Source organism: Staurois parvus, unplaced genomic scaffold, assembly GCF_062004578.1.
Source record: "Staurois parvus isolate SC_StPar_1 unplaced genomic scaffold, SC_StPar_1.0 ptg000479l, whole genome shotgun sequence".
Classification (NCBI taxonomy): Eukaryota; Metazoa; Chordata; class Amphibia; order Anura; family Ranidae; genus Staurois; species Staurois parvus.
Window position 1 is genome coordinate 1055351 of NW_028318275.1, and position 144179 is coordinate 1199529.

At 42.9% G+C, this 144179-nt stretch overlaps 2 protein-coding genes and 1 long non-coding RNA gene across 3 annotated transcripts; all 3 read left to right on the top strand.

The window, feature by feature from the left end:
• Positions 1-310: 310 nt before the first annotated feature.
• On the top strand, positions 311-29190 carry RAD51AP1 (RAD51 associated protein 1). Its single transcript, XM_089689502.1, has 10 exons — positions 311-407; positions 4061-4110; positions 5344-5473; positions 8445-8554; positions 11698-11778; positions 17172-17327; positions 18296-18439; positions 21578-21718; positions 23757-23885; positions 27577-29190. The coding sequence occupies exons 1-10, from the start codon at positions 391-393 to the stop codon at positions 27702-27704; spliced, it is 1086 nt and encodes a 361-aa protein (XP_089545628.1). The 5' UTR covers positions 311-390; the 3' UTR covers positions 27705-29190.
• An 8521-nt stretch (positions 29191-37711) lies between these two features.
• LOC149452325 (uncharacterized) lies at positions 37712-53889 on the top strand. Its single transcript, XR_016314890.1, has 4 exons — positions 37712-37813; positions 42461-42573; positions 42805-42916; positions 50336-53889. It is a non-coding gene; the product is annotated as an uncharacterized LOC149452325 (long non-coding RNA).
• Positions 53890-60953: 7064 nt separating this feature from the next.
• LOC149452326 (matrin-3-like) lies at positions 60954-105647 on the top strand. The gene is made up of 15 exons (XM_089689503.1): positions 60954-61111; positions 78797-79801; positions 82760-82821; positions 85118-85144; positions 85754-85878; positions 86179-86222; positions 86946-87071; positions 88190-88315; positions 91719-91928; positions 95729-95860; positions 96724-96767; positions 98042-98399; positions 101054-101306; positions 103660-103781; positions 104017-105647. The coding sequence occupies exons 2-15, from the start codon at positions 78941-78943 to the stop codon at positions 104059-104061; spliced, it is 2535 nt and encodes an 844-aa protein (XP_089545629.1). The 5' UTR covers positions 60954-61111; positions 78797-78940; the 3' UTR covers positions 104062-105647.
• The last annotated feature ends 38532 nt before the right edge of the window (positions 105648-144179 follow it).

Genomic DNA, 144179 nt, shown 5'->3' on the forward strand with positions numbered 1-144179 from the left:
AATCATGAACAGCCAATCCGCAGACGCCTCTCCGCCGCTCCCATAACAAAGCCGTCACGTGACAAGCCACCCCACATCACATGACAAGCTCAATGCCCGGCCGCATCATGTGACATTACACGAGAATCCTTGCAGATTCGACGCCGTGCTGCTATGGTTAAGTTAGTATACACAGAGATCGGACTTCTCTTCCCTATAGAAATAATATATTTGTAATTTTTCAAAGGTGTGGGTATTGTTAAAAATAGATGAGAGACAATTCAATGTGTAAGATGAAGGAGGCAGGCGAATGTGCGAGGGTGAATGTACAGCGGGCGCGGATTGCGCGGCTGATTTGATCTGAGTTGGCGGACTGGAGGTGATAGAGGGGGGTCGGTGTACGCGAACACCATGGACAGGCCTGTCAGGTGGGTGATGGTGGGGGAGTAGTGACAGCCCCGAGCTAAGGACAGTCGGAGATATGGAAGGAGTAATTCGGTGCGATCTCATCGCCTGTAGGAAAATGAAGGCAAGATCTGCTCTGCAGAGAAGAGAAGCCGCTTTTTATAAGTCGGTGTTTCCATGCACATTGTCAGGGTGCACCGGGGTGTGCTTAGTGCTGCAATGTACTGTACAGCCCGGCCAGAGACATTGTGGGAGAATCAGGGTCATGTATGGAGTGCATGGGTGACAGGAAAACTGGGCAGACATGCTAGTATGCATCACGTGACACCTGCCTTGGCTAGTTCTGCCATACCAGCCTCCATCCCCCTACCTGATAGGGCTGTGCGCAAAATATGGGACCAACTTGTAGAAAGTACAACTCCTGCCATCTCTGGTAGTGGGCATGTATGTTGAATATTTCATGTACAGCCAATATGATATCCCTGTCCCCACAAATTGTGTATGTAGTGATAGTACATTCGTTACTGAGTAAGAAATGTACAAAGAAAGGCAGGTAGGCAAGTGGGATAGATATAAAGCTGGTAGACAGAAGGAGCAGGCTAGACGAGCTGGTAGGCAGGAGGGGCGGGGCGGGCTGGACGATGGAGCTGGTAGGCAGGAGGGACGGGTTGGATGATGGAGCTGGTAGACAGGAGGGGCAGGCAGGACGATGGAGCTGGTTGGCAGGAGAGGCAGTCTGGACAATGGAGCTGGTTGGCAGGAGGGGCAGTCTGGACGATGGAGCTGGTTGGCAGAAGGGGCAGTCTGGACAATGGAGCTGGTAGGCAGGAGGGGCGGGCTGGACGAAGGAGCTGGTAGGCAGGAGGGGTGGGCTGGACGAAGGAGCTGGTAGGCAGGAGGGGCAGTCTGGACGATGGAGCTGGTTGGCAGGAGGGGCGGTCTGGACGATGGAGCTGGTTGGCAGGAGGGGCGGTCTGGACCATGGAGCTGGAAGGCAGGAGGGGCGGGCTGGACGATGGAGCTGGTTGGCAGGAGGGGCAGTCTGGACGATGGAGCTGGTTGGCAGGAGGGGCGGTCTGGACGATGGAGCTGGTTGGCAGGAGGGGCGGTCTGGATGATGGAGCTGGTTGGCAGGAGGGGCGGTCTGGACGATGGAGCTGGTTGGCGGGAGGGGCGGGCTGGACGAAGGAGCTGGTAGGCGGGAGGGGCGGGCTGGACGAAGGAGCTGGTAGGCGGGAGGGGCGGTCTGGACGATGGAGCTGGTAGGCGGGAGGGGCGGTCTGGACAATGGAGCTGCTTGACAGGAGGGGCGGTCTGGACGATGGAGCTGGTAGGCAGGAGGGGCGGGCTGGAGGAAGGAGCTGGTAGGCAGGAGGGGTGGTCTGGACGATGGAGCTGGTAGGCAGGAGGGGCGGTCTGGACGATGGAGCTGGTTGGCAGGAGGGGCGGTCTGGACGATGGAGCTGGTAGGCAGGAGGGGCGGGCTGGACGAAGGAGCTGGTAGGCAGGAGGGGCGGTCTGGACGAAGGAGCTGGTAGGCAGGAGGGGCGGTCTGGACGATGGAGCTGGTAGGCAGGAGGGGCGGTCTGGACGATGGAGCTGGTTGGCAGGAGGGGCGGTCTGGACGAAGGAGCTGGTAGGCGGTAGGGGCGGTTTGGACGATGGAGCTGGTAGGTGGGAGGGGCGGTCTGGACGATGGAGCTGGTAGGCGGGAGGGGCAGGCTGGACGATGGAGCTGTTAGGCAGGAGGGACGGACTGGACGATGGAGATTGTATGACAGGAGGGGCGGGCTGGACGATGGAGATTGTATGACAGGAGGGGCGGGCTGGACGATGGAGATTGTATGACAGGAGGGGCGGGCTGGACGATGGAGATTGTATGACAGGAGGGGCGGGCTGGACGATGGAGATTGTATGACAGGAGGGGCGGGCTGGACGATGGAGATTGTATGACAGGAGGGGCGGGCTGAACGATGGAGATTGTATGACAGGAGCGGCGGGCTGGACGATGGAAATTGTATGACAGGAGGGGCAGTTTAGAACAGAATTTCTCAACCAGGATGCCTTCAGGTTTCTTTAGGGGTGTCTTGGCAAAATGGCTAAAAATTGCCCAAAACTTGTATAAAAGCCAGTGTGTGGAACAAGCCTGCCTTTTAGTAACACCATGCCACAGGTTTTCATTGTGTACCATTACGACCTTCTAGCCGCCAGCATCTTGACAACCAATGACACCATCAGTTGATAAGGAGGATGTCAGCTGCCTGCACAGCATCCTAGTTTGACCGTCCCCTGCCCTGCCCCTCTCCATCAGTGCTGGGGTCACATTAGCTCAGTGTTGGAGAAGAGAAACACTGAAATACTAGGCAGTATCAGTGTGCAAAAGTGTATTACCTCTAATGTTGGGTTTCCTACATGTGTGGATGTTGCTGCGTTATATAAATCTATTCGAATATTTTTTCACGTTTTAGAATGGGGTGCCTCAAGGCTGTCCATAGTTTTAGAGGGTACCTCAGGACTGTGCATAACTTGAAAGGGTGCCTTGACTGAAAAAAGATTGAGAAACAATGGTGTAGACACTGGAGCTGATAGGCAGGCGGAGTGGGTTGGACAGCATCGGAGAGTCAGTTTTGACAATGGTGATGATAAACAGGAGAGCAGCCTGGACAATGGAACTGGTAGGCTGAACAACAAACCTAGTAGGCAGGAGGGGCAGTTTAGACAATGTAGATAGTAGCAGGAGGGGTGGGCTGGATAATGCAGATTGTATGACAGGAGGGGCAGTTTGAACAATGGAGATGGTAGGCAGGAGGAATGGGCTGGACAACAGATCTGGTAGGCAGGAGGAGCGGTTTGGACAACAGTGATGGTACACAGGAGAGGGCGGACTGAATAATGGAGATGATAGGCAGGAGGAGCAGGCCGGACAATGGAGCTGGTAGGCAGGAGGAGTAGGCTGGACAACATCTGGTAGGCAGGAGGGGCAGTTTGGGCAGTGGAGATTATTATTATTATGCAGGATTTATATAGTGCCAGCAGTTTACACAGCGCTTTACAACAAAAGGGCAGACAGTACAATTACAATGCGAATTGATACAGGAGGATTCAGAGGGCCCTGCTCGTAAGAGCTTACAATCTAAGAGATGGTAGACAGGAGGGGCAGGTTAGATAATGGAGATGGTAGGCAGGAGGAGTGGGCTGGACAATAGAAATGGTAGGCAGGAGGAGCGGTTTGGACAACTGGATGGTAAAGAGGAAGGGCAAGCTGGATAATGGAGATGGTAGTCAGGAGGAGTGGGCTGGACAAAGGATCTGGTAGAGAAGAGGGGCAGGCTGGACACCAGAGGTGGGGAGGGGGGGACAGATTAGACAATGCAAACAGTAAAAAGAAGCAACTATGAATCATGCATATCTGGTTCAACTGAATAAGTCCCACTATAGCTGCTCACAAGTGTGATACAAAGCAGGAAAAGAGAGACAATATCAGTGGAGACACGGACAGCATTGAAATGCTTACAGGGGTTCTAACCCTTCCCCAATCTTTCCAGAACAAAAAGGTTTTGACTGGAGTTAGGCGTTCATGTAGTCATGTCATCTATATTGTATAGGCTTAGTATATTGAACTTGCTGTGCTGACACTCTTTAATTCTAAATTGCTATATATTTTTATCTCTCTCAGGAATAAGAAATCAGTTGATTACTCCCAGTTTTTAGATCTAGAAAATGATGGTAAGTTGGATATGGCCTTTGCCTTCCTTTTCTTTGATAAAAACTGAATAAACGTAAAGTAAAATGATGGCTTTTTTTTGTACATTATTTAGTTCATGTTGGGACAAAATACATGTTCTTTGTCCCATCTCCGTATAATATTAGTTGCAATGGCACACAGGGTACCCTCCTTGGTGCATGGCTGCCTGACACCACAGCTACAAAGGAGACAAAGCTGATTTTCTCTGTAGCACCTGTCTCTGGCTTCCACAACTTGGCCAATGCAAGCACTGGCACGAGGAATACAGTGGGAGGGGATGTATATCAGCCTCACCTCCCTCTGCATTCCTCATTCAGGTGCTTGCCTTGGGCAAGTGCTGGGAGGCAGGTGCTATTAAGTGAAGTAGCCATCTCCCTTGCTAGCTATGGTGTTGGTCAGCCAAGGGGGGAAGGGGGCGCTCTGTCCGACATTGCAGCCAGTGTTACAGGACTCCTACAAAAGATGGAGCAAAGTACTACTGTACATGCCCTTAGTCCCATCAGGAGCTAAATAATGTAAAAAAAAATATTGACAATTGTTTTTGAAGAGCGCCTGTCACCAAACCATTCATTTCAACAATCTTCCCATAAGATTATATGTGTATTTAATGTATTTTATTTAAATTTAAGTATTTTTGTATGCATTTAAATTCATTGCATGTAAAACATTTTATTTACCTATATAAGTCTTCCTTGTAGACATCCAAAAGCCCTGAAAATGCTTTTGGGCACTGCCGTCTTTGGTGTGATGTCAGCAGCCCCAGCACGCTCATAGCTGACACTGAAGTTACACTCTGTAGCATTCCCCATTCACTTCTCATCTGGCAGCTAAATAAGTGTTAAGTAGTGAGGAGAGGGGTGGAGATGCAGAATCATTACTGACTTCCCCTCCTGAAACTTGTCCTCTCAGCACCTCTGGAGTTGAGAAGGTAGGCTCTGTGAAATGTGTGACACAGCAGTGCCTCCTCACAGGGCATAGTGAATATGTGTCACCGAGTTAAAGGAAGTAAATGTGTGGGATCTTCACAAAGTCAGGATCGTTCTTATGAATAGGAGTAGGCCAGGAATAGAAGTTGAGTGTGGAAATTAATATATTGTTGGTAGGGGGGAGACTAGGAGAGAAGGGTGGAGTTTTGTTATAAATCCTGCCTGAAAGTACTAAGCTTTAAAGAAGTGCATTCATATTTCAAATTAGTTTTGCTTTTCTTGAAACAGACGAGGATTTTACCTCCGCTGTACCTGTTAGTAAAAAATCTCGGATGGAGACAAAGAAGGAGAAAAAAGAAAATGTCACAAAAAAACCTAAAGAAGAGACCTCGTCGCCAATAAATTCACAGGGTAAAAGGTGAGTCATTGTCACATACACATATCCTGGGCTGTGGTACTCCCAGCAGCCTGGTAGACAATCTTCAATTTTTTCAATGTTTTTTTTTCTTTTGTTATCACTGTAAGGTCACATCAATTTTGTTAAATGCCTTTTGGCTCCTGAATTGTCCTGTCCTTGATTACTAGAACAATTTCAGTAGTACTGAAAGGCACTTCTATGGGATATGTCTTTTTTTACCCCAGGCCGCCCAGCAGAAAGACCATTTTCTGCTTTATTTAGGTTGTACATTTGTACTAGTAAGTACCTTCAGACATTCTAATCCGATGCTTTAGGCTGTATTGACATAGATGGCAAAAGAGGAGAGCTGCTATCAGCTCTGACTATTGCCAAGAGAGGCCTAGAAGACTGGAACAAAGTATTGAACTAATCTGAATGACTTAGTTCATATGTATGCAGTTGTGGGCAGCCAGTGCTGCCTGACTTTTTCCTGCAGCAGACAGAAAACTGTCTGTGTGTTACATTGCCATGTTGGAAAAGCCACCTTGGCAATAGAGCAGTTTGACAGCTGGCAGAATGCTACTGGACAACACACAAGCTGGATGTCCTTCTGTATTCAGACTCCCAAGATACAATGAATACTTTGGGACTGGACATTACTTTATCTTTTACCTCAATCCTGCTGCTATCATAGCAAACTCTTTTAACTAAAATCTGCTAACCCACGGTATTAAATCCCAAAGCACAACTGTAATCTAATGCAGCTTTCCAATTCATAGATGTGATAACTGCATTTGTTTCCCTTTTATGGCTTTTTTCCTTTTATTTTCATTTGTTGATTACATAAGTCTGTTATTTTTCAACTCCTTCAACATTCCAAACTGTCCAGCAAAAGTGGCAGTTAGAGAATTGATACAAAGCATTTGTCTCAATACTGAAAGGGTTTCTTACAATGGTCAGCTTTTATTCAATTATGTAGAACCTTTATGCCAAAAAATGGTTGCTGTAACTGCTTAAAGTTGAACATTAGGAGAGAAAAAAACAGCAAACAGGATTTTTAATGTAGAAGAGACATACTGTTTTTTTTTTTTTTTTTTTTTTTTTATTTACTAAAGCTGGGGAGTGCAGAATCAGGCTCACTTCTGCATAGAAACCAATCAGCTTCCAGGTTTTATTGCCAAAGCTTAATTACACAAGCTGAGGTTAGAAGCTGATTGGTTTCTATGCAGAATTGAGCCTGACTTTGCACTCTCCAGCTTTAGTAAATTGGAGAGAGGGTGAGTACAGTATAGTACTGCTTTAAAAAGTGTTAGCTGGAGTTTGGCTTTCATTTTTTAATCAAGTCCATCTAAATCTGCTAGTGCATCTAGCGCTACCTTCTCCCCAGGTTAACAATGCTGCTGTCAAAATATGTCTTCGTTGCAATTGAGGGGAGATGCCCTGTGACAGGAAATGTGTTACCGGCCAAATTATCATGTAAAAATAGAGGGGAAAAAAACTAAAATAAGAAAATGAATGCAGCTATAACATTTAAGGATCGCTAAGCTGCAATAATATACCATTTTTGTTTTTTGGTTTAATACCATTTAAAATAAACTTTTCCATGCCACATGACCTTCAGATGGCTGTACTTCTCTGTGAAAGCATCAGCCGACTGGAAATATAGAAAAGCACAAATATCTTGCATTACAATGTCATATTTTGCTGGTTGAAGGCATGCATTTCCCCTGAGTCAGTGGGAGTTGCATAGGTAAGTGTGTATAGTCATAGACAGGGGTGTTTTATCTTACTGATTGACACTTCTGACTTCATTCTAAGGGAGAGCAGTGCCATGTTATCTCTGTAAGGGAGTGCCTATGACAGGCCACTGATGAGCAGCTTAGTGTAAACTAGGCTATGTGCCACCCGCAAGAAGAGTGGCTGTCACAGAATCATAAGGTATTCAAAAAGCAAATAATAGTGAGGGAAAGAAATATTAGAGTACTACATTTTATAGCAAGAAAACAAGGTATAAGGGTTAAGTTACTAAAGATGTCGAGTATCCTCACTCAAATTGTCGCTCTGATTACCCAATGATGTGCAAATAAGTCAGCAATTTCCCTTTCACATGATTGGATAACTGAAGTGAATCCTGCTCCATTATTATTTATACTTCATAAGTACATTAGCCTCATAGTGTTTCCCATACAGTGGAAAAGCTAAGTGTTTCTCAATATGATTTACACTTCTAGCAACTTTAGTGGCTGTTATGAGGACTTTGTAAACCATATTATCTCAGGAATTGTACTGTTGTGTTTCAGGTAGGTTGTCCCTACTCTCTATAACAGTGTTTCTCAACCTTTTTTTAATCAAGGCACCTTTTAAAATTATGGACGGTCCTGAGGCACCCTTTAAAATTATGAACAGTCTTGAGGCACCCCATTTTAGAAAAGGTGCCTCGGGACTATCCTGAATCTTAAAATGGCACCCAACTCTAAAATGTGAAAAACTATGCGAATAGTTTTCTATAACGCAGCAACATTCACACATGTAGGACACCCAACATTAGGCGACTTATTCTTCCAGAGCAAACACACTTTTGCCCACTGGCACTGACTAGTATTCCTATGTTTCTCTCCCCCCCCCCCCCCAATTCTTCTCCACTAATGACCTAATGTGGCCCCTGAGCTGGTGGGGAGGGTCAAACTAGGATACTGTGTAGACAGCTGACATCCTCCTTGTGAACTGATGATGCCATTGGTTGTCAGGACACCGATGGCTAGAAGGTTATAAATGGTACGCAATGAGAAACCTGCGACTTTGTGTAATTAACAGTCAGGCTTGTTCCACCCACTGGCTTGTATACAAGTTTTGGGCAATTTTTAGACATTTTGCCAAGGTACCCCCGAAGAAACCTCAAGTCACCCCAGGGTGCCTGCGCACCCTGGTTGAGAAAGGCTTATTTAAATTATAAATACTGTTGTAAAAAAAAAATGTTTTTGTTGTTTTCAAGGTTGCCTTTGGATGAAAAAATTTACAAGAGAGATTTGGAAGTTGCTTTGGCATTGTCTGTGCAGGAAACATCAGTGATTATAGAAAATGATGAAAATACTCCCAGAACTGGTATGCTGATTATGTGTAAACAGTCATTTTTAAGAACTGGCTTTATGTATTGTCTAGTTTTTGTGCTTAAGTCTGCCTGAGAACCCCCCCCCCCCCCCATCCCGGCAATCTGCATGATTAAACACTTTCTGGTATAAAATAAATGTGCTAGCAAGCTCATAAAACAATCAATATAGGTAGTAATTCCAGGTAGCTGCTGGCATTAAAGGGCATAGGCAACAGTACCAATAAATGTATCAAAATTGTATAAGTGCAGGAGAGAGAGAGAGAGAGAGATTGATTTATAACATCAATTATTCAGTGTATCACATATATCCAAATATTGTGTAGGTAAGCCCTAGGTATTATGAAGTATATAAATTAGAATTGTCAAATTAATGCTCTAAAAACAGTTGTTAGCAATCTGGATATCAGCAATGATCTCATACTCAACTTCAAAGGTATAAGTGCAGCGCTATAAACGCATGTAACATAAATACCATATAATAATAAAGTGCAACTAAGTGCATCAATATGCGTCCGTGACGACTGTAACAATATTTCAACTAGCAATAAAACCTAATAATGTCCTTTATGGAAGGATGATTATTCCAAGTGCCAAAGTGCAAACGTGCAGTTATTCATGATGTGCAGACATGTAGAAATTCATGAAAGGAATCCACCACTTGGGACGGATGTACACTCGCCAGACAGAAAATGTTAATGCGCATTTGTTTATATCACACATCTGGGGGTGCAGTGGTCTACTGATAGCTTCGGATCTATTGTTGTAGCTCCATCCATCCATTGGGACAGGTCTCCTGTGATCCTGGGGGGGAATCAGCTCAGACACAGTGGTGGATTCCTTTAATGAATTTCTGCATGTCTGCACATCATGAATAACTGCATGTTTGCACTTTGGCACTTGGAATAATTATCCTTCCATAAAGGACATTATTAGGTTTTATTGCCAGTCGAACTATTATTACAGTCATCACGAACGCATATTGATGCACTTCTCTGCACTTTATTATTATTATGGTATTTGTTACATACGTTTATAGCGCTGCACTTATACCTTTTAAAGTTGAGTTTGAGATCGTTGTCGATATCCAGATTGCACTTACTTACACAATATTTGGATATATGTGATACACTGAGTAATTGATGTTATAAATGGTTTGCTATATATATATCTATATCACAGCGCTGCACTTATAGAATTTTTAAACACTTTCTGGTACTGATGAGGTCTGGCCATTCCTTGTGTCTGGTAATGATGAGGTCTGGCCGTTCCTTGTGTCTGGTAATGATGAGGTCTGGCCGTTCCTTGTGTCTGGTACTGATGAGGTCTGGCCATTCCTTGTGTCTGGTAATGATGAGGTCTGGCCTCTCCCTCCCGTTGCTGTGACAGCCTCACTGGGCAATATAAAGTTGCAAAATGGGGCAAAGCCAGGCTTCAATACTAGAAAATGTTCATTAAAATGCTGTTTTTCAGGGTTTCATGGTTCCGTGGTGCACTTTTTAGTGGGCTGAAAGGTAAGTGCATGTGTGTGCTGCCTTGCATGTACTGTATAATTACTTCTTTTTTTTTTTTTTGTTTGGACAGGTGAGTTTGAAAACATCTGCCTAATTGATATTGATTATATCTCAGAAACAGATATATTTATAAGTTGAATTGGTTGTACTGTTGCATTCCTGTTTATCCCTATGCAGGGATGTGCAATTTATATCGCCCGATGCCTGGGACATGTCATTCTGGGTGCCAGGCGAATAGTATTTTTTTTAACATTTAGCCTTACTTGTCAGGTGGAAGCATTTGGGCGGTTGCGCTGCTGCCGGATTGCTTCCACACACCACAATAGAGTCACACATCACATACGGGACTTTTTGTCCCCTATATGATGGGGGGAAAAAAAGTTAAGTAAAAAATTTTTCTCTCTATTCTGGGGTTTATGTAATCTCCAGGCCTAAAATGGAAAGGGTTAAAGGAGACGTTCACTTTTGGGAGCCTGTTTTTAGGGTGCAACAAGTAACATGTTCCCACTTCTGCAGCGTCTCTGCTATCCTCTGTGTGAATGCAGTACGGGGAGAAATTCCTCATACCAGCTGTCACTTTTTTAAAAGAGCGCAACTGTGCGAGACTCCACCCACACGGCAGTGTCATCCATTCACAGAGTTCTGTTAATGAATCAAATACAAGTGCCTAAATCCTTTTGCGGATGTTAGCTTGCAGTTCTCAATGAACTACCACGACGTTGTTGAGCTCTCTGGTAGTTCATCGATTCTTCCTATCAGTTTGAAACTGTCTGCCTGTATGACGTACGGACAGGCAGATCACACTGACAGTATGCAGGAGTCCTGCACTGGACCAATGATCTGCTGATCGCTGGTGCAATGCTTTCCAGCCTCCTAAAAAAAAAAAAAAATTAAATGCACTTTTTTTTTTTTTTTACCTGTAAAAAATGTGCATTTATTTTTTTTAAAAGGTGAACTTATACTTAAAAAAAGAAGACACTGGAGCTTGATTTTTCTGCTCAGCATGCGTTTGTACTGAGCATTCAAGTTCTTCTGTGTGCGAGGGTAATCTGAGGGAATAAAGTTTGATATTTTTTTTTTTTTTTTTTTTTTCTCTTTGAGGCCGACGCCTCATTTACTCGCTCAGCAGATTCGCTACTGCTGAGCATTAAGAGAGCCCGACACTCCCTTTTCTTGACGAGCACCCAATTGTGCTCGTCACACTGCAATCTCTCTCCCCTAATATTACTCCGCATGTGATTTAATTAACCACTTTTTAATTGGTTATGCACTAGTCAACTGCCATTTTTTTTTCTGTGTTCCAATCTCTCTCCCCTCCCTGCTAGTCCCCGGGTACAGGGCTGACTAAAGGCAGGAAGGTGGGTAAGAGATAAACAGGGCAATGTTAAAAACATTAAAAGTTTAAGTCGCTATAAAGGCCATTTCATTTATAAAAGCCACTCAGCTTTAAATACGATTTTGGTAAAATTATTGTTTTTTTGTTTTGTTTTTTTCATCAGAACAAGTAGATTGTCAAGAGGGACAAGTAGATTGGGACCCGATTTAGTCCCTGGGCAAGAAGTCTTTTTCAAAAATTTCTACACTCCTGCCTATGCCTCAGTTTGCCTGTCTTGTGTGTTTTGCAGTGTCTCCTGCCTTCTTTCCAAGTGAGAGCAAAGATCCAGAAGCATCTTTCTCAAACTGCAGCGTAGACAGCATTGTTCTGGGTAATATTATTGGCATTAATATAAATATTTTTTTTAAGTCTGACTAATACGATGATGCACTGTGAGGATTATATTTAGAGAAGTGATGTTCTGAATCCTTTCTTTATTAGGACAAAGGGTCCCCCTTTCTCTGCAGCCCACCAGTAAAGAACAACAGGACCCATGGCTGATGTGCTTTGTTTAATACAGTCTTTCCATGTCTGATATCATGCATTTATAGAGAGCTGATACATGGATGAAAATGTTATACTGGATTCTGCTAGCAGGGGGTTGTATGTACAACCTTTATACCCTTCCCTGAAAAACTGGGCAGCTATAGGCGTAAGGACCTTATAGTGTATAGTATTAGAATGTGAAAGTTGTGTTTCCTGGACAGAACATGATGGCTAATCCCACAGTTTTCAGTTGTCAACTGAATAGTGGGAAAAAAAAACAATTTTGACAACTTTCTAAGAGGGGATTTCCAATCACATCAGAGAGATTTCAAAAAGATTTCCTCTTGCTTCCTGCTTGGTCTGTGGAGCAGAAAATGAAGGGAAATCCCTCCAACTATTCCCCACTTTACTGAAAACTAAAACAAAGTTGGAGTTTTGCAGACACTTTACCATACTGTGTATGAGGTTGTGAAACCTATCAATGAGCACTGTTAAACTGAAATGACAGAAATGTTAATTTTTTTACCCATAGATTACGGGATACAGGATGAGTATTCAGGTAAATTGGGCTATGCTGCTGTTGTCAGAATATTGGACCCTGATAAAACAAAGCTGTAAGGACAACCCAGTATAAGCCCTTCCACTCCCATAATGTCTCAATTTTTGCTGAATGTCTTCTCATGAGAGAGGAAAAACTCTTTATCAAGATTTATTTCCTCTTCCAGCAATTTTCTTCAGCTGCTACATAGTCAGAAATAGTTCATTTTGTAGGTTTCCAGTTTGACTGATCCTCAACATACTAAACTCTGAATTAGGCACTCACCTAGGTGCCTATGGTGCAACATGTTGAGTCAACCACAGAGTGCTTTACAAGTCCAGGGTCCTGCCTTCAGTGGCTTTTCCTGTACAAGTCACCTCTATGTTAGCTGTTCTGCATATGCCACTTTCTCTGAGTGAGCGCAGACCTTGTTGCCTTCCAGCCACCTCCGCTGCATGTCAGTTCTACAATCCCCTGGATAGTACTTGGGATCCATGCTGCATTACAAGAGACCTGGTCACAGACAGCATTAACCCTTTCTGCTCTGGCTGCAAATTTGTGAGTGATCTTGTGGACTACTAGAATGGTGGATCATAAACATAGCGGTGCTGGAGACCTGGCAGAGCTTTCAAGATGGTGACTCCATGCAGGGGCTGCAAACATGCTTCCATACCCTCTCCCTTAAGGTCTGCATGCAGCAAAGTAGAAAGAAAACCCAGGCGTTACTTGTAGCCAGCATGCCCGTTTGGTAGGGTAATGGGGTTATGTTTAGAGGTTTCAAACGGCAAAGTAAAAGGAAGACGTATGATTTATTTAACACCAGTTTTTTTGTTTTGTGCCTAAGTGTCACTTTCTCGAATTATCTGTAACAAAGATTTCTGAGGCTGTGTAGCAAAAGGAATAGGTGGTGTTGATCCATGAAAAAACACTATCCATCCTTTTCACACATATCCATGCCGCTGATTGCTTTTGCCACACAGCCTTGGAATCTGTTTTGCACCTATAATCTGAGGACGTAACATGCAGTCACAAAATGCATAATTGGCATTTAAATCATATATTTTGCTTTTAATTCACCCTGAAACCACCTATTTTTCCATGGTAGACCGTTAAACATGTCACCTTTATTTTACCAAATGGGTGTCTATGCCACAAGTACCCCTGGGTTTTTGCTTTCTACTTTGCAGCATGTTCTACTAACCATCCTGATGTCCCTCAAATTGCTATTGGATTGGACTCCCACAGCATCAAGAGTGACGTTGATCTGCATGGAGACAGCTATATTCTCTACAGGCGGTTTTCTCAGGATACGTATACCATTTGGATTATGGCCACTTGCAGCCTTCTAGATATAAGTCAAAACTTTTCTTTTTAACATATGCCTAATGTTTTAATGTGGTTCTTGACAGTATTTATGATTTTCTTGTCTTTCCCTTTATGATTCTCTTGTCTTTCCCGCCTTTATTTTCCTGTGGTTACCCCTGGAGTTTTTTTCTTATACTTCAAACACTATCTCATAGGAGACAACCTAAAGTCAGTCTCTGAATTTGAGGGAGCAGAGCTTAGCTGACGTCGTCATGCTTGTCAGAGTGAGCAGTGAGGATTTTAATGCCACAATACTTCTGTGTCTAGTGAGTATGCATCGGTTCTAATAAATCCCATATCATTTTACTGGAATACAGAGTGTTTCTTCCCTCTTTTATGGCCCATGTTGAATTATTGAGGCGCCCAGTATTTCTTGGTGATCATCACAGGAGCAAGTTACCAGTACCCCAGATATGACTTCTGAGTTTTGTATACGCTTAGGACCTCAAACACCTAGAGGTCATAAGGGTCTGGCTGGAGGCTTGATATTCTGTTGGTGCTGCAAGGGGAGCTGACATATGAATAGATTTTGTTCCATATTTTTACTAGCCTTATTCTTATTTCACAACGACTTCTGTTTGGATGTGAACTGTCCACATTGTTTTGTGGATTTATGCTGTTGTGATAGACAGGCGTCACCTGTTTGTTGTATTGTATTACACATTTGATAATTTTATTTTTTATAGGGGCAGTACAGCATTTTTGCACACTTGTTCATTATTTTGCAGGCAGCGTGCATCCGTTTTTAAATCTTGGGTCAGATATTTGTTGGCAATTATATACATTTTTGGTAATTTCTTTTTATGCATTAAGCGCAGAGATAATGTGTTAAAGCCTACCATCGCACTTTTGAAAGAGTATTTCTTGTGTCGTGAGAAAAGGAAATAATATCCTAGAAAGTTCTCTGTGGGACACATCTTTTCTCCAGTCTGTTCTGGGTCAGTGTTTTTTCCTTAAGTACCGTAAAGCGTCAAATCTTGGCATCGCTTGCCTCTCACTCCCAAGTGACTCCATTGGATCTCAACCTGATTCTGTCAGCACTACAAAGACTGTACTGAACCTATTAGGGATATAACACTGTCTATCATTACTTGCAAGGTTGCCTTTCTCGCCACCCATCGCTTCCATCTGGCAAGTTTCAGGGTTAGTAACATTAATATGTAAAGATCCCTTTCTTGTGCTTTCCAAGGACAAGGTTGTTTAGAGGCCAGTGTTCCCTTTTCAAGGTGGTTTCTTCCTTTCACCATAACAGGAGAATGCGATATCATCTTTGTCCTGCATCGAAACATCCTAAAGAGATTTCCCTCCATTGCCTGCATGTGGCACACCTGTTTGAGTTTTTTCTCTCAGCTACAGCTTTCTTTTTGAATCAGACTCTGTCTTCCCTGAAAGTCCCCATAGGGGACAACCAACTTCTTATTCCACTATCACTAGGTGAAATTGACATGTACTTATTCAAGTATATGACCTCATGGGCAAGGTTCCCCCTTTCCTAGTCAAAGTGCACTCCACTGGATCAGTTAGTATTTTGTGGGCTTTTTAGAATCGGGCATCTGTTTCTCAGGTCTTCTACCTGGTCTTCTGTTCACATGTTTAACCACCTCCTGCCTGCCATATAAGGCAATGACGGGCGCAAGGTGCTTCTCTCATTCTGGGAGGACGTCATATGATGTCTTCCCATTGTAACCGTGCATGTGCGGCTCCGGGAGCGGGCAGTACAGAAATCGGCGGTGCGCTGTGTCCCTCGGACACAGCGGATCACTGAGCAACGGAAAGAGCCAAAGATTTCTGCTCGGTCATGTGATCAGCTGTGTCCAATCACAGCTGATCTTATGTAAATAGGGAAATGCTGGTTATCGGCATTTCTCTCCTCACAAGCTGTCACGCTGACAGCTCGAGAGAAGAGGAGAGCCGGTAATCGGCATTCCTTGGAGGGGACATGTACACTGATCATCAGGGCACTGATGATCAGTGTACCCTGATGATCAGTGTAGCCCCAGCAGTGCCAGCTGTCAGTGTCCATCAATGCCAGCTGTCAGTGCTCATCAGTGCCACCTGCCAGTGCCCATCAGTGCCACATATCAGTGCCTACTAGTGCACATCAATGCTACATATCAGTGATCATCTGAGCTGCCTTTCACTGTCCCCTAGCAATGCCAGTCAGTGCCACCTATCAGTGCCAGATATGAGTGATGCCTATCAATGCCCATCAGTGCCCATCACTGCAGCCTCATTAGCGCATATCGGTGAAGGAGAAAAATCACTTATTTACAAAATTTTAAAACAAAAACTAAGAAAAAACTTTGGTTTTGGTTTGTTTAGTAAATAATAAAAAACCCAGAGGTGATTAAATACCACCAAAAGAAAGCTCTGTCTCAAAAGAAATTATAAAATTTTCATACAGGTACAGTGTTGCATGACTGCGCAATTGTCATTCAAAGTGCAACAGCACTGAAAGCTGAAAATTGGCCTGGGCAGGAAGGGGGTATAAGTGCCCAGTAGGCATACAAGGTGAACCTTCAAGCCTCAGCTGATGTCAGCTTTGGTCAAAAGGTTCTTCAGGTGGTTTTGTTGGCTGTATTGCGCCATCTCAGCCTGCTGTTTTTTTGGGTTTTTTTTTTTTTTTTTGTGGGCCTGTTGCCTATTAGCCTTTGTTTGCTCTGTTGCCCACCCCTCAGTTGGACTGCTTTTGGATGTTCTAATGTAACTAAACACTCATCCTGTGTCTTGTATTGTACGATTTAAAGTGGTTGTAAACTCCTGCTTTTTAACATGTACCTACAGGTAAGCCTTTAATAAGGCTTACCCGTAGGTACTGTAAATATCTCCTAAACGTGCATCGTGTTCCTTCAGAGCTGTGTGCTGTAAAAAGTGACGTCGTCGCGGCTCGGTCATTCAAGCTTCTGGAGCCCTTGAACCTAGAAGAAGGAGCGGGTGAAGATGGAAGCCCTGTCAGCATTGACAGCGCGCCGCTGGAGGGATTTGTTTTAAGATAGGTTTCACATAATGTGCTAATATGCGATGCATACTAGCACATCATGACATTGCCTTGCAGGGGAAAACGTCTTTTTTAAGGTCCTTTTCTTTAAGTACATTACAGGACACCGGTCCCTCCTTGTTATGATTCACTTCTATTGCTTGTAAACAACACTGAGGTATGCTGAGATCGGGCTGTCTTTACAGCTTTGGTTTGCCAGCGATCAATCTCTTGATAGCAGCAGCATAACCCAATGTACCAGAATACTCCTTCTGCATCCCGTAATGTAAGGTTAAGAAGAGGATTAATAGTAAATTCTACAATCCAATTTTTTTTTTCTCATTACGGCATTCCATAGGTCTTGATGAAATTACAGAGAGCAACGAAGAGACAGTAAATAGCAAGAGTCGTAGGCAAGCTGCATCTAAGGCAATCGCAGAGCAGCGAAAACTCCTGAAAGATGACAGCAGCAGTGAAGAGGATGCAGATGAATTTAAACCAGATTCTGCAGTTTGTAAGTCACATGTCTGTTTTTTGCAAGGTGACGTGGAAAATATAGCTACTAGTGATTTGGCCGTGTCTTGCTTTCGGGTGCATGAAATCAGAGTCACCAATCTGAATAAAGTATGATAGAAGACTTCCAACATGACAGATAAGAAACTGGCCTTTTTAGAAGGAATATAAAGACTGTCCATGACAGCTTGATAACTTGCCCCTGTGCAGCCTTGACACCCTGAGCTCACACAAAGTGGGCTGAATGACACAGTGGGGTTGATTTACTAAAGCTGGAGAGTGCAAAATCTAGTGCAGCTCTGCATAGAAAACAATCAGCTTCCAGGTTTTTTTGTCAAAGCTTAATTGAACAAGTTGAAGTTAGAAGCTGCTTGGCCACTACGCACAGCTGCACCAGACTTTGCACTCGCCAGGTATAGTAAATCAACCCCTGTATGACAATGAACACTAAATGGAACAATGCTGGACTCCAGAACAGTACATCTGTGGGGACAGCACAATGTATAGGGTGAGAATTACAGTGAGAGCTGTTTTGCTTTAACATGAGCAGGGCAAGTCATTTTTTTTTTTTAATTGTATTAAGCTGTAGTTTGATCTTTAACTGACATTTTGGGGTTGATTCACTAAAACTGGAGAGTGCAAAATCTGGTGCAGCTGTGCATGGTAGCCAATCAGTTTCTCACTTCAGCTTGTTCAATTAAGCTTTGGAAAAAAAAAAAAAAAAACACCTGGGAATTGACTGGTTTCTATGCAGAGCTGCACCAGATTTTGCGCTCTCCAGTTTTATATAATCAGTCCCTTTATGTCTTCCCTGCTCTGTTCAAAATGTTTTTACTCGGGCTAGGCTGTAAGTTGCTTGTTTGGCTGTAAATAGTATTTTAATTCTTTATCTGACTGGATGACATGTTCTAAATGAAGAATAAAGGTTTGTCTCTTAGTAAAGGTTGTCTGTCACCTCTGCTGTTTCAGATGGGGACTCTGACAGTGATGAGAGTTACAGTGGTGATGATGAAGAATTCGAAGTCAAGAAATCCAAAAATACAGGAGCAAGCAAAGTTCCAAAAGCCAAGAATGAGAAAAAAGGAAAAAACACCCCAAAGGCCAGGAGAAAATGTAAGGAGATTATATGATATACCTCATATCACTTTATCACAACATATCGCTATGAATCTGAAGCCTCACATCTATATGTAGCATGTACTATATGTCACTGTATTGCATTTATTGGTGACTAGAGGACTTCATCTTAATATGGAAGAGGTGGGGCCCCCAGCACTGTTGGATCCAAATGTTCATAAAATGTCTTCTGACATTTTCAGTGGGTTTGCCAGTAAACAGGAATGGACCCTAAAATGCACATGCAGCATTTTTTCCAAGGCAGCAGACCACAGAACACAGTAGTGTGTGCATTTTTGTGCACTGCAATGCATTTGCTTTGGAGCTGCATTGCCTTAGTGCATTGGGAAGCCATTCAAAGTGAATGGCACTGCAACATGCTGAAACACATTGTGTTGCTGTAATTTTGCTCATTAGCTTAATGCACAAAATCACAAAAGTGTGTTTGAGTCTTTAAACTTTTCTTTAACCACTTGACCTCCAGAGGATTTACCCCCTTAATGACCAGGTCTCTTTTTGCTACTCGGCGCTGCACTAATTCAACTGATAATTGTGCGGTCATGCAATGCTGCACCCAAACGAAATTTACGTCCTTTTTTTCACACAAATAGAGCTTTCTTTCGGTGGTATTTGATCACCTGTGCGCTTTTTATTTTTCATGCTATAAACAAAAAAATGCCAAAACTTTTGAAGAAAAACTATTTTTTTACTTTCAGCTATAAAAAATATATAGTAAACTCAAAGTTGGTTATAAATTTAGGCCAAAATGTATTCTGCTACATGTTTTTGGTAAAAAAAAATCCCAATAAGTGTATATTGATTGCTTTGTGTGGAAGTTATAGCGTCTACAAACTATGGTATAGATACTGAAATTTACTCCATTTTTTTGCTATACAGCGCTGCGCTAGTTTAACGGACAATTGCGCAGTCATGCAATACGGTACATAAATGAAATTTGCCTCCTTTTTTTCCCCACAAATTGAGCTTTCTTCTGGTGGTATTTGATCGCCTGTGTGGACAATTTTGAGAAAAAAAAACAATATTTTGGACTTTTTGCTATAAAACATGTCCAGTAAAAATCAAATTTAGTCATAAATTTCTGCCAAAATGCATTCTGCGACATGTCTTTGCTAAAAAAAAAAACAATACGTGTAAATTAATTGGTTTACGTGAAAGTTATAGCATTTACAAATGGCGGGAAAGATACTGGGATTTTTAGTTTGTTTTTTTTATACTAATAATGGCGGCGATCAGCGACTTATGGCGGCGATCAGCAACTTATGGCGGGACTGTGGCGGACATTCTGACATTGGGGGGTACTGACTTGGGGTCACTGACATCCCCAGTGACACCAATACAGTGATCAGTGCAAAAAAAACAAAAAAACACTGACACTGTACTAATGGCACTGGGGAGGAAGGGGTTAAGTTTATTATTCAGGGAAAGGGTTAACTGTGTGAGGGGAGTGTTTTACTAGGGGGCGGGGGGTGTACTGCAGGGAACACCACTGATCGGGAAAGAGAAACTCTTCTGTCCTGATCAGTGTGTCCTGGAGCTGTCAGGGAACTGACAGAAAGCACAGCTACTGCAGCTGTGCTCTGTCAGCGATTGCCACTGATCGCCGGGACATAGCCGGTAACGACCGGCTGTGACCCGGCAACTGACATCCGCGGCTGTGATCGGCGGGACAGGTAGGGCAGCGGCGCGCCTCGTGCGCGCCCCCTACCTGTTTACAAAACACACATTTTAAAACGTGCTTTTGCCCAGCCGTGCCGCCTTGCCGCCATATTTATACAGTGGCTGGGCGGCATGTGGTTAATATAGGTCTTAAAGTGTTACTAAACCCACAACAGTAAAATCAGTCTGTATATGCAGTAAAGCATGCTTGTTATAATCGCTATGGAACTTAGAGGGTTAATACTCTGCATTACGTAAAAAGGCTGTTTGACCTGTCTTCTCTCATCCTCCCCTTCCTCCAGTGTCCCCCTCTTATCCCCTGATAAGACATACCATGTGGAGTCACTTTGCACATGCTCAGTTTGGTGTGTATTGCTAGAGATGTGTTTGTTTGTTTTTTTCGTGGGAGAGTGCATGTGATCAGCACAAGGCCAATCAGCACTGTCCAGACAGATGTCAGGGGTTCTGTATCCTCCTAGAGCTGAATGAGAACTCCTCCTACAAGCTTTAACATATGGTCTGCTGGTCACTGATTGAAATCACAAGACTGCTCTAACTGCTGATGAGAAAAGGTATTTAGCAGTTTATATTTACTAAAAAAATTGCATTTCCATGTTGTGTGTACTGTGGGAGACCAGATATAGTGAATGCAGGGTCCTGGGTTTAGTAACACTTTTAAGTTCAGTTGTACATCACCTGCACTAAGCACAGAAATCTCCTTTTACCCTATCACAAAAAGTGTTTGTAGCTTTTACAGTGAAGGTGTACAGCCATTTGATACATTTAAGAAAATTGATGTACATGATGGTCTGTTTGTGGGTTGGTGCTAGAGTTGTCCCTGTGGGTGACCTTTATCCATAAAGAGCATAAGTAGCCAAATACCATGCCATAGAAGGATTATCTTGAAGCTTTGTCCTTGTGTGTTTTGAAAGCTACCCAGTTCCATGCATGACTTTTTTAAAATAGATAAGTTGTGACTTAAGTGTATGTCGGCATTAATGATGAACTTCTCTTATTTGCTCCCTTTTATTCTGTTAAAACCATTGAGAGTGTTTTATCTGTTCAATGAGTTAAAAAAAAAAAAAAAAAATTATAAAAAATACCTGTTGATGCTGCCAGAATAATTGGCTAATAACGTCTGTGTACTTTTGTCTTTGCTGAGATCTTATCAGTTCTTTTTGTTCCCGGTTATTACAAAACCCCTCTCCCCTGTTATGGGGAAGAGGGGGAGGTGTTCTTTAGTCCTATCCTAGGGTGACAACACTGCCTCTCCATCGATAGATGAGTAAGTGTTGTCACCCTAGGACAGAAAGTGTGTTACTGCTGGATTCATCAGGTAAAATAAAGCCTTAAAAAAAACAAAAGCAAACTAATGCAGTCACCATATGTAAGAACTGTAAGCTGCAATATATTATTTTGGGATTAGAATTGTTTGTTTTATCTGCTATCTTATTTCAGGTGACGACTCTGAGAATGAAAGCAGCTTTAGTGGAGATGAGGAGTTTGAAGTTAAGAAGTCTAAAAAGAAAGTAGCAAGCAAAGGTCCAAAAGCCAAGAGTGCAAAGAAAGAAAATAATACCCCACTGTCCAAGGGAGCCTGTAAGAAACCATATTTAGATCATTTCTCTGATATCTCTTTCACCAGAACATCATTCTAATGTCCCACATCTGTATGTATCGTTGGGATTTTGTCACATCCTACAGATAGAAATACAGTACTCCACTACTAAAAACATTACCTACATGAAGAGTGTACGTTCTCTCTAGTATAAAGCTCTGTGTTGACAAGTTTTGTGCTTGTATTGATGCAAATGGTGTTTGGATTCAGGTTCGTTCTACCTGCGATTAACATCACTTTGAGATCATTCACAGTTCATTAACCGATACTATTGACTTACAGCTGACCTAAGCTGCATCAACCTGTTTTTAACCACTTGCCCTCCTGAGGATTTACCCCCCTTTCTGACCAGGACATTTTTTGCATTACGGCGCTGCATTACTTTAACTGACAATTGTGCGGTCATGCAATGCTGCACCCAAATGAAATTTACATCCTTTTTTTTTTCCCACGAATTGTGCTTTCTTTCTGTGGTATTTGATCACCTGTGCGTTTTTTTTTTATTTTTTGCGCTATACAAAAAAAAAAAGACTGACAATTTTGAGAGAAAAAAAACACTATTTTTGACTTTTTGCTATTAAACATGTCCAGTAAAAAAATGTAAATCAAATTTCATAATAAATTTAGGCCAAAATGTATTCTGCTACATGTCTTTGCTAAAACAAATCCCAATACATGTAAATTAATTGGTTTACTTGAAAGTTATAGCTTTTACAAATGGCGGTATATATACTGGAATTTTTTTTCTTCTACTAGTAGTGGCGGCGATCAGCGACTTATAGCAGGACTGTGGCAGACATTCTGACACTGGGGGGGGAACTCAGTTGGTGTCACTGATATCCCCAGTGGCACCAATACAGTGATCAGTGCTAAAAAAAAAAAAAAGCACTGACACTGTACTAATGGCACTGGGCAGGAAGGGGTTAACATGAGGGGTGATCAAAAGGTTAACTGTGTGCAGGGAGTGTTTTACTAGGGGGCTGTGTACTGGTGCTTCACTGTAAGCACACTGCTCTGGATGGCTGTGCTGTGCACAGCCATCCAGAGCAGTGTGCCTAAGCTGACAGGGAGGAGAACTGTTAGTAAACATAACAGTCCTCCTCCCGGTCGGAGATGCATGGTAATCGCCGGCGGGTTATCGGCCGGGTCCTGGTGATTCACAGCCACGGCGTGGGTAGGGCCCGCGCGTGCCCCCCTACCCAGAACTGCAAAATCATGCACGTGATTTTGCACATTCCTGCTGACCTGTAGCAGTATATCTGCTATAGGGTGGTGGGAAACCGGTCAAGCTGCTTTTGCATTCCCATTGACTTATTATTATTATTTATTATTATTATTATTATTATACAGGATTTATATAGCGCCAACAAATTTGCTCAGCGCTTTACAATATAAAGGGAGACAATACAGCAACAATACAGTTCAATACAAGAGGGATAGGAGGGTCCTGCTGCTTAGATCTTACAATCTAAGAGGGGCTGGTGGTAGAAAATAATAACTGTAGGGGATGAACTGATAGGAGAAATAGAGGAATTAGTTATTAGCTGAAGGCAGGATAGACTTCCCTGAAGAGAGATGTTTTCAGAGATAGCCTAAAAGTGGGCAGAGTAGGCGATAGTCGGATAAATTGGGGTAGAGAGTTTCAGAGGATGGGGGAGGCTCTAGAGAAGTCCTGGAGATGAGCATGGGAGGAGGAGACAAGGGAGCTAGAGAGCAGGAGGTCTTGGGAGGAGCGGAGAGAACGGTTTGGGAGATATTTTGAGCCAAGATTGGTGAGGTAATTTGGGGCAGAGTTGTAAATGGCTTTATATATTATTGTTAATATTTTGAATTTTATTCGTTGGGCAATGGGAAGCCAGGGGAGGGATTGACAGAGAGGGATGGCAGACGTTTATGGGGAAATCCGTTCTTATGCAATCAAAATCCCACAGGCCCTAAATATGTCTGCAGAACAATTAATATCTGTGTTTATAGACCAAAAAAAAAAAAAATAACCTTTCAATCTCGATATACACACAGCAAATGCGCCCATTAAAATAAAGCCATTAACAGACGAGCATACAGCAGCCTCATCCACGGGGCTCAAGAAAACAGCTGGATACAAAAGCCCTCCTGTAGGAATGAAAAGACCAGCATGGAGTCCTCCAGGTAAGCACTGATTTTTTTGATTTTTTTTTTTTTTAAATTTCCTTTTAATTACAATAAGATGCTCCTTCAAAAAATGCTAGTTTCTTGACTATCATGTCAAATCAATGGCTTCAGTATTAAGACTTGTATTATTATTATTACACTGCTCAAAAAAATTAAAGGAACACTTTCTAATCAGAATATAGCATCAAGTCAAAGAAACTCCTGAGATATTAATCTTGTCGGTTAAGTAGCAGAGGGGGTTGTTAATCAGTTTCAGCTGCTTTGGTGTTAATGAAATTAACAACAGGTGCACTAGATGGGCAACAATGAGATGATCCCCAAAACAGGAATGGTTTTACAGGTGGAGGTCACTGACATTTTTTTTTCCTGCTCATCTTTTCTGACTGTTTTTCACTAGTTTTTCATTTGGCTAGGGTCAGTGTCACTACTGGTAGCATGAGGCGATACCTGGACCCTATAGAGGTTGCACAGCCAGTCCAACTCCTCCAGGGCGGCACATCAATACGTGCCATTACCAGAAGGTTTGCTGTGTCTCCCAGCACAGTCTCAAGAGCATGGAAGAGATTCCAGGAGACAGGCAGTTACTCTAGGAGAGCTGGACAGGGCCATAGAAGGTCCTTAACCCATCAGCACGACTGGTATCTGCTCCTTTGTGCAAGGAGGAACAGGGTGAGCCCTGCCAGAGCCCTACAAAATGACCTCCAGCAGGCCACTGGTGTGAATGTCTCTGACCAAACAATCAGAAACAGACTTCATGAGAGTGGCCTGAGGTCCTGATATCCTCTAGTGGGCCGTGTGCTGGATTGGCATTTGCCATTGAACACCAGAATTAGCAGGTCCACCACTGACACCCTGTGCTTTTCACAGATGAGAGCAGGTTAACCCTGAGCACATGTGACAGACGTGAAAGGGTCTGGAGAAGCCGTGGAGAATGTTATGCTGCCTGTAACATCGTTCAGCATGACCGTTTTGGTGGTGGGTCAGTATGGTCTGGGGAGGTATATCCATGGAGGGACGAACAGACCTCTACAGACTAGACCATGGCACCATGACTGCAATCCTTGGACCCATTGTCAGACCCTACGCTGGTGCAGTGGGTCCTGGGTTCCTCCCGGTGCACAACAATGCCTCTGGTGGCGAGAGTATACAGGCAGTTCCTGGAGGATGAAGGAATTGACACCATTGAATGGCCCTCACGCTCGCTTGACCTTAATCCAATAGAATACCTCTGAGATATCATGTTTCGGTCCATCCGGCGCTGCCATGTTGCACCTCAGACTGTCCATGAGCTCAATGATACCCTGGTCCGAGATCTGTGAGGAAATACCCCAGGACACCATGGGGTTTATTTACTAAAGCTGGAGAGTGCAAAATCAGACTCACTTCTACATAGAAACCAATCGGCTTCCAGGTTTCATTGCCAAAGCTTCATTGAACAAGCTGAGGTTAGAAGCTGATTGGTTTCTATGCAGAAGGGAGTCTGATTTTGGAGACTCCAGCTTTAGTAAATAACACCCCATCCGTCATCTCATTAGGAGCATGCCCCGACGTTGTCAGGCATACATACAAACATGTGAGGGCCATACAAACTATTGAGTACCATTTTGAGTTGCTGGAATGAAATTTCAGCAAAACGGACTAGGCTGCTTCATAAATGTTTCACTTTTCTTTTCTTTTTGGGGTGACTTTTAATTCAGTCCTCCTGTAGGTTGATAATTTTCATTTCCATCAAACAATGGGGCATCATTACGTTCCTAACATAGTACCCAGTCCATATCCGTATAGATAGCCACCATGATATTTTTCCCCATTGAGATTTGATGTGTTTCCTTTCATTTTTTTGAGTAGTGTATATACTTTCCACTGCCTTGACCCAGTATACAGATCATGTGACGTTTGTATGTACATTCATTTTATTGATGCCTAAGGCAACCAGTCACATAGCATTTCCCGAGGTTGGTCAGTCACGGCAACCTCCATATCTGTCAGTACATGTTTTACCATCATGATGTGAACATGTTAGACCTGGGGTCACATTCAGACTTTGCTTTTATGTTAACTGAATGTGTTACCAAGCACTAAGGCAAGCTGCATTAAGACTGCTTATTAAATTGGAATGAGCTGGCAGGACACTTTAAAGCGGTAAAAAAAAAAAAAAGTACCTGACCGTTTTTTTTCAATGCACCGCACTACAATGCACATGTGTGTTGGGATGCATTTGCAAGGTGTGATTAACGTGTTTTGCCATAACATGTTTTACTCCAACACATAAATACAAGGTGATCAGCGCACAATAAGAACCATATTATCTATCAATAAGCCATGGCATTTAGACAAAGTCCATAGAGTGCCAATAGTAGTCTATGTAAATCTTTTGCACAAAGTGGCAGCCTTCCAAGAGTCTGCCAGCTCTATATACTTATATATAGAGAAAGAAGGGGGAGGGGAAGAAAAGCTCCTTCTAAGTGCAGTATGTAGAGTGGTATTTAATGGACTTTAATAAAAACACTTACATTTAACAAAATAAAACAAATGAGAGGTAGGAGGTATACTGCCAATCACCGGCCATCTGGAGGCGTGCGTAGCCTTGTTCTCTTTGTGGTGCTCTGCCTCCCCGTTGCTGACATCACTCGCCCACGTGACGAGTGTGGACCACGCTGGTCCCAGGAACTTCCGGTCCTAGCCGCAACAGCCTGAGATTCTTCTCACATCCACGATGAACGCATCTTGCGACCAAACGACGTGCGAACAGCGGCATTGGTAGTACACCCCCTACTGTGTCTGATGCGCTATCTCATTTGTTTTATCTTGTCCATTAAATACCACTCTGCATACTGCCCTTAGAAAGCGCTTTTTCCCCCTCCCCCTTCTTTACGCCAGCATATAAATGTCAATGGGCCCTAAAGGAGACACTGGTGTTCTCCAGGGAAGATGGTTTGACAAGGGAGAGCAAAGGTTTTGGCATGGATAAATAAGTCATGTACTGAACATGGGATTCAGTGCACAGATTGTAACAGGATTATGCTATTTCAGTGATTCACATTGAGAAATTGTTCAGTGATTCACATTGTTGTTAAACCTTTTATTTAAAAGAAAAATTGCTTGAAGGTAAGGCTAATATGTAGGTGTCAGCAGGAGCCTCAGCAGATGGCCATGCAAGGGTAATGACAGAAGGGTGGAGAAGAGAGGATGACAATTGTAGGCTCCTGGCCTCTATGGCATGTTTATCCACAGCGGCTTTGCCAGCACTGTACACACTGCTATATGTCAGCTTCACATACAAAGGTTTTTGTAGGTGTTTATAATCGGCATTTATTAATTTATTGCATCATGTGGGTGTACCTTCCATCTGTGTTTTTTTTTTTTTTCTTTTTTTTTTTTTTTCCCTGCTTGCGTCGCTGAAATTATTTGCCCTGCTGTTGGATAAGGCAGCCTGACATATATTCTTTGTTGAAGAGTATTTCATCAGTATCCTCCATTTATTCACCTTTTTACATTGCACTTTTTTTACACTCAGCTGTTGTAAAATTGTATTATTTCTTGTGGTTTATTCTCGTGTTGCACTGAGTTTGGGTGGATTGTTAATTTGGTTGTTGCCTAATTCTAAATAACTGCTGCAGTCTTGAGTGTACAAGGATGCATAGTTTTGTTTTCACAAAGATTTTACATATTGTCCCTTTATCACTAGCTTCTTTGGGAACTGTACGGAACCCACTGACTGGAGTGACTGTGCGGTCTCCTAATCAAGGACTGCGCCTTGGACTGTCAAGATTAGCACGAGTCAAGCCATTACACCCAGCTCCTATTCTTCACTGAATTTCTTGAGAGTGAAGAAGAAATACCATTCAGTAGGAACTGAAAGACCCCAGATTTCCAACCAAACATAAACTGGCTACCTACAAAATATAAATTGGGTTCAGCCCAACAGCAGAAGAACTACAACTAGAGGAAATGCCTGGGTTGACCAGATGTGCTGGTATTTAAAGTCTTGTTAAAGTGTCACAAATTGCTTGGTCTTGTGGGATTCTTAGGAACGAAAACCACGGAGAGACTTCAGGGACACAAATGCTAAATGCAGTCCTTTTGGTTTATCAGACTTTCAGAACTGTCTAACCTATCTTACCATTTTGCTTTTCCAGACTTCTTTTTAATGTGGGACACGTTTTAAGTGTAATACCTTTTGAGGTTTTAAAGTGAGATTCAGAGGCTCACTAGAAAAAGTTACTTTTTCTACTTTCTAGTAGACCAACTCATTGTCTTTCGTAGAGTTGAGGGGTGCATAAGGGATGAGCCCTGATCTGAAACAAGTCATACAGAGTTGAACTGGTTGTAGTGAGAGGTGCTGCCGTAGATACTACCTTTTTGTTTATTTAGTTTAAAAAAAAAAACTGGTGCATAAGTTACTATCGATCAGTAATAATCTTTCTCATCTCCGTTGTGGTTTTATTGTGTTAAAGTGCCCTCTTGTTACCTGCATATTACTTCTCCCTGGTTATTGCTGGTGCGCCAAAGTTTGTAAACCTGTAGGGCAAAGATGATTTTCTATTTATTGTCAAGACTCTATAAACCTAAAAAAATACAAAGACATTAGGATTAAACAGTTGCAAGATTTAACTCCTTTAGTTTTCCCATGGTTCCACCCAGGAAGGGCTGAGTAACATCACCAGCGCTGAAGCAAGGGTACTGAAAGCCATAGTGTGAGGTAGGTATCCTGAACCTTTTTCTCCTGGGGGAGGGTTATGTTAGGGGGTTAGATCTTTTTTTTTTTTTTTTTTTTTATGAATGCAAACCTACTATTTAAAAAAAATAAATAAAAATTGTCCTGGGCTGTCTTTGCTGACCCCCTCCTTCTGCAGATGGAATTCTTATCTTCTGAGTCCGCATAATAGGCAGGTAGCCTACATTTTCAGAAGATGCACAGCAGTGACAGCCCTTGTATTCCTCTCATGACAGCAATGATCACTGCTAGCGGCGATAGCTGCTGGCAATAATTGCATACAAAAAATCCGACTGGCTGGTTGTACTGAAGTCGATTGATGGATCAGTACAACCAGCCTGCCCATAGATGAAATGAATCTCGGCCTGGCACTGCTCAACCAGCCGAGATTCGATCTATCTATGGCCGGCTTTAACGTTACTATAATTGTCTGAGGAGCCCGAATGCATTTTATGACATATTTTAATTGCTCCGTATCTATTTTATACACTTTTCCAGAGCAATTAAATTTTATACAATTTGTATGATAGCAATGAAATGTGAAAATGTATATACAGCCAACCTAAATAAAATGTAATATTTATAGTTTGTTGTTATGTGTACATAAGTTTCCTGTTTAAAGTTTTATATAGGACAGTGTGTCCCTTACTGTGCTCTACAGCAGTGTTTCTCAACCTTTTTTTAGTCAAGGCTCCCTTTAAAATTCTGGACAGTCTCCCCAGGCACCCTTTAAAATTATGGACAGTCTTGAGGCAACCCCCCTCCCCCCCCCCCATTCTAAAATGTGAAAAACTATTCTAATAGTTTTATATAACGGAGAAACATCCACACATGTAGGACATCCAACATTAGAAGTGATTTATTCTTTCAAAGAAAATACACGTTTGCATGCTGGTACTGACTAGTATACCAATGTACTCTTCTCCCTCATTGTTTCTCCATCACTGAGCTAATGTTACCCCAGCACTGATGGAGAGTGACAGGGGAAGGTCATACTAGGATGCTGTGCAGGCAACTGACATCCTTCTGATCAACTGATGATGTCATTGGTTGTCAGGACGCTGGCAGCTAGAAGGTCATAATGGTGCACAATGAAAACCTGTGGCTTTGTGTAACTAAAAGGCAGGCTTGATCCACCCGCCACAAGGCACCCTGGTTGAGAAAGGCTGCTCTACAGAGAGACACAGACTCCTGAGCAATTCAGTGACATACCTAAATATGCTATAAGACAGGGGTAGGCAATGTTAAAGAGGTGGAGAGCTACCTGAACAACATGGGAGAAGTCAAAGATCACCAGGCACAGGGTCGTCTCCTGACACCCGATATAAACCTCTTATTGCCATACTACCGTGTCGCAGTTGCGGGTATTGCACAGCAATCATGGGTTTAAATCAGGTGCTGAGGAGGCAACATTTTGCTTACACACCACCTGTCAAACACACTCTGATCACTTTTCAGAGGATCATCTGTCCTTGTAAATGAGCCCTTCGTTGTATTCAGTAGCTGCACCCTTAGGGCTCATTCACACATAAAGTTGGGGGTTGGTAAAACCCTGTGGTTGAATCCGTTTTACCACCCTCAATCCCTACCCACGTTAGTTGCTGGGGCAGCAGCCAAAGATGTACACATGTTGCAGTAGGAATTAAACACCCTGTTGCTTTTGATGGGTGCTACCGCCTGCCAATCGCAACCCATTCAAGTGAATGGGGCCACTCTGCAAGTGCCCTGTAACTGCATGCTTTTGTGGGGTCCAAGGGGTTAAACCAGGCGGTGAGAAAGCAACAAAACACTGCCTGCTTTAACTCCTTGTTTGCTGTTCTGCACAAGGTTGCAGGGCATTTTCAGAGCAGCCTTATTCAAGTGAATAGGTCATGCTTGGCAGGTAATACACCCACCAACCATGGCAGGGTGTATAACTCCGGCTGCGACATGTGTATACCCCTGGCCACTGCATCTAAAGGGGGTGCGGGTGAGGTGGTAAAAACACATCCTGACTATAAGATTTAACCACCCCCCAGGCTGCAAATGTAAACTAACCCTTTCTGTTGCATTCAGGAGTATTGTGTGCTTTTAGAAAATGCACCAAACCTGCAGGATATAATAAAAATCAATGGCTAAGCACAGCAAACCTGCAGGAAAGGTGGACGTACACTGTGCTGTACCAGCAAAGTGGGTAAACCGCAGCACACCAGTGTGAAAGCAGCCCTATACTATTATGCCCAGTGTATTGCTTCACACTGACCTGAAGATCTCTTGTTTCCTGCTGCTGGCACCACTCTGGAGAGCACTAGCCGGGATAAAAGGTGGAGTGCAGTTGGTATCACTCCTCATGGGACAGGAACCAGCACTACAGAGGAGGCATACGCTTATGCGGCTCTTGCTCCCTACTACAGTTCCAACTTTACAAGTAGTCCCTCTGCATTGTAGTCTGTATGATGCTCTGGGATGGCAGGTCAGCAAGCCAAGACTGCGATGTACCAGTCACCTGACTGCGATCTACAGATTGCTGACCCCCGCTTTAAGCCCACTATACTCAGAGGGGTCTCCAAACCATAAAATGATTCCCATTCTCTGTATAACCTTGGGAGTATGTTGCTTTGGGCATTAGCTGTTGTTTCACTATATTTTTTTCAGTTACTCTCCTGTGTTATATTATTCGAGATTGTGCTCACATCTGCCTTCTGCTCCATCTACCTCCCATTAAAGATCTGTATAAACAATCTTTGTTTTTTACATTTTAGGATAGAGTAGGAAAGCGTAAGACCTTGTCAAGTTTGTACTGCTGCCTGTCTCTCAACTGGAAAGATTCACTCCTCTACTTTTCCGTGACTATTGTTCCCCGGACTGAAACTGATGAGGAATCCAAAATGTGAGCATTGTCACCAGAGCAATTGTGAAGGAAAAAATTCTGTTTGGGACCTGACACCAGTTCCTTTGTCCTATCCCTATGATGATAATTCTGTTCACTTCAGAGGGTTTTTTCCCCATTTCCTGTTGCAGCTCCAGGGTAAGGAGTGAAGGGAAAGCTTGGATGGATTAAGCCATGCTTGGGTGTAATCCATAAATGGAACACGAAGCTTGTCACTACTTCCCACATAGACAGATACAATTTACAGTTGTGACCAAAATTATTCAACCCCCAATGCTGTAAAGGGGTTTAGGGACTATAGTGTACATTTGGAATTGTATTCAGAATCAAATCCTACAAGGACGTTGTAACTACCCAAATGCAACTAAAATGACATCAATTGTTTATGTAATACAGTAGTAAATGGTTCTTATGTGGTTTCTTCATTGCCACAATTATTCAACCCCTTAAAGACTACCACTCTGAAGAACAGAGGTTCATACAGGTGCTTTCCATCAGGTATTGAAAACACCTGTGGATGTCACCGAGCAGCAATCAAGCATAATAAGCACCAATTAGGCAGCTTTAAAATGACTGTGATACTCAGCTCCTTCTAGACATTTACTGGTGTGGTTACAAACATGGTGAAGGCAAGAGAATGGTCCAGGAAGACAAGAGAAGAGGTGATTTCTCATCACAGGAAGGGCAATGGCTATAAGAAGATTGCAAAGATGTTAAACATACCAAGAGACACCTTAGGAAGCATCATTCGCAAATTCAAGGCAAAGGGCACTGTTGAAACGCTACCTGGTCGTGGCAGAAAGAAGATGCTGACTTCGACTGCTGTGCGCTACCTGAAGCGTAGAGTGGAGAGAAGTCCCCGTGTGACTGCTGAGGAACTGAGAAAAGATTTGTCAGATGTGGGTACAGAAGTTTCAGCCCAGACAATAAGACGCACACTGCGTAATGAAGGCCTCCGTGCCAGAACTCCCAGGCGTACCCCCTTGCTGTCTCCAAAGAATAAGAAGAGTCGACTGCAGTATGCCAAAAGCCATGTGGACAAACCACAAAAGTTGTGGGATAGTGTTCTGTGGACTGATGAAACAAAATTAGAACTGTTTGGGCCCATGGATCAACGCTATGTTTGGAGGAGGAAGAACAAGGCCTATGATGAAAAGAACACCTTGCCTACTGTGAAGCATGGTGGAGGGTCAATCATGCTTTGGGGCTGTTTTGCTTCTGCAGGTACAGGGAAGCTTCAGCGTGTGCAAGGTACCATGAATTCTCTTCAGTACCAGGAGATATTGGATGGAAACGTGATGCAGTCCGTCACACACCTGAGGCTTGGGAGACGTTGGACCTTTCAACAGGACAATGATCCCAAGCATACCTCCAAGTCCACTAGAGCATGGTTGCAGAGGAAAGGCTGGAACATTTTGGAGTGGCCATCGCAGTCACCAGACTTAAATCCGATTGAGAACCTCTGGTGGGACTTAAAGAAAGCAGTTGCAGTGCGCAAGCCTAAGAATGTGACTGAACTGGAGGCCTTTGCCCATGAAGAATGGGCGAAGATACCCGTAGATCGCTGCAAGACACTTGTGTCAAGCTATGCTTCACGTTTAAAAGCTGTTATAACTGTAAAAGGATGCTGTACTAAGTACTAAGATTGAATGTCACTTGGGGGTTGAATAAAACTGATAATGCTGTGAGCACAGAAAAGACATTTGTGGTTATTTCATTATAACTGTTATGTTATATTTGTCTGACCTACAAGTGCCTCTTTAATGTAAATGTAAGCAAGATGACTGAATGATCAAAAGCAATGTCAAACTGGCCAAAACACTCAATTTCAGTGGGGGTTGAATAATTTTGGTCACAACTGTATGTAGGAGGATTGGTTTCATCTGTGTATCACCTGGGGCCAGTCACTTCACTGGGCATATGTAAGTGTTTACAAAAAAAAAAAAAAAACCTGGAAGCTGATTGGTTTCCTGTGCAGAGCTGCACCAGTTTTTGCATTCTCCAGTTTTAGTAAATCAACCCTTATACCTGCATACAGTATGACTAATGCATTGAGCCCTGCCACCAGAGACTACATAGTTTGTAAATATAATTCCCAGACTGAAGCCAAAATTCACCATTTGCATATAATTTGTACAGTTTTATTTAATTATTTTTCAAATTATTCCTTTTTTGTCCTCTGGGCCCACCCTTGTTTTCGTATTACTAGCGTCCTCTTTGTGAACAAGCATACACTATACATGAGAGCAGACTCAGAGAAAATTATATATGCAAACTTAAAGCTCAGCATCAGGCAATTTGGGAAGGAAACCCTTGCAGTACTCCAAAAAAAAACAAAAAAAAAAAAACTGGCTATCACACCCACCAGTTATTGCTTTCCGCCACTAGATGCCCTCAGGAGATTTACTAAAACTGGTGCGCACAGAATCTGATGGAGCTCTGGATAGTAACCAGTCAGCTTCCAGGTTTTATTGTCAAAGCTTAATTGAACACGCTGAAGTTAGAAGCTGATTACTCTGCACAGCTGTACCAGATTTTGTGTGCACCAGATTTTAGTAAATCTCCCCCAATGAGTTTCCTAGAGCACAGCAGAATCTGTGTGCCTTCAGACTCTCTCTTTGACTGACTCTCTATATGTAACAAAAAAGAGTAGGTTGGGAGGTGAACACGGGGATAAGTCAATCATCTAAATTACTGAGTTTTGTGTGTAAATTTCAGCTTGGGCTATTGAACGCTGGAAACAAAAGGTTGTTAATAAACTATAAGAATAGACAGGGGAGTCCACAGCTCTACCTGCTGGCTGGGAATGAGAATTCAAAAATGTCATATGCATGCACATTTCATACACTTGATAGGAACAAATACTTTAGAAACTTATTTTTTCCTGATCAGAACCACCTGCCTGGAGTTTGCATGTTCTCCCTGTGCCTGTGTGGGCTTCCTCTGAGTACTCTGGTTTCCTCCCACACGCCAAAGACATACTGGTAGGTTAATTGGATCCTGTCTAAATTGGCCCTAGTATGTATATGTATGAATGTGAGTTAGGGACCTTAGATTGTACACCCCTTGAGGGTTAGGGACTGATGTGAATGTCCAATATATATGTAAAGTTCTGCGTAAATTGACAACGCTATATAAGTACCTGAAATAAATAATAAATATGGAAAAACACTATACATTTTTTTCCGAATTAACCGACTTTCATGCTTAGTGCATGCACACTAAGTAGTGTGTAAGTGTAACACTTCCAGAGATCACACTATATTCCCCTGACAATGCTTTAATCTGCTCTTCTCTCTAGAACAATGGCCTCATCTTTGTTCAGGCATCATCCAAGTTCAACATTTACTTCCTGGAATGGGATGCCAGCTTAGAGATATCCGTCATGTAATTTTTGGTGCTTGTGCAGTTCTTGCATGTTTTCACAAATGTCTGACACAGCTCAGCCCCTGCTGCAGCCTCTCAGCTTGTGACTTGCTACAATGTTGCAGTCTGATCACTGGGAGAGAAAAATGAATACAGTAATACCTTGGTTTACGAATGTAATTCATTCTGCAGGACTTTTCGGATAATGAAAAGTTCGTAAACCGAAACGCCGTTTCACATAGGAATGCATTGAAAACCAAATAATCCGTTCCAGAGGTCAGAAAAAGGTAAACGCTACTAAAATACTGCATGAGTTATTTTATCAAGTCATGCGGTATTTTAGAAGTGATAACCATGTGTTAATGTTTCAGCTGTCAGCAGGGTTCCCCACTGACAGCTGAATGTAAAAGAACTGCCGGTAATTAAAAAAATGTAAAAAACTGTGTGGGGTCCCCCCTTCCATCCATATCAAGCTCTTCGGGTCTGGTATGGATTTTGAGAGGAACTCCCATGCCAAAATTTAAAAACAAATTTTTAAAAATTTAAAGAGCCCACATGTTGAGGGCATGTGGCCTGGTATGGTTCAGGAGAAGGGGGGGGCGCTCACTCGTCCGTCCCCCCATTCCTGACCTGCCGGGCTGCATGCTTGGATAAGGGTCTGGTGTGGATTTTGGGGGGACCCCCACGCCATTTGTTTTTTTAAATTTGGCGTGGGAGTTCCCTTCAAAATCCATACCAGACCTGAAGGGCTTGGTATGGATGGGGAGTGGGGGATCCCACGCCGTTTTTTTTATTTATTATGTTGCCAGTTTTTAAATGTAATTACCGCTTTTTTTTTCACTATAGCTCAGAAATTCAGCTGTCACTTCCCCCCAGCTAAAAGAAAGTTTTTTTTTTTTTTTAGTTTATTTCCCTGAGTTAATGGAAACAATGTTTCCTTTTAGATTAATTACAGAAACAAAGTTTCTGTTAACTCCAGGTAAAGTGAAAGCTAATTTTGTGAGCTAAAGTGAAGAAAAAAAAAAGCCAGCAGTTGCATTTAACCACTTGCCGCCTGCCTACTGTTTTTAAATGGCAGGACGGCGACACTCTAGGGGCGGGTTGCCGTTCATAAACGGCACCCGCATTTACTAGCTGTGTGCGCTCGCCTGGAGCACAGTGGAACACCAATCATCCGACGGGACCTCTGTGTGAGGTCCTGATCATGTGATCACTCGTTGGCCAATCAGTGATCATATGCAAAGTAGTAAGCAAGATGTCACTTGTGACATCATTGCTTACTATGTGTGAAATCTGTGAATGATCAAAGGTTCACGTGGTACAAGGCTATTCACAACAGCCTTGTACCATGTGACAAGCTGTGACCAATCGCAGCTCACACAGTAGTTCTCAATGGCTGCAAGAATGCAGCTACAGAGAAGGAGAAATGATTGTTTTTACATCCTTTATGTGTGTAAAAGCAATCAGTGTAAAAAAAAAAAAAAAAAAATCTTCATCACCCTCCACAAGTAGTACAGTGTCACCATGGTGACACTGTACTTCTAGGGTGACAGTATGTGGGGAAAACAAAAACCATTAATAATATAAAAAAAGTAACAAAAAAAGTTTAAATATTATAATTTTTGGTTTTAAACTAATTTGGGTTATATATATTTTTTTTTTACTGAAAAGATAACGGAATAAATTTTGGCCAAGATTTTTTCTAAATTTTTGGAATTTTTAATTTACATAGCAAAAAAATAAAAATCCCAGGGGTGAATAAATACCACCAAAATAAAGCTTTATCTGTCTAAAAAAAAATGCTAAAAAATTCATATGGGTACAGTGTTGCATGACTGCGCAATTGTCATTCAAAGTGTGATAGTGCTGAAAATTGGCCTGGATAGGAAGGGGGTGAAAGTGTCCAGACAGTAAGTGGTTAAAAATCGACACCGACATACACTTCGTATTGCGAAACAAATTCATTAAAAATTCGGGAACCAAGGCATTATTTTCAATGGATTTTAATTCGTAAACAGAAAATTCCGTTAACCGAGGCATTTGTAAACCGAGGTATTACTGTAATTGCTTCCTTCTGCCTGCAGCAGACTGGTCTCAGCCTAGATATAGTCTTTGGACTGGAGCTCAAGGCCGGCTTTGAAATGGTAAACAGTGGAGTTTTCCTGGGAAAAAAAAAAATACTGTTTATTCATGTAGGTCAGCAGTCACTAAATGGCAGACCGCAGCCCAAGAACTGCCCAAGCAGTGCTCGCTCCCAGACCGCCAGACTAGAATGACAGATCTGCTGCTCAGCAGGGCAGTCGACCCAGCAACCAATGACATCACACATGCGCCCAGCCCCTTGCAGCTCATTGTCTCTTCCGGCTCTCGCTCCCTGCCTGTCCACAAGCGTGCACCCTGCCCCTTCACCAAGGGTCCTGGCCAGCTCCTGCCACCCGCTCCTTTCTGTCCTCAAGGTAGGGTGTCTCCCAGTAGAATTTGGAGTTTCCTCTTCTCTAGAAATGAAGTCTGGGATGAGAGTAGAGAGTCCCAGGGAGTGAGTGTCTCTCACTGATGAGTACTTGGGGCACTCTGATGGGCACGTTCTGATGTAAGGAGGAACACTAATGGGGACATTTATTTTCAGACTTTGGCCAGAAGATTTTAATTACCAGACCTCCTTGAATTTTAATTCAATACCCTTGATGTAGGCATTTAAATTTACTGAAAGGTCCACTTTAATCCTAAGTCAGAAGTTCATCTCCTGTCCAATACTCACATCTTTCAGCTGGATGTGTACTTTGAAATCTATTTTTGTTTTAGCTGAGCAACACTCTTTCTTGTGGTGACTTGCTTCCCTTTTTATCACTTCCTCATCACTTCGGACTTACCCTCTGAAACGGGGCAGCACTCCGGACATCCCACCAAAGACATCACACAAGATGGGCTCTCCCAACACTCTCTGGATATGTGTTTTCTGCCTGTGGTTAACAGGTAAGTCTTGAGCTGTTATGTGGTTATAAGAAGTATTTGCTCACTTCATTAGGTTGGTATTTTGTTTTTTTTTATTCAGTTTCATATTTCTATATTTCTTATGAGTTTAGTTTTGTATTCTTTCTGTATTATTAGGCCTCATGCACACAGGGTTTTTTTTTTCCTCCCCTAGATGCCTTTGCTCCAGAGGAGGAAAAAGCAGGGTTTTGCAAACCTCTTTAAGTATGTTTGGACGTTTTTTCATTCCATTGCCCAGAATATATTTTTTTATTCTGACCACTGGAATTAATAAAGTTCAAGTGCTAAACGTGCCTGACGTTTAGACATGTTTAGGTGCGTTTATTGTTTGGGTTTTTGTGTGTCCAAACGCTTCTCTTGTGAACACACTGGTGATGTGTTTCTTTTTCAGCCTCCAAACAGTCAAATACACCTCTAAGCACCTATGTGTGCATGGGTACATAGGCTAACAGAGGAGCGTTTAGAAGCTGTGAAACAAAAAAATGTCTAACGACCATAAAAGCAGCGCTTTTTTTTTTTTTTTTTTTTAACATCCTGAATGCATGAGGCCTCAGTCATCTCAAAGCCATACTATTCCCTGAAACCTTTGGATGGAGATTCTACCCTCTTAGCAACTGAAAAGTTTAGCTCATCACTGAAGAACTTTCATATACAGTAACTTATACATAAGATTTCACACATTTTTCTAATTGGATTCAATTGGAAAAATGTATGAATCCTAGGTGAAAGTTGTGTGAACCGTTGTTAAAAAAAAGTTACATTTTAAAGGACCATTTACAACTGGGTTTATTTAAGAGTATACGTTGTATATACAGTATTAGTCCTTTAATTATTCACTGCCTTTCTGAACCCCTAAAAACCATTGTGCCCCAACCACGTGCATTGCATGAATACATTTGTCGTGCAGTGCTGCTCGCCAAACCCAATTGGCGGATAATTTTGCTGCGCCAAGATGCAAAGTATCATGGTCGCAGCATGTCTAGACCCCCGTCCACTGTCTTTACAGCTTCAGAGGGAGCAGTAAAAACACTGCTCAGCCTCATGTTTTACTGCCCCCCAACCACAAGTTTAAACATAGCCTAATACAATACAAACACACCTAATGTATAATTAAAAAATTAAAAAAAAAGCCTGCCCAGTCTCCCTTCCAGGCTCCGCACTGTCCTGGCACTTACCTATATCCTACAGCAAGAGCCTATGCTGCAGCTCCACTCCAGGAATTCAAAACCAGTCAATTCTATACAGAACTAGTTAGCACTCCATCTCTTAGCAGTGGCCTGAGGCAAGAATCAACTCCAGGAATTCAAAACCAGTCAATTCTATACAGAACTAGTTAGCACTCCATCTCTTAGCAGTGGCCTGAGGCAAGAATCAACACGAGGAATACCAGAGGGTCAGGATGACATGCCTCACATGTATTCTTTTTGCTTATGCTTGCCTTGGGCATGTGCTGGGGTCAGAGACATTGGCTACAAAAACCAAAGAAGCTATCTCCTTTCTAGCTGTGGTTCTGGGCAAAGGTGGGAGCCTTTATTCAACATTGCAGCTAATGTTACAAAGCACCTAGGGAGATAGGACAATGTACTACATGAACCACTACAACTCAATGTAAAAAAAGTGACAATTCTTCCTCAAAACGTGTTCTTGTTTCCTCTCCGTTGTAATAGGGCTCGTTTACACTTGCTTTGATTTTAACACACATTAAAGCCTACCGCTTCAACAGGCATTTTTTGTTTTTGAAGGCTCTGTGATGCTTTTTTGAAGCTTTACTGAAGCTTAGCAAATGCTCTGTGTGTGTCCATTTTTTATTCGTTTCAAAGAGGCTCAGTAGTATCCTTAGCTTAGTAGTACCACTGCTCAGCAGATCCCCCTGCTCCGTAGTACCCCCAGCTCTGCTGATTCTCAGGTTTGCTGTTCCTCCTCTCTGGTCCCCAATCACCTGATATACTGTATTGCCCCCACGCTGCTCACCAAATGTGACATCTGCTAGTTTCTCCTGCTCAGTTCCCCCAGCTCTGCTGATCCGCTGCCACTCATTCCTCTTTCTCCAGTCCCCACTCACCTTCTGCTATAGCATTCATACATTGCGTACCACGTGTGCCCTCTGTTAGTTACTCCGCTCCAGTATGGACCTTCCTCACCTTTCTACTGCTCCACACTGTATGCCAGATGTGATGTCTAAACCAGGCACTCCCAGAATATACAGATGTGAACCAGAAGTGACTGTTGATTGTCTTTCCGGTTCTCTTCTTAATTTCTCAGTGCATCCTGGGATATCGCATACCTCCAAAATAAAGCAAAGCTAACTCTAAATAAAAGCCCCTCAAAAGCTGAAGCTACTGTTTGCGAGCATTGTCATAGACTTCTGTACAGGCTTTGGAGACACTGTGAATCACCAAGAAAGCTGCATGGGGTATAATTTTTGAAGCGAAGCAAAATGAACAGAACAGTGTGAGCAGGACTGTAAGGTAACCACTTTACTTAGTGAGAGGTGCTTTGATTGGCATTGAGAATGTTTTAAATGCCACATTTTGAAGCAAGTGTAAACAAGCCCTTAGAATATTTCCCTGTAAGCATAAAAATGCCAGATTTCTTGGGGGGGGGGGGGGGGGCAGTATGGGAAGTTATTTATTTTACAAAGTAAAGACTGGAGTGGTGAAATGTTATTTGAACCCCAGGCAACCCAAAGCACACATTTCAGACACAGGATGGTTACTGGTTTAGTTGCAGAAGGATTTGTCATTTTGCACAGACACAGTATCTTGTGATACACACCATGTTCCAGCAATCTTCACTCTCTGCTGTGCAATCTGCTGAGCAATCTCTGCTGTGTTCTCTTCTTAGTGCACATGTGTGTCACAGTCTATTCATTCCTATGGGAGATCTGCATTCATGGCAGCCTCCAGCAATCTAGCTGAGTATGGCTGTCTTATAGCAAAGAATGGGGCCACAGGGCACATGTGTAACAACAAGAGGACCTGGTGGAGAACTTTTTGAAAAGAAAGTCTATACAGTGCCAAGCAAGGGTGCACAGTCATGATCTCTTTTATTAAAGGACAATTTTCACTAGGTTTAGTTGTGAAAGCTCCAGCTGAAGTTTGTACAAAGCGGTCTTTCTTCAGTATTGGACAGCTGAACGGAGTGAATGAGAGACTAGTATGTGCAGTTCAAGAGAGGGGGCAGAGTGAAAGTGAACCTGTGAAAGAAAAGGCATTGTAACTGCCCTAGAGTTTGTTTATATATGCAGTACTGCAGCCCCTCTGAAAAGCGATCTGCGGGATGGATTGCTTTTCAGAGAGCGTTTGACAGGTGGTGAGGCAACAATAGGTCTTCTCCTCACAACCTGCTTTAACCGGCAAAATGCCAAACCACCACAACACAAGCATATGTGCATTGCATGCGGTTGCAGGGTAGTTGTGGCCTGGCCTCATTCACCTGAAGGGGTGGTATTAACAGTGGTACCACCTGTAGTTTGTGACTTGCTGTTTAACCACTTGCCATCCAACCGCTGTATATAAACGGCCTGACAGTGGCAGTCCAGGGGTGGGTTGCCGTTCATAAATGGCGCCCGCCATTTTGAACTGTGCGCGCTCTGTGGGAGCATGCAGCACATGCACACGGTGCTCGCTGTGTCCTCTGGACACAGTGGAACACCGATCGTCGTACGGGACCTCTGTGGGAGGTCTCGATCATGTGATCACTGATTGGCCAATCAGTGATCACATGAATAGTAGTAAGCAAGCTGTCACTTCCTGACATCATTGCTTACTACGTGTGAAATCTGTGAATGATCACAAAGGTCACATGGTACAAGGCTATCCACAACAGCCTTGTACCATATGACAAGCTGTGACCAATCCCAGCTCACACAGTATTTCTCAATGGCTGCAAGAATGCAGCCAGGGAGAAGGAGAAATGATTGGTTTATGGGTGTAAACGCAATCAGTGTAAAAAAAAAATAAAAAAAAAAAATCTTTATCACCCCCCACAAATAGTACAGTGTCACCATGGCAGGTTGTCACCTGCTAGGGTTACAGTATGTAAAAAAAATAAATAAATATAAAAAAAAAAGTAAAGTTATAATATATAATTTTTGGTTATAAACTAATTTGGGTTATATTTTTTTTTTACTATAAAGATAACTGAATACATTTTGGCCAAGGTTTATTATGAAATATTATTTATTTGCAAAATTTTATTTAAAAAAAACACTTTTTTTCAAAATATTTGGACTTTTTCATTTATATAGCAAAAAAAATAAAAATCCCAGTGGTAAATACCACCAAAATAAAGCTTTATCTGTCTCAAAAAATGCTAAAAAATTCATATGGGTACAGTGTTGCATGACCACGCAAATGTCATTCAAAGTGTGATAGCGCTGAAAGCTGAAAATTGGCCTGGACAGGAAAGGGGTGAAAGTGTCTGGACTTGAAGTGGTTAACCTTGGCATGGGTACAGCCCTGAGTGGCTGCATTTCTGTGTTTAATTGGGTTGTCAGGGATAGTAAAATCACAGTTGATCTTGCTGCTTTTTTCGGCCACTCATGTGATTGAGCCCCTACAGATGATCAGTCATGAATGAACAGGACCTAATCAAAATATGATTGCTATTTATTTCTCATGTTTCCAGGGGCAGTGAATTCTAAAAATGCTTCTACAGCTGTGAAACCATTCTCTTCTAGAGTCAGATCTACGCCATTGTCTTCAATTATTTCATCTACTGCTAGCACAACGTATGCTAAGGTATGCAACATGAACAAAAACATTTGCACCATTATTACAGTTTGGGGAAATGTAACAAGTCAATGAAATAGTGCATAACTGTAAGCATAAGAGAACAATTACTGTTGAAGTGATGGCTGGGGTGTCAGATGGACAGAAGTAAATGGAACACAGAAAGCAATTAAGTTCTTTTAAGTGAGGAAAGGCTAAATCCATTTTCTTTATTTGTCTTTTAATGTCCTGTGAATATAGAATGTGACAGAGTCTGTGGATCCAGAAGCAAAACATTCAAACTCTATAGGAAACATGATTAGAGGACTGCTTGTCTTTGTGTTCCCTCCAGTGGCCCTCCTCATATACAAATGTACGTATTACCATTTCTGTCTTTAAAATCTGAATAATGACTTTGAGTGGTGTTAGGACACTTGGGGATGCCATACAAAGATTACATTAACGTTGGTGAAGTCTTCTCATTGAGATTGTAATCAGGAATCTCTGATACTTTGACTGTGCTAAAGATGCCCATACACCAGTAGCGTTTTGTTCAAAATTTTGTTTGTTTTCTTTTTCTTTTTCAAAAAATTTGTTCAATTTTCTACTGGTTAGTGGGGTCAAATCAACGTTTGTTTTTTAATACAGCAATGAGAAAACTTGAAGGAACAGGATGGAAGATTTTAAATTCTAACTATAGCAGAACTAAACCCATTGATTTAGGGCTTGATCAGACCATGGTGTAGATATGTTCGTTTTTCTGCACATGTTCTGCAAGGACACAAGGAAATCAATTGTTCTCTATGTGCCATGTTCACACCACAACACTAGTGTCACAAGCAGATTTTTTTCTGCAAAGTAATCTGCAACATGTTTGAAACTCATTGAAGCGTGCATGAAAACTGATATAAACTGACGTTTTTGTAAGTGAAATCTGCGCGGCAGTTTCCATCAGTTTTTCTGCAAGTATGGTGTGAACGAGACCTGAAAAAAACAGTTAATTCCGAGCACATGGCAGGAATGTAACTGTCATATTTGCTTGTTCCCTGGATCAAGCTGTCAAACCATCAAATAGCTGGTCTTATAACTGATCACATGTGAAGCAACATGGCAGTGACAGATCAAACAGAGGCTAAGGCCAGCCATACATGGGTCAAAACTGAACCGATTTTTTTTTTTTCCAGAAAATTGGACCTAAGAATACAATGTAGGAAATAAGTATTTGATCCCCTGCTGATTTTGAATGTTTGCCCACTCACAAAGAAATGATCAGTCTAGAAATCGAGTGGTAGGTGTATTGTAACACTGAGAGACAGAATAGCAACAAAAAATTCAAAAGAAATACATGTCTAACAAATGATGCACTGATTTGCATGTTCATGACGGAAATAAGTATTTGATCCCCCATCATTCAGCAGGATTTCTGGCTACCAGATGTCTTTCATACAGGTAACAAGCTGAGATTAGAAGCAGTCTCTTAAAGGGAGTGCTGCTAATCTCATTTTGTTATCTGTATAAAAGACAGATATAAAAGAGTAATCACACAATCAGATTCCAAACTCTCCACCATGACAATGATGGTCAAATTGTACGATCATTTTTTTCGGAAAGAATATATGCATGAGCCGTGACCTGGAAGGAACAGAAGTTTCGCCTGTAATATGGGGTGAACTTTATGATTTGGTTGGCAGATTTTTGAAATCATTGATGGCACCATCGGATTAACGAACAACGTTTTCAATTTTCAGACAAAAAAATCATTTGGAATTCGAACCATGTATGACCTGCATAAGCCTTGTACATACAATGAGAATATCTGACAAAAAAAACAAAAACTGATTTTGGAGCGATCATCCAATAATCTGATTGTTAGTACACAGCTTTTGAGAGCCGATTATGACAGTTCATCCAAAGGGACAAGCACGAAACGATTTTTGTGTAATTAGTATAGTATTTGTACAAAGTGACCAACACCGTGCATGCTTAGAAACGAAAGAATATATTACAATACAATATATTTACAATACAATATATTACATCACTTCCAAAGTTGTATTTTGTCTTACAAGAATTTTCGTAACTTTTGTAATCTCTTCACTTTTGATATGAGACAAGCATGCAAAAAAAAAAGACTATCATTTGTCCGATATTCTCATGATGTGTACGAGGCTTAGAATTGCAGCTTCCTTTAGGGTTTAGTTCCACTTTATTGTGGTTTTTGTTTGAGAAAAAGCATACATGTTATAATGAAACCTGTTTATTATGTCTGGGATCTCATTCAGATCTGGGCAAAATTGTATGTCCTTTGGAACAAAATGAGTTAATTTAATGATGGCAAGACAGAATGTTCTGACAAGTGGTTTATCTATAAATATTCGGGCAAAAATGTACCAGTTGTCTAGCCAACTTTACTCATATTACTATATGTCAGTAGACAGGCTGCCATTCCAGATTCCTCCTGCAAGTGGCACTGGTGTTTTTAAACTGGTAATAGAAAACACCAGTTTTAATGCCGGGCCATAGACGGGTCAAAAATCGGCTGATTTTCGCACCGTTAGTGGATTCATTGGTCGGCCGTTTTTCAGGGTTTTTGAACATTTTTTTTATCGGGCATGTTAGAAAATTCTCGGCCGATTTTGATGATCGTCCGATTTTCCCAGCAATGATGGGCAAATCGGCCAATCGTTTTACCGATAAAAAATCTGCGCATGAGCCGTGACCTGCAAGAAGAAGAAGAAAAAGAAGAAGAATTCCAGTCTGCCATTATATTTTATATGAAAAAGTCTTGCGGTTGCAACAAATGTATCCATTTGTATCCAAATAAAAACATTGTAATCCAAATTATGCATTACAATGTTTTTATTTGGATACAGATGTTTTTATTTCAATACAAATGGATACATTTGTTGCAACCGCAAGATTTTTTCACATAAAATATAATAGCAGACTGGAATTCTTCTTCTTATTCTCATGTATTGCTGTCACATAGTATGGTGTGCTCCCCTGTCTCTGCAAGGGACAGAAGTTATGGGGTTAATGCCGGCCATAGACGGGACGAAAATCGGCCGAATTTTTTTTTTTAACGTTAGTGGTAACGTCGGCCGATCGACCAATTTTTTGGGGTTTTTTGTTTTTTTTTTAAATCGGCCGATGTTCGAACCGTCTATGGCCTGCTTTAGTCCTCATGCCCACTGGACGTTTTTACAGCTGCTGGGTTTTTTTCTACAGCCAGTAAACTCCCCAGCATGTTATCCTATGTGTCCATGCACACAGACTTTAATCAACATTTCTTGGCTGTAAAAAAAACCCAGAACTAGTGGGTTTCTAGAGGAGTTTTTTAGCTGTAAAATCGCTTTAAGCCCCCATGCACACTTGACGTTTTGATAATGCTGGTAACTTTATCTGTGTAAAGTCACGTTAAAAACATGAGTTTTTCAGCTTTTTTAGTGTTTTTGCATTAGCGTTTAGCGCCGTTTTGCCGCGTTTAGTGGCATTTTCCCGTGTTTGCGTATTTAGCGGTTTTTTTTAACCAAAAAAAATTTGTTTTGGTCAAAAAAAGTCCAAAAACGCCAGTTTGCTGCGTTTTACTACATTTTGCAGCGTTAGACCGCTTTTACAGCTAAAAAACTCCTCTAGAAACCCACTAGTTCTGGGGTTATTTTCCAGCCAAAAAACACTGATTACAGCATGTATACATGGACACATAGGATAACATGCTGGGGGGTATCATTTCTGTAGAAAAAAATGTCAAAAGCCCAAAACAGCCGCTGTAAAAATGTCAAGTGTGCATGAGGGCTAACGCTGAAAAACACTGTAAATCGCGGCAAACCAAAAAACCAACTCTAAAAATTTCTAAGGTTTGGTTCATACTGGATGTGATTTAAAATCGTTTGCCATTTTGCTGTGTGATTTCTATTGTAGTCTATGTATGTGAAATCACAGAAACTGCAGAAAAAGTAATACAAGAACTACTTTTGAAATCGCGCTGCAGCAAATCGCGTATGTTAAGACACTCACATTCATTAGATCCGATTTCAGGTACGATTTCAATTCCTAAATTGCACCTGAAATCGTGGCGGTGTGAATCGGGGCTAAAAAATGCAAACGTGAAAAAACGTGGCAAAACGCTAATACAAAAACGCTGAAAAACTCACATTTTTAACGTAACTTTACACAGCTAACATTACCAGCGTTATTAAAACGCCCCGTGTGCATGGAGCCTGAAAGTTCAGTACTAATGAAGAGATAAAAAGGAGAGCTACATCAACTGGGCTTTAAAGTGGAACTAAAGTTCGATTAAAGAAAAAAAACACTGCTGATAGGTAAGCTTTTATAGCAAAATAGAATTAGCGGTTGATTTACTAATGGCTTTAAATTTTGCGAGGAAAATTGCACTTTGCAGGGAAGGTTTCCCCAGAGCTTAATGAATGCGGTGAAATTTCATTTTGCAAGGAATTCCCAATCATGTGCAAGTTCAATAAAAAAAACAAAAAAAACCCTGAATTTTTGCTTGTGGTCCCCAACTCTAAACTATATGGGGTTCATTTACTAAAGGTAGATAGACTGTTCACTTTGCATGGGAAGATGCACTGAGAGTATTATCCCAGTGCTTAGTTGATGTGGCAAAGTTACTATATGCTAATATCACATAAAAAAAAAAAGGAAAAGAACATATCCTAGATTGTAAGCTCCAAGGAGCAGGGCCCTCCTATCCCTCTTGTATTAAACTGTATTGTTGCTGTATTGTCTCCCGTTATATTGTAAAGCGCTGAGCAAACTGTTGGCGCTATATAAATCCTGTATAATAATAATAATAATAATAATATTTTTGCTTGCACATGAGTGGATGATGGAGGTCAGAACTTCACCTCATTCACTAAGCTCTGGGGAAACTGTTCTTGCAAGGGGAAGTCTATTTGACTTTAATAAACCAATTCCTCTGTATGTATCTTCTGCAATGAAATCCCCTCTCTTGCCTACCAGTAATGTTTCTAATGAATGTTCACTGAACCTTGCTTGTGCAGCTCTGTCTACATGGCTTCACATGCATTGGTGTTGGGATGAATTACATCATCCCAGACCAGCCAATCAAGATGGCTGAAGACATAGTTACATAGTTGGCAACCTGGAAGAAAACCAGGCAAACATGTCAGTGGTAGCCATAGAGCAGCTAGGAAGTTTGTGATTGCAGCAATAGAGGGGTCCCCTTTGGCAATTAAGTGTGCATAATGTGTAAATATGCTGTGTATACTTCTACATAATGGATCAAGGCCACCCACCACAAAACGGACTTACCTCATCTTTATGACATGTACACAGGGCCAGTGCTTCCACTAGGCCAGGGGTAGGCAACCTGCGGCTCTCCAGCTATTGCAGGACTACAAGTTCCATCATGCCTCTGCAAGTCATAGCTGTAACTGTCAGTTTTGTAATGTTTCAATGCCTCATGGGAAATGTAGTTCCACAACAGCTAGAGAGCCGCAGGTTGCCTACCCCTGCACTAGGCAAACTAGGCAGCCGCCTAGAGTGCACTGCCACCTAGGGGCGTCTGGGAGTAGCACATTCTCTGTGTGGGACGATGCCACGTCCTTAATGATCCTTCAGCTGCAGGGAGGGGCAGCAGAGGGGAGGAAGAAAGGACAGAGAAAGATGCTGGGTGTCTGGGGCCAGTGTAGCAGCTGAGCTGTGGCTCCTTCCTTTGTTCCTCTCAGACTCAGTCCCTTACTGCAAGTCAGGTGAGGGCTGCTGATCAGTGTGGATTTCCAGGCATTCTCTTCCCATTCATCAGCGGAGGCGCACCTGCAGAGGAAGGTAATGTCTGATGTCTCGTGTCTGTGTGACCGGGCCGGCCATCCATCACATGTGCAATGTATCAGTGAGTGATGACATCAACATGATCCCAAGCCTGCTCCTCTAGTGCCTGCTGATCTGTGTTGTTGATGGTGTGAGTGAGAGAGAGATTGATATATCTCCCCCCATTGCTTGGATTCTGTCAGAGTGTGGATCCATCATCCTCCACCCACTGCCAGCCACAGATACAGTCCGGCCGTGACACTGATTTTGTCTTTATTATTGGTGCTGGTGTCATCTTATGGCACTTATTTTTGCAAATTAAAAGAAATGTTGCAGTTTCATGTGTTTGTTGATTTAATATTTTCTATTGTTTAATTTTTTTTTTTTGGGGGGGGGGCACAAGTAGCTGGTCTTGCCTAGGGTGCAAAATAGTCTAGCACTGGCCCTGTATGTACAATGCACAAATTTAAGGTTGAACTAAGCCATCCTGTCCTTTTCAGCCAAAAAACTGCCATCTTAGGCTGCTTTCACACTGAGGAAGCACTTTTGCTTTAAAAAAAAAAAAGGAGCAAGAAAAGCTGAAGAAAAATGCTTCCCTATGTATGTCTTCACACTGGTCCGAAGCACTTCCATTGCAGTGTAAACCTTTTGGGGCATATTTTGGTCAGTTAAAAAAAACACACCAAAAATGCACCACCCTATTGAAAGCACAGCAAAAATGCACCTGTGTTGCGGTTTTTGAGTCACATGTCCTGTGAAAAATGCACCAGAATCACAGAAAAATTGCAGCAAAATTGTAGCAAAACCTCATATGCGTTGTTACCAAGTTTTTGCTACAGATCAGTGTGAATGGTGCCCTAAGCCTGTTTGTTCTGCACCTGTCATGGTGCTGCACATGTGATCAGTGATGACACCAGCAGGCTTAACAGTTTGGTTGGGAGCACAAGCAAATGTGACAATTTGCATTCCCGACATGCCAAGAATGTAACTTTTTTTGAAACCGTCAAATCGATGGGATTAGTTCTGCTTTAAGGGAACTGTTTTCTCTGCTTTCTGTTTATTTTAAAGCCCAACTGTAATTTCAGTTTAAATCCGCTAAATGCATTCCAGGTGCACCAAGACTATAGCTCTGCACACAGCAAAGCCCCTGCTGATTGAAGAGCTCTAGCTGTGACAAAGCAGGGGGTGTTTCCAACCTCTGCAGAGAGACCACTGCTTTTACACACAGAGTAATGCAGGCCATAGACAGGCCGTTAATGGGTTAATTGGCCGTCTGTTTTTCGGGGTTTTAGCAGAATTTTTTAATCGGTAAAGTTGGAAAAAAATCGGCCGATTTTGCCGATTGCCCGATTTTCCCGGCAATGATGTGCAAATGGGCCGATCGTTTTACCGATAAAAAATCTGCGCATGAGCCGTGACTTACAAGAAGAAGAAAAAGAAGAAACAAAAGAAGAGGAAAAAGAAGAAGAATTCCAGTCCGCTGTTATATTTGACATGAAAAAGTATTGTGGTTGCAACAATGTATCTATTTGTATCCAAATAAAACCATCTGTATCCGAAATGGATACAGAGATACATTGTTGCAGCCACAATACTTTTTCATGTCAAATATAATAGCGGAGCTCTCTGCAAGGGACAGGAGTAATTAAATGCCGGCCATAGACGGGACGAAAATCGGCCAATTTTTTTTTTTTTTAACCGTTGGTGGTAATGTCGGCCTATTGAACGACCAATTTTTCGTTTTTGTTTTTTAAAAACAGACGGTTTTCGACACGTCTATGGCCTGCATAAGAGTCCTTCTTTGCAGCATGCTGGCAGGATCAGACTTTTCTACCTGGGCTGTGGCTGCTTTCTAAAGAACACCAACAGTGAGACTTTGCGCAGCTTTTTGTTTAAATGCACCATATGTATCTGATTTAAACAGTTCAATTGGGCTTTAACTTTTAGAAAAGTCTATTTACATTATTTTGTTTGTTATACCACTATATTGTTATTTCAGGTTGCTCGTTACAGTTAACTTGAAATGGAAAAATGGAAGATAATATGGAAGAAAGGATACACTTACCTCAACCCATATATAAAGCCCAATTGCAGCAAAAAGTTAGATTTAGTTTTGAATAGACTTTGAGAGAGTAAAATCTGTATTGCGACTTGCACTAAAGTTTTAAACTAACAAATCATTTTTTTCTGTGTGTTGCAATGTAACAATATTAGGCCTCATGCACACTAAGTGTGAAAAATGCCACTTTTAGGAGTATTTAATTTTGTGTTTAATTTTTTTTTTACTGCCTCTAAATGCCCCTCAATGTTATCATATGTGTCCATGTACACACAGGCCTTTACAGGTGTTTAGAGGCAGAAAAAAAGCCCACCGCCAGCCCGTTCAGGAGCAGTAGCGTTTTGGCAGAAAAACACCTGAGGTGCCAAAACATAAGTGCGTCTAAACCCGCTTAAGAACTAGGTGCGTCAAGTGCTTGGGTTTTCATTCATTTCAATTGCCAAAATAAACGAATATTCTGGTCAATGAAATTAATAAATGCCTAAATGCATTCGCAAAAATGTGTTTTTGACATTGCCTTTCTCCTGCTAGGAGAACAGCTGGGCAAAGGGAATAAAGCTCTTTCTTTCTTTATCTTTAGCCTTTACCATTCTGCTATTTCACAAAAAATTCACACTTAAAGCAGAATTCCAGCTAAAGCCTAACACCTAGCTAGTCTGTGCAAAAAAAGAAATAATAATTGTTTCTAAACCCACAATAGTAAAATCAATCTGAATATGCAGTAAATCATACTTGTTATACTCACAAAAAAAGATGTTTGATCCTGTCTTCTCTGATCCTCCCCTTCTACTGTCCCCAAACCATCTCCTGATAGAACAGAGCCTTGGGAGCAAGCTGTACATGTTCAGTTTGGTGTGTATTGCTAGAGTTTTTTTCTTTCCTGGGGGAGTGCATGTGATCAGCACAGGGCCAATCAGTACTGTCCAGAGAGAGGGTCAGGGGCACTGCAGCCTCATAGGGGAGAATGAAAGCTCCTACAAGCTTTAACCAGTTGAACACTGATAGTAGTCACAAGACTTCTCTAACTGCTAATGGGAAAAGGCATTTAGCAGTTTATATTTACTAAAATAATTGCATTTCCATGTTCTGTGTACTTTGGGAGACCAGATATAGTGAATGCAGGGTTTGGGGTTTAGTAACACTTTAAATTAGAAAGGTACAGAGAGGTCCAAGAGTATTCTGAAGCTTATGAAGTAGATTTCTAATAAGACATAAGCAGGAGCAGACTGACAACTCATGGGGCCCCCGGGCAATAGGGGATCATGGGGCCCCTGTGTCCTTGCCCAAACTCAAAAAAGTCTATGAAAAAGGTACCAGGGGCATCTCATGGGGCCCCCTACTGACCCCGGGCCCTCGGGCAGTGCCCGAGTTTCCAAATGGTCAGTCCGCCCCTGGACATAAGAGTATAGCACAGGCCTTTGGATACTGTCTCCTTTCAGGCACTAAAGCTCACCACACATTTCAGTCTGATTGTACAAACTCTTTTAGATCTTCCAACAACTACATAGTGCAAGTTCCTGACTCATTAAATACAAAATGATTGGGTAGGTTCTCATATAACATGGTTTTGGTTAATCTAAAGTTGATTGTACAAAGATAGTATGGTCAGATTGTAACATGTGTTGTGACACTTGTAGGCTTTTTCAGCAGTTGAAGAGGGTACCTGGTGGGTGGTTCTAACCCCTGACATGTATCCCCGAAACAAAGGACCCAATCTAGCAGACTGAGCTGAAAGACGTATACATACAAATAGTCAGAGGCAATTTGGTGCAGAAGGGGACTTTATACATGAGGTATAAGTGACTAACGCTTTCTTACAAAATCATCACTACTACATGTTAACATAACTCACCTTTGATTACGAAACATTTTATGTTTATAAAATCAGCAAGTAAAAATATCTGAAAAATGCACTGGCATGATTCTTATAAGAGAACAAGACTTCACAGGGTGGAAGTTCTTTTTTTTTCCATAACATCTGAGGTCTGTTCTCCTTTCACATGGCTGCAGTATTTTTGTACAGGTCCATAACTGGGGAGCTCTGTGGACAACTTAATACCTACAGGAAAAAGCTTTGTAATATCCTGCAGCCTTATGCCTAGTACACACGATGAGAAAATCAGATGAAAAATACCGCTTTCGGAGCGATCGTCCAATAATCTGATTGTTAGTACACAGCTTTCAAGAGCAGATCACAATAGTTCATACGAAATTATCCCAAGGGACAAGCAAGAAAATTTTTCTTTTAAGATTGCAGATTAAATGAAAATAGTTAATTCTGTTAAGTATTTGTCTGTAAAAAAATCGAGTGACTAAGACAGTGCATGCTCAGAATCAAAATAATACATTGCAATACATTACATCATCATGGAAGTTGTATTCTGTTGTCCGGGAATTTTTGTAACTCTAGAAACCTATTTGTTTTTAATATGAGACTAGCATGCAAACAAAAAAACACGATCATTTGTTCAATATTCTCACCGTCTGTACAAAGCTTTATTATGTCTTCCTGCTTAGGACTGTTGGGCAGCCCAAGACCACAGAGGGCCACCATTCGTGCAAACACCATTCAACAGCACAGTAGCTAAATGGTTAGCACTTCCGCTTGGTGGTACTAAGGTTGTTGGTTCAAATCCCAACCACAGCACCACCTGCCAGGAGTTTGCATGTTCTGCCTGTACCTGCGTGGGTTTCCTCCAGGTACTCCGGTTTCCTCCCACACTCTAAAGAGATGCTGGTAGGTTAATTGGATCCTGTCTAAATTGGCCCTAGTATGTGTGTGTATGAATGTGAGTTAGGGATCTTTTAGATTGTACGCTCCTTGAGGGTTGGGACTGATGTGAATGTACAATACTGTATATATGAGAAGCGCTACGTAAATTGACAGCACTCTATAAGTACCTGTAATAAATAAACTGCCCTCAAGGCACAACATTGTTAGAGCAGAGAGCTTAGCTTGGTGGAGTTTACATGCAGTGTCAATTGAGGAAGGGGGGGGAGTGGGGAGCAGGAATAGGTGTCTGCTTATCAGCCGAATCACCATTCATAGTCTAGGAAAATTTTGTAACCTACCTGATTAATTGCTCCATCCGAATGTTCCATCATGGAAACATTAAGCACACATTTATGTATTTGTAGTAACTTAATAAATGTGCATTGTATTACAGCAGCCTAAAATTTATAATGCACAGCACTCCACTATGCTGCATTGCCTTGCATTATTACATGCTGCAATGCATATGCATTACCGTAATGTGTTGGGGTGTCCTTCAAAATGAATGATACAGCAATGCAGTTTAAAGTAACTCCACAAAAAGATGAAAAAGAGGCAGGTCAGGTATGAATATAGTAGTAAATACAAAAAGTACACAGCTTGAATCCAGCTGGTCAGCACAAAAAGCCAAATAAACTGTCTTAACAATGTTACCCCAACATTTAATATTCCTGACATCTGTCTGTTGTACCATATGGTTGTATTAAATAGTATCCTGGTCTCTTTGTATTGCTTCCTTTGTGTGAGATACCTGGTGATTCTGCCAGTCCCTTTGTTCTCCTATTTTAACCACTTGCCCTCCAAAGGATTTACCCCCTTTCCTGACCAGGCAATTTTTTGCATTATGGCGCTGCGTTACTTTAACTGACAATTACATGGTCATGCAATTCCGCACTCAGATGAAATTTACGCCCTTTTTTCCCCACGAATTGAGCTTTCTTTCGGTGGTATTTGATTGCCTGTGCGTTTTTATTTTTTGCGCTATAAGCAAAAAAGAACGACAATTTTGAGGAAAAAAAACTGTATTTTGGACTTTTTGCTGTTAAACATGTCCAGTAAACAAATTTAAAAAAATCTAATTTCGTCATAAATGTACGCCAAAATGTATTCTGCTACATGTCTTTGCTAAAAAACAAAATCACAATACATGTAAATTAATTGGTTTAAGTTATAGCATTTACAAATGGTGGTATAGATACTGGGATTTTTTTTTTCCTACTAGTAATGGCGGCAATCAGTGACTTTTAACACACACCTCCCTCTCTCTTCACCGGGAAGATCAGTGTACTACTGTTTCTCTGCCTCCTATTGGCACACCCCCAGCAGTCTCCACCCCCAGCTTTCTAAACCCCTTGTGTAGCTGAGAACAGAGACTATGTGATCACCTAAAATATTGTTGCTGTATCGTCTCCCGTTATATTGTGAAGTGCTGTGTTGGCGCAATATAAATCCTGAATAATAATCATGATTTTTTTTTAAATATAGACACATATTTTGCTTTGCATTCCTACTTTAAACTGAATGGGTTGTTTTACAAGGTAAGGGTTCACATATATAAGTCTGTTTACTGAAACATTTATGGTTCTTCATGGACTCTAAAATTACAGATTGTATATTAATTGTTATCACAGTAGGGTTTTTGTTGCATAAATTTTCATATATTTATGAAGCAACTCATTGCCACACCAGATACAGTACATGTAAAGTACGGTCTCCAACTTTCCATTATATGAGGTTGATTTACAAAAAGCAATGGGCTATTCACTTTGCTTTGATAGTTGCACTTTGCAAGGAAATTTGCCCCAGAGCTTGGTATATGTGGTGGAGTTTTACTTTGTATAGACGAGCCAATCACGTGCAAGAAACATAAAATAAATAAAACAAACAATTTTTTTACTTGTACACAATGTACTTCATTCACTAAGCACTGGGGAAACTATCCTTGCAAAGTGAACAATCTATTTGCCTTCAGTAAATAAGCCCCTATGAGTTCCAGGTAGCTAGGTAAGCCTCATGAGCTGACTACTTGTGACCTGCTGTTTACATGTAATTGGCTCTGTCAACTGTTATTCCACATGATCCAAAGAGCAATGTGGCACAACCTTTTAGCAGTTTTGGTGTATACAAGATCATGTAAAGAAAAAACAACAGTTTTGGGTGTCCCCATCCTATTCAAATTCTAAAGCTCTTTTTAAACTTGAGAAAGGGTGGAGATGCCTGAAACAGCTGTACTGTCTGTGCACTTATTTACATGTGTCCTATTGTTCTGTGGTGTGCATACAGTCACAGAAAAATTGCTAATCATTTGTGTGGAATACCTTCTTGGATGATATACTGTATGCATTTGTATTTCTTTGTCCCAGATTGTAAATTCAGACAGTATGGAGTTAGTGTTCATTTACATGAGAGTACCTATGCAAACATCCATGCAAAGGACCCTCTTTCCCTGCACAGAATGCACAGGTGCTCCTTGCATCTACAAGCAGCCAGTCCCATTCCTAGTGGCTGCACTGACACAGCTGCTGGTCCCAATTTGACAGCCACGCAGGTGCGGCTGTATTTCCCTAAATGCATACTGTCTGTGTTAGGCTGGCCATACATTATACAATTTTCTTTAGATTTAGCCTCAACCAGGGGCGGACTGACAACTCATGGGGAACATGGGGCCCCTGTGTCCTTGCCCAAACTCAAAAAAGCCTATGAAAAAGGTACCAGGGGCATGTCATGGGGCCCCACACTGACCCTGGGCCCTCGGGCAGTGCCCGAGTTTCCAAATTGTCAGTCCGCCCCTGCCCTCAACTATGTAGTGTAAGGATCTGCCTGATTGCATAGAAAATTGAAAGTATTTTTGAAAATTGTATAATGTATGGCCAGCCTTAGGGCCATGCGTCTGCATGGTTGTACAATTGAGACCAGCCAGTGTTCACGCAACCGCTGTGTCAATAGACATATAGCATGCCTGCATGGGGATGCATGGAACACCTATGCATTCCACGCAAGCAAAGATTTCCCCTCACATGGGTGTATGCATAGATATGTCAGTGTGAACAATGCCTTAGGAAAGACACTTTACACGTTTTGATGTGCCTTTCTCTATAGAGAGGGTGATCCTTCCTAATGGGGCCACAGACAGAAGTAAAAACCCAACAGGGCTTCTAATCCCTATCCACGCTATCCAAATCTGAGAAAAAAAAATTTGCCTTCAATTATACTTTAAGTCCTTCCGGTATTTATCTTGAACTTCAGACTTGTGCTGACAGGCCTCCCAGCACAGCTCTTCACTAGGAAGATCAGTGTACTGCTGTTTCTCCGCCTCCTGTTGACACAAGCCCAATTGGTCTCTATGCTTTGGAAATTAGGAGAAATGGTGGAACTGACTAATGCAAAACACAATAGGTGGAATTGAATAATTTACCTGCTTGTGAACTGCATCACTTGCATGTACGGCAGCAAGGCGACTCCCCTGCGCTGGATCATGTACCTAGTACATGATCCAGCTCTTCCAGGTAGGGGGTGCGCGCCAGCTGTGATTAGACACAGCGCAAGCCGATCAGCAAGTTCCTTCTGGCCAAAAATTGATGGCTGGAACTCAGTGATCGGCAAAGAGGCTGACAGGACAGAGCTCTATGTATGTAAACAATACAGAGCTCTGCCTTGTCAGCAGGGATGAGCCAATTTTTGTTTCCCTGAAAAAACGACTCATCCCCCAGTAAAAGTGCACACACAAAGCACTGTTAGGCATACACTTAACCCTTTGATTGCCCCTAGATGTTATCCCTTTCCCAACCATTGTCATTAGCTCAGTGACAGTGTATATTTTTAGCACTGATCACTGTATTAGTGTCACCGTTTCCCAGAAAGTGTCAGTGTCAGATTGACTGCCATACTATTACAGTCCCGCTATAAATCACTGATCGCCATCATGCTAGTATAAAATATAAATAAATAAAAATTCCAGTATATTGGATTTGGGACTGGAAGGACAGATGGGAGTCTAGGATTACATCTAGCACCCTGGCATGAGGGGAGGGACTGATGGTTGTGTTATTGATTTTGATGAAGTCAGGGGAGGGGGCACGGGCTGGGGGGAATATTAAGAGCTCAGTTTTAGAAAGATTGAGTTTGAGGAAGTGGAGTGACATCCATGCCAATATGTCGCTTAGCAGGTTAGTAATGTGAGAGGAGACTGAAGGGGTGAGGTGAGGGGTAGAAAGATAGATTTGTGTGTCATCAGCATAGAGATGGTACTTAACCACTTGCCGACTGCGCATAGCCGAATGACGGCTTGACCGCGGCCGGCCAGTTCTGAGTGGACGTCATATGACGTCCTCCCAGAACGCGCTCTCCTGCGCGCCCCAGGGGGCGCGCACCCGGCGATCTCCGTGATCGCTGTGTCCTACAGACACAGCTGATCACGAGATGTGGTGAAAGGCCGATCCCACCGGCCTTTTACCACGTGATCAGCGGTGTCCAATGACACGCTGATCACAGGAAAATGCAAGTGCCGGTTCTCGGCTGCACTTTCCTCACGCTGTCAGATCGTGAGGAAAGTACTGCCGAGAACCGGCAGTTGTCAGAGCGGGGATCGGCACCGATCATCAGGGCACTGATGATCAGTGCCCTGATGATCGGTGACCAGCAGTGACCCCCGCAAGTTCCGATCAGCTGTGCGCCCACTAGCCCCGCCCACCCATTCCCAGCAGTGCCCTCACCTGTGCCCAGCAGTGCCCCCACCTGTGCCACTCTGCAGTGCCACCTACCTGTGCCCAGCAGTGCCACCTACATGTGCCCAGCAGTGCCACCCACCTGTGCCCACCCACCTGTGCCCACCAGTGCCACCCACCTGTGCCCACCCACCAGTGCTGTCCACCAGTGCCACCCACCAGTGCCACCCACCAGTGCTGCCAGTCAGTGCCACCAGTCAGTGCCCAGGGGTTGTGCCAGTCAGTGCCGCCAGTCAGTGCCCAGAAGTGATGCCAGTCAGTGCCGTCTATCAGTACCCATCATCAGTGTCACCTATCAGTGCCGCCTATCAGTGCTGCATATCAGTGCCGCCTATCCGTGACCCCTAATTAGTGCTGTCTATCAGTGCCGCCTATCCGTGCCACCTCATTAGTACTGCCTATCAGTGCCCTTTAGTGCTGCCTATCAGTGCCGCCTATCAGTGCCCATCAGTGCCGCCTCATCAACGCAAATCAGTGAAGGAGAAAAAATACCTGTTTGAAAAATTTTATAAAAGAAACAAATAAACTTTTTTTTTTTTTTCAAATTTTTTGCACTTTTTTTAATTTATAGCGCAAAAAGTAAAGCGCCCAGTGGCGATTAAATACCACCAAAAGAAAGCTCTATTTGTGAGAAAAAAATGATCAAAATTTCATATGGGTACAATGTTGCATGACCGCGCAATTGTCAATCAAAGTGCGGCAGCGCTGAAAGCTGAAAATTGGCCTGGTAAGGAAGGGGGTATAAGTGCCTGGTAGGCAAGTGGTTAAAGCCAAAGGAGTTACTAGCACATTATGAAACACTTACCTGAGAACGAAGCCCTCCAACAGTGCACTGCCACTACTGACAAAGCTTCCATCTTCACCTGGCCTTCCCTCTGGGTTCCTAGGCTGTGGCCATTTGAATGGCTGAAGCCGTGATGATGTTTTTTCTGCACAAGTGTGCTGGAGCTACGGCCACAGCACAAAGCTCTGAATGAACAACACGTGAATTCCATTCCTTCAGAGCATCGGTGATGTCACAGCTGCCACGCACTAGAATATCTCCTAGATGGTACACATTTAGGAGATATTCAATTTACCTTCAGGTAAGCTTTATTATAAAAGTAAAAAAATTGAGTTTGCTACCACTTTAACATAATGCTACTGCAGCTGTGTGTACTGTACTACCGTGAAGGAAATAAGTATTTGATCCCCTGCTGATTTTGAATGTTTGCCCACTCACAAAGAAATGAGCAGTCTAAAAAACGAATGTTAGGTATGGTAGGAATAGCAACAAAAAATTCAAAAGAAATGCATGTCTAACAAATGATGCACTGATTTGCATGTTCATGAAGGAAATAAGTATTTGATCCCCTTCACAAAACATGACTTAGTATTTGGTGGCAAATCCCTTGTTGGCAATCACAGAGGTCAGACGTTTCCTGTAGTTGGCCACCAGGTTTGCACACATCTCAGGAGGGATTTTGGCCCACTCCTCTTGGCAGATCATCTCCAGGTTTGGTGGCTGACATTTGGCAACTTGAACTTCCAGCTCCCTCCACAGACTTTCAGTCGGATTAAGGTCTGGAGACTGGCTAGGCCACTCCAGGACCTTAATGTGCTTCTTCTTGAGCCACTCCTTTGTTGCCTTGTGTTTTGGGTCATTGTCATGCTGGAACACCCATCTATGACTCATTTTCAATACCCTGGCTGAGGAAAGAAGGTTCTCACCCAAGATTTGATGGTACATTGCCCTGACCATCGTCTCTTTGATGCGGTGCAGTTGTCCTGTTGCCTTAGCTGAAAAACACCCCCCAAAGCAGAATGTTCCCACCATGTTTGACAGCTGGGATGGTGTTCTTGGGGTCATAGGCAGCATTCCTCCTCCAAACACAGTGAGTTGAGTTGATACCAAAGAGCTCGATTTTGGTCTCATCTGACCACAACACTTTCAACCAGTCCTCTTCTGCATCATTCAGATGTTCAGTGGCAAACTTCAGACGGGCCTGGACATGTGCTTTCTTGAGCAGAGGGACCTTGCGGGCACTGCAGGATTTCAATCCTTGTTGGCGTAGTGTGTTACCAATTGTTTTCTTGGTGACTGTGGTCCCAGCTGCCTGGAGATCATTGACAAGATCCTCACGTGTAGTTCTGAGATGATTCCTCACTGTTTTCATGATCATTGACACTCCACTAGGTGAGATCTTGCATGGTGCACCAGACCTAGGGAGACTGACAGTTGTTTTGTGTTTCTTCCATTTGCGAATGATTGCACCAACTGTTGTCACCTTCTCACCAAGCTGCTTGGCGATAGTTTGGTAGCCCAGTCCAGCCTTGTGTAGGTCTACAATCTTGTCCCTGACATCCTTGGACAGCTCTTTGGTCTTTGCCATGGTGGAGAGTTTGGAATCTGATTGTTTGATTGCTCCTGTGGACAGGTGTCTTTTATACAGGTAACAAAATGAGATTAGCAGCACTCCCTTTAAGAGACTGCTTCTAATCTCAGCTTGTTACCTGTATGAAAGACACCTGGTAGCCAGAAATCCTGCTGAATGATAGAGGATCAAATACTTATTTCCCTTGTGAACATGCAAATCAGTGCATAATTTGTTAGACGTGTATTTCTTTTGATTTTTTTGTTGCTCTTCTGTCTCTCAGTGTTACAATACACCGAACATTCGATTTTCAGACTGGTCATTTCTTTGTGAGAGGGCAAACATTCAAAATCAGCAGGGGATCAAATACTTATTTCCTTCACTGCATATGCTGCCCATTGTAATAATCACGGTTGGCACTGAAGGCCAGTAATGAGGCTTTACGCTGCTCTAACGTGTCCTAACACAGGGTATTGACCCTAAGAATCGGGCTTTCGCCTTGTCCATGTTCTGGGCTGCCAGTGTAGCCCCACCCCATGTACTGTGGAAGAGGCCTGTGCCAGGCAGCTCATTTCTAGCGGCGTCTATGCAGAACGCCATTGATTATGTATTATTAATCAAGACCTCTATATGTCAGCACAGTGCCCAGCCAGCCAATCAGAACAATGTAGCCTCTAACCCTCTGCCGGCCCAGCCCCCTTCCTACAACACACTCTCCGCCCATTCGCTGACGTCCTTTCTTTTGAGGCGGGAAGACACCTTGCTGCGTGTATTTCCGTCCTGCGTAGCTGCCTCGCGTGGCCATTAGCGGGTTCTTTGTGTGAGGAGAGGAGGTGAGCGAAGGTCAGAAGATCGGAGGAACGAGGTGAGCCGGCTCGGAATTATATGGTCGGTGGGGGGGTCTCCGGGGTGCGGACAGACGATGGAGGCGGAGGTGCCCGCCGCCATTTTCTGTCCTGTGATGGCGTTGCTTTACCTCGTGCGTGGAGGGGCAGGCTGTGCGGGGGGAACAGGCCGCTGGCTGTGTGAGGGGGTCACAGAGAGTCAGCTGGGCGCCATTTCCACCTCACGTTGTTGGTGCTCGTTTGTGTTATACAGATTCCCGGTCACGGGGTTCTTTATTTGCAGTGTCTGCTGTGGGTCCTTCTGGCCATGGTTTCCATTGACTTCACCACAACTGCGAGCTTGGCCTCCCCTTCCTCCTCACAGTCTTACCAATGTAGACACCTTTTGTTTTGTATGTTTGTTTTTTTCTTTCTGGTCTATTTCTGTTTTTGTTACCTAGGTGAGACTTTGTCACCAACACCCAGCGCATGCACAATATGCCTGGATCTGTATAGTGGGAGTGTCTGGTATCTGCACACAGGTGGCTTTTGCTGCGCATGCGCAAGGACTGCCAATGTGAATGCTAGAACCTTTCCCTGTCACTGCATGTGCGCAGCATGTCCACGGCAGATGTGCTGATGGGGTTCTGCTAAGACCCAATAGCTGTGGTAAGGGCGAAGCTCTGCTTAACCTCTTCACGCCGGCCGCACACAAATATGCATCCTCCCGGTGTCTGGGCCTAGATGCTGAGCGGCCGCACAGTTGTGTGCAATGAAAAAAACCATATTTGCTGAGAGCGCGTTCCCAGCACACGTGTCTGGTATTCACGGAAAGGTTTCGATCGGGGCCTTTCCTGATTATGTGGCAGCGAATCATGGCAGTCACATGACCCTAAAACCCCGGCTTCTGACACCCTTAACCACTTGCCGACCGCGCATAGCCGAAAGACGGCTTCACCGCGGCCGGCCAGTTCTGAGTGGACGTCATATGACGTCCTCCCAGAACGCGCTCTCCTGCGCGCCCCAGGGGGCGCGCACCCGGCGATCTCCGTGATCGCTGTGTCCTACGGACACAGCTGATCACGTGATGTGGTGAAAGGCCGATCCCACCGGCCTTTTACCACGTGATCAGCGGTGTCCAATGACACGCTGATCACAGGAAAATGCAAGTGCCGGTTCTCGGCTGCACTTCCCTCACGCTGTCAGATCGTGAGGAAAGTACTGCCGAGAACCGGCAGTTGTCAGAGCGGGGATCGGCACCGATCATCAGGGCACTGATGGTCAGTGCCCTGATGATCGGTGCCCAGCAGTGACCCCCGCAAGTTCCGATCAGCAGTGCGCCCACTAGCCCCGCCCACCCATTCCTAGCAGTGCCCCCACCTGTGCCCAGCAGTGCACCCACCTGTGCCACTCTGCAGTGCCACCTACCTGTGCCCAGAAGTGCCACCTACATGTGCCCAGCAGTGCCGCCCACCTGTGCCCACCAGTGCCACCCACCTGTGCCCACCCACCTGTGCCGTCCACCAGTGCCACCCACCAGTGTAGCCCAGCAGTGATGCCAGTCAGTGCCACCAGTCAGTGCCACCAGTCAGTGCCCAGGGGTTGTGCCAGTCAGTGCCGCCAGTCAGTGCCCAGAAGTGATGCCAGTCAGTGCCGTCTATCAGTACCCATCATCAGTGTCACCTATCAGTGCCGCCTATCAGTGCTGCATATCAGTGCCGCCTATCCGTGACCCCTAATTAGTGCTGTCTATCAGTGCCGCCTATCCGTGCCACCTCATTAGTACTGCCTATCAGTGCCCTTTAGTGCTGCCTATCAGTGCCCATCAGTGCCGCCTCATCAACGCAAATCAGTGAAGGAGAAAAAATACCTGTTTGAAAAATTTTATAAAAGAAACAAATAAACTTTTTTTTTTTTTTCAAATTTTTTGCACTTTTTTTAATTTATAGCGCAAAAAGTAAAGCGCCCAGTGGCGATTAAATACCACCAAAAGAAAGCTCTATTTGTGAGAAAAAAATGATCAAAATTTCATATGGGTACAATGTTGCATGACCGCGCAATTGTCAATCAAAGTGCGGCAGCGCTGAAAGCTGAAAATTGGCCTGGTAAGGAAGGGGGTATAAGTGCCCGGTAGGCAAGTGGTTAAAGGGCCGGGAGGCGCCGGTGCCAAGGGGTTAAAGGCCTCATGCCCACAGGATGTTTTGAAGTGTTACTAAACCAATAACTAAAATCAGTCTGTATATGCAGTAAAGCATGCTTGTCATACTCTGGAACATAAGGGGTTAATCCTCTGCATTGTGTAAAAAGGCTGTTTGACCCTGACTTCTCTGATCCTCCCCTTCTGCCAGTGCCTCTTTTCTCCTGATAAGACATATCACGTGGAGACACTGCACATGCTCAGTTTGGGGTGTATTGCTTTTTTCTTTTTTTTTTTGTGAAAGTGCATGTGATCAGCACAGGGCCAATAGCACTGTCCAGACAAGTCAGGGTTTCTGCATCCTCCTAGAGCAGAATGAAAACTCCAAGCTTTAGTGCTCCAATAGTCACAAGACTGCTCTAACTGATGAGAAAAGGTATTTAGCAGTTTATATCAGGGTGGATTTGATTTAAATCACTAGTCAGTAAGGCTTGATTTAAATCCTAGTTTTCTACATAAAGACTAATTCTTGCTGGTATAACTTTAATATGCAAGTAGATGAAGATTTTTAGAATAACTTTTCCTATTAGTTTTTTTATCCCAAGTTTAATAGGTTAATCATTCATATTTGGACAACGTTTCTATTGTACTTAGGAAGGAGAAAAATAATCATTACCTTAATAATAACAATTTAAATAGATTTATTCAACTGAAACAATAACATTCCAGCATATGTGATTTGCTTAAACATCCATGTTTAGTAACTAATTTGGCTGAACAAAATATATATATTTTAAGAAACTTAGACTGTCAGCCCCTTCCTCCTCACACTTAGTTTCACTTTCTTCTTGTGCAAATCTATTCCACTCCAAACTATCAGAAAAATATTGTTTCTATTCACTGAACGTCTTGAAACTTAGCACTGAAGGGGTTGATTCTGTATTCATAGGTTTGTAGAAGTTAGGATTAAGGTCTTTTTCTTAACTCTGTTCATGTTATAACATTTTTGCTGTGAAGAAGAGGCATGTGATCTCCGCTGAGTCAAATTCAGTTTTGAGAACTGCAAAAGTAAACCAAGCATCTGTGATAATATCTTGTAGGCAGAGAAACTGCCCAATAATCTTACAAAAACCTCTGGAAGAGCATGACATTGTGAATGGATTCATGGAATTTATTTACCAAAACAATTAAACATCTACAGCCTTATTCTACATAATTAAAATACGAATCTTTATTTCATGAGGGAATAACCTTTGGATGGTAATATATTTTCCTCCAAAAGCATTTTATTTAAAAAAATCCGATTTTTAAAAAAAAATCATTGATTTTTTATCCACCCAGGTTTATATGTGCTAAAATAATTTAATTCCATGTTGTGTGTACTGTGGGAGACCAGATATAGTGAATGCAGGGTCCGGGGTTTAGTAACGCTTTAAAAAACGCTCCTCTTGGCAGCAGCGGTTTGGCAGACAAAAACGCCTGACAGTTGCCAAAGGGTCTAATGTTTTTATAAGTATTTAAACACGTTTGCAGACGTTAAGCACTTGAGCGTTCATTTAATGGGCCAGAATAATTTATTCCAGCCATTGAAATGAATTGACGCTCAAATGCTAAACGTGCCAAAGTGTTAACGCTCGTCAAACGTTTTTTCTCGCAAAACTTTGCTGCTCCTGGACGCACTGGCCCTGGGGCTTTTTTTTACTACTAAAGCAACTAAAAGCTTCTATATGGAGGGGCATTTGTAAGCAGGAAAACAAATGCCTGACGCCCTTAAAAGTGGCTGCAAAACGCTCCTGTGTGCATGAGGCCAAAATATGTTTATATAGCAAGGTGTTTGTGTGTATGTATATGTGTGTATATATGTATGTATATGTATATATATATATATATATATATATATATATATATAATGCAGAGTGGCAGAGAATTTGTACAGGACAGATTGTAGTTTGTGACACATTTTGATGGGAGAATTTCTGTAACTGGTCTTTTTCGGCTAATAAATTTTCAGTGCGGCCCTCTTGTATGGCTTTGTCTATATTGTGCCTCTTCTGCTTCATGGCAGCGACCTATTCAATCCTCTCCAACCTCCCTCCCTCACTCAACCGTCTTCCCTCTTTATGCTGATCTGTGTATAGACGTATGTATTGTGTGCATTTCGATGAAAGTATAGTGTGTGTAGATTTATGCGATTTGTAGCAGCAGTCGGCCATATTTCCTCATCACATGGTGTACGGTGGCTGTGTGCTTCATCACTTCTCCCATTAGTCTATGAAGCACAGACGACTCGTATTATTTCCAGACCTGGATTTTATTTTTGGATGGTTGTAGGAATGGTTAGAACAAGATGCAGGTAAATTGTGTGTCACTGTTGGGGATTTTGTCACTTCCTAGGATAATGAAAGCAGTATTGGGACTCCTTTACACCATGGCAGAGACAACAGTTTTTCTATTCACGTTCTGCAAGGGCACAACTAAATCAATTGTACTCTGTGCCCTGTTCACACCACCACACTAGTAACACGTGCAGATTTTTTTTCTGTGCAGGAATCTGCAATGTGTATAAAACTCATTGAAGCGCACATGAAAACTGGTGTGTCTGCGAGTGAGATCTGCGCGTCAGTTTTTCTGCATGTATGGTGTGAATGAGGCTTTAAACCCCAAACAAAACATTTTATTATATCAGTATATTAATTCTTAGGTCCCATTCAGATCTGGGTGACGCATTCAATTCAGTTGGCTGCCTTATATATGACAAACATGCTGTGAAGAACCTCATCCTCAAAAGAATGAAAGGAACCAGAGACATATTGTGTGTTCAGAAAGCACTGAAACGTGCTTTCCCATTTTGTTGAAAAATCTTCAGGATTCCAGATGCCCAAAACTGCGAGCCAAAGTTTCAAAGAATTAAAATTTATCATTTTTAAAAGACGGGTCAGCTGGCTGATTCCTTTGATAGGATGGATGTTCTAAAGTACAGTATATGTGAATTCTTACCTTGTAAAGCAACCTATTCAGTTTAAAATAGATGCAAGGCAAAACATTTGTGTGCACATATAAAAAAGGGGGAAAAGTGTTTGATCACATACATTCTCAGTTGCTTTAGGAGTTCAGAGCTAGAGTAGGAGCAGCATCTTGCTGGTCTTGCCAGTGAATGGCTGTGCAGGAGGGGGTCAGCACAAGTCTGATCATTGGAGGAGAGCAGGCTGAGTTCCCAGGACAGCTAGAAAACTGACCACACTTTGCTTTTATGCCTAGAGTGGTTTGTTTATAGTAGGAAAGTAGAGGACTGACAGGAACATCAGGTATTTCACACAAAGGAATCAATACAAAGAACAGGATACCTTTTTTTTCTTGTATAAAAAAAAAAAAAAATCATGGTACAGCAGGCATATATAAGCAATAGGAAATGTTGGGATAACATTTGTCTAAGATCCAAAGACAACACGTGGATTCTCCAATGCAGAGATATTAATGATGACACCTCCAGCAGAAAGTGATGGTTGGACAGCCTATGTTCATATTGCACGCAGTATGGCTAAAGACTGGTCGAGCGATACGGCCTCCAGAAGCAGGCTTTGTGCCTTTTTATATTGATGATCTCTAGATTGGAATTTCCAGAAAATGGTGCACTTTTCAGCATAGGAAGCCCTTTCATAAGAATAATTAGAAAAAGCAGCATACAAATGGAGACATGTTGGGATCTGGCTAAGGAAAATCTAAAGATGGCCTGTTCTTTTATATTTCCATATTCACCCTCTAAAACCCAGTGGCACCCCAAGAGGATCAGAGAAATTGGTAGCTCCAGAAGAACTTCAACATTTTTTATAAATATGTCCCCATACTTGAAGCAGAAGGATATTTACATGTCCTTGCAAGAAGAAAAAGGCTATCCAGGATATTCTGTTTGTTTCTGAAATATTTGTTTTAAAAAAAAAACAATTGCTTTTTTAGCAGCCTTGGATGTAAAGGATGCCTACCGTCACGCCCACTAGCACAGGGACCACCAACAGTTCTATGCTTTACCATCAAGTATTCAAGGAGCAGACATCACTTAAGAAATCTGAGCCCTCCCATTTTGGGTTAGCATTCACTACAAACATTTTTATCATTTATGAGCCTGAGAACCCAAGAGGTAGGCTACGATCACTGCAGTTCTCCTGTTTGCACTCAAAGGAGGAATTGAGCAGGAATATTTGGCATATCACCAACCTCCGTTAAGAGATAATTTGGAGCCACATCTAAAAAATGAATCAACAATATTAGGATATAAGCTGGATTTTACATTACAAAAGACATATCTGACGAGGTAGTGACCAAGATTGTACACAAAGCTGTTTGGGTAAGGAATACCAACACAGTGAAGAAGGCCATGTCTATTTTGAAGGAATAAACGTGCGAGTTTGGCTGATTTAGCAGTAATCTGTTGAAATCTCAGCTGTGTATGGCTAGCTTTGGAATTTCTTCATTAGGGACAAGATAAAGATCTAGTTATCAGTACACTCAAGGGTACCGGTGGCGGTGTAAAAAATTGAATAAAACCCTGGCACAATTGTTTTGATCAGACCATTGTTCAAAAAGCATTGCATAGACTTAAAGTGGCGTTGCATTCACTCTGTAAAAAAAAAAAAAAAAAAGTCAGCAGCTACAAAACCTGTAGCTGCTGACTTTAAAAAAAAAAAAAAAAACAGCCACTCGCCTGTCCCACGATCACTCGTTGGCTCCGCTGCAGCCAAGTTCACTGGCCGTCCTGTATTCCAGGCGCCGGCTTCTTCAGTGTGGGCACTTGGCTGCGAAAGCTCGTGGCTTCAGTCGGATGCCCACTGCGCATGTGCGAGTAGCACTGCGCTTCCTGAATGGGCCCGTCTTCTGGAACCTGTCACGTGTTCCACAAGATTTCGGGGAGGGAGGGTAGGAGAACAAGATTGCCTAGGCAATCGCAGGGGAAGTGGGAGCGGGTACATGTCAAATTCAGGTACCCCTTCCTCCAACCCCCCACGCTCCCCAAAAGTGCCAATCCTTAATGGGGAGCAGGGGACCAATCTTTAAAGCGGAACTTCCCATATTGGGTGGAACTCTGCTTTAAGCTGACAAATTGACATTGCCCCCTCCACCTTTTATGGTCTTTGGTCCTGGATGGCTTGAATCCCATTCAAGGGTTATGCAGATGGGGTTACAGGTTTAACACCTTGACGCCAACGTCACAAAAATATGCGGCCTCACAGAACTGGGCTTTTTTCCGTGGGGCCGCATATTTGTGTACCTGTCTTTGTGCTGGGAGCGTGCTGCACTACACGCTCCCAGCACAAAGACCGCAGTATCACTGAAAGCCCTGGGTCCCGTTCTAACGATTGGGACCTGGGACTCCCAATTCTGGGTCACATGATCAGAGTGATGGCCTCTGGCTATCACAGTGATTAGTCACTGTACAGCCCGGCCCCCTTGTTTTTTTTTTTCTCTCTATGAATGGAGAAGAGTGATGCATTGTATCTCTTAACTCCTGGCACAGAGAGGAAAAAAAATGTTTGTAAAAAAAGAAAAGATAAATATTAAAGAAAATAAATTACCTAGATCAAGGTTTGATCTAGTTCTAGGCCAGAGTTATTGTTTGGGTCAGGGTCAAAGGTCAGGATTAAAAAAAAAAAAGTGTAAGTGTCTGTGTTTTAGGTAAAAAAACAAAATGCGCACTATTGTTTCTGGGCTGCACTACGGGTACAAATAACATACACATATATGGTATTGCTGCGATCGTCAAGAGCTGGAGAATTTATTTTGGGTTGTTCTTTGGTGGTAGGTTATGGTAGTGACAAGAAACTGTTTTCTTGTTTTCCTTTTGATAATTAAAAAAAAAAAGTTAGTCAGGTCCATAAATATTGGGACATCGACACAATTCTAACATTTTTGGCTCTATACACCACCACAATGGATTTGAAATGAAACGAACAAGATGTGCTTTAACTGCAGACTGTCAGCTTTAATGTGAGGGTATTTACATCCAAATCAGGTGAACGGTGTAGGAATTACAACAGTTTGCATATGTTCCCACTTGTTAAAGGACCAAAAGTAATAGAACAGAATAATAATCATAAATCAAACTTTCACTTTTTAATACTTGGTTGCAAATCCTTTGCAGTCAATTACAGCCTGAAGTCTGGAACGCATAGACATCACCAGACGCTGGGTTTCATCCCTGGTGATGCTCTGCCAGGCCTCTACTGCAACTGTCTTCAGTTCCTGCTTGTTCTTGGGGCATTTTCCCTTCAGTTTTGTCTTCAGCAAGTGAAATGCATGCTCAATCGGATTCAGGTCAGGTGATTGACTTGGCCATTGCATAACATTCCACTTCTTTCCCTTAAACTCTTTGGTTGCTTTTGCAGTATGCTTTGGGTCATTGTCCATCTGCACTGTGAAGCGGCGTCCAATGAGTTCTGAAGCATTTGGCTGAATATGAGCAGATAATATTGCCCGAAACACTTCAGAATTCATCCTGCTGCTTTTGTCAGCAGTCACATCATCAATAAATACAAGAGAACTAGTTCCATTGGCAGCCATACATGCCCACGCCATGACACTACCACCACCATACTTCACTGATGAGGTGGTATGCTTAGGATCATGAGCAGTTCCTTTCCTTCTCCATACTCTTCTCTTCCCATCACTCTGGTACAAGTTGATCTTGGTCTCATCTGTCCATAGGATGTTGTTCCAGAACTGTGAAGGCTTTTTTAGATGTCGTTTGGCAAACTCTAATCTGGTCTTCCTGTCTTTGAGGCTCACCAATGGTTTCCATCTTGTGGTGAACCCTCTGTATTCACTCTGGTGAAGTCTTCTTTTGATTGTTGACTTTGACACGCATACACCTACCTCCTGGAGAGTGTTCTTGATCTGGCCAACTGTTGTGAAGGGTGTTTTCTTCACCAGGGAAAGAATTCTTCGCTCATCCACCACAGTTGTTTTCCGTGGTCTTCCGGGTCTTTTGGTGTTGCTGAGCTCACCGGTGCGTTCCTTCTTTTTAAGAATGTTCCAAACAGTTGTTTTGGCCACGCCTAATGTTTTTGCTATCTCTCTGATGGGTTTGTTTTGTTTTTTCAGCCTAATGATGGCTTGCTTCACTGATAGTGACAGCTCTTTGGATCTCATCTTGAGAGTTGACAGCAACAGATTCCAAATGCAAATAGCAGACTTGAAATGAACTCTGGACCTTTTATCTGCTCATTGTAATTGGGATAATGAGGGAATAACACACACCTGGCCATGGAACAGCTGAGAAGCCAATTGTCCCATTACTTTTGGTCCCTTAACAAGTGGGAGGCACATATGCAAACTGTTGCAATTCCTACACCATTCACCTGATTTGGATGTAAATACCCTCAAATTAAAGCTGACAGTCTGCAGTTAAAGCACATCTTGTTTGTTTCATTTCAAATCCATTGTGGTGCTGTATAGAGCCAAAAATGTTAGAATTGTGTCGATGTCCCAATATTTATGGACCTGACTGTATACATTACCATTTACCACCAAATGAAATCCCAATTTGTCCTGAAAAAAAGTGGTATAATTCACCTGGATGTACAAAGTAGTTGTGGTGATATGTACATTTTACTAACACGTCAACGGAGCAAAATTGTGCTTAGGCATTTAGATTTGTTTTACCCTTAGGAGTGAACGGGTTAAAATTGAACTACACTGCATCTGACCAACACAAATGAAAAAACGCTATTTAATTTTTAATTCTATCAAACTCATCCGTCCCATATCTCTGCTTTATTTTGCTGATAAATCACTTTGAAAAACAGCCCAAGTATTTCTGGCCATAGCCATCTTGAATAAGGGCCTGATAATTCAGGTAGCATTTATTTCTTGAAATCGGCCCTCAGCCCAGGCATGTAGATAGTGTCTTGAGATGAGATAACCCCTCACCCCCTCCTAAAGACTCCTGGGATGTAGGGCATAATTTTTGCCTAGGCCTAGTAACTGAAGAAATGTGAAAAAAAAAAAAAAGTTAAACAAGTAAATATAATCTACTTTTCATTCTATTTACTAATGCTCTGACCATAGGAATTAAAAACAGTCACTGTGGATCGTGAAAGTGTATCTCTACTTTAAGATTGGTGATAAGCAGGAAACATCTTCTCCTAGTTACCTACCAAATTCCTTGTGGAATACTTTTCAGAGGGACATAAAGAGCTGCTGCAAGTGTAAAGAAAGTAATTTTGCCTCACTTGACTGACTTAGATGTATTCTCAAATATGTTGCATAGCAGAGTTCAGGAAATCAAATTCCCTATTCTTTCTAACAACAGTGCTAATAAAGGGAATCCAAACCCCTCCACAGCGAACAGCCCATACCTGTTAAGGCAAGCCCTGTCACATCAGGATAAACGTATACTGTCAACATCTGGGCTGAAGGGGCTGTTCCTGGTGGAGCAGATATTGCAGGGCAGCCACCTGGATGAGCGTTTAACACTTAAATGAAGCACTACCAAAAAAATCATTGACTGCCCCTAATTGAAGCTCTCTGTCTTCTGAATTTCAGATCATTCTGTCCAACTGATCTAAACTATTTTCTTGATGCCAATTTTTTGTTAAGTACTGTTATTGAAAATGTAACTTGTCTTCGTGTGTGCTATCCTTATGGCTCTGGAAATGTTTTAAGTCCTGAGCTCCACAGATTTAAAGTATATCATCCACGTGCCCCTTCTATTTGTCTCGTACTATCCTTTTTCATTTTCACTTTAAAATTGTCCATGTTCTTATTAGCATCCTTTCTCCTTTCCTGAAGCGCTTTGTGCATTCAAAAATCTGTTATCTCTACCTTTTTTAAAAGTAATAGTAAAAACTTTGTTAAAGATTACGGCCTATAGATTTTGCTTTTTTGGGGTGTTTCCTCCGTATGGAAGCTCGGACCTTTTTTTTTTTTTTTTTTTTCTGGGATTGCATTGCAGTAAGGGATAGCTATGAATCTGTTGCCAGATTACCCTGGCTGGTTCCTTTTGGGAATTTACCAAACGTGATTGTTTAGTTTGTATCTTTCTCTGAGACTTGAATGTTGCTCTGTATTAAAAAAAAAAAAAAAATCGAGACTGGCCTCTATGCTGCAGATGTCCCATGTTGGCTCTAAGCCAGAGACCACTTCTCCGTCTGTGCAGAGCAGTGACTGTCAATCACTGCTCTCCACTGTCACTGTTTTTAAATCCACCTGTAGTAATCCAAACTTTTACAAAGGTTCCAAAGTTGGTCCAGTATTGGATTGAAATATTTTGCCATTTTGTATTCTGCCAGTTTCAGGCTATTCTTGTATTGTGGCCATTGTTTTTCCTACATGTTGTGTGGCATTTGCTTCTTTCTACCTGAAAATCCCAAGCTATACAGGGGTGTGGAAATTTTTTTAAAAACTACTTGTCCATGGACTAAATCGGTGTCCCAATCTACTTGGCTTGATAAAAAAAAAAAAATTGTAACCAAAACCATATTTAAATCTGCTTTCAGTATTGTATAGGGCTTTTAAAAACAAAAGGGGCTTTATGGCAACTTAAACGGTTAATATTTTTAACATTGTGCTGTTTATCTCCCCCCCTCCCTGCCTGTCTCCAGCACCGCACCCGGGGACTAGCAGAGAGGGAAGAGACCTTGCAGTGTAATGAGCACCAATTGGGTGCTCCTCTGGAAAGGGGAGTGTCAAGTTTATCCTTTATCCCTTTCACTGCCAGAGCTGTTTTTGCGACTTTTGCACAAGTTTAAAAAATAATTTTAGGCCTGAAGATTACACAAAACCCCCAAACATATATTTTCTGAAAGCAGAGACCCTAAAGAATAAAATAGCGGTAGTTCCAATTTTTTTATGTTGCATAATGTTATCACAAAGTTGTAGGAAACACAGTTTCCTTTAAAAAACAAACAAAAAAAATTAAAATTTAGGGCTCATAAAGCAATAAATTATCCTTTTTTTTTTCTTTCTTTTTTTTTTTTTTTTTTTTAAAAGGCGAGGTTGCATGGAGTAAATATCCAACATGTCAAAACCTTAAATTTGCGCACGCTCGTGAAATGGCAACAAACTTTAGTAACCCTATATTTTCTATAGGTGACGCTTTTAAAGCCCCTTAAAGGTAATCCCTTTACGTTATGGAGGAGGTCTGGTGCTAGAATTATTGCTCTTATTTTGGCATGTGTGGTGATGTGTAACGTGTATCACAATTGTCGTTTTCATGCGTTGTTGCACCGGCACTTTGTATGTGTGTACAAATGCAAAAGGGGGGGTGCATATGCTTGGGTGTAACTTTAATTCTTGAAATATTAAAAAAAAAATTATAGAGATAATATAATCTATATATAATATCTCTCTATATATAATATATATCTATCTCACATGTGGGGTTTTTTTTTTGTTTTGTTTTTTTTTTTTGAGACATCCAGGGCAGGGTGGATTTGATTTAAATCACTAATGAAAAGGCTCAATTTAAATCATAATTTTTAAAGAGCAACTGCCATCTCTGTCCCTCAGCGGCTCCTCCTCTGACCAGCTGCTGACTCACCGACAGTCTCATTCACTTTAATGGGATGACTGGTGATGTGACAGTGGCACAACAAGGTGAGGGACGTGGATGCCTGTCAACAGGCGCTGCCATGATGGATCTAAAACGACAGGTGCTCTTTAAATTTAAGGAATCTGACTCATTCTTGCTGTTAGAATCTTTATTTGCAAACCAAATAAAGGTTTCCTTTTTAAAATAAGCTGTAAGGTAGTAAAAGCAATATCAGAACTGATTTTAGGGTAATCACACATAGCTGGAGAACCACTCAAATTCTTTTATTTCATGTTTTTTCACATGGTTACTGTGAAATTGTGTGAATGCATCAATGCATTGCATGTTCTCTCAGCAGAGCTTGGTTTCATTGAATGAGTTGACCAAAAATTTAAATATTGCGGAATATACAGCCTCATGCTACATAACTAAGCTCCATTTCATGCTGAATAAACAAAATTGTTAATGTTCTTAAATAGAAAACTATCTTTTAGATAGTGGGCAAGGTCGGGACTCTGTTCAGGCCCATAGAGTTCTTCCACCCCAAACTCTTATCCATGTCTCTATGGACCTTGCTTTGTGCACTGGTGCGCAGTCATATTGGAACAAGAAGGGGCCTATACCCCAAACTGTTCCCACAGAGTTGGAAGCATGAAATTGTCCAAAATATCTTGGTATGCTGATGCCTTAGGAGTTCCCTTCACTCAAACTAAGGGGCCAAGCCCAACCCCTAAAAAAACAACCCCACGCCATAATCCCCACTCCACCAAACTTTACACTTGGCACAATGCAGTCTGGCAAATGCCGTACTCCTGGCAACTGCCAAACCCAGATACAGAGAATTGTGATTCATCACTCCAGAGAACACATCTCCATGGCTCCAGAGTTCAGTGGCGGCGTGCTTTACACCACTGCATCCAACGCTTTTTTATTGCACTTGGTGATGTAAGGCTTGGATGCAGCTGCTTGGTCAGGGAAACCCATTCAGTGACGCTTTTTACGCACTGTTGTGCTAATGTGAAGGCCATATGAAGTTTGGAGGTCTTTAGCCTTTGACTCTGCAGACAGTTGGCGACTTCTGCGAATTGTGCGCTGACCCCACTCTGTCATTTACGTGGCCTAACACTTCGTGGCTCAGTTGCTGCTGTTCCCAATTTGTTATAATGCCACTAACAGTTGACCATGGAATATTTAGTAGCAAGGAAATTTTACGGATGGACTTATTGCACAGGTGGCAACCTATCACGGTACCACGTTTGAATTCACTGAGCTCCTGAGAGCGACCCATTCTTTCACAAATATTTGTAGAAGCAGTCTGCATGCCTAGGTGCTTGATTTTATACACCTGCCCTGGAACACCCAAATCCAATGATTAGTGTGTGTTCGTTTTATAATATAATGCACAATACTGGTAAACATTTAGTTGTAATTAGGGATGCAAGGACATTTTGGTGGTCAAAACGTTTTGGTCAAAAACACCCGTTTCAACCAATAGGGATGATACTGATACATGTGCCGAAAAAGCCTCGCCGCAGCCGCCACCGGCCGGCGCTCACTAGTTCAAAGCCTTACCTGAGAAACCATTGAACGATCCCGGCATTTTTAAACACTAGATCAATGCTTTTTGGGTTTTTTGTTTTTTTTTTTTGGGGGGGGGGGGGGGTTATAATATCTAATGCTCTAAATTGTAGAGCAGAGATGTGGGGTCCTATTGACCCCATATCTCTCCATAAAGAGGACCTGTCACTAATTATTTCTCACAAGGGATTCATGCATTCCTTGTGATAAGAATAAAAGTGATTAAAAATTTTTTTTAAAGGGACAGTGCAAAAAAAAAATTTTAATTCATTAAAAAAAAAAAAGATTAAAGTGCCCCTGTTCTCGCATGTAGTGGTGAACGCATACATAGGCCATGCCCACATATGTAAATGGTTTTCAAACTACACACGAGGTATCACCAAGTCAGAGCAATAATTCTAGCACTAGACCTCCTCTGTAACCTTACACTACTAACCTGTAGAAATTTTTAAAGCATCACCCATGGAGATTAAGTACTGCAGTTTCACACCATTCCACGAGCGTGCGCAATTTTAAAGTGTGGTATGTTGGTTATCTATTTACCTGCCGAAACATCCTTTTATATTTTACAAAAAAATTGGGGCATATATTTTTATTTTATTTTTTTAAATCGAAGTGTAATTTTTTCCAAAAATATTTTTTTAAAAACTGCGCATTTCTGATTTCGGCCAAGTGCATTTTGAATTTCCAATAAAGCTAAAACAGTGCAGCGCTAAAAACGAGTATATCAATGAAAATTAAAATATTTCTATAAACTCATAAAAAGCCCGATATTAACTACATGATAAATAAGAATGCAGCAAATATATTCAAATAAAGTGACAAAGTGACTCAAAACCCCCAAAGCTAGTATGCAGGGTGACGGTAAGAGTTCCAGATAAACTATGATAGATGTGACCGCTTTTCTATCCCAGTGTGGGATAATATCTGGTGAAAAATGGTAAGATTGCACACTAACCGGAAGCGCAATCTTAATGCACATAGATCGGACGTATCAACCGGAGGTCTCCTAAAGGGTACAGCCTGGTACAAGATCCCCCTCCTCCATAGATGTGGGTATTAAAGATGTCAGTCAGAGGGCCCTTTTAATGGGTTGTCTGCAACAGTGTCTGGTCATAGGCTTCCCTCTGGTCTGGGTAGATCACCTGGGGTCCTGGGATGGGGTTTAATTGCTCGGTGCAGAGCAAGAAATATAGATGCCCATAGTGTAGTATGTAGCCGTATTTATTAGGCAAGTACTAAAATTAGAGCATAGATAGCTGTAAACATACATAGGGTATCTATGCTCTAATTTTATTAACTAATAATAAACCCCAGGTGATCTACCCGGACCAGAGGAGGAAAGCCTATGACCAGACCCTGTTGCAGACAACCTGTTAAAGGTGCCCTCTGATTGACATCTCTAATACCCATATCTTCAGAGGAGGGGATCTTGTACCAGGCTGTACCCTTTAGGAGACCTCCGGTTGATACGTTCGATCTATGCGCATTAAGATTGTGCTTCCGGTTAGTGTGCAATCTTACCATTTTTCACTGGATGATATATTATCTCGCACTGGGATAGAAAAGCGGTCACATCTATCATAGTTCATCTGGAACTCTTACCGTCACCCTGCATACTAGCTTTGGGGGTTTTGAGTCACTGTCACTTTATTTGAATATATTTGCTGCATTCTTTATTATCTAGTTAATACCGGGCTTTTTATGAGTTTTTAGAAATATTTTAATTTTCATTGATGTGCTCATTGTTTTTAGCGCTGCACTGTTTTATCTTTATTATTTGTTGGAAAGGTTTGTGGTTCCTTTTTGGTGCAATTGGCTGCTATTCTATGCGCTCGCCAGGTTCCTACACTTATTCTTTTTTTTTTTTTTTTTTTTTTTTTTTTTGAATTTTCAGGTTCGGCACCAGAATTTTCATTTCGGTGCACAACTAATTGTAATGTTTTCTGTTACCTCCAATCTATCATCCACCAACTTCTCTGGGTTCTTCCCTGCACAGAACCCTTAACCTCTTTGCGCCGGCCGCATGTATATGTGCGGCCTCCCGGCGTCTGGGCCTTGACGCCCGAGCGGCCGCACATTTGCGTGCAATTAAGAAAACCATATGTGCTGAGAGCGCGTGCTCCCAGCACACATGTCCGGTACTCACAGAGAGGTCCCAATCTCCTCTTGCGATCGGGGCCTTTCCCAATCATGCGACAGCGAATCACGGCAGTCACGTGACCTTAAGGCCCTCCCCACCTCCCAGCTTCTGAAACCCTTAAAGGGCCGGGAGGTGCCGGCACCAAGGGGTTAAATTGATTGGAAACGTGTGGGTTTTTTTTTACAATCTCTTCATATTTACCTGCTCTGTGTAATGGTTTTGCACAGAGCAGCTCTTATTCTTCTCTTCTGAAGACCTCCACTGGTGCTTCTGGCTCCTTTTTGCTTTTTAGAGTGCCCCTATAGCAAGCCACAAAGTATAGTATGCCCCTATAGCAAGGTAAAACTTCTGCCTTTAGAAAATCGCTCACTTCCTTCTGCCCAGGGCTACATGTCATGGGGCATTGCTCCTCACACTTTCTCAGGCTCTTATGCACTTACTGACTTACTGACATGTATGGACAGTGTGCTGCACTCTGTATACTGACATGTATGAATGGTGTACTGAGCTGTTTTTGGCTGACCAACTAATCAAATATAAAAAGTAGTTTACAACTATTTTCATAATCGATTGATGATTTAGTTGTATCAGCCCTTGCTGTAACTGCTTATAAAGTGTTAGCTGGAGTTTGGTTTCAATTTGTTAGTGTATCTAAATATGCTAGTATGTTTGACACACCCACCTTCTCTTCTCTTCCCCCCCCCCCTATTCTCAGATTTACCATGCTGCTGTCCAGAGGTTCCCTAATACTGAAGGTGTTACTAGCCAGATCACCTGGTGAAAACGGGTTGGTGGTGGGGGGGTCCAGTCTAAAGAACGAATGCAGCCACCATATCTGATTGTAAGCTGCAATATATTTTTTGGTTTTGTGCTCAATACCGCTTTAAAGTATGTCCATTTGTATACTTTTTTTTTTTTTCCTTTCATTCTTTGCAAGTATCTTCTTGCTGTTTATACACAGTGCCTTTTTCCCTTCCTGCCCCTTTAAATTTAAACTTTGTTTTCAAATACGTTAAGAGATGTCATTCAAAAATTTTTACAACAGGACTTATTTTAATTCTGATATTTTCTTAGATTTGATCATTTTGATATTAAAGATTTGAATGCTCTCTGTTTTGTATCAAGAAAATCGATCTGTGAAAGAATGGTGTTTCATCCAGCAAAAGTATAGCATTGAAAATGCTGAATTTCTGATATTTTGTGTTCGCTGAATTTCCTCTGGCTAGTGTTATGTTGGGTCTTAGATGAGACCATTTCTTGAACTGTTTTTAAATGTTTTCCATTTAAGGCCAAAATTTGATGTTGATATTATAACTAAATGACTAAAATTGCTTGTTTTTCTACAGAGTTTCTTGGCGTCTATATTCTTAAAGAAGATTCATCCATCTCCCCAGTCACAACGTTTTCAAGTGTTTGTACACTAGCTGCAGGACTTGATCCTTATTCTTGCTTTGCCTTTCTTTTTGAGAATCTGAGAGAATAGCCCCATAATGTCTAAGTTTTCTCATTCATCCCTAAGCAGAGATCTGCCTGATCAACGCAGACGAGATGCATCCAGAATGGGCCTTCTCTCAAGTGATCAGCCTTTATCATCTGGCTTTGGTCGATTGGGCCAAAGCTCTGGTCGTATTTCCAGCTTGATGGACCTAGGTCCAACCTCTAAAATGGGCCCGCAAGGATCCCGTGGTATGCTGCCCTCTGGCTCCTCTTCTCAAAACTTGCCATCCATTTTAAGCCTTGGTGGCAGGGGTCCGCCACCTTTGTCTTCTCAACCATCCAGAGATCCTGATCAGGCCAGTAAAATATTGGCCAGCTTTGGTCTTTCCTCTAGTGACTTGGATGAATTAAGTCGCTATCCAGAGGAAAAGATCACCGCTGAGAATTTGCCTCAGATTATTGAGCATCTTAAAAGGAGGAGGGCAGAAGATGTTATGCTAAGGAGAGAGAGACTGTCTCGCGATACACTGAGACCTTCACGCGATGACTGGGATGACCTCAGGCCCTTCAGAAGAGAGAGTTTTGATGATCGCCCCTCTAGTCTCAATCCTGTGGTTGACCATAATCATGGGGGCCGCTCTCGAGAACTTGCTTATCGAGAGAGATTGGATATGGATGAACGGTTAAGAGATCGTGAGAGGCTTAGAGACGACAGATTCTTATCCGAACCCCCTTTTCGTAAGCTCGATAGTGACTATGATCGCTTGGGTTACGCTCAGCCACAAGAGAGATCTATGTTTGAAAAGTCAAGAGGAATGCCATCCGGTAGAAGTTTTGATGATTTCCATGGCCTTACGCCTAAAGTGTACCCCCATCTCTGTACTCTGTGTGATATACCTTGCAATTCCTTTAAGGTGAGTTATCCCCACCCCCATCTCATCCCTAAGTTCTGAAGTCTCTATAGATTTTAGTTTTGGTATCATGCAAGGGGTGTGACTTTCTCTTATCTGTTTATAATCATGATTGGTTTGCTTCACAATACACATTCATACTCTATCTCTGCAAAAAGACTTGATTCCAAATCATTTTTTAAACTGAAATTGGGCTGTTAACGGATACTTCAGAGTTCAGAATTACCTTTTTTGTAGCCAGAAAGTTTTTACTTAACGTTGTGGCCTCAGCACAGATCCAAAATACGTAATAAGTTATGCCCATTAATCTGCTGGTTCTTTAGGCCTGACTAAAGGGTAATGTGAATGCCTGTCTTTTAGCCACACACAAAAGAAGCCTTCTCAGTATGCCCTGCATGCACTTGTGCTTATATTTTAATACAGGCTACAAATTCCATAATCTCCTTGGGCCCTACATTTGGTTGAGCTAATCTTGTTATTAAGCTTTTATAGCTTACTTGTACTTAAACATTGTAGCCAGTTCTTGCTCTTTTTGAATGGACTGGACAAAACAGTGCAAACATATCCCTTTCATTTCGCCTTTCAGAAGGTAAGCTCATCCAACCTCAACTTTGCAATTGTTCCTGTCTTGGCAAGCTGTCTTTACCCCTGCCTCTAGCTATCTATATTTGTATAAAATTAATGTTCTCTTTTTTAAAAAAAAATGGTGGTTCTTAATGAAGGGACACAGGGCTAGGAGTTCTGAGACGTATGGGTTATGCGGTCACTAAGGGAAAATTGGGACACTGGAAACAAACCAGCAGCCAAAATAACCGCTCCGACTTCAACAGGCTTTCGGTTTGACCTGGTTGGTCTTTGGCATTCTTTTGCTGTGATTGCCCTACATTTGAATGTCGCACATCTCAGAATTCCGTCAGACGTTGTGTCCCTTAATGAACAATTAAGAAACAAGTCCCACCTTTCTGCCTTATGATCATTACTACTGCTTTTGCTTGAAACTAAAGGGGTAGTAGAAGGGGTTATAGTGTCCAAATCCCCTGTATATGGCGGTATATAACCCATATGTCTCACAATTCCTTCTTGCTCTGTGCCCCTAAGGAACTCAAAAGAATTTCTTGTTTTGAAACTTCTAAAACCAAAAGATATAAGCTGACATTCATAGTTCATAGCTCCTTATTTTTCCATTCTTTTAAATAGCTTATGTCTTTCAAGGCTTTACAAGTGAAACTAAACATCTAAAGCCAATCAGCTACGTTTAATTAACATGTTCATGTTTGGAAGGATTTACTTCTTCCGTGACTTCTAGATCCATCCTGTTCAGTTTTTAATTGCTTGAGAAAGGGGTAACCAATACGTCCAAACTTTCTCTGTCCGTGGATGGGCATTTTGTCACTTTATTTCTATATGTGACATACTTTACAAATTCATTCAGCTATTGTACTTGGCATGCCTTCTGACTGTTGGGCAGAAATCTGTGTTCATTCGAACACCTAATGCTATTTGGTCAGGTATTTGCGTTTTGATTCAAGCCTGGTATGCATTGTACAGTCTCACTAGTCAAGGAGAATTGGAGCAGGGTTGGTTTATTAAAACACTTCACAACTTTCTTTCAGTTTCTGCAAATCCATTCTGTTTTTTGCAGCTTGGTGTACAGACTTGTTTTCCCCCATTCACTGTTCTGCCTTGGTATTCTTATATCCTGTGTAGGAAAAAAGGATACTTTTCAAATGTGGTTTGTTTTTTTTTTTTTGTTTTTTTGATCACCCCTTAAAGGTCAGCATTTTATATTAAAAGGTGACTTTGCTCAGAGCAGAAGGAAGTGTTGGGTTACTCTGGTATTTTTAGGCACATGCCAGTCTTTTATAGATATCCAAAGAACAATTTAAGCATTCAAACTTTAGCTGAATTACCGTGGGGTTAGTTGTGCCCTTATAAAGTGCATTTATTCTTTTTTGCCTTGACCTAAACAGTCCTACCCTCCCACTCCACAGATTTATGCTTGTCGAGATCTGATGGCTTCTGATGTTTGCATCTAGTGATAAAAGGCTCCTTTTTGGCTGTGACTTCGCAGTACAGCCCAGTAGACTTTGATGGGGTGTTTGCCCCTGGCTGGAAGACAGCCCCATGGAAGTCTGGGGCTGTAATGTGCAAGTGCAGCCAAGAGGCTGCGACAATTGGATCTCTATACATTTTGGGGGGGGTTTGGCATTCATGGATAAAAGAAGTGCACTTATTCTTTAATTCAAATCAAGGCAAAGAGAAGATATACATGCCCAAAAGGAAAATATTACATTGCTTACCTGTGGCCCAGGATAGTTTGTGTATTCGTTCCAGGAAAACAATTAGTGGGGGTTGGAAGCTGTAAAGTGTCAAGGATGCTAAAATTGGATCAGTGGTATCACAAAGCATCCTGGGCACTTTTACAGCTCCAACCCCAGCTCTGGCAACAGCTGGAGGTTGAGCACTTTTTTTTTTTTTATCTTGGACTTAAGCTGATTACACTATGGTTGTGTTCTGCCTTATTGTGTGTGTATATATATTTCTACAGACCAATAGGCAGCACTAGTCACTTAGAGTTCTTGGTGCAGGTAAAGGCATGTAAGCCAGTGTCCTGACGCAAAAATGGAGATCCAAGCATTTTGTTAAAGTAGCTCCAGCCAAAACTTAATGTGGATAGCGCATTTGAAGGTTTAGAACATCTGTCAGGTTTTTCTAGCTTTAGGTTTCCCAGTTGGAGAGACTCTCCCTTGTCCTGAGTATACTGGAACCAAGGGAAAATCTCCCCTATGGCATTGGACCGTACCAAACTGACTGAGTTCTGAGAATTTGTTTTTCAAATGTGGGGAAACTTGTTTTTTGCTTAAATTGGTCTTTTTGGCTCTAGTTGTTTAGTTGCTCAACACTTATCTGTGTAGTCTGGAAATATTTCCTTACTAAAGCATCTATTTTTTTTTTCGATAGAACTGGAAAGAACATATCAATGAAGGGTACCATAGAAAGCAACGTCTGCTGCTGCTTGACCTGTAAGTGAAGCATTTTAAATGGGTTTTCTTTCCTGACATATGCACACTTTAAAAAGAAGTATGTGTGTAAAAAAAAAAAAAAAAAAAAAATATATTTAAAAAAAAAATTATAACATTGTATAATCTGTGGCATATTTTTCCAGCTTGTGAGACCTTGTTACGCACATATGCAGTCTTTCAGTGTCAAGGCCCACCCGCCAGGTGACCGCATATACAGTTGTGTTCAAAATAATAGCAGTCAGACATCACTAACCTGATCAATCACTGTTTTTGGTAGAAATTATATTTCTACATGGCAAATAATTTACTAGCAGGTGTAGTAGAGTAATAGAAATCCAACAGACCCAACAGTCATGACATGCATGCTGCTGATTCTGTGGAGTTCTATTAGTGAGGTCATTCATTCTTTGAAAAACAGGTGGCAATTATTGCCCTTATTTAAGGAAGGAGGACAGCAAATGTTGTACATGCTGGTTACAGTGCATTTCTCTCTGAAATTGAGGAAAATGGGTCGTTACAGACATTGTTCAGAAGACCAGCGTACCTTGATTAAAAAGTTGATTGGAGAGGGGAAAACATATAAAGTGCAGAAAATGATAGGCTGCCCAGCTAAAATCGCAGATGCTTTAAAATGGCAACCAAAACCTGAAAGACGTGGAAGAAAGTGAAACACTACCATTTGAATGGATAGAATAGCCAAAATGGCACGGACTCCACCAACAATCAGCTCCAGGAAGATCAAAGAAGGTCTAAAGTTACCTGTGAGTACTGTTACAATTAGAAGACGCCTATGTGAAGCCAAGCTATCTGCCAGAAGCCCCCACAAAGTCCCACTGTTGAAAAAAAGACGCGCTGAAGAGGTTACAATTTGCCAAAGAGCACTTTGACTGGCCTAAAGAGAAATGGCGCAACATTTTGTGGACTGATGAAAGTAAGATTGTTCTTTTTGGGTCTAGTGGCCGGAGACAGTTTGTCAGACGACCCCCAAACACTGAATTCAAGCCACAGTACACTGTGAAGACAGTGAAGCATGGTTGTTCAAGCATCATGATATGGGGATGTTTTTCATACTACGGTGTTGGGCCTATTTATCGCATACCAGGGATCATGGATCAGTTTGAATACATCAGAATGTATGCTGCCTTATGCTGAAGTTGAAATGGGTGTGCCAAAAAGACGACCCCAAACACACCAGTAAACGTGCAACATCTTGGTTCCAGACCAACAAGATTGACGTTATGGAGTGGCCAGCCCAATCCCCGGATCTTAATCCAATAGAAAACTTGTGGGGTGACATCAAAAATGCAGTTTCTGAGGCAAAACCAAGAAATAGAGAAGAACTGTGGAATGTAGTTCAATCATCCTGGGCTGGAATACCTATTCACAGGTGCCAGAAGTTGGTTGACTCCATGCAACACAGATGTACAGCAGTTCTCAGAAACAGTGCTTATACAACTAAATATTCATTAAGTGATTCAAAGGAAAGCAAAATCTTCAAACATTTTTCAGTGAATGTTTGATTTTGTAAAGAAGAATACAAACACTGCTGGTTTTTTTTTTTTTTTTTTTTTTTGAACAGTCCATTTACTTTTCTTTCATTTTTTTAGAGGAACACAAATTTGATATATTTTTCTTCATATTTTGATTTGGAATAGAATGTGTAGTGTTCCCAATGCATTTGTGTGTATGGAAATAAAAGCTATTAGAAGGATTTTGAGCTTTATTCACTTTTTTCATCACACTGCTATTATTTTGAACACAACTGTACGCCTACTGTTGGTGCAAAGGAGTTAAGCAAATGTGTCAGGTAGCCATTGGGCAAAGAAGATTTGATGCATATAATTTAAATAGAACTTGGTTTAGTTATGCTAACCCCTTAACCCCTCCCCCCCTTCCCCAGCTGTCTTTTCATTGGCTTTCCCTTCTACTCTAATGTTAAGATGTAAAGAAAACATGGGGGATCATTTTGTGTAGATACTAGAAAGACATTCACAGCTAGTGCCCACTTAAAGTTGACCTGTCTATCACAAGTTTAAGATGAGCTGGACCAAATGTACAAAAAAAACCTTCGGTAACTGTACATTGGTGAAATTAGAGTTCCTTGGCAGGCCATTGATGTGGCATGCATGCAAATTGCTCTTCTTCCTTTTTTTCTTTTTTTTTGTGGGGAACAATAGCCTAATTTCTGCCTTCTGGAAAAGTAAAGGGTTTGTGTAGCATGTAAACAATTTGTTAGTTTTAATTTTAATTTTTTTAATTTTACATTCAACTAATGTATTGCTTGTCTTCTGTGCAGATTTCCAGAATTGGCTGAACATGGAATGTAAGTGTGTAACATAAAATGCTCTAACTACACTATGCACTCCTATTGGTCCTCTAAGGGGGAGTATGGGGAAGGTGTCAGGGGGGTGTTTGCAGAGACACTTACTTTGTCCTTTGATATGGCAGAAAAGTATGTAGTCCTAGCTTTGGTCAAATGTCCATTCCATAGTACTAATAGAACTTGGAATATGTGTGTTAAATTTGACCAGTAGATGATAAACCTGCCAGTATGTCTTTTGGGATGTAAGATTACTCTAAAGTGTTCTGTAAAACATTTGCATATGATTCTAGGATCAATAGAGACACATTGTGAATAGATATGACTCTGAAATGCTCCTGGAAGGTTGGTATTTGCTGAGAGGGCCTAGAGTTCAGGAGTTCCAGGGAGCACCACAGACAGTATATACAGACAGCTCAAGCTGCTTTTAAGTGTTGTGGTTTTTTGTTTTTTTTTCTGTAGCTTGGGTAATAAAATAACAGGGAGCATTCAGTTGTACATATCTTGTTGATGTAACACTTATTACTGGTCGGTGTGGTGTACTCTTATTCTGTGTATAGTTTTAAAATGTTCCAGTTTCACATCCAGTGTTAACTGATGGAATATTTGCAGGGGCGATCCTTACATGCTGCAGCAATCAACCAATCCAGCCCCTGGACTTCTGGGACCACCTCCTCCAGCGATGGCCATGAGAGGTGGCCCTGATGATCGACATGGAAACTTTAGGGGTTACCTAGGTAAGTGGGTTCTGTGCCTGAGGAGATAATTCATGTTTTAGGAAGGGATGTCATACCCTTTCACCAGTCCCTTGCTTGGAATACTTGCAAGCCCAGGATGTAGTGGTCTGTTTACAGCACATGGCTTATGCAAAGCAAGACCATGCAAACCATAAGTGTAAAAAAAAAAAAAAAATACAAGGTGTTTTTTCTTTTTTTGTGTGTTTTAACCACAATGCCCTAAACATAGATGCAGATATTTGTTTGCATTATACCTGTAGAACCTATTTTAATTGTAATGTTTGTGCTTTAATTGTGCAGGACATGAAGACATGTCAGGACAAAGACCAATGCCAAGGAAAATGGTTTGTATCCACTGAAGTGGGTCTTCTGATTTTTAGATTATTGTAACTCCGTAATACACAGTAATGGCTGTTGTAGGCAGTTGTGGCACGATATGCACGGACATGTTAGTTTGGAATACAACATCTTTAGTAAAGAACCGATACATGTTTACAAATTTCCACTATTTTTTTTTTTTTTTTTTTTAAACCTGTATCTAAAAGTACAGGAAAATGTTTGTGTTTTTTTTTTTCTTAATTGTACATCGCAGGACACAGTGCGCCTTCATTAGTCATGGTGACTTGGATGAATAGAGAAGAGGGATCTCTTTTGATTACTCCAAGAAACAAGTTTTACAGGCCTGGAGATGTTGCCTAGTAATGGAGTGCTTTTAGGTGTGGAGGAACATATGACTTCACATCAAGTTCCTGAGTATTTCTAAGGCTATTGAAGGGGGGGGGGTAGCATTGACTAATGATCCTGTTCATTTACATAGGTCAGTAAATATAAGTTCACTTTAAACGAAAGTCGTGGCCTCGCTGCCTGTTCATCCTTTGATTTTAAGGCCATCAGTCTCATTACTGGGGAGGGTGGTTCAAGCACCAACCTCTTCAGGAAGCTGAGAATTGAGTGTTGGATATCTGTGGGTACTAGATTGGACTGGTTCCTAGAAGTACTCAGTGCATGCCATTGACAAAAGTACTTTTTTGTTCTATGCAGTGGTTTAATTTATGCTTTTCATTTAGGGAACCGGCAGGGTGGTTCATATCATGGAGTTTGAGCGAGGAAAGAACTTGAGGTTCCAGCTTCTAAAACTTGCCAAGCCCTTTGGAACGGTTGCCAGCTGTTTCATTCTGAACAAAAAGAACGAGGTATAGCTATCAAAATTATGCTTACAGTTGATCTTTAATTTCAGCCCCACCCAAAATATTCCCCTTTGTGGTTGGACACTTTATTGGTTGGATGCCATTCTTTATCTTGATGTAACCTTCCTGTTTGTGTCTACACCCTCTGTACAAGGCTATAATGGTGTCACTGTCCTTAGCTATTGATTCTGCACTAAAAATAAATTGCTGAAAGGTGGACCTCATTTAAGCTTTAGAACAGTGATGGTCCAGGTGATACACTGGAGTACCTAATAAGAGATACCATGGTTTTTTTTTCATATTGCTAGCTATCATACAGGATTTGGGTGGTGTCTGTTTTTATTAAAATGTGTCTAGGCAAATAAATACATTTACTTCATCTCTGCTATACATTGATATTTCACCATGTTATCTCTTTAAAAAATGTTGTTTGGACAGTAAAAAGTTGTGCACACTGAGCACTAAGATGGTAATCCGTTGTGCTAGCATTAATTCTGCTGCACTACCTAGAACCTGTTGAGGAGAAGAGCAAAATGTATTCTGTAGTCCTGCTAGGGAGAACTGTTACAACTGACAACACACCAGTTAGATTTTAGTGTAGCAGAGCGCACAGGGAAATTGTTTGCTGCATTGTGGCAGATCAATAGGTATTAATTTTTTTACTGCACTAGCAGTGTTTGCAAAGAGTAAATGGGGAACTGCCTACTTAGAAGAGATGCACTTTTTTTTTTTTTCTTTTGCAGCAGATGTTTCTCCTCAAGAATTGCAATAATGCTCAATGTAAATGTTAATTATTGCCCTGGTAATCATGACTTCAGGGTGCCTGCTCATACAATATGAGCATTCATGATAATCGCCAGACCTTTTGTGAGTAGCGTCTGTAGTTCTAGCCACATGTCAATGCTGAATCCTACAGTTCAGATTATGCACTTCTTTTATCAGTGTGATTGGTGCAAAGTTATTTTTAGGTGTTTAATGCAGACCACAGCTCTTTATTTTAACTGAACTAGTGCACTACTTTCCCAGCAAACTTAGAATGCAGTTTTTGCTTGCGAATAAAACCTTAGTACATATGTTTTCAGTGTTAACATAATAATAATATTTTTTTTTTTTTCCCTCAATAGGCTTTCATTGAAATGTCCACCCCAGCAGAGGCTCATGCTATGGTTGATTACTACAATAATAAGCCAGCTCTTGTGTATGGGAATCCGGTCCAAGTACACATGTCACAAAAATATAAGCGCATTAAGGTATGTGTTAAGTTTTTTGCTTTCAACTCCTTATTGTGGCCGTACAAATTGGAGGCAAATTTTTTTCACCAAGGTTTACCACACTTTTACAATTGAATCTTGGCTGAAAGCATCAGAATACGTGTGTGTGTCTGTCTGTCACACATCTATATTCTTGTTTGAAAAGGTCAGGGCATCAACTGATTAAGGCCTTATTCACACAGGACTTTTTTTACTGCCTTTTTTTTTTTTTTTTTTTTTTTGGGGCATTACTCTGCTTCCAAATGCCCCTCCATGTTGGCCTATGTGTCCATGAGCACATAGACTTTTAGCAGTTTAGAGGCAGGGTTAAAAAAAACCCACTGCCAGAGCAGAAGTGTTTTGGCAGAAAAAAACGCTTGTAAACACACCTAACCACATGTTAACTCTAGGCATTTTTAGCGCTTGAGTGTTCATTTCAGTGGCCAGAATAAATTATTATTATGGCCAATGAAATTAACACCAAAACGCTTGACACCTGTAAGCATGCCTAAACGCTTGTACGTCGGGCTTTAGTTTTTGTGAGAGGAAAAAAAGTCTTGGATAGTTGGGGGAGGGGGGTTGAAACAAAAACAATTGTGTGCACAATTGAGTATCTTGACCAAATCATCATTTTTATGCATATTGTCCACAACCTGTATAAACTTTAAATGCATATTGGATTTAGGCATATCAGGTGATGTGTATTTGTGTAATGGAGGGTGTGGCCTAAGGAGATCAATACCCTATATCAAGGTGTGCATAATTATTAGGCATCTTCTTTTCCTGATAAGCCAAAAATTTAACTCTGAAAAGTAAAAAAAATTGTAAGTTTCAGAGGACTGCAGCACTCTTGCCAAGATATTGGGGTGTGATCACAGAACCATCAAACGTCTTGTTGCAAATAGTCTACACAGTCGCAAGAAACTTGTTGAGAAGAGATACAACTTACATGCCAAAGATTTTGATAGTCAAACATGAAGCTACCAGGAACCCATTATGCTCCAGTGCTGTCATATTCCAGATGTGCAACCTACCTGGAGTGCCCAGAAGTACAAGGTGTTCAGTGCTCAGAGATATGGCCAAGGTGAGGAAGGCTGAAACCTGACCACTGAACAAGACACAAGTTTAAACATCAAGACGATGCCAAGAAATATCAGAAGACATTTTTCAAAGGTTTTATGGACTGATGAGATGAGTGACTTGACGAACCAGATGAATGGGACCGTGGATGGATCAGTAAGGAGCACAGAGCTCCACTTCAATTAGATGCTAGCAAGGTGAAAGTGGGGTACTGGTATGGGCTAGTATTATTAACCACTTTCCTACCGGGCACTTGTACCCCCTTCCTGCCCAGGCCAGCTTTCAGCGCCGTCACACTTTGAGTGACAATTGCACAGTCATGTAACACTGTACCCATATGAAATTTTTATCTTTTATTTTTTCACACAAATAGTGCTTTCTTTTGGTGGTATTCGCCGCTGGGTGTTTTATTTTTTTCGCTATAAACAAAAGCGCAAAAAAATGAAAAAAATTTTTCTTTGTTTCTATTGTAAAATTTTGCAAACAGTTAATTTTTCTCCTTCACTGATGTGCGTTGATGAGGCTGCACTGATAGGTGGCACTGCTGGGCACTGACGGGCACTTGTGTGTGGCACTGCTGGGCACTGATCATCAGTGCCCTGATGGGTGCCAATCCCCCCTCTCTGACAACTGCCAGTTCTCGGCAGTACTTTCCTCATGCTGTGACACCGTGAGGAAAGTGCAGCCGATAACTGGCAATTGCATTTCCCGGTGATCAGTGTGTCATTAAACACGGCTGATCATGTGGTAAAAGGCGTTTGTGATTGGCCTTTTACCATACTACGTGATCAGCTGTGTCCGTAGGACACAGAGATCGCCAGGTGCGCGCCCCCGGGGGCACGCAGGAGAACGCGTTCTGGGAGGAGTTCATATGACACCCTCCCAGAACTGGCCAGCCATAGTGAAGCTGTCATTTGGCTATCTGTGGTTTGCAATGGCTAAAGATGAGCTAGTTGGACTTTTTTCGGGTTCAAGATGTAGTCAAAATCCACTCCCAAACCTACTGCCAGTTTTTAGAAGATCCTTTCTTCAAGCAGTGGTACAAGGAAAAAGTCTGCACCTTTTAAAGAAGACATATTTATGCAGGACAATCGCATGCAATCGAAGTATTACACTGTGTGGCTAGCCAGTAAAGGCCTTAAAGATGAATGACATGGCCCCCTTCCTCACCTGACCTAAACACTATTGAGAACTTGTGGGCCCTTCTTAAACGGGAGATTTATGGTGAAGGAAAACTACACTGAACAGTGTTTGGGAAGCTGTGTTTGCTGCACAAAAAGTTGATAATCAAGAAACTGAAAAGACTCCATTAATCGCAAGCTTATGACTTCTTGACTAGAAGGTTGGCTAGTTTTGGTAACACACACCTCCCTTTTTTTTCTTTTTTCTTTTTTTTTTTTTTTCCATCAGACATGTTTATTGGTAAATTTTAAGTTTATTATTCTCACTTTAACAGATGAAGAGAAGTGAGATGGGAAAACGTTTTGTTTTTCATCTAGTTACAGAATGATTCTGCACACTTATAGTTGCCCAATAGTTGTGTACACACAGATTATCTTCTAAGAAAGCCAAAACTTCTCTTTTTACTTAAATATTCAGGTTTGAGGTTTAACATTTTTGGATTGCCCTCAAGCACTGTTGTTCAATAATACAATTCTCAAGAATACAACTTGCCTAATTGTGCACACAGTGTAAAGATGAGTAAAATTTGTTTCTGAGTGTACTTACTCTGCTTAGCTTTTGGAGACTTCAAAGGTGATCTTTTACCTGAGGTCAGGACCTGTTGTTGCTGGTACTTAAATTTTCCTGCTGGATTTGGATGTAAGCATTCACGTAAGTGGTCTGGGAAAGAGCTTCTGTGTTGAATCAAACATTTTATTTCGCACAGGGAGTTTGGGTTATAGTGTTTTGTTTTTGTTTTTTTTCATGCTGCATTAAACTTATTTTGTCTTTTTTTTTCTTTTAACGCCTCGGCACCGAGCGCACGCATATATGCTGTCGGCAGTTGTGCCTGGACACCGAGCAACCCCATATTTGCGTATCCAATGTAAACAATGTGCCAAGAGCACACTCCCAGAACGTTTACCGGCACCTCAAGCTAAAGGTCCTGATCGCAACTTGTGGTTAGGAGCTTTCTGATCATGTGATCGTCGTGACAACCAATCAGTCACATAACCCTAAACCCCACCTCCTGGCATCACAAACCCTTTCAAGGACCAGTAGGCGCCGGAGGCAAGGGATTAATTTAACCGTGAAATAGGAACATCGTGCATGTCATGTTCTCACTGCTCCCTTTTTTTTTTTTTTTTTTGTCAAACAATAGAAACCCGAGGGAAAACCTGAAGGAAGGGCTGACGGGAAAGCTGAAGGAAAGTCTGATCAAGAGGCAAAATCAGATGATGATAAAGAACCTGGCCGTGTCGTACACCTTACTAACCTACCAAAAACCAACTATACTGACAGCGCAGTTGTAAAGCTGGCTGAGACGTATGGAAAAGTGAAGACCTACATACTGATGAGAATGAGAAGTCAGGTATATACACCTATTTGCAGTGCATTCACCTTTGTGAGGTAGGGAAAGCAAACCACAAATGGAGATTAACTGAAGTAATTTCAAGCTTTGTTTAACTACATAGTTTGAGTTTCTTTTATGTGACATTAATTGGTCCAGGTCTGCTTGTCCTGATGTGCTTGTCTATCAGCTGTTTGCAACACAAAGGTGGAAACCTGTGCTGAGACCATTTTGTAGGATGCTTTTGTGGAACCATTTAAATAAAAAAAATTGTAATTTTGATCTTCAATGCTTTGGTTTGCTGACACTTAAGTATTCAGATCAGAATTTCTGCAATACTAGTTGCAGCCTTCATATTTCTTTAGCTGCATTAGACTTTTTTTTTTTTTTTTTGCATACCTTTTTAAAAATCTTAATTTTAGGCAATAAAATTACATAAACTCCCAAAACATATATTTTTATGAAAGCCAAGGCCCTGTATAATAAAAAGGTGGTAGTTGCACATATTTGTCACACATTTGCTGTTTAACACACATTTTCAGAAAAAATTTATTTTAGGGCAGAATCATGATAAAATATAATTTTTTGGTTAAAATATAAGAGGTTACATCAAGTATTTAGATGCCAAACACTCCATGTCTTCAAATTGCATGCGCCTGCAATATCGCCAAAAACTTTGGTGCCCAAAAACCACCATAGGTGGTGCTTCTAAAGCCATTAAAGCTCATCATTTTAGTGTTAACGAAGGAGCTCTTGTGCTAGAATTTATTGTTTTTGTTCGTGGCGATATGCCACATGTGGTGCTACCGCAGTTTGCATATGCTTGCACACCCTGGGCTTGCTTTGCGTATGTGTGTGTGTGTGTGGCAACAGGTTACAGAAATGTGTTTAAAATATATTAAACTTTTTTTTTTTTTTTTTTTTTTTATACTTGATTGCTATTATAAGGGGTTAATAAACCCCTATGTGATAGCATTGGGTAGGGAACAGATGCTCTCTATGGAGACATTGGGGATGTAAGAAACCCTAATGTCTCCCCTGCCCTTCACACCTCCTAACCAAGCACAGACAAGCTTGGTTGGATGTGTCCCCTGGCTGTACTGGCCAGGAAATGGTGCTTCTGAAACCGGAATTGACATGCACCGCACTGCCAGCTATGGAGCTGCCGCATCACTTTCAAGCTGGCTAAACAAAACCTGTACAAGGTGATGGCTACTACTGTAGCCATTAGCTTATGATTAGTGGTTCACTTTTTGGACACACGTGGTATGCCCAAACAGCTGGATTGGCTGAAAGTGGTTGTAACCCCCAAAAATAAAGCTCCTGTACCTTTTTAAAGCAGGGACAGGCAACCCTTGAAGTGGAGATCTACCTGGATGACAAGGAAGAGATCAGAGCGGTGCCCTGTTTTTAAAAAATAAATTGGCTAGCAAGGCTCCAATAAGAAATGGCATGTAAAGCGGTGTACAGGGGCCAGTAGTTTCTAGGATTGAGTACAGGGGTCATGAGTGTATAGGGCAGTGTACAGGTAGTCAGGAATTTGGACGGCAACATATAGGTGTCAGCAGGTTGGCTGTCAGGTAGGTCAATGTACAGGGGTAAGCAGGGCAGCGATTTTACCCATATGCAGAGCAGGGACATAGGGTTTGACTGTACATGTGCTTCTACCCCCCCCCCCATCCCATTCATCCGATATGTCAGGCATGTTGCTTCTCTGAAAGTGGGGAAGTTAACACTGATGTCCATGTCTTACCAAAAGGCGGTCAGTACGGTGGATACTTACCTGTGGCTGGTTTGGACTTGAGTCCAAACCAGCCACAGCTCTCCTGCTGGTCAGCTGTTAAAGCTGACAGCCATTCATAGACTGGGTACACCTCCACCACCTGTGATTTACTGTCGGCTTTGCCAGCTTCCTGGCAGGATAGCTTGATTATCTTTTAACAGGTTGATAACCCCCAGAAGAATCAAAACTATTGAGCATCTCTGTCAGATACAACTGGGGAAAGTGGTGGGGGATGTTTTACACTTCTGCAATCAGAAGATGCAACAATTTGCTGAAAATCAGGAGGAGGGATAAGCACCAGAGGGAAAACTGCAGCTATAAAATGATCACTGCCCCAGGAATACTCATAGACCACCTTGGAAAATAAATCTGTGTTATCACTGTCACTGCAGGTGGAGCATAATATTACCAGTGTGTTTGTTACTCACTGCGTTGGCAGAGAAGAAAATCTGTTGCATAGGAAAAGGAAAGATGCCTCCCTGACACTTCTCCAGAGCTTCACAGTTGATTTTCACATCTCTGCCTTGCTGTGTATGGCCTTTCTGAAGCACTGCTCTGTGTCTGAGAGAAGCAGCACCAGTGAATTCAAAGAGCAGCTTGGCTAAAACAGCCCAGCCACCAGAGCACCTCGGTAACACAAGGTGGGCTTTCAAAGGCAAAGAGTAGCCTGTGCCACCTGTGATTGGCTGTTAGCCATGTCAGCTTCCCGGCAGCTTAGTTCAGGTGGGTTCAGGCTAGTGTCTGAACCTGCTGGAGTGCATCCCCGCGATCTGCATGTGGTGGACAGGTTGCTGACTTCAAAGCCATGGTTTCAAATTTTTAGGCACTCTTTAATGACTGGGATAGAACCACTGGAGTGGCGTTAGGCTGATATGGTGCCTATATTTTAAAAAGTGGTCAAAATCATTACCAAGTAATTGGTGCATCCAGAAAGAATTCACAGCGCTTAACTTTTGCCACATTTTGTTATTTTTTGCTTATAGTATTAAGTATTGGCTATTGTGGTTTTAAAGCTCAAGGCTGGGACACGTTTTGCAGTGTGCCTGTGGTACAAGGATTAATTGCCTGTGTAGGTCTTGTTAAAGTATATCTACCCCATTCCCTGCGCTGCAGGACTGGTCCCCACAGAGTAGTTTTCCCTAAGCAGTCTAAGGTTCCATAGCCTGCATTGGATGAAATTATGGGGTCAATCCACCGCTGCAGCGTGGGGGTGCTTTTTGCAAAGAGGAGGTCGGGTGAGTAAAGACACGTCTTTTTTTACTTACCTAGCTGAAAAAAGTAATTATCCCCTGACGTGTGGGTGCAACATAGCTGCAAGGGATCATTTTTCAAGTTTCCAGGAGTTTGTCTTTAAAGCTGTTCTAAAGCCTGAAAGTGTTTTTTTGGTTTTTGTTTTTTTTTAACCTTCAAGCATTCTATGCATGAAGGTGAAACCACCTGTGTGTTGCAGCCCCCCCAGAATACTTACCTAAGCCCCCTCTCGTTCCAGTGATATCCACAAGAGCTCCGGCTCTCGGGACTCCTGATTGCCTGAGGCAGCAGCGGGAGCCATTGGCTCACTTTCTATAATTGGCAGCAGTGGGAGCCGAGAGAGGGGTGGGGTCGAGACACGGCTCTGTGTGTGAATCGACATGCAGAGCTGCATCTTGGGAACACACCTGCTTTGGTGCTCCCAGAGCAAGCGGTTTGCTCTGGAGACAAGAGGGAGGGGCCAGGATCGTTAATGGGGGACCCGGGAAGAGGAGGATAAGCATAACACGTATTTTTTAATTAATCACTAAGTGTGTTTTCAATAAATGCACATTTTACTGCGTGTTAAAGGAATGCCTTTTTTGGCTCTGCACACTTGCTGCTTGATACAACACCCCCCTCCCCTCCAAAACTATAATGCTAAATAGTGGACTTCACTTGTGAAAACCCTTCTAGGCATTGGTACCTATGTGGTTGCTTGTTTTATTTATTTATTTTCAATGAGCCTTGGTAAAGGGGGTGTCTTTTTTTTTTTTTTTTTTTTTGTTTAATTTAATTTTTTTTGTAGGCTTTTATTGAGATGGAGCAAGCAGAAGATGCACAAACTATGATAGAGCGCTGTGCCAAGATTCCTCTCATCTTCCAAGGGAAGAATGTGAAAGTAAACCTCTCACAGCGATACAAAAAACTTGTATTAAGAGTAAGTATTTACCTTTTTGAAGCCTTCACACTGCATATTTTTGCTTTTTGCTGGGCATAGCTGGTGCTCTGGGTATATACAGTATGCACTGCTCATAGAAGGTAGCTAGAGCAGATCCTCTTCTAGGAGGTATATCCTAAACAAAGGCATTGGCTCTTGATACAGTTTCTGTAAAAGGTAAACATTTTTATTTTACCTCCCATGTTTACAGAAAAAAGTTCTGTTCAGTAAAAGCACTTTCTCATAGCTACAAGCAGTAGCCTGGGGTACTAGAAGGAAGAACTTCAGGAGCTTTATGAACTCATATGGGATATACTCATTCATCCTGGGAGGGGGAGAAAAGTGGGTTTTCTTTTAGCTTATTTATATCCACGGGATTATAGGGGATGTAAAATAAAATGGTAAGAAGCTGTAGGGATAGCTAACTCAAATGCAGGCATTTGTGGTTTGTTGCTCTGTATTGGCAAGGGGGGGATGCGTGTGCTTGGCACACGGCCAATCACCACTGTCCATACAGGCTCATAGGACACGAAGAGGAGAATGAAAACTCCTAAAAGCTTTGACCAGTGCTCGGCCAGACACTGATAAAAGTCACAAGACTGCTATATATTGCTGATAAGGTATTTGGCAGTTTTACTAAAATTGCACTTCCATATTCTGTGTACTGTGGAAGACCAGACATAGTGAATGCAGGGTCCTGGGTTTAGTAGCACTTTAATGCAAGTTTTAGTACTAGGTTGTTAATCTGTGCTTGCCAATCAGAAATTGTTTACGTATTATAGATCTCTAGAAACCCCTCCCCCACCAATTCTGAATCTTTGAGTCTGCTTTCTTAACGTGTGGTGTTTTTTTCTTTTTCTTAGATTCCAAATGCTACAATAGAAAAACAACAAAAAGAAAAGGGCAGGTAATTTTAATGCATGTCTGTGGAATTCTGTACCTCTTCAATTTTTACAGTCAGTAATATGCATGCACACTGGCCTATACAGATGGAAGGTAAACAAGTATTTTAAAGTGAATTTAAGTGAGGAACAAAATAAATATTTTGACTTCCTTAGATGTGGTGGCTACCTTAATTTTTGGCCAGGTTTTTCTCTTCATGGTCACCTGGTGAAACCTGCTTCTGACCCTCTACCTCACTGTACTGTTTTTATGTAAAACCTGCATTTACGCTAGGACAGTAATGTTAGGACTGCAGAATACCTTTTCCTCATGTGGAAGGAGGTGTTCTGTGATTCTTTGACAACTGAGCAGATCAATCATAAAGGCACCATTAGACATGACCTGGTGCACAGCTACCTTAAGTGAGGAAGTAATAAGTGTATATTATAACTTTCCTGCTTTGATTCTATTTTATATTAAATTTATGTGGGGTGCGCAAATTACGTAATCATTGATTTTGGGATTTATGATTCCCTATAAAAAGGAAATATGTACTTCTCCAAATTAAAGCCTGTTGCGATGGAGACTGTTGGAGTAGACAATAAATGCTAAATAGTGTAATGTGTTGAACCGAAACAATGCATAAATGAGCATCTCTGGGTTTCAGGGTATTTTAGGAAGAGGACCTGAGGAATTAAGTGACTAAGAAAGCAGGTGTGGTGTGTCTCCGTGGTGTGTTTTTTGTTTTCCTACCTGTAAAATAGATTTCTTGTGAGGTATAGAACATGGGTCTACCTCTTCTGTTAGCTATCTCCTATTGTTTGCACTGGAAGTGGGAAGGGTAATATAGATGTCTCTGCAGCTTTGTTTTCAAGTGTTCGATCATTGAAGGTGACTGTATACAAACCTGATCCTGAGTTCTGTACTTCCAAGAAAAGGATTTTTACAAGCTGGTCAAAATCTTGGAAAAAGGGAAAATGTACATTAACCCCTTCCTGTAGCCTTCCAGTGCTACATTAACAGGGTGTTAATGTTGGGAGGTGGCTTCTTGATCACATAATTGGGAGCTCTTGGCACACATTCTCAGACCAATGAACAAATGTGTGATAGTTGGGTGTTGAGGCCCTGCCACCATGCATGTTATGCTGCCATAAAGGGGTAGGTTCTGGTTATCCTCATTCCGACTTCACTACATAGGTAGTCAAACTTGGAAAAGGAATGTACCACATCCTGTAGTTTTTGTCACATCTCTGCTTTTGTTTGAAAACCTTTGTATATGCTGCTATTTCACATCTACAGAAAGAGAATTCATCCCCAAGATCAGAAGAACGGTGGTAAACCAAAGCTGCGCAAGACTGACAAATCAGACACCAGTGATGCAGACAAGTCCTCACAAGTAGTCACCACAGAAGATAATGACCAAACCACTGAAGAGACTGATCCAACAGACCTGGTGTCTGGATCATGTGAGCCTGAGATGGCAGAGGAGACAGGGGATGAAGAAGCAACTGCACTCTTGGAAATGGGTGGCTCTGTAGAAGATGGGGCAGAAGAAGTACCTGACATTTCTGACCTGGATCAGAACGAGATGAGTGAAAATCAAGGCGATGCCCAAGAGCCATTTTCTTCAACTCCTGCTGTTGGAGAAAGAAAGAAGGTGTGAATAAAATTTTAAATATAGTTTTAGCTTTTTTTTGTGGTGGGTTTTTTTTTTTGTTTTTTACTTCAACCACTTGAGGACCGCCCTATAGCAGTTTCATTGCTAAAGGGCGGCCCTTCTGTGCAAAATCGTGTGTGCCGGCGGCGGCTCGCTTCTTATATGAATACTCGCAGCAGAAGCTGATCTGCGAATAGTTTGCTGGCAGATGCCAATCGTCGTCGGGACAGGAGAAAACAGCTCTGCCTATGTAAACAAGGCAGAGCTCTGTTCTGACAGGTTGTGAATTGAAGGATCATGTGCATCTGCAGAGTTGGGAATGCAATCCTTTAGTTTTTTTGTAGTAACAGCGTCGCCTAGTGTACACCATGCACATGGCTAGGCACACATTTAACCCTTTGATTGCCCAAGATGCTAATCCCCCTCCCAGTGTCAGTAGTGCAGTGATCAGCTCATTTTTAGCACTGATCGCTGTAATGGTGTCAGTAGTTCCCACAGTGTCAGTGTAAAAATGTCCACCAATAAGTCGCTGATTGTTGCCATTACTAGTAGAAATTTTTTATTTTATTTTTTTTTTTTTTTTTATAAAATTCCAGTATATGTCCCATATTTTGTAGATATTACTTGAGCGCAAACTAATCATTATACAGTTATTGGGATTTTTTTTTTTTACCAAAAATATGTAGCTGGGTTCATTTTGGCTTAAATGTATGAAGAAATTTTGACTTTTATTAGGTTTTATTTTTTTTTCTTCAAAATTTGTTGGGATTTTTTTGTTTAACGCAAAAACTGAAAACTGCAGAGGTGTTCAAATACCACCAAAAAGAGGTCTATTTGTGGAGGGAAAATTACATACATTTAATTTATGTACAGCATTGCATGACCGTGCAATTTTCAGTTAAAGTAACGGAGCGCTGTATCGCAAAAAAGGTCTGGGGGGGTAGATCTTTCGGTGGGCAAGTAGTTAAAATGTAACATCTGTGATGGTGTCCTTTGCCTTGTTCTTAGATGGTGATATTGTGTAATCCTAAATGTGTTGGCATCTTGTGAGGTTTTGTAAGGGTGCCATAATGGTTTTAACCACTTCAATACTGAGCACTTTTACCCCCTTCCTGTCCAGGCCAATTTTCAGGTTTCAGCTCTCACACTTGGGAAGACAATTGCGCAGTCATGCAACACTGTACCCAAACTAAATTTTTATAATTTTGTTCACATAACTACAGCTTTTTTTTTTTTTTTTTTTTATACTTTTGTGGTATTTAATCACCACTAAGGTTTTATTTTTTGCTAGATTGACAAAAAAAAAAACAACAATTTTGAGATAAACACTGTTTTCTTTCTGTTATAAAAGTTTGCAAATAATTCTTCATAAATTTAGGCCAAGTTGTATTCCGCTATATTTCTTTGTGAACTCTAACTTTCCTACAGGCTAAATAATAAATACTGATTTGGGTTATTTTCACCAACTATGGGGATCTGAAGATTGATCAGTCCTGAAGTACTGACAGCCAATATAATTTCTTGAGGCCCAAAAATGTCTGAACAGTACAGATATCCCCCAAAAGACCCCTTTTGCAAACTAGACAGTCCGACGTATTTCATAAGAGGCATGGCAAATTTTGTAATTTTTGTCATAATTTTTCAGAAAATTAAGAAATCTTTTCAGTTTTTTTTTTTTTTTTTTTTTTTTTTACATATGGTTACCAGTGCAATACAGTGTCAATCATATAACTGGTGTGGCAATCAGGAACACTGACACTGGTGACAGTACAAAAAAAACAGATTTTTTTTTTTAAGATTTTTTTTTTTTTTCATATTACACTGAGCAAAGTAGTATGTTACCATAATTACCTTGTACTACTTTGGGGAAGTGATCAGTATTTTATTTTTTTTACACTATTTGGTTATAGCTAAGAATATATTTGCTATAAGCAAGCATTTAACTGAATGAAATTGATTGATTCAGTTTTTTTTGTTTTGATTTAACTGCGATTGGCCTTGGCCAATCACCTGACACAGATGGGCTGTAATTGACCCAGCCTGTGTATGTGATCACTGTGACCATTCACAGCTAGACACACTTGTATGCAATGGATGGCATGAAAGGAAGCCATCCATTTACAACTGTCATGCGACCTGCTGTGATTGGTCTCAGCAGGTCACATGGTACTGGCAACAGGACTGGAACACAGATCTGTCATCGGCCTTGTCCGAGGTACATAGCTGGTGACATCTCCCCACAGCCCGACCCTGTGGGCACACGCAAGGCACGATCTGGGAAGGACATCCTATATGTTCTTGGTATTCTGAGCTGAACGGTATTTGGACACTCTGTGGAGTTTATTTACTAAAGCTGGTTCTCAAAATCTTGTGCACTTCTGCATGGAAATCAGTCAGCTTCCAGGTTTTATTGCTAAAGCTTAATTGAACAAGCTGAGGTTGGAAACAGGTGCACAAGATTCGGAGTGAACCAGCTTTAGTAAATCTCCCCATGAGTGCAAGGTGTCATGGTCCCCTGGGGGGGGGGGGGGTGGTATCCCCATGGCTTTCTGCAGGCATTGAACTAATGCAGAGACTTGGTTACATGCTGTCTTAAGTGGGGGGGGAGAGAACACTTTGAAAAGCAATTTGCTAAACTTTTCTTCTCATTATAGAACTCACAGAGCTTTCGTGGGAATATGGAAGATTTTGTTACTCTTGATGAAGTTGGGGATGTGGAGGATATGGAAGGTCACAAGATGAAATTGGAAGCTTCCGAGGTTGCTGAAAATGAGACCGCTAAAGCAGGGATGAGTGCAGAGGATGCGCTTGCAGGTGTTAAAAGCGTTACTGACGAGAGTGCTACAGAAACCAGTACAGAAAATACAGATTATGAGCTTGGGCCATACCAGCCCAACAATCCTGTTGGTAAGCATATTTACTATTTGACATAGTAGTAGTTTGGTTTTTTTGTAGCAGTTTTTCAATTCGTGCTGGTTCACATATATCCGGATTGGTTGTGGTTTGAACCGCATCCAAATCTCCATGATGTGAAAAAACATTGCTTCCTATGATGCCTGTCCACACTTGTCTGCTGCACTGGCAGTGTGGATTTAGTGCGGTTTGAAAAAGTACAACCTCTGAGCAGTGCCTTCAGGTTCAGGTGTGGATTACATGCCATTGACTTATATGGGAACCGTTTCTAAACCGAATGTGTGAATAGGATAATCCTGTCCTGAACCTGATGTAAACCTCACCTGAACCACTACTGTATCAATTAGCTGTGAGCTTCAATCCGCACCGCACATGTGTGAATCCGCTCTCAGCAGACGTATCTTGGTGGGCACATGTCTTGTTAAAACAAAATAAAAATATTTGATGGCCATGTTCTTTTGACATCTACTTGAAAGGTCTCTGAATTCATTGCAGGTGTATTTTGCCTGCTTCAGCTGCTTTTGCATTTTCATAGACTTTGATAAGGAGCAGTTTTATGTGAACAAAAGGCCATCAACACAGGCCCTTCTAGTGTCTGCTTCCATCATCCAGTCGTGTGCAGGGGCTGTGATTGGATGTTTGCCCTCTACTGCCCATTGTTTCATCTTCACAACTGTAATTAGGATATCGGGCAATCTATTATTGCTTGCCCATTTCAAGAAAACAATTTAGGTGTCATTACTAGTTGGTGATTCCAGGGATGTCCAATTCCTATCGCCTGACGCCCGGGACATGTAGTTCCGGGTGCCGGGCAGGTAGTTTTGTTTTTTTTGTTTTTTGCCTTTAGCCCTGCAAGCAGCAGGGCTCACCTGTCAGGTGGAAGCAATCAGGCAGCAGCGCTGCCACCCGATTGCTTCCACACAGCCCACAGTGTCAGCCTCTCCCCACCCCCGCTATGTTCAGGGCTCCGCTTGTCCATCTGCAGGCTCGAGACTGGTTCGGCGAGTACCGCGGGATGTGGTATTGGGGAGGGAGGAGAAGAGCGGACACATCCACTCTCCTCCCCTTCTGATCTGGACATGTGACGTCCCTTCGGGGTCCCCGTTCGACAGATTCCCAGTCATTGATGCCGGGAAAGAATGTAATGCGATGTGCACTGCATTACGTGCAGGGTTGAGATACACATGTTTAATATCGCCACGCACGCCAGAATGAGAGCAATAATTCTAGCACCAGACCTGCTCCGTACACTATACCGATAACCTATAAGGGTCTTTAAAAGTGTCACCTATAGAAAATAGGTGGAAAAAGGTTTGAAATGTTGGATATCTATTTACTTGCTGCAACCTCATCTTTTTTATATTTTACAAAAAAATTGGCTAATTGCTTTTTGTACCCTAAATTAAACTTGTGTATTTTTTACTGAAATTGTGTGTTTCCTAGACTTTTGTGATAATATCGTGTGACATAAAAAATTGCAGCTACCACCATTTTATTCTCTAGGGTCTCTTTCAGAAAATATACAATGTTTGGAGAGTTTATCTTCAGGCTTAAAACGATTTTTTAAACGTGCAAATAACGCAAAAATGGCTCTGGCAGCGAAAGGGATAAAGTGTAAGCTGGACACGCCCCTTTCCTGATGAGCACCCAATCCGTGTTCTTTACACTGCACAGACTCTCCCCTCCCTGCTAGTCCCCGGGTGCAGTGATGGAGAGAGGCAGGAGGGGGGTAGGAGATAAAATGCACAATGTTAAAAATATTGAACGTTTAGGTCGCCATAAAGCCTTTTTTTTTCTTTTTCTTTTTAGAAACCCCCGACATTACTTAAAGCAGATTTAAATATAGTTTTGGTTAAAAAAATCTTTTTTTTTTTTATCAGGACAAGTAGATTATCATGAGGGACAAGTAGATTAGGACACCGATTTAGTCCCTGGACAAGTAGTTTTTTAAAAAATGTCTACACCTTAGGACACAGGCCACTTAATAATAAACCATGAGTTATGTAGCTTGGACTTTAATATAAATGTATAATTGAGTATACAAAATAGCATTGCAAGTGAACAGTAAGCACATTGTGGGGGTCTCCATGCACCAGTACTTGTCCTCAAACCAACTTATTTGTTCTTGGGGGGGGGGGGAGGAATCACGCTTCTAGATTTGGGCTGCATGCTAACCCTCAACTGTACCTATCTGTCCTGGGGCAAAAGTTGGGTCACCCCTTAAGGCTAAAATTGCTGGCTTTATAACCAACACAAGAATGTTTGGACATGATGGGTTCACTTTATATGAATGGACTGTTCTAGAATAGTCTTGAGTGTAACAGGGTTTTTTTTTTTTTCCCTTTAGGCGTGGACTATGTGATTCCCAAAACTGGCTACTACTGCAGACTGTGCTCGCTGTTCTACACCAGTGAGGAGGTGGCGAAGGTTACACATTGCAGCAGCTTGGCTCATTATCAGAAGCTCAAGGTAAGTTTTTTGTTTTAATACCGGTAATCATCCACAGGCTTGTTTCAGGATCCACCTGAGATACTGCCTCTGTCACCCAATGTCTTCTGCTCCCACTACATTCTCCAAGATGTATACATAAAAACTGGTCAATTTTCTCCCAGCTTGTATCCAGCCAGATTTAATGTATCAAATGGATGGAGTTAAATTTATCTTGCCTCCTATTTATACAATTTATTTCTTTTTCCCTCTTCAGAAACTTCTGAATAAGACTGCCAAAACTCTAGAGAAGAAAAACTGAGCAGATGGAAGATTTTTTTTTTTTATTTTTTATTTCCTGATTTTTTTTTTTTTTTTTTTTTTTTTTTAATTTACATTTAAACATTTTGGAAAAATGTGGGAATTTGTGAAATAAACTGTTCACCATTTAAACATAGTATGTTAGGTTTGTTTCAGGATGAAAGTACAGTAGCAGTTAGTTATTTACAGTTTTTAATTGTGTTTTCTCAATAGTTGACTTATTTCATACAAAGTCATAGAACAATGTTGTTTACAGTCAGCATTAGTCACAGTATTATAAAAAGCTTCCAATCGGAGAATGTTCAGGGTGCCTCCAGTTAGGTGGCATTGAAAGGACTCAAAATTGGAAAGTCCCAGAGTGACAAAAGTGAACATCCTTCAAACCTTGTACATATTTAACCCCTTCATGCTGCTTCCAAGGCAGCCCTTTAGATGGGCTTTAATGTCTGGGAGGCTTCTATAACGTGGCCACTGTGGTTGGCTGTATCAGCAGTCACATGATCGAGAGCCCTTCATGCAGATTCTGTTAGAAGCTGTGACCAAGTGCTGTCAGTGATAGCTTGGTGTGATGTGAGCACGCTCTCAGCAGACAACCTCTGGCCACCGTGGACATGCATGTGGTGGCTGAGCAGTAAAACCCATTTTTCTTGCTGTATAATATGCATTGCAGAGTCAGCAAGGGGTACATAAACTAAGCATTCCAACAGGGTACCTTATGCAGGCCATGTTTAGTGGTGGTTCCCACCATGCCATTGATCAGCAAATCTGACACTTTAATTGGGTTTTAAACCCTGTTCAAAAGTACAGTTTGACTTGCCCAGAAGAAAAACTGTGCAAGGTCTTTTGATTTTTGTAGAAAGCCTCCACAGCTCGGAAGTCAACAAAGCTCATGCTGCTACTGATTGGGGGGAAAGATTCATCCCTGACTCATCAGGAGTATGAGACTTTCACACAGAGCAAGGGTCTTCTCTGCAGAATGCTGGCATTCCAGCAAGACTTTGCACACCTTTTTTTTTTTTTTTTTTTTTTTTTTTTTTTTTTATGCACCTGGAATAAATCCAGCAGATATAAACTGATCAGTTGGGCTTTAAAAAGTGACAAACATTGAAGGGCAGCTCCACCCAAATGGCAAAAGAGACATACCTATCAGTGTTTTATCTGCCCCGAAGAGTTTATTAATGCTCACATCCTTTGTGATTCCCCCATCCCTGTGTTTAAATGGCTACATTACATCAGGGCTTGTAGTTTTGAACATTTTGTGCTACTGTCCCAACTTCTCCATACCCTTTGCTAGCTTTTCGTTTTTTGTCCATTGAGTGACAGGAGTAATTTTACCTTCAGAATATACTGCAGCCCAGAGGAGAATTGGATATTGGCAAGGAAAACTGCTAGCTAGCCCAGAATAACCAACCTACTAATAGCATGCCTCAGTAACTGTCTGTGGAGCCAAAGTGCTTTCTGTGATGTATTTAATTGACCTGCATTTATTTTATACACTTCTCCAGAGTAAGTCCATTTTATACAATTGTTTGCTAGTAATGAAACGTGAAATTGTATTCAGCCAAACTGAATAAAATGTTAAATTTTTCCAGGGTTTTGTTTTCTGTACTCTATTGTTCTAATGAAAGCTGTATAGGACAGTGATTCCTACAAATCATTCTACAGAAACTGGGAAGCCCTGAATAGTTCATTGACCACATCATTGGTGGCTGTTCTTTGTCAACTCCAGTTGTTGGTTGCGAATGCTAAAATGTTAACTTAATCATTCAGTACAGGGCACACCCAGATTTATACACAATGGGTTAAAAAGGGGTGTACCTTCAGAATTTTGGATGCCTTTAGAGGACATGCCCTATGGGCTCCTCTCTTTATAACACTACCCCACTTGTGCTCCATTTTTGTTCTAGTGTCTGAAGGTAATGGACCTATTCTCCTACATGGAGAAAATCAACATTTAGCCTAACTAGTTTTATTTTCCCTTTTTTATCTTTTGGATTCTTCAATCAACCACCGACTGTCTTCTAATGACAACATAAAACCAGTGTATCAAAAATCAAGGCAATCTCTGTAAAACCTTGGGAGTTGTACCTGGACCCTACACTGTATGGATAGCCTGTCAAATTTTGGGCACTGGATCCAGCATGGGCACGTACCTAGGCACTTGGTTCAATACGTTTGGTCTGCCTCGGTGCTATATGGTCCAGAGCTGTGCTCCATTGCTATGGAACAGTCCCTGAAGTCCCATTTGGGGTATGCCCAATGTGACACAAAACCTACTTTTTTTGTTTTGTTTGTTTATACAGTCCAGCATCATGGACAGATAAAACAGAGGGTCATTCTGTGTCTGACAGCAAAATAATTCACCTCACAATGTAAACGTTATAACTTATATTTGCAGATTGCCCTGAACCATCCCCTGTTGCAGATAGTGGTGGTGCCATTATTAGAGCAGCTGTTAAATATCATGGGGCCCTGTACAGCCTACCTGACAGAGCCCCCCCAACCGCCAGAGAAAATATTGAAATATTTATGGTAAAAATACACTAAAAATGTTAATGTACACAATCCCAACAATTTCTGTCAAAATCTAAATGACAAAACTATACTGTTTTAATAAATAAAACTGTGTGTAATTGAGGTCTTGGGGCTCATTCAAATGGGTGCTGTGGCCTGTGGAGTGTGAATCAGTGGTTTGTTTTTGTGGCTCTCGCCGCTTGGAGCCGTTTGCAGGCAACTTATGTTACACTAGGAAATGCTGCAGGTCCTAATTTGACAAGCATATATGTGCAAGTGTACAGCTCTGCTCACACAGTGAGCATTCAGGGCCACTTCCCCACACCTGTCAGGTGAAACCCTGTGTTCATACAGCTGCTGTGTCCCCATAGCGTAACAGGTTGCTCCAGCCACTTGAATAACCCACTCATTCATGCTGTACAAGCCAGAGGACCTGTGTGACTGGCATTTCTTACTTTTTTTTTTTTTTTTTTTAACTCAGCCCATTAATTTCAATGGGCTGCCTAAAGTGTGGGAACATGCAAATATATACTGCAGGCATATTATTTTAAGTGTGTTGCACCTAACCACACAGTAGTGTGGTGCCATGCCTTTTGGTGGCTGTGAATGCATCTGTGTTTAAGATCTGTGGAGGTGCAATTAAGTATTCATGGTACCTGCACACATCTGCAAAGGGCATTGCGTTTCTTAGCTGTGCAGGAAAATGCATGCCCTTGCATGCGTTTTCTGCACCACAAATGGTGTGAACAAGTCCTAAGGGCTGGTTCACACGATTGAAACGCAGTCTGGATGTGCTCGGGATGTGTTTTTTGCATGCGTGTTCTGGTGCGTTTTTATGCATTCCAGTTAATTTTTCCCCCTTCAATTTAATTAGGGATATGTGCACTTTGGTGCTTACCGATGCGTTTTACCGTGTTACAGTACAGTTCTATGCAGAAAAAAATGCAGCATTTTTTACTGGAACTGCAAACGCTGATGTGAACTATGATATTGACAACCATATCTACTTTCTGTGCGTTTTTGGATGCAGAAAAAAGCTATTGAAATGCATGTAGTGTGAACTGGCCCTAAAGGTTATTTATAGGTAAGGGAACGGGACTGACCAGGAATTGTGAATGCATTCAGACTAGTGGTGAGATACAGTCAGGAATCTTATAATAATGCTAGATCTGAGCTGTAGGTGATAGGAAATGACACACTAACTAGATCAATAAATAAATGGTTAAAGAGTGGTGATATATAGGTTTACAGAGGGAACAGGTGATGACGTTGGGGGGGGGGGGGGTCAAGTTGTATAAGGAAAGAGGTTTGTAGCAGTTAACAGGAACAGACCAGTCTGGGAGAGAGGAGAGAAACACAGTTGCAATCAAATGTAAACAGAAGGAAACTTGTGGAGCCGAGCAGGAGTGCCTCTAAGGCCCCATGTACACGGGACATTTCTGAACGATAAAAACTGCTGTAAAACGTAGGTTAAAAAATGTCTGTTTAGCTGCGATTGCATAACGCGTTTATGCACGTTTGCGTTTAGAAGTGTTTTTTAAAGATAAGCACAGGAGAACCTCCCAAATACCCAGAATGCACTGAAAAGTGGTAAATTATTAACTATTTCAGACTGTTTCAGAGAAATAAAGAGTAGAAGCAGAGAGAGCAGTATGTGTTGAGATAATTAGGTGTGAGTTGCTCATTAACATTTCTTTTGTTTCCAAGGGTGGGAAGGTGTCTGCTGGAGTGAGTCATTAAGGCCACCTGGCAGGGGTCTTCATGAGGAATTTGAGGTGTGAATGGACATTAACATATCTTTTGTTTCTAAGGGTGGGGGAAGTCTGAGGTGTGAATTGGTCATTACAATGTGTGACAAGCTTGGTAGGAACATCCTGTGTTCAGTGTTTTGTCCATCTGAGCACCTTAAACTCTTTCCATGCATTTTTCACGATGAAAAAAGGCTCTGGACAGCATTGGGAACTGGAAGAGTTAAAAAAAAAAAAAAAAAAAAAAGGCAAATGCTGATAAACGCGATTTGCAGCGTTTAGCTGCGTTTACAAGCGTTTTGTTTGAAATGCTGATAAAATCAACGTCTGAACGCAAGTTTGTTGCGTAAAAAAAAAAAAAAGACTAAATGAAGATGTGTACATGGACACACAGGAAGACAAGGTGAGTTCAGGGGCTGCTGAAAAAAACGCTGAACAGCTCCTAAACGTGAGTTTAGCAGCTGCAGTGTACATGAGTCCTTACATCACAACACTGAGCCACTGGGTGATAGAATGACAGGAGGCTAACAATGGAATTTTGCAGATGGGCTTGTCAGCTGCCTGGGCCCCCTACAGGAGGGCCGGGGGTACCCCTTAGTGACCCTGGCCATTACCGCCCCTCAAGACAGGCTCAAAGGATGCTGGTTTACAGCACGAAACCCCAAAGGGGGCATTTGTCCTATTCTGGGCTTACAATCCATTCTCAACAGATTCCTTTATATTCCAAAATCTGAGACAAAGAATATTATTATACAGGATTTATGTAGTGCCAACAGTTTACGCAGAGCTTTACAATATGAGGGAGACAGTACAATTACAATACATTTCAGTACAGAAGGAATGAGGGCCCTGCTTGTGGAGTTTACAATCTAAAGGAATATGACATCCATGGACATCCAAGATGCCAATCTACATATTCCCATTTCATCAGCACTTTGCAGTGGCAAATACTTGCTTTCAGTTTGTCACACTGCCCTTTTGGCCTATCCTCTGCTCCCAGTGTGTTCACAAAGGTCTTGGTACCTCTGCTTGCCCTTTCTCAGAACTCCGGGCATCAAAGTGACAGCCTTTTTTGACAACATTCTTCTGAAGACTCCTCTCCCTTCCAGTTATCACAAAATGTCATCAGGACAATTCAGATGCTCCAGGCCTTTGGCTGGGTAATCCATTTCAGCAAATCTGCTCTTTGGCTTTGCCCGTGTCCTGAGCATATTTCAAGCAAGTTTTTCTCCCAGAAAATAAAATTCTTTTTCTTAAGAGCCCAGAATTTAATTGAAATCCATGAGATATCCCGCAATGAAATTCTCCTTGAGCATTCTAGGCTGACGGTAAGGAACCATGTGCAATGAAACATTGCTTAGGGATCAGTAGGGTGCCATACATGTCCATGGCAGTGAATTCCCAGGCCTGAAGGTCCTCTGGGCAAGTGTGTAAGTGTGTGCTCTGCCCTTTGGTGTGCTAGTTTGTACAGTGTCCTGTGGAGCCTTCTGGAGTTCAGCAATTTCTTAGGATCTCTTTATTTGTCACTTTACCAGCCTGGGAATGCTCAAAATATCAGTGCAAGAGTGCTACGTAGCAGTAGTGGTGCTCGGTGATCTGGCAGGTTTATGGTTCCAACTGGGAGAGCTGGAGTTTTTCTCCACCCCTGCCTTTACTCTGGGTGCTGTGTATGTGCATTGTGACCAGTGATGTCACAAATGGGAGAGCCCCCTTGGGGCAGCCATCTTGCAGTTTCCTCAGAATGGCTGATGGCATGAGGAAGGGATTAAAGCGATGCCTATGTAATTAGAGCTGTGCCCTGCATCAATCATGCCACAGAAATATTAACCGCTTACAGCATGGAACATCTGCTTGTGAATGATTCTCCCCTGGTGAAGTCACTGGTTTGCAGCAAGTATCTCACCTTCCCACTAGGGGTGGTTGTAGGCAATAGCAGACTCGATGGATGGACTTCTGGGGTAACAGTGTGCTAGTGCAGCCTTGGCAGTGTCCTCTCAGTTGACCAGGCTCACTGTATTCAGTGTAGGGGCCAATACAGTGGGGCAAAAAAGTATTTAGTCAGCCACCAATTGTGCAAGTTCTCCCACTTAAAAAGATGAGAGGCCTGTAATTGGCATCATAGGTAGACCTCCACTATGAGCGACAAAATTAGGGAAAAAAATCAAGACAATCACATTGGCTGATTTGGAAAGAATTTATTTGCAAATTATGGTGGAAAATAAGTATTTGGTCAATATCAAAAGTTCCTTTCAATACTTTGTTATATATACTTTGTTGGCAATGACAGAGGTCAAACATTTCCTGTAAGTCTTCACAAGGTTGGCACACACTGTTGCTGGTATGTTGACCCATTCCTCCATGCAGATCTCTTCTAGAGCAGTGATGTTTTGGGGCTGTCGCTGGGCAACACGGACTTTCAACTCCCTCCAAAGGTTTTCTATGGGGTTGAGATCTGGAGACTGGCTAGGCCACTCCAGGACCTTGAAATGCTTCTTACGAAGCCACTCCTTCGTTGCCCGGGCGGTATGTTTGGGATCATTGTCATGTTGGAAGACCCAGCCACGTTTCATCTTCAATGCCCTTGCTGATGGAAGGAGGTTTGCACTCAAAATCTCACGATACATGGCTCCATTCATTCTGTCCTGTACATGGATCAGTCGTCCTGGTCCCTTTGCGGAGAAACAGCCCCAAAGAATGATGTTGCCACCCCCATGCTTCACAGTAGGTATGGTGTTCTTTGGATGCAACTCAGCATTCTCTCTCCTCCAAATACGACGAGTTGTGTTTCTACCAAACAGTTCTATTTTGGTTTCATCTGAACATATGACATTCTCCCAGTCTTCTTCTGGATCATCCAAATGCTTTCTAGCAAACTTCAGACGGGCCCGGATATGTACTGGCTTAAGCAGGGGGACACGTCTGGCACTGCAGTGTCTGAGTCCCTGGCAGCGTAGTGTGTTACTGATGGTAGCCTTTGTTATGTTGGTCCCAGCTCTCCGCAGGTCATTCACTAGGTTCCCCCGTGTGGTCCTAGGATTTTTGCTCACTGTTCTTGTGATCATTTTGACCCCACGGGGTGAGATCTTGCGTGGAGCCCTAGATCGAGGGAGATTATCAGTGGTCTTGTATGTCTTCCATTTTCTAATTATTGCTCCCACAGTTGATTTGTTCACACCAAGCTGCTTGCCTATTGCAGATTCAGTCTTCCCAGCCTGGTGCAGGTCTACAATTTTGTTTCTGGTGTCCTTTGACAGCTCTTTGGTCTTCACCATAGTGGAGTTTGGAGTGTGACTGTTTGACGTTGTGGACAGGTGTCTTTTATACTGATAAGTTCAAACAGGTGCCATTGATACAGGTAATGAGTGCAGGACAGAGGAGCCTCTTAAAGAAGAAGGTACAGGTCTGTGAGAGCCAGAAATCTTGCTTGTTTGTAGGTGACCAAATATTTTCCACCATAATTTGCAAATAAATTCTTTCCAAATCAGCCAATGTGATTGTCTGGATTTGTTTTCTCATTTTGTCTCTCATAGTTGAGGTCTACCTATGATGCCAATTACAGGCCTTTCTCATCTTTTTAAGTGGGAGAACTTACACAATTGGTGGCTGACTAAATACTTTTTTGCCCCACTGTATATGGGTCAACACACCATACGTCTCCAAGACTGCAAAAGGGGAGGGATCCCATACACAGTTCCTCCTTCAGGCACAGAGGAAGCTGGATACAATCCCTCGTACGACGACATCCATGTGTCCTTTGCAATTCCGACTCCAACTTCTCTGCTCACTACCGCTGGAGCATTTAAGTTCTGATGGGACTTAGCAGTTTTTTTCATCTACATTAGCTTCGGGTGCCACATAGCTTTCCAGAATGCTTTCCTGTTTGGACTGCTGATGTCAAATGCAAGTGCTGCCCCAAACCCCCCACACACTTCTTGTTAGAGATGAAACTGAGAGGAAGCAGACAAACCTATTCTGGAAGTACTCAATGAGCCTTTGTGACTCTTCTTTTGAAAGCGGTTAGCACCAATTTAAAATTTTTGCCTCTTGTGTACTCTTAAGCGGTTTCAGTAATTGAATCATGGCAGGTGCTGCAAGATTCTCAGACTTTCCTGTTACATCCTCACCCTAAAGAGGTATTAAACTCAAAACCAAAAATGTGATGGCTGGATTTTTTTTTCCCTCCCCCACTCCTCCATTTTCACCTGGTGATCTGGCCAGTAACACTTCATGTGTTAGTGAAACAGCTCTAGATGAATGAGCACAGCAGACAGCAACATTGTCAGGCTGGGGGGCGGGGAGTGGGAAGTGTTAAATGTATTAGCAGATTAAGATACACTAACATTTAATCCAAACTTCAGCGTGCACGATTTGATCAGTTGCAGCAAACACTTTTTTTTCCTTTTGGGAATGAATAAAATATTGAAAACATGAATAAAAGCTGATAATTTTAATCATTCCTACTAGTGGGAACCGCACCGATATGACCGCTCTAATAGTGGACAGTATGGTGCAACTTTGCATATGATTTGCAAATTGCATGCCAAGTCACACCTGTGTGACTGGGGTGTAATACAACTTTTGAAACTGTTTTGTGCATGGACCAAGTTTACTCTAAAGAGTTGGCTCCGCTGATGAGATTCACACTGCACATTTCCCCATGATTAGCGCATTCACTCAGAACTGGCATATGCTCCACGTAGATAAGGTGATCGCATATACACTGACCCTATGCATGACGCATGTACTTGTGTGAAAAAGTATCCTCTTCTTTGTATTTTCCTGCCAGTCCCTCTGAACAGCTGTTCTCTGGGAAGAAATTATGTGATCACGTATAAATCCCCCCCCCCCCTTTTTTTTTTTTTTTTTATGTAAATAGAAATGAAAAGGCAAAATATTTGTATTTTAACCACTTGACCTCCAGAGAAATTATTCCCCTTCATGACCTGGCCATTTTTTGCTGTTTGGCATTGTGCTATTTGAACTGGTAATTGCGTGGTCGGGCAATGCTGTACCCAAACTAAATTTTGTCTTTTTTTTTTTTTTTTTTGACACCAATAGAACTTTCTTTTGGTGGTATTTGATCACACCTGTAGTTTTTACTTTTTGATTCTAGATGTGTGAGCCTATGGAATTTATGTGCCCAGTGGACACTTGTTCCTCACTTCATTCCCTCCCCACCTCCTGCTGTCAAAACACTGACGTGAATGAGCAACAAGTTGGATACAAGTGGTATGTGTGGAGCAGATGGCCAATTTGCCCGTTAGGGCCCCTTCTTTTCTGGGGGACATTGCATGTAACTGGTCTCATCCATAACTGATAGTCCTTCCAAGAGCAATTTTCAAGTCATGTGGCTTCTGTGTTCTGCCAATCTAAACTAGAGCTGATGTGATGGGAAACATCTTGACAGAGTTGTGCCACAGGATCCGTCCACACATTGTCTACTTGGTTGCACCCCCCTTTTGGCAGTCTGCACAACTACACTCCTCCAAGCTACATAGAAGTCCCTGGATGGAATGAAGAGCTACTCCAAACGTGAACAATGTAACGTGAATTGAGTGTTCTGTGTAAACCGTTGCAGCATTTTACAAGAGGAAGCATAACGAAGATTAGGAGTAGCTGCAGAAAGCAAGCAGACAACTTCAATCTCTGTATCCTAGTTTAGGATTGAAGCAGCTTGTTTACCTCTTGAAAACATGCAATCCTATGTGCTACAGTCTTAAAGCTGTGCTTGCAAGCAAAGACTAATGCTCCGTACACATAATGAGAATATCGGACGAACGATCGGCCGGTTTTTTTCGTCTGCTATTCTCACATCAAAAGTGAAAAGGTTACTAAAGATACAAAAATTCTCCTATGAAAGAAAAGAATTTCAAAAGTGATGTCATGTATTGCGTTGTATTTGTATTGTATTTTCAGACTACTGTACTGATTAAACAAAAATCGTACGAGAATTTTTGAGCTTGTCCCTTCGGATATTGTACGAATTGTCCTGATCGGCTCTCAAAAGCTGTGTACTAACGATCTGATTATCGGACGATCGGTCCTTGTACGAAAATTTTCATACAATTTTCTTATAGCTTGGACATTAGCAAAAATTCAAGGTAAACAAGATTGGCCACTGCAGATGGAGCTAGCAGAGTACTGCAATGCTTTAGGGACATGCAGATCAGCTCCAACTGCAATGAAGAAGATTGCCTACCTGCAAAGGCTAAAGAAGGCCACAACACAATGCACTGTCAAAGTTAAATATAACATTTATTTATAAAAATATAAAAACATCTTGAAACCAAAAAAAAAAAAAATTATAACTTTTCTAAAGTAGGCCACATAGCCAGGCTGGTCCAGCACTTGCTCCAGGGCCTGGAATGCGCCAGCACATCCAGCCCATGAGGCCACGGATGCCTCGATCGTTGGAACACTGTAGAAAAAGCCAAATCAAATTTATTGGCAATAAAAAAAGGCGACACACTTGCTTCCAAAACCAACAACAACAACATGAAATACATGTCTAACTTTGTCCATTATCCTGAAAGCACTCTATGCTGTTGTCACCTCATAATTGGAACACAGAACTTACATTTCGTGCCTGGGATGATTTCATGGCCCAAGGAGTATGCTTGGAATCCTTAGCCCTAGATTAAAGTGTTTGCTCACTGACTACAAATATATCTGTGGGCAATAGTGAAAATGGCAATCTCATCAGTAAAGACAACAGATGCTTTTGGCACACCTATCTCCTCCACAGTGTTTCCAAAGACACCTATCCTAGGATTCTATTAGCTGCAGGGGTGGGAATCCCTACATACATTATATACAGCCAGAGCACAGAGCTGAGCAAACTCTGTGAGCCTGTTGGGGGCTAGTGGCCCAACTCCCTCCACACAGGTACAGAGATTCCTATAGAGCTGGCAGTGTGAGTAACCAAGTTTGTCCTTGAAGGGAGGCGGACCATCTCCCAGGAAACTGAGGTGTCAGCTGCATCTATTAGGAGTGAGTCTTTAAGATGGCAGCGAGAGGAGAGACCAGAGTGGAACAAACATTTGTTACTTGGGAAGCAGGTTATTGCTCACTCGAGTGTCAAGTTAGTGCTCACTCTTGTGTCATATTCTTTGATTATTGTCCTTTCTTAATTATAAAAACACTTTAATGTGTGCCTATGTAGACAAACTCAGCTGTCAGGTCTAAATGTGAAGATTGAGCCTATATCTGACTGATGTGATGTTTAGTGTGAATGTTGCAGTTCTTTGGGGGGGGCATCCTAAATATAGGATGAGGCCAACCAATCTAGACAAGTAAGGGGGAGATGAAGCCTTCTACATACCTTACATGTGCATATGTGTAAACAGTTGAGAAACTGACCTTGAGGGATGCTGACCTCTGTATCCAGATGGGGCTGGAGCTCCCCCATAGCACCCTGGGCATCCTGAGGTAAAACTATGTGAAGAGTAATAAAAAAAGAGCAAGATACGAGCCCTGATATTTGAGAAACAAAAGGATGATAAAGAGTCATGTAGTACAGGTCCCAGTTAGCCCTAGCCAACATAGCAAAGTCCTCTTTCGGTTTGGGTTACTAAACTAGATGACCAGAACCAGAAGGGCTTAAGGTCAAATTCGTTTGGCCACTTGTTGGCACCCACACTCCAGCAAATTGCTCATATCCTACAATGCTAACATACTCTGGCTGTCCCTTGACGATGTTTCAAACCTTAGGGCCTACCCAAATGTCACAGTGTGTGATGTGTGTGAGCCATTACAAGGAACAGTCTTCCTTGGCAGTGGTGTGGTTCCAGCATTACAATGTTGGAGAGCCTTGATCTTGACAAGAGGAATTGGCTCACACACATCAGCTTAGCTATGCTTACCCTACAGTAAGAGTGTAAACACTAATTTGCCAACCCTTGCAGCCATTCCCACTTTCCTTCTTGGGGTCTATAGTATAGTGACTTCAAGCATCCCAAAGCAGAGGCCACAGGTTGGCAGCAGATCTGAGGCTTCACAAGAAGATTTCACAAGTTATAAGTCTTTGCCAGTCTAGCTGCAGAAGGGCTCAGTCCATACAATATTCCCCTCCCCTACAGAAAAACACAAATGCCCCCTTGAGTGTAAAACACATACATACTGCAAGGTGGCTGTCAGGGCTCCCGGGTATGACCAGAGGTGTGTGACTGACGCAGGGAAACGCAGACTTCAGATAAGTTATAAACAATTTATTAACACTAACAATACAAACATAAACGCAGTGCAATACTAAAACATAACACAGTGCAAACGAACCAAACCAAACCACCCACAGATAACAGTACATACAGTGCAAGCGTCGTCAGGCAGGCCGGGTCAATATCAATCGGGCAGGTAGGTACAGGGGGAGCAAGCGGAGAATAGTCAGGTCACGAGCAGGGTACAGCAACTAACAGGCAGGTAGGTACAGGGGGTCAGGCAGAGAATGGTCGGGGTCACAAGCCAGGGATCAGAACAGGAGAAGTCAGCAGAGGTCAGAATCAAGCTGGGTCAGCAACAAGACAGGAACAGGAGCAGGATGCAGGAACAAGATACAGGGCCCAGGAAAAACACAACACCAAGGCAGAGTCTGCAGGTCTGAATGTCCCTTAAATACACCAGTATAATTAGTTCCAGGTGTTTGACTGGCTGCAAGGTTGAGTCTCTGATTGCTGGGAGCACCCGCTGGCCAGCCCTGGTACTGCAGCTCACAAGGCAGGTGAGTCCCACTATTGCTGGCCAGTCCATTCCTGACAGTACCCCCCCTCAAGGAGCGGCCCCAGGACGCTCCAAACAGTCCTAGCTGGGCAAAAAGTTCCACCGCCCGGGTCTGGTAACTGGCGGGATATCAAAGACTGGCACACCGGGCAGGACTCTGGGCAGGGGCACACCGGGCAGAGGCACACCGGGCTGGACTCCGGGCAGAGGCACATCGGGCTGGACTCCGGGCAGAGGCACATCGGGAGATTACCAGGTGAAGCAGCAGGCACCGGGTCCCCAGGCGGGGTGACAGGCATCGGGCCCCCAAGCGGAGCGACAGGCATCGGGCCCCCAAGCGGAGCGGCGGGCGCCGGGCCTCCAGGCGGGGCGACAGGCATCGGGCCCCCAGGCGGGGCGACAGGCATCGGGCCCCCCGGCAGGGCGACAGGCATCGGGCCCCCAAGCGGAGGGGCGACAGGCATCGGGCCCCCAGGCGGGGCGACAGGCATCGGGCCCCCAGGCAGGGCGACAGGCATCGGGCCCCCCGGCAGGGCGACAGGCATCGGGCCCCCAAGCGGAGGGGCGACAGGCATCGGGCCCCCAGGCGGGGCGACAGGCATCGGGCCCCCAGGCAGGGCGACAGGCATCGGGCCCCCAGGCGGAGCGGCGGGCGCCGGGCCCCCAGGCGGAGCGGCGGGCGCCGGGCCCCCAGGCGGAGCGGCGGGCGCCGGACCCCCAGGCGGAGCGACAGGTCTCGGGCCCCCAAGCGGAGCGGCGGGCGCCGGACCCCCAGGCGGAGCAACAGGTCTCGGGCCCCCAGGCGGAGCGGCGGGCGCCGGACCCCCAGGCGGAGCGACAGGTCTCAGACTCCCAGGCGGAGCGACAGGTCTCAGGCCCCCAGGCGGAGCGGCGGGCGCCGGACCCCCAGGCGGAGCGACAGGTCTCGGGCCCCCAGGCAGAGCGGCAGGCATCGGGCCCCCAGGAGGGGCGACAGGCTTCGGGCCCCCAGGCGGGGCGGCGGGTCTCAGGCTCCCAGGCGGAGCGACAGGTCTCAGGCCCCCAGGTGGAGCGGCGGGCGCCGGACCCCCAGGCGGAGCGGCGGGCGCCGGACCCCCAGGCGGAGCGACAGGTCTCGGGCCCCCAGGTGGAGCGGCGGGCACCGAGTCACCAGGCACGACAGTGGGCACCGAGTCGTCTGGCAAGACTGCGGGCACCGAGTCGTCTGGCAAGACTGCGGGCACCGAGTCAACTGGCGGAACAGCGGGCATCGAGTCAACTGGCGAGACTGCGGGCACCGAGTCGTCTGGCAAGACTGCGGGCACCGAGTCATCTGGCAAGACTGCGGGTACCGAGTCGTCTGGCAAGACTGCGGGCACCGAGTCGTCTGGCAAGACTGCGGGCACCGAGTCAACTGGCGGAACAGCGGGCATCGAGTCAACTGGCGGAACTGCGGGCACCGAGTCGTCTGGCAAGACTGCGGGCACTGAGTCGTCTGGCAAGACTGCGGGCACCGAGTCGCCTGGCAAGGCTGCGGGCACCGAGTCGTCTGGCAAGGCTGCGGGCACCGAGTCAACTGGCGGAACTGCGGGCATCGAGTCAACTGGCGGAACTGCGGGCACCGAGTCGTCTGGCAAGACTGCGGGCACCGAGTCGTCTGGCGGAACAGCGGGCATCGAGTTAACTGGCGGAACAGCGGGCACCGAGTCGTCTGGCAAGACTGCGGGCACCGAGTCGTCTGGCAAGACTGCGGGCACCGAGTCGTCTGGCAAGACTGCGGGCACCGAGTCGTCTGGCAAGACTGCGGGCACCGAGTCAACTGGCGGAACAGCGGGCATCGAGTCAACTGGCGGAACTGCGGGCACCGAGTCGTCTGGCAAGACTGCGGGCACCGAGTCGTCTGGCAAGACTGCGGGCACCGAGTCGTCTGGCAAGACTGCGGGCACCGAGTCAACTGGCGGAACAGCGGGCATCGAGTCAACTGGCGGGACTGCGGGCACCGAGTCATCTGGCAAGACTGCGGGCACCGAGTCGTCTGGCAAGACTGCGGGCACCGAGTCGTCTGGCAAGACTGCGGGCATCGAGTCAACTGGCGGAACAGCGGGCACCGAGTCGTCTGGCGGAACAGCGGGCACCGAGTCGTCTGGCAAGACTGCGGGCACCGAGTCGTCTGGCAAGACTGCGGGCACCGAGTCGTCTGGCAAGACTGCGGGCACCGAGTCAACTGGCGGAACAGCGGGCATCGAGTCAACTGGCGGGACTGCGAGCACCGAGTCGTCTGGCAAGACTGCGGGCACCGAGTCGTCTGGCAAGTCTGCGGGCATCGAGTCAACTGGCGGAACAGCGGGCACCGAGTCGTCTGGCGGAACAGCGGGCACCGAGTCGTCTGGCAAGACTGCGGGCACCGAGTCGTCTGGCAAGACTGCGGGCACCGAGTCACCAGGTATGACAGCGGGCACTGGGTCACCAGGCATTGGATCGTCTGGCTCGACAGCGGGCATCGGGTCACCAGGTATGACAGCGGGCACTGGGTCACCAGGCATCAGGTCATTTAGCTCGCCAGCGGGCACCGCGTCATCTGGCACGGCAGTGGGCACCGAGTCACCAGGCACGACAGTGGACTCTGACTCAATTGGCACGACAGCGGGCACCGGGTCATCAGGGACCGGATTGTCTGGCTCGACAGCGGGCATCGGGTCACCAGGTATGACAGCGGGCACTGGGTCACCAGGCATCAGGTCATTTGGCTCGCCAGCGGGCACCGCGTCATCTGGCAAGGCAGTGGGCACCGAGTCACCAGGTACGACAGCGGGCTCTGAGTCAATTGGCACGACAGCGGGCACCGGATCATCTGGATCAACAGCGGGCATCGAGTCAACTGGCCTAATAGGATCATCAGGCTGGATCAGTTCATTATGCTGGGTAGAAGCATCCGGTTGAGTAGAGGCATCCGGCTGAGTAGAGGCTTCAGGCTGAGTAGAGGCTTCAGGCTGAGTAGAGGCATCAGGCTGAAGAGAGGCATCAGGCTGAGTAGAGGCATCCGGCTGAGTAGAGGCTTTAGGCTGAGTAGAGGCTTCAGGCTGAGTACAGGCATCAGGCTGAGTAGAGGCTTCAGGCTGAGTAGAGGCTTCAGGCTGAACCACGGAAGGCAGGTTCACCGGTTTGGATACTGGCAGGATGGTACTGGTTGGAAAGAATTTTCGCTTTTTTCTGGTTTTAACTACTGGGGCACTGCAAGTAAACGCAGGTCTGCAAATGAATGGAGCAGCTGGAGACAGAGAAGAGCTGGAGGATGGAACAGGGGAAGGAACAGTCGCTACAGAGGGCTTCTTTACAGGGTTAAAGGCAGGATAGGTGCAGCGAGTGGGAACAGGGTACTGACATGCGGTAGATAGCCAAGTATACTGGGCTGTAACTGGAGGAGCTGTTGGGAATACAGGAGTAGAGCTTTGAGGAGATAGATTAGAAGCAGGACTGGGTCTTTGTAAGCTGACTGAGGCTGGGTGTAACAAATCTGTCCATGTCTGCAGTATGGGTTGAACAAAGCTGAGCTTACACAAAGCCTGTCTGACCAAAGACTGCACTGCGTTTATACAATCTCTTAGTACCTGTGGTGAACATGTGGAATAACGCTCCAGAAAGTAACCCACATCATCCTCTAATAACCATACCAGGGACTCTACCTGGTCTGCACTAAATGGTGGCAAAAATTCATCCCTGCATTCGGGGGTACCAGATGAAACCAACTCAGCACAAACCTCAATCAATGGCTGCACCTCAGAGAACTCTGTGCCCTGATCTACTAGAACATGAGCGAGCCGTATACATTCTAGCAGTTCATCCTGGGTATACTCCTTCAGAGTTTGATAAGCATACTCTCTGTCATCAAACACTAGCAGATATAAATACGCAACCTCATCCAGATCCATCCTTCCCATCAACAAACCAAGATGGCTTCCCTGTGGAGCCACTTCTGGTCAGGATTGGCCTTGGTGTAATGTCAGGGCTCCCGGGTATGACCAGAGGTGTGTGACTGACGCAGGGAAACGCAGACTTCAGATAAGTTATAAACAATTTATTAACACTAACAATACAAACATAAACGCAGTGCAATACTAAAACATAACACAGTGCAAACGAACCAAACCAAACCACCCACAGATAACAGTACATACAGTGCAAGCGTCGTCAGGCAGGCCGGGTCAATATCAATCGGGCAGGTAGGTACAGGGGGAGCAAGCGGAGAATAGTCAGGTCACGAGCAGGGTACAGCAACTAACAGGCAGGTAGGTACAGGGGGTCAGGCAGAGAATGGTCGGGGTCACAAGCCAGGGATCAGAACAGGAGAAGTCAGCAGAGGTCAGAATCAAGCTGGGTCAGCAACAAGACAGGAACAGGAGCAGGAGCAGGATGCAGGAACAAGATACAGGGCCCAGGAAAAACACAACACCAAGGCAGAGTCTGCAGGTCTGAATGTCCCTTAAATACACCAGTATAATTAGTTCCAGGTGTTTGACTGGCTGCAAGGTTGAGTCTCTGATTGCTGGGAGCACCCGCTGGCCAGCCCTGGTACTGCAGCTCACAAGGCAGGTGAGTCCCACTATTGCTGGCCAGTCCATTCCTGACAGTGGCATTTTGACCTTTGAGCAGATTGTGAAGCAAAAAAACATGTAAGTCTTGAGCCAGCCATCCCAGCCTTTCCCCACAACACCTCATGTGACACCCCCACACATAGACACTGTCCAAAAGCAAATATTGTAAAGTGGTTTAAATTCACAAAAGTGGGACATACCTGCCCAAACTGGGCCCTGGGGCTCTTGGGAATCCCCCACCTCCGAGGACTCCATCCTCTCCTGGGGTCTCGGGAGTCCATCCATGCACTTCCGGAGAGCCAGTAAATTTGACAAAAACACCAGCAAAAGAGCTCCAGATGTCGGTCTAATTCCAGGCTTTGTAAATTTAAGGGTTTACAAGAAACACACACAATGTTGAACCCAAGCCTGAAATTCTCTCATACTTGAAGCACAAGAAGCAGACTAACTCCAGATAAGTTTGGATAGTGTATGACCCTAGGGAGCCAAGGAATTCAAAGGAAGTCGAACATGTGAAATTCTGGCTACTGAACATCCAAATAGAAGAGGGTGCACTCCAGAAAATGAACAATGTCCAATCTTTATGTTGGATATTGTAAGGGGTTGTGGTGTCAACAGCCACTATACCCTTAGCTGTAACCTCTTCAAAGGTTGACATAAGGGAAAGGCCTTAACCATTGTACAGTAAGACACAACTTGGAACACTCGCCAAACACTAATAGCTGGGAAGCTCCTCTGGGATAGGCTCTCCCACCCCTCTGCTAGTGTATTTTGGGGGCACATACCCTGCATTGGTAGGTCATTGAAAATTTGGCCCAAAGGCAGACGTTTCTTGCCTTCATGCATTCACAGCATTAAGGCCCCCCAAAAAAACTGCTTGGCATCCTCCTCCAGACCCGAAAAATACTGACCTGTGACCAATTATCATCCCGTGCTGTGCTAGAGAGCAGCACCTTGTCTCAGAAAGGTATGGATGTGTACAGGCCTACACATATTGAGCTAATAACTGCCTAGCCACTACACTAGGATCCACATTGTAAGCTGTATTCCAAAAACTGCTTGAGCATGTGTGATGAGGAAGCAAGCAATGGTACTTAAAGTATTACTAAACCCACAACAGTAAAATCAGTCTGTATATGCAGTAAAGCATCCTTGTTATACTCTCTGTGTAACCTAAGGGGTTATTCCTCTGCTTTGTGTAAAAAAAAAAAGCTGTTTGATCCTGTCTTCTCTGCCCCTTCTCTTGTTGAAACGACCACCTGATACAGACTGAATCCGTAGTCACATGCACATGCTCAGTTTGGTGTGCATTGCTATACTTTTTGGGGGTTGGTCTTGGGAGGGTGCATGTGATCAACACAGGGCCAATCAGCACTGTCCAGAGGGGCAGAGGTTTCACATCCTCCTAGAGCAGAAAGAAAACTCCTCCAACAAACTTTAAACAGTGCTCTGCTGCAGTCACAAGACTGCTCTAACTGCTGATGAGAAAAGGTATTTAGCAGTTTTTATGGACTAAAATACTTGCACTGCCATGTTGTATGTACTGTGGGAGACCGGATACAGTGAAAGCAGGGCCCGGGGGTTTAGTAACACTTAATCCTGACATACATAGATTAAAAGAGAAGTCCAGGCAAAGATCTTTTGGCTGTACTTCTGTGGATTACAGAAGTGTAGTCCATTTGGCACTCCAGTGACCCATTTTCAGGGGACAGCTGCCTGAAGTCCACTGATGTCACACAGCATGGCCAGGCTGGGTCAAGATCCTGACTTCAAAGTCGGGATCCACTGCAGACTTTGGAGTAGCAACTGGCTCAGCCTCGCCATGAAGAACAAAGAGTTTGAGCCTGCCGCTGCCTCCCCCTCCACAGCCCAGGGCTACAGTGAGTGCTGAGGGGGTTGAGCTGACAGCAAACATGTGATTGCAGAGTTAGCACCCTTACAGCCTAAGGGAGACGGATGAAGCATTGGACCAATGCTTCATCCACTTAGGCAAGTCACAGTAGTGGAAACAAAAACAAGGCCGTCTTAGCTAAGAAACTACAATCCGGCCAATAGTAATCGGCCAAATTACACTACAGCTATGGTCAGCATGATTGTACATACTGTAAGGCAAATTAGGGTTTGTCTTGGGTACAACCAGCATGTCTGCTTTTTGCAAAGACAGTCACTTGCAGCTGATATAGCCACGAGGACTATAAACAGAGTACTGTACCAGCCCTGAATGTTGCCCACACCTTAAACTGCCAGAATCTAGGAACTCAAAGGCAGACAAACACACAGCAGCAATGACTGTGTTGACGTGTGAAGAAAGTGACTTTCACCCCTTCCACATAAGGCAGAAGGAAAGAAAAGCATATCAGCAATGGAAAGCCTAACATTGGCCGTGTTGGGAGCAGCTCTGCCTCAGTTCCCAAATCCTACACCTCAACCTTGATGTCACCTACAGAGACAAATATCCCCAAACACATTGAAAGTACTTTCAGTGGGTGTGAGGGGGAGAGAAAGTCATCCCTCTCTTCTGGCTCCAGCTCACCCTCTACCAACATGGCTGGAGCTACACAAACAAGAAAGAACACAACAAACACCTTCAAGACATCCCAGATCCAGAATGCACACAGAGAACAGGCAAGCACATTCCTGGAACTTACAGTGGGCTGGAGCAGAGGGGGCCTCCTCATGAGGGGGATGAAGCTGTGGTTCCTCCTCCCCCACAGACAACATGGCTGGTACTACACAAACAAGAAAGAACAACACCAACCCCTTTGAGAGAGCCAAGTACAACAAGGAACACAGAGAACAGACAAGCACATTCAAGGCACTTATAGTGGGCCTGAGGCGAGGTGGCCTCATTGTGGGGCGGAGGCTGCTGGGGCACCTCCTCATCTTCCTCCCCTGCAGAAAACATGGCAGAAGCTACACAAACAACAAAAAAGAACACCACCAACCCCTTTGAGAGAACCAAGTACAACAAGGAACACAGAGAACAGACAAGTACATTCAATACACTTACAGTGGGCCTGAGGTGAGGTGGCCTCATTGTGGGGTGGAAGCTGCTGGGGCTCCTCCTCATACTCCTCCCCTGCAGACAACATGGAAGAAGCTACACAAACAACAAGAAAGAACAACACAAACACCTTTGAGAGAGCCAAGTACAACAAGGAACACAGAGAACAGGCAAGAACATTCAAGGCACTTACAATGGGCCTGAGGCGAGGTGGACTCCTCCTCATGCTTCTCTTCTTCCCCCTCCGCAAATATGGCTGGTGCTACAGAAACAACCAGAAAGAACACAACAAACACATTGCAGACACCAAAGTTCCATAATGCACATCTTGCTCTACGGAATGAATAACACATAATTTTAAAATTAGCAACCTAAAAACATGGCAGAAGTTTACTCATTTCTCAAAAACCTGTGTGCCAAAGGTAAGGCCACAGGGCTGAATGACAATTGTACATTTCCTGGGGTCAGGCCACACATACAGGCACAATTGCATTCATGTCCCTAATTTGTTGTGTTTTGACTTGGGATGTGCATCCGTTGGGGCAGACTGCATCCTTTTCCCCAACTTTGTACATCGCACTACAGCAGATAGCAACTCATGGTAGCAGGAAGATTTCAGCCTGCTGATAGTGTATTTCCTATGCAATGACATGATCACAATGTCAATTCATATATTAGGAACTCTTGGAAGTCCTAATGTGATTGGACCACACTTATCACATGGTATTTGGACCAATCATAGCACACTGTACAATGTGATTAGCTGTAGACTATTCCAGATCACCAATAAGGCCAGATAGCAGTAATGTAAAAGCAAGTCCAAACATTTCTGTTGCAATGATCCTCAATGTAAGGACCAGCCAAGATTAGTACGCCCCCCCCCCCCAAAAAAAAAATATATAACCTGATTTTCCCTCTAATACAGTATTAATATGTTAATACTAATGTTACATGCATTGTGCAATATTTGTACTGTTCTGTCATTTTATGGGGCCTCCCCAAATGAGATTGGCTGTCAGTACATCATGGAGTTGCATTTTTTGCAGAAATATCCCATAATTTGTATACTCTGCAACTTACAAATAGCATAAATATTATACACTTATTGTAATTTAATGGTTCAGAACAAGTCCAATTCTGTCAATTTTTCCAAAGAAATATTACGACTGAGATTTTGATGGGATATGTTTTTGAACATCCAAGCAATAATGTTTAATAATATTCAAAACAAAGTGAGCGCTCTCCAATATAGCAGCTGATACACTCAGGTAACCAAATGAAACCTCCAAAAGTGCAATATAAGTAATAAAGTGCAGCGCTAAAATAAATATAATCACAATGAAATCCAAATGCGAGTAAGCCTATAAGTATATAGTGAGATGAATCCAGAAATATCAGTATGCTGATGCTTTGAAGAAATGGTAGGATTGCGCACTTACCAGATGCGCATAGGTAATCAACACGCTGTGACATCACGCCACCGGAGCCACGTGTTGGTCCAGCGGCCATCTTTACTCATGGTTAGTGTACCTGCGTTTACATTATTGTACTGTCAGTTCTTGAATTTAATAAACTTACAAAAGAAGTAATACACTATGGGCATCTTTCTTATGGCTTCTTTATGGAGCCATTAAGTTTGCAGAGCCAGTGGAGATTACAAGTTTTACTCATTATCCAGAGGAGGGGAATCCCTGTAAGCAGGTGGCTGACCCTATCCATCCTAAAGGGCACCTCTGGAGTAAGCAGACATCATCCATTGACCGCTGTGCTGCCCATTCCTAGACGGATGTTCTACATACACCTACCATACCTCATTACCTAAGTGCCCTGAGGTGGATATATTAATGCGCATATGTGATAGATTTGGCAAAATGCCTATTCGGTTTCCTGTTTAAAATATACATTTTATATATATATTTACTTTTATACTTTTTCATATTTCTAAATATATGTGTTGTGCGTATATATTTTGTCTGCTGGGCTTTGCAGTCCTCCTTAACTTGTTTGTTCAGAGCGATGTTCTCAACCCCTCCCTTCGAGCTGTGAGGATTTTGTATCTAGGGCTTGAATATGTGAGGGGGAGTGAAAAGATAACGGGCCTCAAGCATCAAGTTTCTGCACTTCTCCCATATTTCAGCCAAGCAAAATGTGACTGTATTTACGTAATAGTGACGTATACCCTATTGTTCTCCTTGTATAAAAGGTTAAGCACTGCTCTGCAATAAACAGATGATGATGTGAAAGTGGTTATACTGGACATTTGTCAGTGTGATCATTTTTCGGCGTGTACGTAACCCATATCTCAAAATTAGGAGCAGCAGCAGACATTCAACCCTGAGCCCGATTGTGGTTCCCAAAACCTTTACACGTATCCTATGCGCATCTGGTAAGTGCGCAATCCTACCATTTCTTCAAAGCATCAGCATACTGATATTTCTGGATTCATCTCACTATATACTTATAGACTTATTCGCATTTGGATTTCATTGTGATTATATTTATTTTAGCGCTGCACTTTATTATTTATAAAGCCATAATATTTGTATGCCAAAATCTCCAATCCAAAAAAAAAAAAACAGCCATTGGGGATCAAATGACACCAAAGACAGCTCTATTAGTGATTAACAAATGGTTATTATGTAATTTGCAAACAATGGGGCATTAATGTACAATTGATAGTTACTCTAGATCAGTGGTAAGATGCCAACAATGGTAAGGTCATGAAGGAGGTCCAAGCTTCCAGAGCTTGTGCTTACCTTCCACAATTTGCAGCTGGCGTGGGGGAGGCACCCTCTGTGAAAGATAACAAAGGAGAGCAGTCCTTCAGTGTGGCTTCCCTATCAAGCAAACCATCACTTGGTGCTCATCAGCTGTGAACAAGTCAACAAAGACAACATTATTGCATAAGAAATTAGGAATACATGTAGCAAAGCATTTTTCACAGTACAAAAAAACTTTACTTGGATTTTTTAATCATCTTGACTTACCAGAGATTCAGTGGGCAACTTTTTTTAAAAAGTTGGGGTTCCGCCGTTTTACATCACTCCAACAGTGCTGAATCTTCAGCACTGTTGTGCGATGTTGGAATTGCTGCCACAGTCGCTGTCTGATGTGACGTAGGATGGTTTGCTTGACAAAGTTTGTCAAGCCACTATCATACTTGGGGAGGAGGAGGATCTGTGAATTACAAAAAAAAGGGCAAGAAATAAACTTTGAGATGTTTTTGTAATCAAACATACAAACATGCAAAATATGCCATGACAAGCTGGGGATAACTGTCACAAAGGGCAAGCCAAAACATTATGTATATCTACATACATATATCTATAACTCTCTGTGTGTGTGTGTGTGTGTGTGTGTATGTATATATATATATATATACATGCATACACACATGCATACAGTATAGTTATATTGTATTATCGTTTACAATGCATTCTCACCTGTACTCTGATGCACTACACACTAACTCATTGTACTCTAACACACTATTTACTAATGCATTGTACACTAACGCACTGTACTGATGCACTACACACTAACGCATTGTACTCTAACGTACTATTTACTAATGCATTGTACACTGACGCACTGTACTCTGATGCACTACACACTAACGCATTGTACTCTAACGTACTATTTACTAATGCATTGTACACTAACACACTGTACTCTGATGCACTACACACTAACGTATTGTACTCTAACGCACTATTTACTAATGCATTGTACACTGACACACTGTACACTAATGCATTGTGTACTCTAACGCACTGTACTCAGTATATATGTACATATTTGCAAAATTTAAACATGAAGGCCTAGCTGCTGGGATGGTTAACATCTGTGACCCATCAATACCTGTGAGCTAATGTGCAGATAAACAGGAAGTAGCGTGTGTATGCACTTGTGCGCTAAATGACATGCTGCTAGCCCTCAAAAAGCTGCACATTAGCTGTTAAACCAAAAAAAGCATCCCTCCCTGGAACAAAGCCCACCTGATCCTCATGTATCCATCCAGGCATTAGCTCTTTCAATCTATTTGCTAGGACCTTTGCGTACAACTTAGTGTCTGTGTTCAGTAGTGAAATAGGTCTATAGCTCGAACACTGAGAGGGATCTTTTCCCTCTTTCTGAATGAGCACGAGTTGGGCTTGTAATGATTCTCTTCTTACTTCCATCTCTCCACCTAGTGCATTCATGTAGTTTTTGAGTTTTGGTACTAAGATTTCACTAAATTTTTTATAGTATCTCACTGTATAACCATCTGGGCCTGGGCTTTTCCCCGACACTGTCCCCTTTAATGCTAGTTTTATTTCTTCCTGTGAGATATCTGCGTCTAGGGAGTTTAGTTGGTCCTCACTTAATTTTAATAACCTAGCCATTTCCAAATATTTCTTTCTTTTCTGGTTTTTCTCACTGTCTATAGTTTCTGAACTTTCCAAGGGGCTTATATTGTACAGTTTCCTGTAATATTCTATGAAGGCTTTGGTGATATCTTTATTTGAGTGTTTCATGTTTCCTTTAGCATCTTTTATTTTTTCTATATAATTTCTATTTTTCTTTTTCCTCAGGGCTCTCATCAGATACTTTCCAGGTCTTTCTCCCCATCTATATCTCTCACTTAGAACTCTATTATATACTTTTCTCCTCTCCTCTTCTATCATTTCTTTCAGTTCTTCCTTCTGTTTTTTTAACTTCAGCTCTATTTCTTTTGTTATTCTATTCTTATGTATTTGTTCTAATTTATCTATTTCTTCTAAGAGCTCATTCATTTTCTCCCTTCTTTCTTTTTTCTTTCTAGCCCCAATCGCCATTAATATTCCTCTTATATAAGCTTTGTGAGCCTCCCACACTGTGGCTGTTGACACCTCCCCTGTCTCATTCTCCTTAAAAAAGCGTTCGATCTCCTCCCCTATTTTCTGAACTATTTCCCTTTCCACTAAAAGTGTCTCATTCAATTTCCATCCCAGCCCTCCGTTTTTCCTTCTCCCCCATTCCATTTTCATAGTAACTGGAGCGTGGTCTGATAAAGTTATTGTCTCTATATCTACCTGGGTCAGGTGGTCGATTAATTGATGTTCTATTAATATATAATGTTCCAGGGAGGGAAGGAAAAGATAATGGGGTACGATCATTGATGCTAATCCAAAAGAGTAAAAAGGGAAAAGAACCGGCGGTACTACTGTCTATAGATGCTGAAAAAGCGTTTGATAGGGTAAATTGGAGATTCATGATGGATACTCTGGAAGCTTTGGGAATCGGGCCTAGGATGAGAGAATGGATAGGAAAGCTGTACAGATACCCCTCGGTGGTCATTGGGGTAAATGGGGAGAGGTCAGAACCCATTGAGATGTCAAACGGAACAAGACAGGGATGCCCACTATCTCCATTGCTGTATGTTATATCTCTAGAACCTCTACTATCAACAATAAGACTGAATAGAGACGTAAAGGGAATCCGAATAGGAGATACGGAACACAAAGTTGCTGCCTTCGCAGATGACTTGTTGTTCTATGTAGGAAACCCCAGGATAACACTTCCAAACTTAATGAAGTCACTAAAGGAGTACGGAGAACTATCAAATTTAAAGATAAATCCAACAAAAACGGAGATTCTAAATATAAACATCTTAAAAAACGAAAAAGAAAGGATACAAAAAGAATTTCCCTTTAAATGGAAAGATAGAGATATAAAATATCTAGGAGTAAAACTCACAGCCTCACATAAACATCTATATAAACTAAACTATATTACACTGATAAATGAGATTAGAGATGAATTAAAAAGATTGGAGGGAGGAACCCCGACATGGATGGGCCGTATTAATCTGGTAAAAATGGTAATATTACCAAAAATCATATATAGATATCAAATGATCCCAATTAAACTCCCAGAGATTTTCTTTAAAATAATTAAGAAATTGATAACAAGATACATATGGAGGAATAAAAAACCAAGACTGTCATACGAACTGCTAAGTAGGAGGAAAGAAAGAGGGGGTTTAGGGCTCCCAGACTTTAAAAGATATTACAAAGCGGTAATACTGGCAAGAACCATAGATTGGATATTTAATAATAAAAAAAGCTGGGTGAGAATAGAGAATGAACTCAGCGGAATAGACTTGGGAAGAATGATATGGGTACCAACACAGTATAGGGGTTTAAATGACAATGTAAATACATACACTTTGAATGTTTTAAAGATTTGGGATAACTTACACAGAAGTATGAAATGGACTTTTAATTCTACACTGATTCCACTAAAAAATACAGAGTTTTTCCCCCCAGGTAGAGAAGAAATAGGAGGGAAGTGGTTTAAAAAAGATAAGGTGCAATTGGGAGATATCTTGGTGGGAGATGAAATAGGAGCATATGGCGAATTGAAAAAAAAAGAGGGAGAGATTTTCACTAAATTAGACGAATGGCGGTATTTCCAATTGAGGTGTTTTGTCGGAAGTTTGCCAAGACCTTTAAGGACAAGAGACAATTGGAACTTGTTTGAAAAGACATTGGGAACACAAGGTGATGGGAAACACGGGACTGCTAGAATTTATAAAATACTCACTGAACTAGACACAAACACGAAACCAACATATTTAACAAAATGGGAAATGGATATGGGAGTTGTGATAGATGAGGAAAAGCAGAGGAGAATGTATAGATTAACTCACGAAAACGTCTCTATGAGAGAAGTAGAAATGAACTATAAGTGTTTGACAAGATGGCACATTTCACCAGTAGTAGAAAATAAGATGTGTGGAGAGAGTACACCGCTGTGTTGGAGGGGATGTGGAGAAATAGGCACAATATACCATATATGGTGGGGATGCCCAAAAATCCAGATATTCTGGACAACAATAATCCACTTAATAAGAAAATTGACAGAAATAGATATAAATCTAGACCCAGAAGTATGTATTTTGCACATCACGGATATAACGGTAAATAAATATAAAAAATCAGGGATATGGAACTATATAAATGCTGCAAAAGCCCTGATACCCAAGTTCTGGAGGCAAATAGAGGCACCAAAGGAAGAGGACTGGATTGAAAGAGTTGAGCAGATTAAAAAGATGGAAAGGCTGTGCCATACCCAAGAAGATAAGATGGAGGTTTATCATGGGAAATGGGAGAACTGGGAAAAAGCCAGATTATATATGAGGTGTAGGAAAGAATAAAGATAACAACAGAAAAATTCCACTTGTTGATATAAGAAGTCGTAGAGAAAAGATAGAATAGGCAGAGGGGACATAGGGTGGGGGGTGGAGAAGGGGGGAAAAGGTTGCATAGAGTATATAAAGTAGAAATGTTGGTTAATATAATATTATAGAATATATTTTATATATATATATATATTTATATTGTGATGATGAAATGTAATTAAAATGGAAAATTAATAAATATTTGAATTATAAAAAAAAAAAACCAAAAAAAGCATCAAACTATCACATCACCCCCACATGCTATGAACATTGTTGCAATGGCCACACTTATTTTGCAAATGAGGAGCAGCTCCTCTGTAGAGAAGAGTGATCTCGCCATATCTAGATGTGCTCATAGAAATTTGCCAATATTGTCACTACTCTGAAATCTCAAACTCTCCTAACCACCGACACTCCCCACTACCACTTCCGCAAACATGATGACGTATATATCCGGTATGACAGCCGCTCTGGTGCCTCATTGTGTGCCATAGAGGCTTTCCCCGTACAGTGAGATTAAATATCTGGTATTGGCGAATATATGTTGTTTTGCGGTAAAGGGCCAAAGTCAACACAGATTGAAGGCCCAAATGATTACTGTTGAGAGGATTGTATAAAAAATAACTAGCTACACATTGAACACGACCTATTCATTGGTACATAACATTGTCTTGTGGTGCAAAAGGGGGCATTTGGTTTGATATTTTGCTCAGACTTGCATATATGCACTCTAACAAGGAAGATTTGTGCATATATAGGTAGCACAAAAAAGTGGTATAGGTGTGAGTACATTCAACTAGAACATGAAATAAACCAAAAAAAAACAAAAATATATAGTCCAAATGTTTATTGATCCAGTACATATTCAACATTTATTTTGGACAGCAGCAACAAGTAGGTACATTCAATTTCTTGGTGAAAAAAAAGCAGGATTGATATTACTAAAATAGAACAGTCTTACCCATAAGAGCTTACAATCTAAAAGATTATGCCTTCTAATGAACTGTGCTTTTACAGGGTACAGCAGGAAACAAACGGGTAATATGAATCAAGCAACATTTTCAGGGCCATATACTTAGCACACACAATCAGCTAGAGGCAGGATTATCTATTACCTATCCACAAAACAGGCCCCAGGTCAAAATATCAATAAAAATACATAAGCTGCCCAAAAAAAAAAAAGCACCACCCACCGCCTCTAAACTTCACTCGTCGTGTTTGGAGGAAAAAGAAAGATGAGTTGCATCCCAAGAACCCCATCCCTACTGTTAAGCATGGGGGTGGTAACATCATGCTTTGGGGATGCTTTTCTGTGAAGGGGACAGGACGACTGCACTGTATTAAGGAGAGGATGAATGGGGCCATTTATTGTGAGATTTTGAGCAACAACCGCCTTCTCTCAGTCAGAGCATTGAAGATGGGTCCTGGCTGGGTCTTCCAACATGACAACGACCCGAAGCACACAGCCAGGATACCCAAGGAGTGGCTCCATAAGAAGCATATCAAGATTCTGGAGTGGCCTAGCCAGTCTCCAGACCTAAATCCAATAGAACATCTTTGAAGGGAGCTGAAAATCCGTGTTGCTCAGCGACAGCCCCGAAACCTGACAGATCTAGAGGAGATCTGTGTGGAGGAGTGGGCCAAAATCCCTGTTGCAGTGTGTGCAAACCTGGTCAAGAACTACAGGAAACGTTTGACCTCTGTAATTGCAAACAAAGGCTTCTGTACCAAATATTAACACTGATTTTCTCAGGTGTTCAAATACTTTTGTTCAGCAGTGCAAGACAAATAAATTCTTTAAAAATCATACAATGTCATTTCCTGAATTTTTTTTTAAATTCTGTCTCTCAGAGTGGGAATGCACCTACAATGTGAATTTCAGACCCCTCCATGATTTCTAAGTGGGAGAACTTGCAAAATCGCAGGGTGTTCAAATACTTCTGTTCCTCACTGTATACTACTGTTAAAATCGGTGCGGCTCCAACCAAGTCAGAACCGCACCGATATGACCACTCTGATAGCGGACAATAGGGTGTGACTTGGCATGCTATTTGCAAGTCGCAGGGCATGCAAATCACATGCCAAGTCGCATCCAGTGTGAACCAGCCCGCTGATTCACCCTGCTGTGATTTAAGCTGCAATTTGGGAATTGAAATCGTACCTGATATTGGATCTATTGAATGTGAATGTGAGAATAATAGAAATCGCAATGCAAAAGAGAATTGAAAACGCAAGAAATCGTTGGGAAATCTACAGAAAACGCTGTGAAATTGCAAACCAAAAGCACGATTTTAAATCGCATCCAGTGTAAACCAAGCAGTCAATTCAACAAAGGAACTAAATCTATAAAGGCATGCGGTATTTATGTAGTCGTCCAGGCATGCAGTATGTACTGGTATCTGTCAGTACTGTCATGGTTTGTTAAGGAATGGGGGGCTGCAGAGTCCCCCAAAAACTATGAGCCATCAGCTGTCAGCACAGTTCCCCACTGACGGCTGAATCTAAAAAGAAACAAAGGTCAGCAATTAAGAAATAAAAAAAAAAAACGGCGTGGATTTTGAGGGGAAGCCCCACGCCAAAATTGAAAAAAAAATATGGCGTGCTGTCCCCCCCAAAATCCATATCAGGCCCTTATCTGAGCATGCAGTCTGGCAGGTCAGGATAGGGGTTGGGAGCAAGTGCCCCCCCTCCTGAACCATACCAGGCCACATGCCCTCAACATAGGGGGGTGCTTTCGGGAGGGGGGCTCCTCTCCCCAAAGCACCTTGTCCCCATGTTGATGGGGACAAGGGCCTCTTCCCCACAACCCTGGGCTGTGGTTGTGGGGGTCTGTGGGTGAGGGGCTTATCGGAATCTGGAAGCCCCCCTTCAGCAAGGGGGCCCCCAGATTCCAGCCCCCACCTAGTTGAATGAGTATGGGGTACATGGTCCCGCTACATATTCACAAAAAAACAAAAAGTGTAGTGTGAAAAAAGTCAGTCTTTGACAAGTCCTTTATTAAAAGAAGAAAACTAAAAGAATGTCCCCTGCGGTAGACGTCAACCTCAATCACGATGTCCGCCGCCACCACCGCTGCGGCTGCCACCCCCACCCCGGCCCCTGACCCGTAAAAGACTAAAAAAGTCTCCGCTCCCGACGCTGGCTCCTAGCTGTCTGTCTGCCCTACTGTCTTGACAGTTCTTAAATATGTAAAGGGCGGGGCATCACGCATGTGACCCCGATCCATGTGACATCATCAACAGGGGAATGCTGGGTCATTGATGTCACATGGGGATGTCATATGAGGTGGGGTCACAAGCATGATATCCCCGGGGGGCCCCACCCCTTACATAGTTAAGAACTGTCAAGCCAACAGAGAAAACAGATGGCTGGGAGCCAGCAACGGGAGCCGAGACTTTTTTAAGTCTTTTTCCAGTTGACGGCGACGGGCATCGTGATTGACGTTGGATCTACTGCGGGGGACATTCTTTTAGTTTTCTTCTTTTAATAAAGGACTTGTCAAAGACTGACTCCTGACTTTTTTTAAACTACACTTTTTGTTTTTTTGTGAATGGGTAGCCGGACCATGTACCCCATACTCATTTAACTAGGCGGGATCTGGGGGCTTTCAGATTCTCATAAGACCCCTGCCCGCAGACCCCCACAACCACAGCCCAGGGTTGTGGGGAAGAGGCCCTTGTCCCCATCACTCAAACCCCCCCCCTTTCCTGACCTACCGGGCTGCATGCTCAGATAAGGGTCTGGTAAGGATTTTGGGGGGGAACCCCACGCCATTTTTTTTTTAATTTTCGCATGGAGCTTTCCCTCTAAATCCATACCAGACCCAAAAGGCTTGGTATGGATGGGTCGGGAGTCCCAACGCCATTTTGTTTCTTTTTAATTTCTGCCAATTCTTTCTTTTATATTCAGCTGTCAGTGGAGAACTCCGATGACAGCTGCAACATGAACGCTGTACTGGTTTTCACTACTAAAAGGCCGCATGACTTGATAAAATAACTCATGCGGTATTTTAGTAGTTTTTTGGGGAATGCAAAGTTTTTTATAAAAAATGCTGTGCGGGATCTTACCACATACTTGGATAGGGTAAGATACCGTGTAGTGAATTGTGCCCATTGTGTGATTTTGCCCAAAGGGCACTCCCCCCCTCTATCCCTCACACTCTCTTTCTTTGGAATCTCAGCTCTTTGGCTTGACAAACCCTTCCCAAAAGAGGCGGAGTACAAACCAACAGTATCAAATCAGTCATTAGTCCAGGCCCTTATCTCGCACCATCGTTTGACATTCATATAAGGCCCAGCCTTGAAGGAGCTGGAACATAGACAAGGCTTCATTCTAATTCACATACTAGGGATCATTTAGACAGCAGCCTAAGATGCTGCCAGCATGTCTGTGTGAGGGCAGCCGCCCATGGAGAACATGCGACTTCATTGCTGTGGTTGGGATTCAAACCGATGACCCTAGTGCTCTGAGGTAGCAGTGCTAACCACTTAACTACTGTGCTGTGACACACATCCAGACTGCATTTCTGTTGTTTGAATGAACCCTAAGTCCATGTATCCCAATACAAAGGATTGCAATACTATCATTGTCCTATTATCCTCCAAAATGTGCTAGGTGTACCAAAATCAGAGTGAAAAAGCTGTAAATAAAAAAGGTTGACACCACCACTAAGTGAAAACAACAAACATTGACAGGGGTGAACACATTTTAGGGGGATAAGATTGTGAACATTTGGACTTGCGATACATATACCCAACACGTCTCATGTAGTAACACAGCATAACATTTGTATTCCTTTTCATTTTAAGGTTGAGTTTCCCAGCAGCGCTGGTTTGGTGTGTGGTGCATGTGGACAGCTGAGGGAGGTTGGCTGAAGATTATTTTTAGATGTTGCTTACAAAGTGCTGTTGGACCACCATTTTGGTAATATCTCTGAAAATTAAAGTCCATGAGCATGCTCAGTTACACAAGGCACAAACTCAGAAATGGCAAAGTCCCTGGGCATGCTCAGTCTAACAAGAAACATGTCTCAAATGGCTAAGTCTCTGGGCATGCTCAGTGTAAAAAGATATATGCCAGACACATTGAAGTCCCTGTGCATGATCAATGAAAAGGACAGTACAGACAGAAGTATATATACTGAAGAGAATTTATGCTTCCAAAAATGTACTAACATTCATTAAATGTGTTGTAAAGAAAATGAATGTATTAGAAACCCCGAAACGCTGCTTCCAAATGATTAATAATGGGAAATACAAGTTATAAGATTATCGTTGTGGAGATTTAACTTTGTCGCCAAATTTCAACAGTTCCAATCGGGGAGATATATACGAGGACATATATTTAAGGCACAATAATATATATTATCTAGATCTTCTAAATATGATATATTAAATTCACAACATTTAGAGCGAAATATACAGAAATATGAATAAATATCATGTTACACCATCACAGAAAATCATTATAAAGGATAAGAAGCAAGATAAGGGCCTGAATTAATGATTTATCTGATATTGCTGGTTTACAATCTGCCCCTTTTCGGAAGGGTTTGTCAAGCCTAGAGCTGAGATTCCAAAGAAAAAGAGAGTAAGGCTGGCCATACATTATACAATTTTATTAAGAATTTTGCTTTAGGTTTACCAAAAACCATATAATATGAGGTCAAACCTAAACAACATTTCAATTGTATACAATTAGACAGGCCCTTGCACTACATAGTTGAAGGTAAATCTAAAGGAAATTGGGCAGAAATTGGACAGAAAATTGTAAGAAAATTGTATAATGTATGGCCAGCCTAAGAGATTGTGAGTGAGGAGGGGAGTGCCCTTTGGGCTAAGTCACACAATAGGCACAATTCACCAGGCGGTATCTTACTGTATCCAAATATGCGGTAGGATCTCGCACAGCATATAAAAAAAAAAGTTTGCATTCCCTGAAAAACGTTTCTAAAATACTGCATTAGTTATTTTATCAAGTCATGCAGCCTTTTAGTAGTGAAAACCATGCAGAGTTCATGTTGCAGCTGTCAGCGAGTGAGCTTCCCACTGACAGCTGAATGTAAAAGAAATAATTGCCGGCAATGAATAAAGAAAAAAAAAAAACGGCGTGGGGTCCACCCTCCCATCCATACCAAGCCCTTCGGGCCTGGTTCGTTTTTTGAGGGGATCCCCCATGCCAACAAAATTATTTAAAAAAACGGCATGGGGTCCCCCCAAAATCCATACCTTTATTCGAGCATGCAGCCCGGCAGGTCAGGAAAGGGGAGGGACGAGCGAGCGCCCCCATCTCCTGAACCATACTAGGCCACATGCCCTCAACATTGATGTCACATGACGTGGGGTCACATGCGTAATGTTCCCAAGATGCCCCGCCTCTTACATATTTAAGAACTTGTAAACCAACAGAGAGGTAGACAGCCGGGGAGCCATCGTTGGGAGCAGAACCATTTTTTTTCTTTTTTCGGGGAGGCGGCGGAGGGCATCGTGATTGACATTGGATCTACTGTGGGGGACATTCTTTTAGTTTTTTCTTTTAATAAAGAACTTGTCAAAGACCGTGTCCTGTCTTTTTTCACACTACACTTTTAGTTTTTTTGTGAATGTGTAGCGGGACCATGTGCCCCATACTCATTCACATGGGGGGGGTGCCAGGATCTGGGGGGGCTTCCAGATTCCGATAACCCCCCGCCCACAGACCCCCACAGCCCAGGGTTGTGGGGAAGAGGCCCTTGTCCCCATCAACATAGAGACAAGGTGCCTTGGGGAGGGAAGCCCCCCTGCCCCAAAGCACCCCCCCATGTTGAGGGTATGTGGCCTGTTATGGTTTAGGAGGGAGGAGGGCTCTCGCTCCCCCCCCCCTTTCCTGACCTTCTGGGCTGCATGCTCGGATAAGGGTCTGGTATGGATTTTGGGGGGACCCCATGCCATTTTTTAATTAATTTTGGTGTGGGGCTTCCCCTCAAAATCCATACCAGACCCGAAGGGCTTGGTATGGATAGGAGGGGGGACCCCACACCGTTTTTTTTTAATTGCTGACCTTTATTTTTACATTCAGCTGTCAATAATATATATTATCTAGATCTTCGAAATATGTAAAACCATTACAGAAAATCATTATAAAGGATAAGAAACAAAAATAGAATCAATAGAACTAAGGAAAACAAATTAGAATACATAAAGATATGCCTAGCTACAAATAGTGCTGTTTGTGAAACTCAGTTGACGGGAGCGTTTACCGTCTTCCAGAGGACTCTACACAGAGATTTACTATTAAACACCGTCTAAAAAAAGCGCCCACAGCAGACGGCTAAATTGTGTTCTATGCATGCACATTTCTATCCATGCATAGATGCTGGAAAGGCGTCTAGTTCTTTACTGTCATGAAAACTATTTTGTACCTACTGAAAAAGTTTTGGGAAAAGGAATATATTCTTTAAAGTGTTGTCCAGATATTTGGGAAAGCAAATTTCAATGTGAACATGTTTCTACAGTGATTTTTGGTTTCTTTAGACATGCTTCTTAGGACGTCTGCTTTTTTAGACGGATTCCTTTATTGTGTCCATTAGTAAATTCGCTTTCTTTAGTAAATGTCTTTGCCATCTAAAAGTAGACCGATTCCAATGAAAAGTAGACTTTAGCCTACGGACGTGTGCCTAGACGCCATGTAAGCACTTTAGTAAATCAGGGCCTATGACCAAAGATATAGCAGAATACATTTTGGCCTAAATTTATGACTAACTTTTAGTTTACTGGATGTTTTTTATAACCGAAAGTAGAAAATATCGGGGGGGTTTGGTTTTTTTTTTCAAAATTCTCTGTCTTTTTTTCATTTATATCGCAAAAAATAAAAAAACAGTGGTGATCAACTACCACCAGAAGAAAGCTCTCTTTGTGTGACAAAAGGACATACATTTATTTTGGGTATAGCATTGCATGACCGCGCAATTACCAGTTGAAATAGCGCAGTGCCGAGTAGCAAAAAATGGCCTGGTCAGGAAGGGGGATACATCTTCTGGAGGGCAAGTGGTTAAGTTTGTTCCATTAATCTCTGACAATATTAGGGTGAGTTCAGGGGCTGCTGAAAAAAACGGTGAACAGCTCCTAAACGTGAGTTTATCAACTGCCATGTACATGAGCCCTAAAACCTGAAAGCTGACAGGTTAGGCACCATGTACACGGGACACTTCTAAATGATGGAAACTGACTGCTGAAAAACGTAGGTCAAAAAACGTGTTTAGCCACATTTTCATACCGCGTTTATGCGCGTTTATGAGCGTTTGTGTTTAGAAGCATTTTTTAAAGATAACCTCAGGAGATCTTCCAAAATGCCCAGAATGCACTGAAAAACAGTAAAAAATTAACTATGTATTTTTATTTAGTGATTTTATCCTTTAAAAACAGTCCTCTCTGTATAAATAGATTGTGTATAATGCACTTTATTTACATTTTGGTCTGTAAATATCCCATTGGAAGTGTTTTATTATACCCACTCAATAATTGCAAAAAAAAACCCCTACAATGTGTGAAAAACAGCTCTGTGCTGTGTCTTCTGTACACTTCAAGCTTTATCTGTCCCGTCTTCTGCACACTTCCTGTGTAATCTGTCCTGTGTCCTCTTCAAACTGCTGTGTTACCTGTCTGTGTCCTTCCTACACTTCTTGTGTTATGTGTCCTGTGTCCTCCACATACTTCCTATGTTATCGGTCCCGTGTCTTCTGCACACATCCTGTGTTATCTTTCCTGTGTCCTCCACATACTTCCTATGTTATCGGTCCCTTGTCTTCTGCACACATCCTGTGTTATCTGACCCATGTCCTCCACATACTTCATGTGTTATCTGTCCCGTGTCTTCCACACACTTCCTGTTATCTGTCTTGTGTCTTCTGCACACGTCCTGTGTTGTCTGTCCCATATCCTCCATATACTTCATGTGTTATCTGTCTTGTGTCTTCCACCCATGTCCTGTGTTGTCTGTCCCATGTCTTCCGCCCACGTCTTATGTTGTCTGTCCTGTGTCTTCCGCCCACGTCCTGTGTTGTCTGTCCCGTGTCTTCCACCCACGTCTTGTGTTGTCTGTTCCGTGTCTTCCGCCCACGTCTTGTGTTGTCTGACCTGTGTCTTCCACCCACGTCTTGTGTTGTCTGTCCCGTGTCTTCTGCCTATGTTCTGTGTTGTCTGTCCTGTGTCTTCCACCCACGTTCTATGTTGTCTGTCCCGTGTCTTCCTCCCACGTCCTGTGCTGTCTGTCCCGTGTCTTCCTCCCATGTCCTGTGTTGTCTGTCCTGTGTTGTCTGTCCTGTGTTGTCTATCCCGTGTCTTCCGCCCACGTCCTGTGTTGTCTGTCCCGTGTCTTCCGCCCACGTCTTGTGTTGTCTGTCCCGTGTCTTCCGCCCACATCCTGTGTTGTCTGTCCCGTGTCTTCCGCCCACGTCTTGTGTTGTCTGTCCCGTGTCTTTTGCCCACGTCTTGTGTTGTCTGTCTCGTGTCTTCTGCCCATGTCTTGTGTTGTCTGTCCCATGTCTTCCGCCATCATTCTGTGTTGTCTGTCCTGTGTCTTCCGCCCATGTCCTGTGTTCTGTCCCATGTCTTCCGCCCACATCCTGTTTTGTCTGTCCCGTGTCTTCCGCCCATGTCCTGTGTTCTGTCCCGTGTCTTCCGCCCACGTTCTGTGTTGTCTGTCCCATGTCTTCCACCCACATCCTGTGTTGTCTGTCCCGTGTCTTCCGCCCACATTCTGTGTTGTCTGTCCCGTGTCTTCCGCCAACGTCCTGTGCTGTCTGTCTCATGTCTTCCACCCACGTCCTGTGTTGTCTGTCCTGTGTCTTCCGCCCATGTCCTGTGTTCTGTCCCATGTCTTCCGCCCACGTCCTGTTTTGTCTGTCCCGTGTCTTCCGCCCATGTCCTGTGTTCTGTCCCGTGTCTTCCGCCCACATTCTGTGTTGTCTGTCCCGTGTCTTCCGCCAACGTCCTGTGCTGTCTGTCTCATGTCTTCCACCCACGTCCTGTGTTGTCTGTCCCATGTCTTCCGCCCATGTCCTGTGTTCTGTCCCGTGTCTTCCGCCCACGTCCTGTGTTGTCTGTCCCGTGTTGTTTGCCCACGTCCTGTGTCTTCCGCCCACGTCCTGTGTTGTCTGTCCTGTTTCTTCCGCCCACGTCCTGTGTTGTCTGTCCCATGTCTTCCACCCACATCCTGTGTTGTCTGTCCGTGTCTTCCGCCCACGTTCTGTGTTGTCTGTCCCGTGTCTTCCCCCACGTCCTGTGTTGTCTGTCCTGTGTCTTCCGTGCACGTCCTGTGTTGTCTGTCCCGTGTCTTCCCCCACGTCCTGTGTTGTCTGTCCTGTGTCTTCCGCCCACGTCCTGTGTTGTCTGTCCTGTGTCTTCCGCCCACGTCCTGTGTTGTCTGTCCCGTGTCTTCCACCCACATCCTGTGTTGTCTGTCCTGTGTCTTCCGCCATGTCCTGTGTTGTCTGTCCTGTGTCTTCTGCCCACGTCCTGTGTTGTCTGTCCTGTGTTGTCTGTCCCGTGTCTTCCACCCACGTCTTGTGTTGTCTGTCCTGTGTCTTCCGCCCACGTCTTGTGTTGTCTGACCCGTGTCTTCCACCCACGTCTTGTGTTGTCTGTCCCGTGTCTTCTGCCTATGTTCTGTGTTGTCTGTCCCGTGTCTCCCACCCACTTTCTGTGTTGTCTGTCCCGTGTCTTCCTCCCACGTCCTGTGTTGTCTGTCCCGTGTCTTCCTCCCATGTCCTGTGTTGTCTGTCCCGTGTCTTCCGTCCACGTCCTGTGTTGTCTGTCCCGTGTCTTCCGCCCACGTCTTGTGTTGTCTGTCCCGTGTCTCCCACCCACATCCTGTGTTGTCTGTCCTGTGTCTTCCGCCCACGTCTTGTGTTGTCTGACCTGTGTCTTCCACCCACGTCTTGTGTTGTCTGTCCCGTGTCTTCTGCCTATGTTCTGTGTTGTCTGTCCCGTGTCTTCCACCCACGTTCTATGTTGTCTGTCCTGTGTCTTCCTCCCACGTCCTGTGCTGTCTGTCCCGTGTCTTCCTCCCATGTCCTGTGTTGTCTGTCCTGTGTTGTCTGTCCCGTGTCTTCCGCCCACGTCCTGTGTTGTCTGTCCCGTGTCTTCCGCCCACGTCTTGTGTTGTCTGTCCCGTGTCTTCCGCCCACATCCTGTGTTGTCTGTCCCGTGTCTTCCGCCCACGTCTTGTGTTGTCTGTCCCGTGTTTTTTGCCCACGTCTTGTGTTGTCTGTCTCGTGTCTTCTGCCCACGTCTTGTGTTGTCTGTCCCATGTCTTCCGCCATCATTCTGTGTTGTCTGTCCTGTGTCTTCCGCCCATGTCCTGTGTTCTGTCCCATGTCTTCCGCCCACGTCCTGTTTTGTCTGTCCCGTGTCTTCCGCCCATGTCCTGTGTTCTGTCCCGTGTCTTCCGCCCACGTTCTGTGTTGTCTGTCCCATGTCTTCCACCCACATCCTGTGTTGTCTGTCCCGTGTCTTCCGCCCACATTCTGTGTTGTCTGTCCCGTGTCTTCCGCCAACGTCCTGTGCTGTCTGTCTCATGTCTTCCACCCACGTCCTGTGTTGTCTGTCCCATGTCTTCCGCCCATGTCCTGTGTTCTGTCCCATGTCTTCCGCCCACGTCCTGTGTTGTCTGTCCCGTGTTGTCCGCCCACGTCCTGTGTCTTCCGCCCACGTCCTGTGTTGTCTGTACTGTTTCTTCCGCCCACGTCCTGTGTTGTCTGTCCCATGTCTTCCACCCACATCCTGTGTTGTCTGTCCGTGTCTTCCGCCCACGTTCTGTGTTGTCTGTCCCGTGTCTTCCCCCACGTCCTGTGTTGTCTGTCCTGTGTTGTCTGTCCTGTGTCTTCCGTGCACGTCCTGTGTTGTCTGTCCCGTGTCTTCCCCCACGTCCTGTGTTGTCTGTCCTGTGTCTTCCGCCCACGTCCTGTGTTGTCTGTCCTGTGTCTTCCGCCCACGTCCTGTGTTGTCTGTCCCGTGTCTTCCACCCACATCCTGTGTTGTCTGTCCTGTGTCTTCCGCCATGTCCTGTGTTGTCTGTCCTGTGTCTTCTGCCCACGTCCTGTGTTGTCTGTCCTGTGTTGTCTGTCCCATGTCTTCCACCCACGTCTTGTGTTGTCTGTCCCGTGTCTTCCGCCCACGTCTTGTGTTGTCTGACCCGTGTCTTCCACCCACGTCTTGTGTTGTCTGTCCCGTGTCTTCTGCCTATGTTCTGTGTTGTCTGTCCTGTGTCTCCCACCCACTTTCTGTGTTGTCTGTCCCGTGTCTTCCTCCCACGTCCTGTGTTGTCTGTCCCGTGTCTTCCTCCCATGTCCTGTGTTGTCTGTCCCATGTCTTCCGCCCACGTCCT

Coding starts and splice junctions, on each gene's coding strand:
- RAD51AP1 (XM_089689502.1), top strand. Junction 5,474..8,444: donor ATAAATTCACAGGGTAAAAG/GTGAGTCATTGT, acceptor GTTGTTTTCAAG/GTTGCCTTTGGATGAAAAAA. Junction 18,440..21,577: donor CCCAAAGGCCAGGAGAAAAT/GTAAGGAGATTA, acceptor ATCTTATTTCAG/GTGACGACTCTGAGAATGAA.
- LOC149452326 (XM_089689503.1), top strand. CDS start 78,941: ATGTCTAAGTTTTCTCATTCATCCCTAAGCAGAGATCTGCCTGATCAA. Junction 95,861..96,723: donor ACAAAAAACTTGTATTAAGA/GTAAGTATTTAC, acceptor TCTTTTTCTTAG/ATTCCAAATGCTACAATAGA. Junction 101,307..103,659: donor CCAGCCCAACAATCCTGTTG/GTAAGCATATTT, acceptor TTTTCCCTTTAG/GCGTGGACTATGTGATTCCC.